The 129,438-nt window shown below is 39.0% G+C and overlaps 1 protein-coding gene across 4 annotated transcripts; it reads left to right on the plus strand.

The window, feature by feature from the left end:
* The first annotated feature begins 55,505 nt into the window (after positions 1 to 55,505).
* On the plus strand, positions 55,506 to 101,922 carry LOC134527398 (deubiquitinase DESI2). 4 transcript variants are annotated; one of them, XM_063360061.1, is made up of 6 exons: positions 55,506 to 55,707; positions 60,354 to 60,547; positions 62,349 to 62,421; positions 70,070 to 70,163; positions 90,367 to 90,508; positions 100,780 to 101,922. In XM_063360061.1, exons 2-6 carry the CDS (start codon positions 60,425 to 60,427, stop codon positions 100,942 to 100,944), a joined length of 597 nt encoding a protein of 198 aa, XP_063216131.1. In that variant the 5' UTR covers positions 55,506 to 55,707; positions 60,354 to 60,424; the 3' UTR covers positions 100,945 to 101,922. The 4 variants fall into 4 exon arrangements, with proteins under 4 accessions (XP_063216131.1, XP_063216128.1, XP_063216132.1 ...); XM_063360058.1 differs by having other exon boundaries at positions 55,512 to 55,707; positions 100,767 to 101,922; XM_063360062.1 differs by lacking the exon at positions 55,506 to 55,707 and adding an exon at positions 55,714 to 55,972.
* Positions 101,923 to 129,438: the final 27,516 nt, after the last annotated feature.

The following is a 129,438-nucleotide window of genomic DNA, read 5'->3' on the forward strand; positions in this document are numbered from 1 at the left end:
TTATTAAATAAATGTTAGGTTCTGTTTTCCATTACCTTTCGCGGAGTTTATTAATAATTCACTCTACGAAAATCAACTCAAGTCAATATACCGGACCAACGAATTAAATCAGTGCCGATTAGCCTATTATGAAAGTCTAATTTTTCAATAATCTGAATAACATATAAGCCGTTCATGTACAAAGCCACACATATAGATCAATTGTCTTCAGTCCATGAGACCGAGTCATGTCATTATCAGACGTATAGGCTAGTCATTTCAGGACCACATGACCTTCGTAATCCATCGTGACATTTTTATACATTCTAAAGGACCAAGTAACCTTGTTAAATATTTTAGTAACACCAAGAGGTGATAAACTAGTATATATTCAATCACTACATTTTGTACTACGCGCAATCAACAAAAAAGGAAGCACCAACAACGGAAAGACAGCACCACCAACGAAAAGACAGCTCATTTGGAAGCACCGACAACGAAAAGGTACCACATTTGGAAGCACCGACAACGAAAAGGCAGCACCGTCATCGTAAAGGCACGGACCGCAAGACCGGGTCATGTCAATATCAGACATATAGACCATTAACTCAGTACACACAGGAAAAAGGAATGTACACGCAGGAAAACGGAACGTACACGCTGGAAAACGGAATTTACACTCAGAAAAATGGAATGTACACGCAGGAAAACGGAATATACACACAGGAAAACGGAATTTACACTCAGGAAAACGGAACGTACACGCAGAAAAAACGGAATGTACGCGCAGGAAAACGGAATGTACGCGCAGGAAAACGGAAGGTACACGCAGTAAAACGGAACGTACACGCAGGAAAAACGGAATGTACACGCAGGAAAACGGAAGGTATACGCAGGAAAACGGAACGTACACGCAGGAAAACGGATCGTACACGCAGGAAAACGGAATGTTCACACAGGAAAACGGAATGTACACGCAGGAAAACGGAATTTACACGCAGGAAAACGGAACGTACACGCAGGAAAAACGGAACGTACACGCAGGAAAAACGGAACGTACACGCAGGAAAACGGAAGGTACACGCAGGAAAACGGAACGTACACGCAGGAAAACGGAACGTACACGCAGGAAAACGGAACGTACATGCAGGAAAACGGAATGTACACGCAGGAAAACGGAACGTACACGCAGGAAAACGGATAGTACACGCAGGAAAACGGAACGTACACGCAGGAAAACGGATCGTACACGCAGGAAAACGGAACGTACACGCAGGAAAACGAAATGTTCACGCAGGAAAACGGAACGTACACGCAGGAAAACGGATAGTACACGCAGGAAAACGGAACGTACACGCAGGAAAACGGATCGTACACGCAGGAAAATGGAACGTACACGCAGGAAAACGGAATGTTCACGCAGGAAAACGGAACGTACACGCAGGAAAACAGAATTTACACACAGGAAAACAGAAAGTACACGCAGGAAAACGGAACGTACACACAGGAAAACGGAACGTACACGCAGGAAAACGGAACGTACACACAGAAAACGGAACGTACACGCAGGAAACGGAATGATCACAGGCTCCAAAATTCATTGGCTCCAATATTCATTGACTCCAATATTCATTGGCTCCAATATTCATTTACTCCAATATACATTGACTCCAATATTCATTGGCTTCAATATTCATTGGCTCCATCAGTCATTGTCACCAACAGTCTTTTGGTTCCAAAAGTCTTTTGGCTCTAAATATATTTGGCTAGAATTCTTCGAGTCTAAGAGACTATGAGGCCACATGGCTACGAGTCTAAAATGATCTAGATATTTACGAGTTATACACGGCTTGCGAGGCTAGAGCTACGAAGCTTCTAGTTCACAAGTTTACGTGACTGAGAGGATACAGGACTACTAGTCTACATGAGTACTTGACTACGAAGCTACTCGTCTACCAGGCTCCAATTACAACATCTGTCTTCGTCAGAATTTTCTCTCTTGCTCCAACTGCACCACCACCATTATGTTATAAGATTACATGGATACTTGCTTACATAGCTTCAAGTCTACGAGGCTCCAATGCATCATGACTACGCGACTTCAAGCAATGAGGTTACGAGACTACGTGAATACGAATCTTCAAGTTTACGAGACTGCGAGGCTACAGAGCTACGAAGCCTCTAGAAAAAGAGTTTACGTGACTGCGAGGATAGAGGTCATCAAGTCTACATGAGTACTTGACTACGAAGCTACTCATCTACAAGGCTCCAGTTGCCGTATCTGTCTTCGACGGAATTTTCTCTTTTGTTCCAACTGCACCACCAGCATTATGTTATAAGATTACATTGATACTTGCCTACGTAGCTTCAAGTCTACGAGGCTCCATTACATCATGTCTACACGACTACGAGCCATGAGGTTACGAGACTACGTGACTACGAATCTTCAAGTTGACGAGACTGCGAGGCAACAGATCTACGAAGCCTCTAGAAAACGAGTTTACGTGTCTGCATGGATACAGGAATACAAGTCTGCATGAGTTCTTGACTACGAAGCTACTCGTCTACAAGGCTCCAATTACTACATTTGTCTTCGACGGAATTTTCTCTTTTGCTACATCTGCTCCATCAGCATTATGTTATAAGATTACAAGGCTACTTGCTTACGTAGCTTCAAGTCTACGAGGCTCCAATGCATCATGACTACGAGACTACGTGCCATGAGGTTACGAGACTATGCGATTGCAAGTCTTCAAGGTTACGTGATCCCGAGGCTATAGGACTACCAAGCTTCCAGAACGTATGGTTACGAGACTGCATGACTAATTGGCGGCGCGGCTACGAAACTTCATGTCTCTAACTGACTACAATAGCACTATTCAGTGGTGAGAGTTAATTTATCTCATGCAAAGATACTTGCTGCAAGTAGTTCCGCTTTTCAACATTAGATGACGTCACGTGTTGCTTGCAGGTAAATAATATTTATTTCTTATATGCAGGATGCTCACTATCGATCGCATAAGAAGGATGGCTTCGTTAGTCTCCAAGGAGAAGGAAGTTCATCCTTCCTGCTAGTGCTTCTCAGATTTCTCACGGTCCACCATCTTGGATTGCGACGTTACGGCGACCATCTTTGATGGGTGTGACCTTGACCTTTGACCGAAACCGCAGGAATGATCGCAAGCACTCGGATTAATCATCACAATATTGATAAGAATAATCAGAAGCACACTGAGAAAAACGACACATGTTTTCTTTGATATCATAAAATTACAGGAAAAAAATTAAAAATAAAAATAAATTAATAAAAAATTTAAAAAAATTAAAAAATACATAAAATTCTGGCTTGTACTAAAACTCTATCTTTGCTCATCAATGATAAGTTTACAAGCTAGCAGAATCAGTTTATGTATTTTTTAAATTGAAGACTTTTTTAACTGAAGACAATTGATCTATATGTGTGGCTTTGTACATGAACGGCTTATATGTTATTCAGATTATTGAAAAATTAGACTTTCATAATAGGCTAATCGGCACTGATTTAATTCGTTGGTCCGGTATATTGACTTGAGTTGATTTTCGTAGAGTGAATTATTAATAAACTCCGCGAAAGGTAATGGAAAACAGAACCTAACATTTATTTAATAATTAGTTACAACTGTCTCTGGTCAAGAATCGAACCGTGGACAGGGATCCATCGATTCAATTTGTAAATTAATAATTGATTTTTTCGGAGACTATTGGAATTTTTCCCGTATTTCTAGCTAAATAATTACATGATTTCAAGATGGCGGTCAAATTTCAAGATGGTGGGTACCTCAGTAATAATAAATGATTACTGCACTGTAGCATGTTAGAATAAAACTAGCATGATGGTAAGACGAGTACACACAATATGGTGTCCTCCAGCAGACGAAAACATGATGGTGGCAATGACCACTAGCATGTACTGAACATAAAATGACGGATCCGTGATGGACATCAAGGTCAAGGTCAAATTTCAAGGTCAATGTCAAAGTTTAAGGTCAAGGTCAAAGTTCAAGGTCAAAGTTCAAGGTCAAGGCCAAAGGCCAAGGTCAAATTTCAAGGTCAAAGTTCAAGGTCAAGGTCAAATTTCAAGGTCAAGGTCAAAGTTCAAGGTCAAGGTTCAAGGTCAAGGTCAAAGTTATGGAGAACAGAACATTATACTAACATGTCTCCGGCACACTCTAGCAGACGAAAACAAGATGGTTGCCTCCAGCGGACAAAGACAAGATGGCGGACATGACGTCATACCAGCTGATGGTAAATACCTAGTTATTGGTGGTGGTAGGTCAGTCTGTAGGTGGCTTCTGTGGAGGAAGGATCTGATTTTTTTATTTTTTACCCTCACCGGTTTCGAACCAAGGACCTAAGTCGATCTAATCAATCAGTATATAGATTACAAATTTATTTAATGAATTTTGAACTTTTTCCCGAATCTCTAGCATTAAAATTACGGATTTCAAAGATGGCGACCATAACGGTAATTGCAACGGTGACCTCATAATCCATGATGGTGCTTCTGTCTCGAACAGGTGGTGCTATTATTACTTTAAATTAAAAAAAATTACAAGTCCAAATATGCATGTAATTTTTATATATACCTTATTTAATTTTCAATCTGGTAAATGTCTCGATGGCCGAGCGGTTAAAGGCGTATGTTTTCCAACCTAGAGATCAGAGCTGCGATGGTTTGAATCACAGCGTTTCCAATATATTTTTCATAAAAAATTAAATTTAAAAAGTTGATAAGGTTCATAATAGCTATGGTAGGTAATGGAACATCGACCTTATGTGTTGAGACAGGGCGACGCTGGCGCTCTCTAGGAAAAAACGACAGAAACAAAGTCGACGGTATCCAAGATGGCGGCCTGCGGCGGAACAGAAAAAAACATGAGTGCCGCTGGTGCTATCTAGGAACATACAGCAGAAACAAAGTCGACGATATCCAAGATGGCGGCCTCCAGTGGAACAGAAAAAAGTCAATATGGCGACGGAGACGAATTTTCCATCATAATGAGTGGGGCGCTCGATTTAAAGATGGTGGATCCAATATAGCCGCCGTTATCTACTTGTCCTGTTACGTTATGCCCCGTTACACTGTGTCCCGTTACACGGTGTCCCGTTACGCTGTGCCCCGTGACGCTTTGTCCCGTTACGCTTATCCAAGATGACCGACGTGACGTCAGAGATGAACGTGACGTTAGAGATGTGGATCGGCTCTCGGCTCCACAGCCTGAAGCCTGTCCCCGGATAAAGATGGCCGTTGAGGTCAAGGTCAAGTCCTGATAGAGGCTTAACTGAGGCTTGAGTTAAGGATGCTTAAGCCTCTATCAGGACATTTTCAGCCGTCGGGATTTTTAAGGAATAAAACGGGAAATTTCCCCTCGAAACGGGAATTTTTCCCTCGAAAACTGGAAATTTTTTCTTAAAACGGGAATTTTTGAGTCATTTTGAGTCATTTTTGAGGAATTTTGAGGATTTTTTGCCGCCGTGACGTCACAAATCCAAGATGGCGGAGTCGGCTCCCGGCTCCACCGCCTGAGGCCTGATCTCGGAGCCCCCAAAACATACTACTATTGTGATTTTCTCGATTCAAACAGTCTTCTTATTGTACGGACTAAGCCTTTTACATGACTTTAAATGTCTATCCGATCCGTTCATCACCGCAGCCAGAGACGGACGGAAGTTCATATCACTTATATATTCTCATTAGCCGGTACAACACATGAGTCAAAACAATAACCATGTTCATTATACTTCTCGGAGCATTTTTTATAATGACGATGTAAGCTATCGAGACGCGAAATTAGTTTATGGCACTTATTGCACTGAAATTGTATTCTTTGAACATTAATAGAACAACCGCTTCTTTCATGTCTGCGAGCATTTGAGGTGATAGTAAATGATGCGCCACAGTATTTGCACTGATGCGAAGTACGCTCTTCATTAATTGAAGTATTCAATGCTGATGAAACTTCAGCTGATGGTGGAACAGCACATATCGAAGTCTCCTCCAGTGTTGTCATCGACGTTGCCAACGGGATCTGCTCCAAAATCGTCGGCGCTGACGTCATGGTTACCACAGTCGATGGTACAACCTCCTTCGAGTTCGTCGTTAAAGTCGGTAAAGATGCCATCGAAGTCTCAAGAACAGGAAATTACACGACTTATGCACCAGAAGAAACAAACTAGGTGATCCGTACACCGTCGACGGCAGTAACAAACTGAGCGTCCTGCTGTCTAGGACTCGTTTATATACATTAACCGGTTGGAATAATACGCTAGTCAAATCAAGATCAATTTACTAAAATACGAGAGTCAAAACAACATTAAAAATAGAAGCACCATCAACAAAAAGGAAGCACATTTGGAAGCACCACCATCAAAAAGGCAGCACCATCAACGAAAAGGGAAGCACATTTGGAAGCACCATCAACGAAAAGGCAGCACATTTGGAAGCACCTAAACGAAAAGGCAGCACATTTGGAAGCACCGACAACGAAAAGGCAGCATATTTGGAAGCACCGACAACGAAAAGGTAGCACATTTGGAAGCACCGACAACGAAAAGGCAGCACATTTGGAAGCACCGACAAAGAAAAGGCAGCACATTTGGAAGCACCGACAACGAATAGGCAGCACATTTGGAAGCACCATCATCAAAAAGGCAGCACCAACAACGAAAAGGCAGCACATTTGGAAGCACCGACAACGAAAAGGCAGCACTTTTGGAAGCACCGACAACGAAAAGGCAGCACATTTGGAAGCACCGACAACGAAAAGGCAGCACATTTGGAAGCACCGACAACGAAAAGGCAGCACATTTGGAAGATATACATAAATATATTATGCTAGCTTGTGAACTTCTCATTGTTGAACAAAGATAGAGTTCTAGTACATGCCAGAATTTTATGTATTTTTTTAATTTATTTTTAATTTTTTATTAATTTATTTTTATTTTTAAATATTTTTTTCCCTGAAATTTTATGATATCAAAGAAAACTTGTGTCGTTTTTATCCGTGTGCTTCTGATTATTTTTGTCAATATTATGGTGGTTTTCTCTGTGTGCTCCCGATTATTCTTGTTAATATTTTGATGGTTAATCCGTGTGCTTGCGATCATTCCTGTGGTTTTGGTCAAAGTTCAAGGTCACACTCATCCAAGATGACCGCCGTGACGTCGCAATCCAAGATGGCGGACCGTGAGAAATCTGAGAAGCACTAGCAGGAAGGACGAACTTCCTTCTCCTTGGAGACTATCGTAGCTAACCTTCTTATGCGATCGATAGTGAGCATCTCGCATCCTGCATAAAAGAAATAATTATTTACCTGCAAGCAACACGTGATGTCATCTGATGTTGAAAAGCGGAACTACTTGCAGCAAGTACCTTTGCATAAGATAAATTAACTCTCACCACTGAATAGTGCTATTGTAGTCAGTTAGAGACATGAAGATTCGAAACCACGCGGTCAATTAGTCATGCAGTCTCGTAACCATGCGTTCTGGAAGCTTCGTAGTCCTATAGCCTCGCGATCACGTAACCTTGAAAACTTGTTATCGCATAGTCTCGTAACCTCATGGGTGAAAATAAAATAAAAAAATACATAAATAGATTCTGCTAGCTTGTAAACTTATCATTGTTGAGCAAAGATAGAGTTCTTGTACAAGCAAGAATTTTATGTATATTTTTATTTTAATTTTTTTTATTAATTTATTTTTATTTTTAAATATTATTTCCTGTAATTTTATGATATCAAAGAAAACATGTGGTGGTTTTCTCCGAGTGCTTCTGATTAATCTGGTCAATATTATGGTGGTTTTCTCCGTGAGCTCCTAATTATTCTTGTCAATATTATGATGGTTTTCTCCGTGTGCTCCTGATTATTCTTGCCAATATTATGACTGTTTTCTCCGTGTGCTCCTGATTATTCTTGTCAGTATTTTGATGGTTTTTCCCGTGTTCTTTCAATCATTCCTGTGGTTTCTTCAAGTGCTTCTGACTATTCTGAGAAACCGCTCTCTGCATGGATTTTTTTTGGTCTAATGAGATATGTAATTTTATTTGGAGTTACATTTAATTCGATAATTTCTGCTACTAAATCAAAACTTGCAATATTTTTATCAGGTGGAATTAAAAAAATATAATTACTCAGTCAAATTAATAATATGCCATGAGACATATGTGGAGCACCAACATGCAAGACGAACTTCCTTCTCCTTGATGTCTAGCGAAGCCATCCTTGTTTTGCGAACGCTAGTGAGCATCCCGCATACCACATAAAAGAACTAAATAAATTATGACTCGAACACAACACGTGGCGACAATTCATGCTAATAATCGAAACCACATGTAACAATTTCTTTTGTATGAGGTAACTTAATTCTTGCTGATGAAATATTTAAAAAAATCTATTTAAGTAATGTATCTAATTTAATTCACTCAGTTTGCATCTAACAATAGTCTCAGTAACTAATATGAATCCTGATTCGGTGTCTGTTGCTGTATTGAAAGGACACAGGTGTAAGTTTTGCAGCAAAGAATTTATCTTAAGAAAGAATGGAAGACAACACGAGAAGAATGACTGTGTTAAAAATCCACTACGTAATATGATAAGTTGTGTTAGATTTAGCAAGTCGTTTACGCGGAGAGAGAGCTTAAAAAGACATGACAGAACTTGTAACGCCAAGCCTGCGTACAAGCTAGAGGAAAACGATGGCTCTACTAGGCTAAGGAAGAGCGATTTGCATTATGACAATAATTTTCCTTGTCTTGGGAGAGATTATGTTCGCGGCTCTTCCGATCTCGACAAAAAACTTAAATTGAAGGCCGATGATGATTTATGGAAGAATGAAGACAATGGAAGAATCCTTAACGTGAAAAGTGAGAATACATTCCAGCCGAATTCAAGTAGATCTTTCCTACTCTGTAAAAATGATGGACTCCTAAAAAGGAAGCATGAAGACGATGAAGACACTTCGACATTATCGGCATCGAATTCTTATGGTAATCTGGCTGAAGATGATGCCTTCTACGGTGATTGCTACAGCGACTCTGAGGCTGTTGACAAAGGCATAGACTGTGATAAAGCAGCTAAAGCAGGCAAGATCGAAGACTGTGTCGGTGTCCTGAGACCGAAACGATGGAAAAGTCGTGATATATTAAATAAATCTGATCAAGCTTGTGATGATCACCATCTCGATAATGAAAGTTACCCTGAGGTTGGTGTTAAAACGGAATACACCAGAGATCATAATATTTATAATAAACAAGCAAGTAATATGGTGGTAGAAGAGATTGATTACACATCATGGAAAGATCCAAACATATTGGTTGACCGGCTAAGACTTCTACATGGCTCGCTTTGTGCAGGAAACTTGCAACCGCGCTGCTGCGTAACTCCCGCAACAGCGCGATTAGCAACTCTTCCCCACACTCATGCCCCAAGGCCAACCAAAGGTAAATAGCTTATTCCCTTATTCCCCGGGCAATGTGTGAGTACCATTATAAAAACACAAAAAATTAAGTGCAGTCAACATTTACTATCAGACCTACCTAGGATTACAACCCCCTCCACGTATACATTGCATGAAACACATAGATGCCCTATACAAAATATATATATATATAAAACTATAGTTAAACAAAAAATCTAAAGTTTTTTTTTTCTTGTGCGCGCACTTTTCCTTTTGCTCGCGGCTCATACGGCAGTCCTCATGATAATACGTAAACGTACTTGAACTGTGTCCGTGCACTCCATCCAAATTATGACTATGTGGGCCCGAGTGACAAGTTCATTAACTTCTTTAAGTTCATTCATCCACTACAAAAATTATTGCCGGTCCTGAAGAAAGTCAAATTATGTTGCGAATCACAGTCTATTTTAGCATTTAGCATTTCACAGCCCCGACCTTCGCCTATTCTGGCCATAACAAGTATGAGCGTCGACTCCTTACTTTGAGCATGTTGAGTGGGGCCCCAGCTGGTGGTCAACGCGCCTCCGCGCCGTTGCCACACCGCGGGCCAGACGGTCGCACCGAACCATCCTCCTGCTGTCGAGTCCGGCTTGCAAGTCCCGTACCGCACACTCGCGCGCCACCGCTGAGCGCGTCACTCGGCTACGTCACCATCGAGCTTCTTCGGCCGTCCTCGGGTACACTCGAAACAACGACACCCACACATGACTAGACGGCCGTTGAGCAAACGGTTTCACGTTCTTAGAGTCCTCCTAATGCAATTAAATAAAAAAAACTAATAAACATAACTGTGAATAATGAAATAACAATAACCAAATAATTAAATTTTTAATTACAAAAAAAGTTACCGGAAACGGTAACAATCTCCGCGCCCAAAAAAAAAAAAAGAATTTGGTTTCCACGATACCTTCATTCAAAACAACCGATCAACTCTCAGACGCTAACGTAAACATCAACAGGGCAAGAGGAAGAGAGAAGCTCAGAAATCGAGAGAAAAACACACAAGACATCAAAAGGGAACTCTAAAAGCACAACAAAAAGTTAACAAAAACACTCAATACGAATATCTACTGGAAACCAATTTCTTGCGCAAACAGCCTACTCAGCCCAAAAAAAAAAAACAGGTTACCAAAAAAAAAAAACTGAAACCAGAACGAAACCACGTTCCAACGTAACGGGACTACATCCTAAACAAACAGACCTTCATTTAGGTCTCAGCTGGCTTAACGCAGCAAAACTTTGCTATATGTCCCTTTTTGTTACATTTTTCACATTGCAATGCCGATTTATTGCTACCCCGCTCACAACTTGAGGCATAATGGCCTTTCTCTCCACACTTAAAGCAAGTAATAAGGCTTACAATTCGTTTTGAACCTTTTGGACAATTATTCTGAAAATGCCCTAACTCCCCGCACTTATAACATATGGAACCCGGGCGGTAACCTCCCGCTGCTTTACCCTTGTCAAACTCTAACTTAGCACACCATACATTATCCACTTCTGTGGCCCATTGTATTATAGCACTCAACGACCTAGGTTTTTCAATAAACGTGCACTCACGTCTTAACTCCGGCCGCATGTTTTCCACGCACAAGGAAATGAAATCATCGGCTGACATTGCTATTCCCTTCGCTTTAGAATGATAACAAATATCTGTCACGTAAGTTACCATGATATCGTCTGCCCGCTGAAAACGGTAAATTTTCTCCCGTTGTAATTTCTCTTTTACTCGTCGCGGACATAAGTTCTCCCACAGTTTCTCCTTACATTTTTCCCAACTTAACTTTTCCTCGACACAACCCCGTACTATGTTACGTGTCACCCCTTGACATTTACTTATTACGCATCGTAATAGTTCTACATCTGTAGCAAAAGGTTGTACTTCTCTAATGCGATCTAATTCCATACAAAATCTTATTAATTCACTGGGCTGCCCTCCATGCATACTGGGAATATATCTGAAACTGTCATATACTAATTTACTTTCCAAGTCCGCGACCATATTACGTCTTTCTACGGTGCCAACTCCTGACCCAGCACCGGCCTCGCTTACATCTTTTTTTAAGTATTTAGACAACTTGCGTCGTAATTCATCCACCCCATCGTCATCCTGAAACGGGATTCCGGCCGCGTTTAAGTTCACCTGCAGGCCGTCCTTATTAAGCTGATAAATCCAACTAAGGTCGCGGTTACACGGGAGTCTGAACTACTTCAGGTGAACATGTTCAGCTGTTGAGTGCGGTTACACACAGTCTGAACATGTTTCGTTCGAAGCCATTTCCCATTTAACTTAAACAGGTTGGCAAAGTAGTTCAGATCGACATATCTTCTACATTAGCCTCTGATTGGCTGTTTAGAATATAAACAGTCCTTTCCAGAAATGCAAGATGGAAAGTGTTCCTGGCAGAATTTAGAGTAATATTTTACCGAATGCAACAAAAATAAAATCAACAGGTATACTTTTTTTAAATTGATCCTGACCTTAATTATCTTAAAACTTAAAACTCTCGCTCAAACAATAATAAAAAAATAAGTTTAAAATTATTTACTGTGCATGTTGTTTGAATTCCAGATTTGTAAAAAAGTATTGAGCAATATGAAAACACATTCCATTTCTGCTGATAATACTGTATAAACAAGTGAGAAAATCCCGCGTTTTCTGGATACAAAATAGAGAAGATCAACAGCACAGTCATTCGTTGACAGTAGACAATCGGTTTTAGAGCTGAACACATTTTTCAGCAACTACCGTGTAACCGTACACTTTCGCTTTTGTAAACGTGTTTACTTAAACATGTTCACCTGAAGTAGTTCAGGGTCCCGTGTAACCGCGCCCTAACTGCCATGATAGCACACACGTTAAACACTATCGTGAAACCCATTTGACTGCACTTGGAAGCAGAGTGGCGCAGATAAATTGCCACCGCGCTGCTGCGTAACTCCCGCAACAGCACGATTAGCAACTCTTCCCCACACTCATGCCCCAAGGCCAACCAAAGATAAATAGCTTATTCCCTTATTCCCCGGGCAATGTGTGAGTACCATTATAAAAACACAAAAAATTAAGTGCAGTCAACATTTACTATCAGACCTACCTAGGATTACAACCCCCTCCACGTATACATTGCATGAAACACATAGATGCCCTATACAAAAAATATATATAAAACTATAGTTAAACAAAAAATCTAAAGTTTTTTTTTTCTTGTGCGCGCACTTTCCCGTTTGCTCGCTGCTCATACGGCAGTCCTCATGATAATGCGTAAACGTACTTGAACTGTGTCCGTGCACTCCATCCAAATTATGACTATGTGGGCCCGAGTGACAAGTTCATTAACTTCTTTAAGTTCATTCATCCACTACAAAAATTATTGCCGGTCCTTAAGAAAGTCAAATTATGTTGCGAATCACAGTCTATTTTAGCATTTAGCATTTCACAGCCCCGACCTTCGCCTATTCTGGCCATAACAAGTATGAGCGTCGACTCCTTACTTTGAGCATGTTGAGTGGGGCCCCAGCTGGTGGTCAACGCGCCTCCGCGCCGTTGCCACACCGCGGGCCAGACGGTCGCACCGAACCATCCTCCTGCTGTCGAGTCCGGCTTGCAAGTCCCGTACCGCACACTCGCGCGCCACCGCTGAGCGCGTCACTCGGCTACGTCACCATCGAGCTTCTTCGGCCGTCCTCGGGTACACTCGAAACAACGACACCCACACATGACTAGACGGCCGTTGAGCAAACGGTTTCACGTTCTTAGAGTCTTCCTAATGCAATTAAATAAAAAAAAACTAATAAACATAACTGTGAATAATGAAATAACAATAACCAAATAATTTAATTATTAATTACAAAAAAAGTTACTGGAAACGGTAACAAATTATTCGTGCATCAAAGAAATATCCTTCATACTCAAAGAACTCAGGAAAGCTGGCTACATACAATAATGGCTTGTTTTACTTGCATTTGTATAATGTAAAGAAATAAAATAAAAAAATTTGAATTATAAAAATTTAATGTTTTTGTTTCTTGTATTCTGATTTCTAACTAAGACTTAGTTCTCGTAACTTGTGCTTCCAAATGTGCTTCCTTTTCATCGATGGTGCTGCCTTTTCGTTGGCGGTGCTTCCAAATGTGCTGCCTTTTTGTTGGCGGTGCTGCCTTTTCGTTGACAGTGCTTCCAAATGTGCTTCCTTTTTAGTCGATGGTGCTACCTTTTCGTTGGCGGTGCTTCCAAATTTGCTGCCTATTTGTTGGCGGTGCTGCCTTTTCGTTGACGGTGCTTCCAAATGTGCTTCCTTTTCGTTGGTGGTGCTGCCTTTTCGTTGTCGGTGCTTCCAAATGTGCTGCCTTTTCGTTGACGGTGCTTCCAAATGAGCTGCCTTTTCGTTGTCGGTGCTTCCAAATGTGCTGCCTTTTTATTGTGCTTCCAAATGTGCTGCCTTTTTATTGTGCTTCCAAATGTGCTGCCTTTACGTTGTCGGTGCTTCCAAATGTGCTGCCGTTACGTTGTTGTTGCTTCCAAATGTGCTGCCTTTTCGTTGGCGGTGCTGCCTTTTCGTTGTCGGTGCTTCCATATGTGCTGCCTTTTCGTAGTCGGTGCTTCCAGAATGTGCTGCCTTTTCGTCGTCGGTGCTTCCAAATGTTCTGCCTTTTTATTGTGCTTCCAGAATGTGCTTCCTTTTTGTTAATGGTGCTTCTATTTTTAATGTTGTTTTGACTCTAGTATTATAATAAATTGATCTTTATTTGACTAGCGTATTATTCCATTCGGAGCATGTATATAAGTGAGTCCTAGACAGCAGGTCGCTCAGTTTGTTACTGTCGTCGACGGTGTAAGGATCACCTAGTTTGTTTCTTCTGGTGCATTAGTCACGTAATTAATTACCAGTTCTTGCGAACTCGATGGCATCTTTACCGACTTTAACGACGAACTCGATGGATGTTGTACCATCGTCTACGGTAACCTTGACGACAGCTACGGCGGAGAAGGAGCGTATCCCGTTGGAACGACGACGACAACACTGTAGGAGACTTCATCAGACATGATACCACCAGCAGAAGAGACTTTAATGCCGATAGTGCTGACTGTACAGGAAACCTCGACGAACGCTGTTTCGCCGTCGATGGTGACTTCAATGGATGGTGATTCGACAACAAACAACGAACATCGGTGCTGTTACTGCGATAATATTTTCTCAAACAACAGCAATGCTCGACGACACGAGAAGAGAGAATGTGCTAAGAACCTTTATCGAAAAATGTTTGGCTGTGAGAAATGTCGTAAGCAATTTACAAGAAATGCTAATTTGCAGCAAAACTTGGAGACATGCAAAGGACCTGTTGCGCGGCAGAAAGTAAAGGTGTCTATACAACAGCGAATGATTGATGTGCATAAGAGTATGCCTGGAAATGGTACGTCGGCGGCAACGTCAGTATCTGGATCGAGTCTGAAAGGTTCGTCTTCATCACCGCGGTATCCTTGCAGCTACTGTGATACGTCGTTCGCATTTTCCCATGATGCATGAAGACATGAGCGGAGCAAATGCATGAAGAATCCTTCTCGCATGAAGTTTCGCTGTGATGAGTGTTATGAATGGTTTACTCGAATTGTAAATTTGCGTCGACATGCGAAAAACTGTAAAGGTAAAGTCCGTGCGCCTACTACTGAACTACCTGCAGAAATTTTGACTCCTTGCCTTAGATTGGAGACTCGTAGGCGTACAAGCAAGAGAACAGATGCGCAGCAACCGATTGTTATGGCATCTGGACATGGAACTAAACCTAAGACTGTGATCGGTGCTCTACAGGTGAATGATAATGGCTTCTACTTGGCGCAGTCTGCATTTCGTGGAACATTGAAAGACTACTATTATCTAAATACGTTAGGTGAGTGGAAAGACATTTGTAATTTTCTTGATATCAGACAGAACATAATCAATCAGCTTACTGACGATGTAGCAACAAACGGACCTTTGAAATATAACTTGTTGTTGGACTGTATATATGGAACGCCATATCCGTTCGATGACAAAGTGAAGAAGTGTGCATTCAAGACATCGGCAACAGTAATTAACAGTTCTAACGATGTGAAGCAAACTGTTAAAAACTGTATCCAGAAACTCTGTCAAGAAGAGGAGGACTATGTCTGTAAAGGTTCTGGCTGGACTCTGTCTAGTATAAACCGATTGGAGCTAAGAATTAGTCATTTCACACCGCTGCGGAACTAAATGATTATAAGATTGCTGGCTTTCGCAAATGTTCGTGTAGTAAAATAGAAATTATGTAATAAATATTATGTTTGTAAAAGAACTTGCGGTGTTTAATTCCTCGAACCTGTTACTATTATGTTAAATTGATGTTATATTTAATTTTTTTTGCATCATCCTAGATCGCACCAAGGACCTTAGTCGATCTAATTAATCAGTATATTGATCGGAAATTTATTTAAAGATTTCTGAACTTTTTCCCGAATCTCTAGCAATATAATTACGAATTTTCCAATATGGTGGTGTTGATGGCTTATAGGATGATGGTAGTAGAGGTTTTAAAGTCTCTTTAAGAATGTTGAACATGGTATATTGAAATTATTATTTTTACATAAAATTAAACATTATTGCATCGATCTGGTATCGAATCAAGGACTGAAACTGGTCGAATCAATATGTATATTAATGAGTGATTTATTTAATGAATTTTGGAACTTTTCTCGAATTTCTAGCATTAAAATTACGGATTTTCAAGATGTCGTCGAAATGACAAGATGGCGCGTGTCACAGTAATAGATGATTACTGCACTCTAGCAGGTAAGAATTAAACTAACATGGCATCAGCGCACTCTAGCCGACGATACAATGATGATGGTTTCCAGCAACGAAGACAAGATGGCGGACATGACGTCATACCAGGTGGCGATATATATGCTTTGAAAAAAAGTGGTGGGAGTCAGTATGCCAGCACCCACCGCGGGGGGAAGGATCGGTCGTCATTTTTATTTTTTTGCCCTCACCGGGTTCGAACCGAGGACTCCGAGCTCCGTGTCGTAGAGGAAGTGCGGGTATTATGGAATAGGCGGGTAATATGGAATAGGTGGATATCTCAGCTGTAAGGTGCTGAAACCTGTGAGAGAGCGGTCGAACTACTTCCCTGTGCTCGCTAGAGGCTATGAATTCAGTCGCATGAACGTCGGTCGTGTATGGGCAGTTTTATAATCAATTGTTTGGTTTTTGCATTTGGAAAGTTTTTGCAGGTGAGTGTTTGAAAAATGTTAACAGTATTTAGAAGTTTCTTAACACTGTTAATCATGATGTATGATAAAGAGTAATAGTCCGCAGTGTTATTTCCAAGAATGTAGTCTTTTCATTTTCAACTAGTAAGGTTAGGAGAACGGCAAATTTTAAATATGGCGAGTCGGGTAATATGGAATACCTACTATTCAATATTACCCGACGAAAATTTAGGTATTCCAAATTGACCGCAATTTGATTAAAAAGTAAATGAACGCTATTAATGTTTATTTAACGCTTAAGAACATAAGTAATAATATGTATTTTCCAGTTATTGTAAGAAATCAGTGTAATTACAAATTATAAATAGTTTCGACTTAGGTAAATGTAATTGTTTTAAGCTTAATATCGTTGTATGTAAGACCACTTAACAAACAATTATTGCTATAGTGCTAAAAATAATACATGCACAAAAAATGCAAACTAAATGTTCTAATGGCTCTCGTTACAGCTTATTGTTTAGGGAGTTGTAATTTTTCAATATTGCCAACGCATGCTCGCACAATTAGAGCAGAAGTCACCTAATGTAGCCTTTTAGGCTTATGCAATGTTATTCTATGCATGTGCCAAACTTGAATGCTACTTTTAGGCGTTGTAAATGTCAACTTGTGCTAATACATTAGTTGCGTATATGCTAAATAAATTTTTGTGGAGCCAGGTTTTCAACTACTTATGACGACCATTACGAAACAAGGGGTTATAATACCTATAGTCTGTTTTTTTTCTATCTTCCAGAGATGGGTGAAAAGAAAGACAAAACTAAGAAAAGGAAGCTATGGAAGGAGGATCAAATGGCAAAAGCAATATGCGCTGTTAGGGAGAAGAAGATGGGATACCTCAAGGCATCGAAAGTGTTCCAGGTACCAAGGGCTACACTTTTTAGACTTGCCAACAATAAGGTGCTAGACACTAAGAAATCAGCATCTACAAAACTTGGTCGTAAGCCATTGTTTACCCCTGAGTTGGAGGAAGAGCTTGTGAAGTACTTAGTTGAAATGGAAGCCATGTTTTATGGCCTTACCAGCAAAGATGTTTGTATATTAGCATTTCAGCTAGCTGTGCGCAATAACTTAGCCCATCCATTTGGACAAAACGACAAAGCAGGGAAAGATTGGTTTCACGGGTTTATGACAAGGAATAAGGACAAGTTGTCTATTCGCAAGCCAACGGGTACATCATTTTCCAGAGCCAAAGGGTTTAACAAAGAAGAAGTGAGTGCGTTTTTCGATCTGCTGGAAAAACAGTTTGAGAAGCATAACTATTCTGCAGATCGCATCTTCAATGTCGATGAAACTGGTTTGTCGGTAGTGCAAAGTAAAATCCCTCATGTTGTAGGACTTCGTGGGAAACGTCAAATCGGGGCCTTGACATCAGCGGAAAGAGGGTCATTAGTAACTATCATTCCATGTATGAGTGCTGGTGGTCAATTTATTCCACCTCTAATTATTTTCCCCCGTAAAAACATGAATGAACAACTTATGAGAGGTGCTCCACCTGGCTCTATCGCAACATGCCACCCTAGTGGCTGGGTTCAAACAAACATTATTACTAAGTGGTTTGAGCATTTCCTGCGACATGCAAAACCCACAAAGGAAGCTCCGGTTTTGTTGGTACTGGATGGCCACTCTACCCACAAGAGGAACATAGAACTTATCAACATGGCGAGAGAAAATCATGTAACGATTATCTGCATACCACCTCACACAACACACAAGTTGCAACCGTTAGATAAATCGTTCATGGGACCTTTGAAAACCCACTTCAGTGAAGAGGTTCGTACATTTCTGAGACATAGCTCACGGCCATTCAGTGTGTTTGACATTATGGAATATTTTGGACGTGCTTATTTAAAGGTACAAAGAGGTGACATTGCAGTGAATGGTTTCAAGGCCACAGGAATCTATCCAGTATCCAGGAATATATTCACAGAGGACGATTATCTGCCTTCTGCTTTGACCTTCACGCAACGAAAACAAATTACCGAATCACCTTCAGCATGCAATGATCCATCCACAGATGTCGATACCAGCCCTACAATTTTTCCAGTTCTATCAGTTGCTGGTTGTTCGAAAACGCCTGATTTGGTCTTACCTAGTCATATTTCTCCTGCTCCACCCGCAAAAAAAAACATCAAACAGGGGTAGAAAGCCAGGAACTTCCTCTGCCCTCACTTCGTCACCATACAAGTCTAAGTTAGAGGCGGATATAACTGCAAAGCAAGTCAAATGTGGCAAAGTCTTGAGTAATGACATTGAAAAATCAAAGAAGAAATTACACTTGAAGCAAGCTCTTGTGCCGAGCAAAAAGATAAAATTAGCGCAGAAACGTTCCTGTTCGTCGAGACATGTTGAAGATGAATCCAACAGTGACAACCAAACTTTCATCTCAGATAAGTCATCCGAGCTGGACTTCATACCCACATCAACGCCTGATTCTGGGGATGCTGAGTGCATATTTTGTCAAGGGATGTTTTCACAGGACTCACGAGGAGAAGTGTGGGTGCGGTGTTTGTCATGTTCGTTATGGGCACATAATGACTGTGCTGGTGCGGAAAAAATGGATTACATTTGCGATTTTTGTAAGTGATTAAAAAAATATTATTTTGTAATTTACACACTCCTCTTCTATTTCTTACCTGTTAAGTAAGAATATCTTTATTTAGCTTGACAATATCCGATTTTGGTATTGCAAAGTGCAGTGTTTGTCATGTTATTTATGGTCACATGATGACTGTACTGAGGTCAGCATAAATGCTTGCATTTGGGTTTTTATTATTATATTATATGTTTATGTATGTTTTTCATTGAAAGGCATGTATATTTCCTAAATAACCTTCATGTGACTTACAATTAGGTTTACGTTTCCTTAATAACTATGCATATTCCATATTACCCGACTATTTCATATTACCCTCCAATTGTGTTTTTTTGCAAAAATGATATTTTACTGTACTTAATACATGATTTTGCTGTCTGTGTGTATCCAGATATATCGTCATAACTGTAAATTTTACCTGCATGCAATTTCAGATTATAAGCTCTTTCCTTAAACTCAACAACCTTGAAATAAAAATGGTATTCCATAATACCCGCACTTCCTCTAAATGTTTGTTTTTTATAAAAAAATTATTAAAATTTTATTGATTGAATTTTTTTATAAATTTTAATTTTTTCCCCGTTAAAATCGGATAATAAATAAAGATTTTAAAGATGGTGGGCGTAACGGAAACTGCAACGGTGACGTCATCTTTCAAAATGGTGGTCATAATCCTAGATGACGTCAGAGGCTTATAAGCGGCTATCTCTTAGTAGTTTTAAGCCTCTTTTAAGACTTTCTAGTCGCTGGGATTTTTAAGGACTAAAAACGGGAATTTTTCCCTCGAAACGGGAAATTTTTCCCTCGAAAACCGGAATTTTAAATTTATCAAAATTTTTGAGATTTTTTGGCGGAATTTTTTTCCACAAAAATTGAAATTTTGGCGATTTTTGAGGAATTTTGGGCAATTTTTGCCCAATTTTGGCAAGTTTTGAGGATCAAATTCAAGGTCAAGGTCAAAGGTCAAGGTCACAACCATCCAATATGGCCGCCATGACGTCACAATCCAAGATGGCGGACCGACAATCTCAATCCACAGCCAGAAGCCAGGGCCCGGACGCCCATTTACATACTACTCAGGAATAATCAGAAGCACTCGGAGAAAACCATCAGATGTCTAGTCAGGAATAATGAGAAGCACTCGGAATAGCCATCAGATGTCTAGTCAGGAATAATCAGAAGCACTCGGAGAAAACCATAAAAATATTGTCAAGAATAATCAGGAGCACACGCAGAAAACCACCATAATATTGACAAGAATAATCGGAAGCACACGGAGAAACCACCTAAAGTTTTCTTTGATATCATAAAATTACAAAAAAAATAATAAAAAATTTAAAATAAATACAAAAAATACAACAACCAAATCTGCTAGCTTGTACTGGAGCTATAACTTTACACTACAATGAGATGTTCACTAGCTAGCAGATTTGGTTGCTGTATTTTTTGTTTTTATTTTAAATTTATTATTATTTTTTTGTAATTTTATGATATCAAAGAAAACTTTAGGTGGTTTCTCCGTGTGCTTCCGATTATTCTTGTCAATATTATGGTGGTTTTCTCCGTGTGCTCCTGATTATTTCTGACTAGACATCTGGTGGTTTTCTCCGAGTACTTCTCATTATTCCTGACTAGACATCTGATGGTTTTCTCCGAGTGCTTCTGATTATTCCTGACTAGACATCTTATGGTTGCAGATGAAACATTTATCCCTGCATGAAGGATTTTTTTACTTAAATAGGCACGTCATTTTATTCAAGGTTGCATTTAATTAGTGAATTTTTGCTACTTAATCAACACTTTTAATATTTTTATCAGGTGGAAATTAAAAAAAAAATATCATTACTCGTTCAAATAATAATAATCTCTGAGAAATCTAAGAAGCACTAACAAGAAGGACGAACTTCCTTCTCCTTGTAGTCTAGCGAAGCCATCCTTCTTTTGCGATCGTTAGTGAGCATCCCGCATCCCGCATAAAATTACTAAATATTATTTACCGCAAGCAACATGTGGCGACATCTGTTGTTGAAAAGCAGAACTACATGCATCAAGTACCTTTGCATGAGATATATTAATTCTCGCTGATGAAATATGAAAAAAATTCTATTTAAGTAATGGATTTAATTAAAACACTCAATTGGTATCTGGCATTAGTCTCAGTAACTAATATGAATTCCGATTTGGAATCTGACGCTGTATCGAAAGAACATGGGTGTAAGTTTTGCAGCAAAGAGTTTATCTTGAGAAAGAGTAAAAGACAACAAGAGAAGAATGACTGTAATAAAAATCCACTACGCAATATGATAAGTTGTGTTCGATGTAGCAAGTCGTTTACGTGGCGAGAGAGCTTAAAAAGACATGGCAGAACTTGTAACGCCAAGCCTGCGTACAAGATAGAGGACAACGATGAATCTACTAGACTAAGGAACAGTGATCTGCATTACGACAATAATTTTCCTGGCTCTTCCGATCTCAACAAAGAACTTAAATTAAGGAGGTTGATGATTTATGGAAGAATGAAGACAATGGAAGAATCCTTAACGTGAAAAGTGAGAATATATTCCAGCCAAATTCAAGTAGATCTTTGCTACTTTTTAAACATGATGGACTCCTAAAAAGGAAGCATGAAGACGATGAAGACACTTCGATATCATCAACATCGAATTCTTACGGTAATCTGGTGAAGACGATGCCTTCTACGGTGATTGTTACAGTGACTCTGAGGCTGTTGACAAAGACATAGACTGTGATGAAGCACCTAAAGCTGACAAGATCGAATTATGTGGCGGTGTCCTGAGACCGAAACGATGGAAACGTCGTGATATATTATATAAATCTGATCAGGCTTGTGATGATCACTGTCTAAAAAATGAAAGTTACCCTGAGGTTGGTGATAAAACGGAAGACACCAGAGATCATAATATTTATTATAAACGTGCAAGGAAGACGGTGGTAGAAGAGATTGATTACACATCATGGAAAGATCCAAACATATTGGTTGACCGGCTAAGACTTCTACATGGCTCGCTTTGTGCAGGAAACTAGTCGTGCATCAACGAAATATCCTTCATACTCAAAGAACTGATGAAAACTGGCAACATACAATAATGGCTTGTTTTACTTGCATTTGTATAATGCAAAGAAATAAAATTAATAATTTAAATTATAAAAATGTAATGTTTTTATTTCTTGTATTCTGATTTCTAACTAAGACTTAGTTCTCATAACTTGTGCATCCTTTTTGCCTTTTTGTTGATGGATCTTCCAAATGTGCATCCTTTTTTAAAGGTGCTTCCAAAGTGTGCTGCCTTTATGATGGTGCATCCAAAATGTGCTGCCTTTTTGATTATGGTGCTTCCAATTGTGCTTTTTTTTGTTGGTGCTTCCAAAATGTGCTTCCTTTTTTTATGGTGCTTCCGAAATGTGCTTCCTTTTTGTTGATGGTGCTTCCGAAATGTGCTTCCTTTGTGTTGACGGTGCTTCCGAAATGTGCTTTCTTTTTTGACGGTGCTTCCAAAAGTGCTTCCTTTTTTGATGGTGCTTCCAATGTGTGCTTCCTTTTTTATGGTGCTTCCAAATGTGCTGTCTTTTTGTTGATGGTGCTTCCAATTGTGCTTCCTCTTTGTTAATGGTGCTGCCTTTTTACATGCTTTATATTAGGGCGCGGTTACACGGGACCCTGAACTACTTCAGGTGAACATGTTTAAGTAAACACGTTTACAAACGCGAAAGTGTGCGGTTACACGGTAGTTGCTGAAAAGTGTGTTTAGCTCTAAAACCGATTGTCTACTGTCAACGAATGACTGTGTTGTTGATCTCTATTTTTTAATTGCATCCAGAAAACGCGGGATTTTCTCACTTGTTTATACAGCAGTATCAGCAGAAATGAAATGTGTTTACATATTGCTCAATATTTTTTTACAAATCGGGAATTCAAACATGCACAGTAAAATTTTTAAACTTATTTATTATTATATTTTGAGCGAGAGTACCTATCTCAGTTTTAAGAAAATTAAGGTCAGGATAAATTTAAAAATATATGTAATTATCTGTTGGTTTTTTTTTTGTTGCATTCTGTAAAATATTACTCGAACTTGTGCCAGAAACACTTTCCATCTAGAATTTCTGCAAAAGACTGTTTATATTCTAACCAGCCAATCAGAGGCTAATGTAGAAGATATGTCGATCTGAACTACTTTGCCAACCTGTTTAAGTTAAATGAGAAATGGCCTCGAACGAAACATGTTCAGACTGTGTGTAACCGCACTCAACAGCTGAACATGTTCACCTGAAGTAGTTCAGACTCCCGTGTAACCGCGCCCTTAGCTTCACCTGTATGTTTGTCTGTCCGTCTGTAACTCTTTCGACTAAGAGTGAGTGGCTCATCACTGTAAAATGTCCCACCAATTTCTTATGTTCGTTAGCCGAACTATCTAAGGCGCGCGACTTTTGTGATGTCAGCTTTCGGATTCAGCAATCGTGGGTTCTACTCCCGGCCATGTCGAAAAAAAAAATGTTTTTTTTTTTTTTTTTTCGGTAAATTCTAAGATTATATCCATACATCTAACTGTAAATTATTCGGAGAGACTGTACCATTTCTTTGTGACGTTGCAACTCCAAATAGTTATCTCAGATGGTAATAGGTAGTGTCGGTAACTCATTTCCCTATGATAATTATACATAAATATAATTTAAAAAACTAAAAAAACATGCTTTTAAAGAATATCAAACTAAAAAGTTAAAATAAATATAGTTTAAAAAAACTAAAAAAACATGCTTTTAAAGAATATCAAACTAAAAAGTTAAAAATAAATATAGTTTAAAAAGCTAAAGAAACATGCTTTTAAAGATTATCAAACTAAAAAGTAAAAAATAATTTTAAAATTTAATTTATGACAATAGTATATAAGCAATACTAGTATAAATGAGAAAAAAGCATGGGGCGCTTAATATACAAAAAATATGGCACAAAGCGCCTCAAGCTTTTTTCTCATTTATACTAGTATTGCTTATATACTATTGTCATAAATTAAATTTTAAAATTATTTTTTACTTTTTAGTTTGATAATCTTTAAAAGCATGTTTCTTTAGCTTTTTAAACTATATTTATTTTTAACTTTTTAGTTTGATATTCTTTAAAAAGCATGTTTTTTTTAGTTTTTTAAACTATATTTATTTCGTTGTTGCATTTTTTGCTGCCGACTAACAATTTGGCTGTAAATCTGGCGATTAGGTAATGCTGAGGTTTAGACAGGTTTGCCACATAAATAGGATGAGTAGTTTGTAAAATTTCCCCTTTCCTGCTAAAGTAAAGTTGATTATATTCTTTTGGCATTTAAATTATATTTATTATATTTATTGGTGCTCACCCTTGTTGAACTTTATAAAGTAAATTCGTAAAAGGAAATAGTGAACTGAGGAAACATTTGTTTCTTGGTTAGGTATAACTATAATATTTGTTAGGTGATTATTAATTTTATAAATGTTCTGTGGCATTATATTGTGATTACAAAGTACATAGTAGGTAAAGACTATATTACCAGTCCAGCTTGAAAGATTTTACCAAAATTGGTGTTTTATTATAATTTGTTTTAGAACAAGTGCAGGTACATTCTTAAATACTCAGTAACTCTATATCTTTTGGTGCTAAAAATATATTTATTAATGTGAATATGCCAGTGACCTAATGTGTATGATATTAATGTGTTTAATAGTACCTGAACAGAGTAAATTAAATATTTTTATATAGATTGTTTACATATTCTATTTTGTTATATACATTATATTTTTATGAGATTTGTAATGGGGTTAAGTGGTGTGGTGTAACCGGTACACCGGACGACGGGGGCAGGTGGTTCCAGAATTTGTGAGGCAGGAGGTTTTGTATTGGAGGGGAACAGCCTGTATGCCCTCTTTGCTTGAGACCTTGACCCCCATTGATTATTCTATTTTATTACGTGTGTTTATATGATCTTAAAACTGTTGGAGTCTGTAAATGAATTAATGCCTTTTTATGATCTGGAATATTTACTGTGTATATTTTTCTTGTTTAACTGAATATTATAAACTAATACCATCAGCCTGGGTTTCATTATCGTAATCCAGCCTTCTGCTTGGTCCCTATTAGTGTTTACTGGCCCGGCCAGGCAAAAGATGGGGTTCCAGGCTGCGCCACTCTGCTCCTAGAGCTGTGGTGTTAGTTGTCAGTGTTGCTGTTTCTGTTGTATTGCTGTGGCAAGCCTTGCTCTGCATCATGCCTAAAGCCTGGATTCAGCGGCTGAGCAAGGCCTAGTTAAAAATAAATTTTTCCGCAGCGGGGATTATGACTGAGGAATCTGAGGATATAGAGTCCTTGCGTAAGAAGATGATCAATTTCCTTAAAGGTAATAAGGGAGGTGTAAATGAGAATGTTGGAGAGGGCAGCGCTAGCTCTAGGGTGGCTGAAATGAAAGTTTCTTTGGTATTATCATCTTTTAAGAATATCCCACAGTTGTAAAGCTATGATCCTAGGGCTGGTTGAGGTAGATAAACTCAAGCGCAGTTTCCTTTTGAGTTCAGATGTCGAATTAATCTAAGGGCTGTTAACTAAGTGCTCAGGGGTGGTCCTGGAAGTGTTATTAGAAGGCCTTGAGAAAGGGAACACCTGGGAGAGTATAAAATCTAAAGTTTGGAAGGTCATTTGTCCTGTGAGGGAAAAAGAGGATTTGATTAGGAATTGCATCCATCGTTTTCAACGGAAGGGGGAACGCATGGTGGAGTATATTCAACATCTAAATGAAAATGCTTCTGCTTTGGGGGAAATACTGACTACTGAGGAACTTATCAACCAGGTTTTAGACAATATGGATCCTGGAATCTGGCAACAATGTGCCTTCCTTCAGCGTCCTAGTAATGAAGAGTAGTTAGGTGGATGAGCAATAAAAGTGGATAATCTTGTGTACACCTGTCGTGTTTACGAGGCCCAAGAAAAATTGAAAGGTAAAGAGAATGACCAGCGCAAAAGTGAGTTTAGGGTGTCCGCAAGAAATTACTCTCAACATCAGAAGAGCGAGGTTGTTTGCTATAGATGTAATAAATCTGGACATATCGCTAGCAAATGTAAGGTTCAAAGACCTGATTATAGAAAATGTTTCCAGTGGGTCAGAGCGGGCATATTGCTAAATCTTGCCAGGCCAAAACTTCCAGTGGGACTGTCGGAAAAGGGAGGGAACATGATAAAGCAGCTGCGGGTCAAGTAGCTGTCATTAAAGCTAAAGATGGGGGCAAGAAGTATAAAAGTTTTTGGGTGAAAATGCAGGTGGGTGAAGAGAATTTTCAAGCCATGGTAGACACTGGCGCTAATAGCAGTTTTGTCAGTCAACGATTTGTGAGTCAACTAGTAAACAACAGACCTGAATTGAAGAGTAGGATACATATTGGGGAAGGTTTCAATTTGCAAGTTGCAAATGGTGCCAGCTACCAGGTGAAAGTTTTCTTCTTGATGCATTTCAAGATTATGAAGTTTTCGTGGACAAGAAAATTTTGGATTCTACCCAACCTTATAGGAGATGTGATATTGGGTCTTGATTTTCTGGAAGAGACTAGGGTCATCCTCAATTGCGCAGAGCGGAAACTGGTGTTTGGATTTCAAGATAATTTTGAAGTTCCGTTATTGGAAAAGAAAAATAGGGAAGAAGTTTGTTCAACAATTCAATAGAGGAAAGAAAATTAACTAAAGAGCAGGAAAATCAGATTAAAGAAATAATTGAAGAGTTCCTAGATGTGTTAACTTGTAAATTAGGAAGATGCGATATGCTGCCAGTAGTATATAATAGGGGTGCCGGGGACTGGGTCCTGGGTGTGGTGCCTGTGGTGCCTGTGGTGCCGACCGCCATCTTTGATTGTGACGTCATGGTGGCCATCTTGGATGAGCGTAACGGGACACAGCGTAACGGGACACAGTGTAACAGGACACAGCGCAACGGGACAAGTTGTACCTTGACCTTGACCCCGCCGGCCATTTTGGATCTGCCATTTTGGATGACGTCATTTTGTTTTCTCGAACTTTCCGGTGTTGTGTTTTCCACCATATTGAATTATGACGTCACCGTTGCACTTTCTGTTACGGCCGCCATCTTGAATATCTTTAATTATTATCCGATTTTAATGAATTTTTTTTAAATTATAAAAAAATTCATTTAATAAAATTTTAATAAAATATTAAAAAAACAAATATTTATGACATGGAGCTCGGAGGCCTCGGTTCGAACCTGGTGAGGGCAAAAAAAAAAGATGACGACCGATCCTTCCCTCACAGTGGACGCTGGCAGACTGGCCCCCACCACTTTTTCAATAGCATATATATCGTCAGGTAACATGACGTCACTTCCACCATCTTGAAAATCCGTAATTTTTATGTTAGAAAATCGGGAAAAAATTTAAATATCATTAAAAAATTAATCAAACGAATTAAATAATAAATATCCTTAAAGCCACCGTTGCACTTCTCGTGACGGCCACCATCTTGAAAATCCGTAATTTTAATGCTAGAGATTCGAGAAAAATTCCAAAATTCATCAAAAAAATTACTTATTAGAATACCGATTGATTAGTTCGATTCATGTCCTTGGTTCGAAACCGCTAAGAGCAAAAAATATAAAAAAACAGATCCTCCACAGATGCCACCTACAGACTGATCTACCAAGGTGCATATATCGTCAGCTGGTATGACATGTCCACCATCTTGTCTTCATCCACTGGAGACCATCATCATTGTATCGTCTGCTAGAGTGTGCTGACACCATGTTAGTTTAATTCTTACCTGCTAGAGTGCAGTAATCATTTATTACTGTGACACCTGCCATCTTGAAATGTGGGAGCCATCTTGAAAATCTGTAATTTTTATGCTAGAAATGTGGGAAAAATTCCAAAATTCATTTAAAAATTAACTCATTAATTTACATATTTATTCGATCGATTCCCGTCCTTGGTTCGTTCCCTGTATGGTGAAAAACAACTTTAATTTTTAAAAAAGTACCACTAAAGTGGCAGGTTTGAGAAAATAAAAACACCACAAGTTCTTTTAAAAAACTTTTATTACATAAATTCTACACTACTACAAGTACAAAAAAAATACACAAATTACTAAAGTCTAGTGGATTCCTCGATTTCTGCATCTGCCACCCATGAATTAAAGCGAGGTGGAAAGCCCCACCACTTGATGTAGGACAGTCCATTTCTTCGTTTTATAATCTTCTCCACCAAGTACGTATCGGGATACAATGTAGGCTGAATCTCTTCGGCATAGAAGCCGCCATGGATAGATTTGTGGTCCAAATCTTCGTGGTAGTAGGTCCTAGGCTCTGTTTCACGAACATGTGTCACACGGAAAAGTTCGTGACTCCAGTTCGCAGTGAAACCTTTCTCGAAGATACCTTTCTGCTTGGAGATTCGAACAATGTCACCGACGTTAGCTTTACGCTTTCGTGGATCTTTCTTCTTCGTGTTGGAAAACACTGTTTGAAGCAGGCGATTGTCCGTTACGTCCTTTGGCTTCATTTTCGTGGTAGAATGCACCGTGGAATTATACTCGCTTATTAGTTTCGGCAAGATGTCAAGCCACTTGTAATTTCCGTTAGCCGTGAACTGCCGCCACATCTTGGAACACAAAGTTCTGTTAAACCTTTCGACAACGAAGGCTTTGACGTTGCTAAATGTAGAGTAGTGTTTGATGCCATACTTCTTCATCAAAGTCTTGAAGGTTGCATTGTAGAATTCTTTCCCGAGGTCCGTTTACAGGTGCGACGGTTTACGTCCATCACGCAAAATACTGTTCATGGCCTTACCTACTTCAGTTACAGTCTTTGATTTGACAGGTCTAGCCCAAGCGAACTTGCTATAAACATCGATGACTGTCAACATGTACTTGAAACCTTTATTCAATCGGGAATATGGTATCATCTCGACAAGGTCCGCCTGGAATAAATCATCAATTCCACGAACTATGACTTTGCGACGAAGGTATTTTCGTCTAGCAGGAGCATGTAGTTCGTAAGCGATTCCGGTTCGACTCATTGTATGTAGCCAGCTTCCCTCAGTTCTTCAAGTATGGAGACTATTTCGTTGATGTGCGAATAGTTTCCTACACTTAGCGAAGCATGTAGAATTCTAAGACGATCAACTAATTCATTGGGGTCGTCCCAATGTACATAGTCAAATATATGACCACTTTCTAGCTTTTTTAAACCTTCACCATGTATTGTTAGTTCACTGAAGAGATTAGCGAGAATGTCGATTTTCTCACGATCTTCGTCTTTATATACACCACTATCTGGATCGTTATCGCGAAAATGTGCATTGGTTAGCTCTAGCAGTTTTTTGTACTCTTGTAAGTCTTTGTGAGGATATCCTTTAGGCTCCCTGCGAAACAGCAATTCGTACAGACCCGGAGTCCCGCGCGTTTTGAACTCTGCTACGCGCACGATATTTCCTGGTAGAAAATCTATTTCTTTAGCACCGAGGAACCACTTATTATGTTTTCTGTACACTCCGTAGGTCGTGTCATTATTCCGGCTCGTAAACGATATCAGGTATGGTCGGACCATTGCATTAACTTTATGTGTCTTTTTCGGTAATTTCTTCTTGTGCATGGACTCTGTACTTGTTAAGTCCTCTTCTTCTCAATCTGGTTCATACTTTCTCTTCTTTACAGTCGGCATTTCATCTTCAACTTCTGTCTTCACAATGATGGCTGGTTCTTCCTTGTTTTTAAGTTCGTCGAGGCGACTAGTGATTGGTTTAAATATCTCCTCATTTGCCATCTCACGTGCAAGTCTGGTTCGTCTAGCAAAAAATATTTTTCACGAACAGACTGTATAGCTCGATGAAGGTCACTGGCCAGGTCCGACATTGTACTGGCTGTAAACGTATTGCAAGACCTCCTTTTATACTTTTTTATTCGTTCGCAGAAACTTCTTTCTTGTGTTTGGTTAAATCTGAATTTGTTGACAAGTGAGATAGTGATGCTTTCAGACTACTTTGAAAAGTCCTAAGATTGTCACGTCCTTGTGCATTCGATACTTCGATCATGTCGCGAATGCGAGAATCCGAGGCTTCCACACGCTGGTCGATGGCAACTAGATACTCTAGTAATTCCTTTTTCACACTGTCTACTTTTTGAGCCAGTAGCGAAATGTATTTGCGGATAACGTCGTCATGAGACTTGAGAGCAGTACGTAAGTCTCGACTGCTACGTCCAAATTTGGAAATGCTATGACTCATGTTTGACGATTAACTGATCGAAACCTCGTCTGTACCTGCCCTTATATAGCGGCCAGTCCTTTACGATGACTAGAAATCCATGCTCGTGTTTCCAGCACAAGGAGCACATGTCTTTGAATTCCTGAAACGACATGTCGGTGTTTACATGATCATCATAAGCGTGACGTAAATTAAGTTCGTCCATGCGAAAGAGTACTATGTAATTTGCGTTGTCTCATAGGAGATGCTTTGGAATACGACTGTACGTCTGACACAGGTAAACGCAGTCTACCTTGGAGTGTCTGCCCATGGAAAAGTACTCTTGTATTATGCCTTGTTTCTCGCACATTACATCGTCGAAAACAAACACGGAATCGGCTTTTGTTTTGCTTGGAGGTACCACATCCTCATTATCATTAAATGGAAAATACTCCAGACCATCCACCGAGCGTAGAACAGTAGCTAGGCGCAGGTACTTTGACTGTTGCAACGACTTGGAATACAAGTAAACGTTTTCGAACCTAAGACCGTTTGGTTCCTCCAGTAAACTAAGCAGAACGCACGTTTTGCCGCAGTTGGACGGACCCGCCATTATGCAACGTACGGCAGAAGGCAACAGTAAGCCATGTCGCGATTCGCGACCGCTAGTTTCATCGTTTTGCGTAATGCGCACGGGCAAACACACTTATTGCTTGACGACCTGCATTGTACTAAAGAAATTGTATAAAATTAAATACATTTATACTTTCTGGTCAGTTTGCGTAATGACTCGAAGAGGTAAGAAAAAAAAACACATCGGTGCAGGACTCGTGAACTCGCTGATAAGCAATCTGCCATTCGAGCTACACATTCCCGGCTACAGATTCTGCGGCCCCGGCACTAAACTAGCGAAAAGGTTAGCTCGCGGTGACGTGGGAATTAATTCCCTGGACGAAAAGTGCAAGCAGCACGATATCGCATATTCATTAAGCAAGGATCTGGAATCCAGACACCGGGCCGACGAGATATTGGGACAGGAAGCCGAAGATATAAGTAAATCGTCGAACGCGGGACTTGGAGAAAAAATCGCAGCGTGGGGCGTATCTAAGATCATGAAGGCAAAGACGAAATTAGGACTGGGTGCTCGTCGAGCCAGCTCCACCAAGTCAAAGACTAACTCACGCAAGACCAAACTCAACACTGGTGCAGGCGTGCAAAAAGCCAAGCAAAAACTACAGACTCTCGACAAGAAGATTATAGGAGGTTTTCTTCCTTTGCTTTTGCCTGCATTGGGTGCTCTCGGCGGCCTCATCGGTGCAACGAGCGGTATAGTGCCGGCAGTCAACACTTCGAAGAATGAGCGCAAGCAGTTAAAAGAAGCACAGCGACACAATGCCAGCATGGAAGCCATTGCCATGGGTAAAAAAAAAAAGGCGCAGGACTCTACTTGCAACCTCACAAATCAAGTCGAGGCATGAGGAAGAAACGAATGAAAAAATCCTAAGTTCTTTGCCGAAACGTCCGCTCACAAATATAGATTTGATCAGGTACGCTCAAAAACTGAAAATACCAAATTTCCGCGGCGTGTTTATGCGAGACACTTTGCCCAGCAAGCCAAAAACGCACGAACGTGCCATCATTAATTTAGACACGTTGGCGGGTCGCGACACGCACTGGGTGGCCTATGTAAAGTCTGGAAAAATGGCCGAGTACTACGATAGTTTTGGAAATTTACGGCCTCCGCCAGAACTGCGACAGTACCTGGGCCGGTCCACTACGTTGTTTTACATTTACGAAACGGAACAGAGGCCTAATAAAACAAACTGCGGACACTTGTGTCTTCGCTTTTTAACAAACAAAAATTATCTGACAAATAAAAATTGCTACTTAAAGGTTGTGCAGTGATGATAATTTATTAGTCATGTCGATAACACTTACATTGACAGGTCACGCATCTGAGCTGCGGGCGTTTCATTTCCCGCCTCTGGATTTAGACGGATAATGGTGTATCGGACTCGTAGATTTTCAAACGTATAATGCCATACCGAATATCGACGAAGAAAATTGCAAGATCTGCTTCCTGAAAAGCGATGGGACCGCTCATGAAATACGGTTACCTGTTGGCTCTTACGAAATTGACGACATTGCAAATTACATCAGGGATATGTTACCACAGGATGTAGACTTTCAACTGCGTGGAAATCCAAACACTCAAAAAAGCATTCTAACATGTAGTGAAAATGTCGACTTTACGAAACCTGGCACCATAGGTACGATGCTCGGATTCGAATCAAAGGTGTATGATACAAGAAGAACGTACGAATCTACGCATGCAGTAAACATTTTGCCTGTGAATGTCATAAGAATAAACTGTAATTTGGCAAGTGGAACGTATCTCAACAGAAGACTAAGCAACATGCTGCACGAGTTTTCGCCGATGGTCCCGCCAGGATATAAACTGGTAGAAGTACCGCAAAGTATCATTTACGTTCCAGTCGTCGTGAAGTGCGCACACTAAGTCGTCGTCAGAATCGTTGACCAGCGAAGACGATTGGTGAATTTTCAAGACGAAGAAATTACATTACGTCTGCACTTGAAGCGATGGGCATAAAGTTCGTAACACCAAACAGTTATAAAAGAAATCGTATTGCCGTGAATAAGAACAGTTCTCTACCAGACATCGGTGCGTTAACACCTGACAACATAAAGTATCTTCTTAGTATTGGATAAGTGTCGAATAAATATGGAAGACGAAATCCTCAACGTGGAAGATCCGGTCATTTTTGATGACAGCATTACGAAAATGGAATTGCACGAGTACCAGCCTTTCCTGCTCGGACCGTACGCACTACCATCGGAAGTACGCATTGCTGTACAGCACCAAGATATTTGTACTTTACCTTCACAGTCATTTCTACGTATAAGAGGCACGCTTACAAAAGCGGATGGTACGCATCCGACAACGACGTCAATATCCTGCAATGGTATTCTTCACCTAATCGAGCGCATTACTTATGTACTCAATGGCGTCGAGGTAGACCAGACTAGAGATGTAGGCATAACATCTGATATGAAAAATTACCTTTCGCTCACGCCAAATGAACTGTCTGCTGCAAAGATGGCCGGTTGGGCTCTCGAGGATGAATATAAGCTTCCGGTTTAGGCCGAAGGGAAGTTCGAAGTTTGTGTTCCTCTGTCCATTCTTCTTGGATTCGCCGAGGACTACAAGCATATAATCATTTATTCGAAACAAGAGCTCGTACTGCTTCTTGCCAACACGCACATTAATGCAATTGTCGCCGCTGCAGAAAACCCTCAAGATGTCTCGCTAACACTACAGTCTATCGAGTGGATGCTGCCCCACATCCAAGTGAGAACCGTTGAACGAGTCAAGATGTTGAAGAACATAGAAAATGGCAAGAACTTCGATGTGCCATTCCAATCCTGGAGCCTGGAAACTTATCCTGGCTTGCCTCATAGTCAGCGTATTAATTGGATAGTAAAGTCCAGCTTCGCTACGGAAAAACCAAGATACATCATCGTCGGTCGACCGGAAGACAGCTCAATGCAGGAGTGAGTCGCTCCGTATTCGATAACTGTCAAATACGCAATGTAAAAAATATTTTTAAACAGCGAAAGTTATCCGTACGTTGACATGAACATGGACTTTGAAAGTGGAAGATTTCTTCTCGCATATCAAATGTATGCCAAGTTTCAGCAAGCTTACTATGGGCGGAGACAGTCACCGATACTGAGTCCCGACAGTTTCAAGAACAAGGCTCCGTTAATGGTGTTTGAAGTTTCCAAACAGGATGATCGAATAAATTCAAACATCATCGATTGTAGGATCGAGATAACGACTATCGGAAATATTCCGCCAAACACCTATGCTTTTTGTCTGATACTTCACAATCGGCTTGCATCGTACAATTGTCGAGACAAACTTGTGAAAATTCTGACATAAATACCGTTTCGTTTTCGATGGTAATTTAGTTACGACCGAGCATTGCTAGCGATAAGATGTACTGCAACCTGCAAGGTTTCCAGAGTCAAAATAGATTCGTGCTCAAGGAAATTAGCGTCACCTCCGGAAACAAGACTCGAACACGCACTTTCCGACCTCCGTATCCGTGGAAACTACTAGACGAAAAAAGTAAACGGTCGAACGAATGGCTATGTAAATATTATCACGGACTAGAGTGGGACGAAGGAAAAATTCCATACCACCAAGTGAAAAACACTATTGAAGATTTACTAGTTCAAAACGAAATAATCTACGTTGCCGGACCTGAACAGAAGAAATGGCTGAGCAAGTTGTGTGATGCGTCAGTTGTAATTGTAGACCTACAGATCGACTACGGCTGTCCTTCCCTGCGCAAGCTTAGTGCAATATACGACGTGCAGCCACGTGACAAGTTTGAACGTGTCTGTGCCTGTACAAACTCGAAGTTAATGCAGAAATGGCACACACAGTGTTAGTAGGAGCCTGCATATATAAATGGCGTACATACGTACGTGCCTTCAATTGTCGTTCGACCTGCAAGAAGATGTTTACGTTTCATCCTGCTAACGTGTACGTGAGCGCAAGACCTAGCTTCAGCAGTGTCGAGTACAGCTACTGGCATTCTGGGTATCTACGTACATATACAGAAACCTGTGATGGAGGCGCTCAGCATTGGCGGTTTGCGCACTTTCCTGTGTCCTGCGAACCGACTCAGCAGCTGGTATATTGTTGCGAACCTGGAAACTGAGACCACACACAATCCTTCCTGCTAGCATCGCAGAGGTAGTCGCCTCGTCTGCACGTGCAACACCAAACATGGACGTGTTGCAACCTGTTGTGACCTGTGATGCTTCTACGCAGACGTCCAAACGGTGTGCGTCTCGTCGTCGAAGTTCAGGCAGTGAATCCGTCCCAACTAGCACTGAGCCAAAGCCCAGGCGTAGACGTGGTCACGGACGTCATCGACCATGTCTTGTCGGAGTTGTCGACATCGCAGAAGATGACCAGCTGGAAACCTGTGTTCCTGATCCCGTGGCCTGCCAACCAGTTGGAACCAGAGTCGACGATACAGTGCGTGCGACATTAAAGACTTTGCTTGTGAAAATGCTTGATTCCTTAACCTAATGTGTATGTGTGTAATTTTTATAAATAAATGTGTAAAACTTGAACTTGTGTGTTTTTTATGTCTATAATTTTTAGGTACCTAATAAAAAAAATAATTTTAAATACAGACAATATTTTGACTCATGTAGTATACCAGTAGACCGCGGGTATATAAGCGAGGTTCAGACGACTGGACCCACAGTTCACCTCTGACCGCGGTGCAGTACGAACTTGCTCTCTTCAGGTAGTTTCGTGAGATTTAGTTATGTCGACCGGAATAGACTGTTTACCGACAGCAGCGGGGACCTCGATGGCAGCAACGATGATGGAGTCGGAGATCTCGATACCGACTGCAGAGGAGACCGCGACAGCGGTGGAGATCCCGATACCGACTGCAGAGGAGACAACGATACGCGCTGTTCCATCATCAGCTGAAGTTTCACCATCTGCATTACAGACTTCAATTAATGAAGAGCGTACAGCATGTCAGTGCAAATACTGTGGTGCATCAATAACCTGCAGTAGGTCTCTGACAATCTCTCGAGAGATATATAAGTGCGACAAATGCGATAGGTTTTTTCGCATTGTAACAGTCTGGATAGTCACAAGATTATGTACATAGGAAAAGAATCAAGTGCTAGTAGGGTAGAGTGGGGGAATTCCGATCACTTAAGCAAGATTGTCCATATTATGACAATTTGTTACGGAATGGAGGTGTAAAACAGAATACATTTTCTCCTATATTATGAGTTGACTTGTGGGTATTAGAAATAAAGAAATTGTTATTGGTTTGCGAAAAAAAAAAAAAAAAACATTTTTAAAAAGTCATATGTTTGGTCGGAATTACCCCGACGTTTGGGTAATTCCGATCATTTATATTCACCAATATATTTAAATTATTTTGGACATATGATTGTCACTTAACTAATATTTAAAGCACAAATAAATGCATAGCACACTACAAGCAAATGAATTATAATATTTTGTGTGGAAAAAAAAATTGTTGAGACAAAATAAAAATTATGTAAATTATAGCTGATAAAATCAACTCTTAAGTGATTGGTATTTATGACTTCCAATAGTCACAACTATAATTGTCTGGTGTATCAAAACCAGTGCACTCTGCATGAGCCCACTCTGAACTCTAAGTGCACCTATACCAAAGTTCATTGTCATGTCCATCTCTACAAAGAATGCAAAAGTCTTTGGCATTGCTTATTGTTGGTTCTATGTAATCACAAGGATCAGCAACTGCATCATCTTCTGAGGAACTAACTGGAAGTATCTTTTTATGACATTGTTTCTTTTTTGGCCGGGAATCTGGGCCTAATTCTCCATGAAGTCCTTTCTTCTTTCTTATTCGAACTTCTTCTTTTTTTTTGCAACAACCCTTTTTACCCTAGCATCTTCAAGACATTTCTTTTGCGGAGTTGAAGTTAGGATCTGAGAATGCAATTTTTTCTTCTAGGCCTTGTCTTTGACTCTATTTCGACCCGAGAAATTATTTTTGGCACTGGAGCCACATCCTGGAAAGAACACGAAGGACCAGCACAACTGGAATGTGTAAAATCCATATTGGGCGAGACAATTCTGTTCCCAGTAGTTGAACTTAAAATAAAAGGAGAAGTGACAGTGGTAACATTTTCAATTCCTCCTTCTATGATAGACCTATCCACCTCTTGCAGGTAACTGGGAAAGAATTCCTCTTCAGAAAAAATATCTGGATCTAGAGGGCAAATTTCAGTTTTTCGAAAACCATTGACTGCCTTCTCAATTGTTGCTACCTTCATAAACACAATGTTAAAGAGTCCTGAAAGTTCATATGGACTGAGTTTTTCGTGGGGATGATTTACCATCCATCTTCTGCATGCTTCGTGATAGGCCTTCTTCAGCGGTGCATAGAAAGCAACATCCAAAGGCTGCATTCTATGGGATGTGTGAGGAGGCAGAGACAGCATGATTATTCCATTGTGACGACAAAATTCATATGACTCGTGAGATATGTGGCTGGAATGGTTGTCCAGAACAAGCAATACTGTATTGTTAGGATCTGGTTTACAAAAGGCACTGAAATGTTTTAGCCATGCTAAAAATAGTTCCTCATTTATCCAGCCTGACTTAGAACACTGATACAAAGAACCTGGGGAACCATCTGTCTTCATAATCTTCAGCATTCCATGATGCTTTTTGTGTTGTTCGTACTCTATGTCGAGGCATCTGTGAACAGTGTATTACATAATTGTTATTAAAATATTTTATATTATTAAAATTTATTGATTAAAATGCTGTTTGGGGTAATTCCGATCATTCGGGGGAATTCCGATCAGCACTGATCGGAATTACCCCGAATTACCATGTGTAAACAAACTCGCATCTTCTGTAACTTAAGGTAAGTTAAAACAATTTGTAAGTTCATTATTATTCATATTAATCCTGTTTACTTGTGTACAAATAATTGCAGATTTTACTTATGGCTACTTTATTACCTACCTTACATAATATGATCCAAATTTCTTACAAGAATTATCGACGAAATAAACAAAATACTCTTGCGGCTGTCTCTACGCAGGCAGAATCGCGCCAACTATATGAACGTGCTTCATTTATCCTCCGGAAGAGCATAGCATCGTACAAACGACTCAAATAAATCGGTATTTCAGAGATCGATAGTGATCGGAATTACCCCGATGATCGGAATTCCCCCACTCTACCCTATGCTTCCATACCATCAGACATTCTCATTTATTGCTTTACCTGAGGCAATAGTCAACAAAAGAGCAATAGTCAATTGCCAAAACTTGAAGGACCAGTTTTGTTTTAAATGGAGTACTTTGGCAAGATTTGTCGAGGGAAGTCATCAAAACTGTGTTGATAAGAGGTATTATGCTTTGGAGAATAAGTACATCTTTGATGGTCTGTACTATCCACCACCATTAAATCAGATAAAAATCTTTGAGAAGAATAACCCTGAAGTTTCAGTTAATGTGTATGTGCCAGTAGCCACTCTGTAGCTTCAGTGCTCATTCAAGAGGGCCAGCCTATTATGTACGCATCTAAGGCACTCTCTAAGTCCCAACAGAACTATAGCCAAATAAAAAAAGAAGCCTATGCCATATTGTCGGCTTGCAAACAATTTCATGAATACATCTGGGGAAACCAGCAATTGACTATAGAAACGGACCACAAGCCATTAAGGCAATTTTCAAGAAACTTCTCCAAAACAGCCCAGCAAGACTCCACAGAATACAGTTTGAAATACTACCATACAACCCAACCGTTATCTACAGGAAAAGAACAGAACTGCACATAGCAGATACATTGAGCCGAGACTGTAACAACGTGCCAGATCCAGACCCACAGCCCATGTTTGAAGAATACTTGACCATACCATTATCACCAGCACGGGCACTACAACTGAATGACTGCATCCAGGAAAGCGCAGAACTGTCGGATCTTTGTCAGATGATACTGCAAGGTTGGGCAGACACAAGAAATCAAACACCGGCCAAACTGCAAAAATACTGGACCTTACGCGAAGAATTAGCAGTGTATGAAGACATCATCTTCAAGGGCAACAAAATAGTAATAACCCTGGTTTGGAAGTCATCAGTTTTGTCACAACTCCACCTATCCCACGAAGGAACTCAAGGCACACTGGCATTGGCACGATAACATGTGTTCTGGCCAGGTATGGCGCAAGACATCACCAGGTACGTTCAACAATGTGCTACATGTCAAAAAAATTCAAAATGATTCACCACAGGAGCTTGTTAGCAGTGAGCAAGTTCCACCCCGACTCTGGCAATAAGTTGCCTCAGACATGTTCCAGTATAAAGGGAAAGAATATATCCTTGTTGTTGACTCGTACTCTGTGCTATTTTGACTTTGTGATGCTGAGTTCAGCCACTAGCGACGTAATCATCACGAAGTTAAAAATTTGGTTTTCTCAACATGGAATCCCAGACGAGCTTCGCACTGATGGAGGCCCGCAGTATACATCCTATGAGTTCCAAAAATTTAGCAAAGACTGGAACTTTAAACACAGACTATCAAGCCCTCACTTTCCACACTCTAATGGACTAGCAGAAAGGTATGTGCAGGAAGCAAAGAATCTTCTTGCAAAATGTGCTGAGGACGCATCAGACATATGGCTAGCATTGTTACATCATCGAAATACACCAAGAGGAAAACTCGGCTCCCCTGTGCAAAGACTCATGGGATGCAGGACAAAAACGACCTTACCATCCTCCGAAGAACTTTTGCAGCCGGAATTAGTGGACAAGGTTCAAGAGCATCTGATGGCGATAAGAAAAGCCCAAACGGATCAATTCAATAAAAACAAACGGTTGCCGCACCAACTCAAGGCAACAGATGAGGTCCTTTACCGTGAGGCGCACAAACATTGGGTACCCGCAAAAGTATTGACACACGTACCCAACGCGAGATCGTATATAATTGACACGCCCAGGGGACAATATCGCAGGAATTCTTGGTTCCTCAAGCACAAGAAGCCTCCGGTAACAGCCCGAGCAGCCCCACACCCCGCACAAGCCAGAGCCTGTCTTGCCAACAGCTAAGCACCAAGAGGACCTACAGTAAATACTTTCCACATCAGCGTCGGCGACCACCCATCACAGCGACGGATCTCCAGAGTTTCGGGGATTTTACAACGAGGACTTTCCAACAATGACAGGAAAACACCCAGCCACACCAGTGACAACCAAAACACGCAGTGGGAAAAGAGTACTCCCACCTGAGAAACTTAATTTGTGAATTAGTTAAGTCAGGTCAGGTTAAACTCCTGACCATTACATTTGAAATGTAGGCCCAAGAAGAAGAAAGAGGGAGATGTCGTGGATAAGTTGGGTTTCCTAGGTTGGCGACAGTGAACACGTGTGATAATGGACGATGGACACGAGGCAGTAGTGTATAATGTTTTATCTGTAACTAAGTAGTGTTTATAATTATCCATCTATGTAGCTGTGTATTGAGAACTTTATGTGAAACTACAAGAGGTATACTAAAAAGGTAAAAGAGTCTCGTGTCAAAGATTTATCCACAGTATAAAATAAATTTTCAAAGCTATTTAAATCTAAAAAGATAGTTATTTCGTGTAGAGAGACTGTACAGCGGGCATACTGGAAATATGCCTGTATCCAGAAGGATATCCAGTCCCCAAGAGTCTGTTACGTGGGAAATTAAAAGTTACACTAGATAGAATACCATCTCTGGCATGAAATCCTGGGCAGAGGGCTCCTGTAATGGTTCCACTCTGTGAGTGTTTAACAGCCCACCGCAAAGTCCCAGGTAAAGTTATTCATTGTTAAGTTATGGTACACATTTGTCCTGTAGTTGGTTCCGTGTGGGCTAATCTAAAAAGCCTGATGACTAAGTCTTTGATTAGGTGAGATCTACACCAATCCTCATGGCCAAATGAATAAACTAAGAATAATATGTAAAATGTTGAACATATCTCGGGAGAGAATTAAGTAACATATTAAACGACCAGTGGATTAGAGCTGAGTCGGGGAGGACCCGTTGCACTGCTTAATAAAACAGATTAATAATTATTTCGCTATGGAAAACTACCTCAGTGCTGGCCTGATGGTGATGGCTCCTTGGTGCTCGCATGTATCCGGAATTCACCATGGGCAAGGTCCTTATGTTGCGGCCCGGAAGTCTCCATGCTGCCCAGGGCTAGATTTAAAGACATTGAAAAATAAATTTAAACTGTCATAATTAGTTTTTTATTTATTAACAAAAGTAATAAGCAGAAGGATACACATACACATACGTTGATATCCGCCCACCTCACTGCATTTTTCTGCACTGCATGCATTTCGGTTGCATGGTATGTATACACGCCCCTGTGAGGCAACGAGAGGGCATTTCCCTCCTTGGTGCACTGTTGGTTTTTGGAGGTTTCGATGATGTGAGGGGGTGGTTATTGACAGGATGTGTAAGAGTAGGTGAAATGCAGGAGGAACCTCATCACGTAACACTGACGATTTTCGGGTGTAGGGCCCTGATATTTAAATCTTCGATCGCTTGGGTGGCCTCCTAGTTGAGGGCAGTGATACTTGGCGCCCCTGATATGGATATAAGAATGTGATTGCGGGTTGTCTGCCATGCCCCTTGGGTTTTGATTGTATCGTCTAGGCCAATTACAATGTGCACAGGTTGAGCCCCACCGACCTTACGGGTCCCACTAAGGGGGACGATGGTCACGCCTTGTATCGGTATCCTGAAAACAAAAAAAAACTGTACCAGTGCTCGGAGCACCCTGCCAGACTGCCTAACTCCGGGCCAATCGGCCTCGGTGTGCTCGGGCTGATCCACATGCACAGAAAACGTGTTGTCGGCCAGATTTGTGTCTGCCATGCACCTCGGAGGTGACATATAAATGGTGCTGTCGGAGCATAAAGAGTGGTTATGGTACCCTAGGCAGCCCATTATAAGTTCCAAATCGCCTATTGTCGCACCGTCCGCATTGGACGTGAGACAAACTGCGGTTTTCACATGAGTCATAGACTGTTACGTGGGCCATGTATCTGTTGTCATGTACATTGACATGACAGAACATGGAGGGCAAAACAGTCATGGTCTGCATAGTAGGAGCCATGGAATGAATACCTATCTGATGTCCCCCATGTCGATGTTGCCTGTGACATGGCTCGCATTTCTGTTATCATGAGCCATGGCATGGCATAAGATGTAGAGAAAAAAATATGTTTTTGTTTATTTTTTCAAGCATACTGGTCAGTGTTTGACGAAGTTGAGTAAACTTAATTGAAATGACCACAGTATGCTGTCAAATCCTGCATGCACACCATTATATTCGCTATTGGTTTTCGCTCAAGGTCCGAGCAGTCGCTGACTCCAGAACCAGCGTAAGGGCAGTTTTTGCAGACAATTTCAACCAGTTGCATTCTTGCCATTATATTCTTGTGTTCACTTGAAATGAATGTCAGTCTTTCAGCCAGTGTTTTTTTAAGTCTAATGTATACACTGTGGCTACTAGCATACCTACAATCCTATCATTTGTAAGTGATTCTGTGTTTATTTTGGATTTTTTTTTAAAGGAATATTTGATTGTTATTTACTACATATATTACGTCAGTCAGTAAGCAAGAGGAACGTATTGACACCACAAATTTCAGAAATTTGCACTCATTACGCAGAGGTGCCCCCCCCCCCCCCAAACACTATGACTCACCCCCCCCCCCCCCCAACCTAATATTGCGGGCCCCCCCACGAAATTTTTTATTCCATTTTCTCAATGATTTACTCAATTATTTCATAATATTATACTTTTTTAGTATTATATTTTATCAAATTTTGCATTAATTAAAACTGATTTTCTAATAATAATTTTGGTCATATCAGGTAATATTTCCATCCTGAACCGACAGATGCCAAACTGCTTTTGTTGAGAAAAGTGTGGGGTTGCCAATTTAATTTACAAGATCCCTTTCAATTATCAAAGCACCAGAAACGTATTTTCACAATAGAAGATATAATTATATAAATAATATAAATATATACATTTATCTCGTCTTTTAACCACCCCTCCCCCCCTGAAATTTTAATGATGCAGTCTGCGTCGTTACCCCCCCTTGTGGGCACCCCTGAATTACCGCACAGATACTATTTAAATTGTTTGTTTACTATGTTTAAACATTTAATAATACTTTTTTATGGTTACAATATTGTGTTTTTGACTATTGAAATGTGCAATGCATTTATTATTAACTTTTTTGTTATCAACAGAAATGCTACTAAATAGAATTGATGTTAAAATATTAATATTTTACCATTTGGATTTTATTGTTGTCGTTTGTTTTATGCATCTGCTGCATCCATCGATGTGACGCCAGCACAGCAGCGCACCAATAGGTTTTCTCATTTTAAAGTTAGGGACTTTTAAACTATTAAACAATATTCTGTGTTCAGTATGGTCAGAGCAGCGAATATTAATTTTGGTTAAGAAAATCACAAATGGTGGATTAATAGTGAGATCGCTCGCCTTCTACTATGACGAAATAGTGTCGGTGCAAGAACCTCTTTCTGAATTTTTAGTAACCTTGTTATGCTTTAATAATTATTTTTCAAAGACTACTATAAATTATATCACAAGATAGCTAATATCAATCGTTGTATGGTTTTAAAAAAATGAAATGTGACCTTATAGTCTTAAATCTCGAATGACATGAGTAAATTATTGCTATTATCTTAGAAAGAAGTTATAGAATTTAGCAGCATACAAAGGCTTATGATTCTAATTAATGTAAAACTTCAGGTCACTAGTTGCAATGAAATTCAATCCAATGGTTTGATCTTAGTCCTGCGACCGAAAATCACAATTCCCTGAGAACCGATGGTTAAGTAAGTAAAATATTGCCCAAGTTAAATCAACTATTTAAAGGCCTATACAAATTGTCATCAAGTGTACAGCCATCTACAGTACTCAAGTGACAGTTCAAGAAGGTTAATTTTACTTTCTGATTATCAAACTAGATGACATAAAAAGAATGAAAATGTAAAATTTAGCATGAATTATTAAAAAAAGAATATATTACATAAGTTTTGACGAGATAATGTCTTATAAATCGATGAACACCGGCTGCACGCACGAATAAGCATGACTATTTGTCACGTTCCGCCTGAGCCGAGCGTACAAGAAGCGGCCAACCACCGTGCGAGAAAATTTTCTATAATATCAAACAGGTTAAGGCGGGCTTTTTAACTAATTGTTCGTGATTATATTTAAACAAATTATTTAAATTAAATTGGCAAAACCTATAAATAATCGTTTGAAAATTAAAAAAATTGTAATTTTTCATCAATGTTTTCTAATGACGTTATCACCAGGGGCGCAACAACAGGGGGGGGGGGCAAGGGTATTTGGCACCCCTCTGAAACCTTGAAGTGGGGGCAAACAGGGGCAAAGAAAGTACTGTGTAATCAATTTTTAGATAATAAAACTGCTTAAATAGCACCATTTTCCACCTTGAAATACAAATTTTCCCGGGGGAGGACCTCCGGACCCCCCCGCTTCAATGATTCTTTACAAAAATGTATATTACACACACACACACACACACACACACACACACACACACACACACACACACACACACACACCCCATTTAGGAAATTTAGTTGTTGCGCCCCTGTTTATCACGTAAAATTATCGTCCGTAAACCGACTTTACAGACAACCCCCTTTTAATGAATTATGTTTCCGATAGGTTGTCGGGATTCAGTTTTCGTGGGCTATCATAATGATTTCGTTCTTTAAATGATTCATGAATGGAGAATTTTGATTTAATGCAGTTTTTTGAACATACACAATTTCAGTTTTGCACTGTTTGTCATGGAAAAATTCCGAAAATAAATAAATAAATAAAAATATGAAGATAACAAATTAACAGAAAACAAGACTGAATTAGTTAATGTCGGATAAACGGAACCAACGATGAAACTAAACAAGTATTATGGGCAACACGCCGACGACAGCACGGACAAAAAAATGTTCAACCTCTAAATATCAGACAGCACAAGAATTACGTTGAAGGAACTTAGTCATGAAAAATAATATAACAACACAGACGATCACACTGGGCTAACAACGACGAGACAGATTAAATGCAGGCAGACTAATGATGGGAACAGATGTCAGTTCCCGAATCATCGCAACTGTTGTCATTGGAAACCTGTGTTCGTCAGTGCTATCGTCATTGTGTTGTCCATAGTACCTACTTTTTTATCTTCATCGTTGTGTTTATATGTTTGCCTCGTTGTCCAGGCTCCCACTCCCACACCATATGGGGACGCATCGCATGCCAAACGAACTGGCAAATCCGGGTTGTAGTGTATGACAACATCTGAGGAGACAATCAGCTGTTTTAACTCTTTGAAGGCAGAATCACAGCTTTGTGCCCAAACCCACTTTTGACCCTTTTTCAAAAGCTCATGTGAAGGTGCCAACACCGTGGCTAGGTTAGGCAGAAAATGGGCATAGTAATTAACCAGACCTAGCCATGCCCTCAACTAGCTGACACTACGAGGTGGCGGTGCATCTACTACCACTCTGACTTTTTCATCCCTCGTATGCAACCCCTCCTTATCTACCATATGCCCTAGAAAAGAGACTGATGAACGAAATAAAGCACATTTTGCTGTATTTACCTTGAAACCAGAGTCCTGCAGATGTTGTAACAGTCCATGAAGATTTCGCGAGTGAATTTCCTTGGTGGCGCCTGTTACCAAAATATCATCTTGAAAACACACAACACCTTCTAACCCCTGTAGGACTTCCTCCATTGTGCGTTGAAAAATAGCATGGCATGACAATACTCCAAAAGGGAGTCTGCTAAACCGAAACAATCCCTTATGCCTGTTGATAGTGCACAGCTCCTGCGACTTCTCATCGACCTGCAACTGCTGGAATGCCTGGAAAAGATCAATTTGAGAAAACTCTACCCCCCTTGCAGCTTGGAAAACAACTCAACTCGTGGTAAAGAATAATGTTCCACAATGAGGTTAGGGTTGACTGATCTTAAAATCAGCACAAATATACCGTACCATCACGTTTTGCAACTGGAACGATTGGGGTGGCCCACTCACTAAATGACACCGGATGAAGTACACCTAACCCCAGAAGCCTGCCTAGCTCTTTATCAACCTTGCTCTTAAGCCCAAAGGCCAGGGGCCTAGCAGGTAAAAAGACTGGCACTGTCCCTTTACGTACATGCAATGACACCTTACTTCCAATGAACGTACCCAAACCGTCATCGAACAAGGTAGGGTACTGTTTGGTAATGACACTCAGCACTGACCAGTCATCTGAAGTAGCCCTGATATGGTTGAGACTCGGTTTTGGCAGCTCTAAAGCATCGTACCAATCTCTGCCAAGATGTGGAGGGCCTCCATTTGGAACTACAAACAAATCTAGCTTCTTGGGCTTGATCGGCTTCACTTGCACCAGTATTGTAATTGTCCCGCACGGGTGTATTACACCCTTCATGTAAGACTTGAGACTAACCCGTGTCGGAGACAAGGGGTATTTTGAAAACTGCGTCCTATACAGCCTTTCTGAAATAGCCGATATAGACGCGCCACTGTCGATTTACATATCCAGCACCACGTCCCCCACCGACACCATAACTCAAGGTTGTGACCTGGCTGCCAACCCACACAACTGGAATACAGACGCAAAATCCTCGTCCGAAGTGTTTACACTTTGGCGATCAGGGTCTTCACGCACAACATAATTATGACGGTCCGGTCCTTCTTATCAGTCGACATGAAGTTCGGGCACATTCGTTTAAGATGTCCTATACATTTACAATTATTACACTTGTACTTAGGGAACTTGCAGTCACGCACATAATGATTAACATTTCCACAGCACAAACACCCGTGCCCGCCCTAGTTTTTGACGCCATCTTCCCTCGAACGTGTTTTCACCACGTGTACATTTACTGGTCCCTCGGCGTGTTCCGCCGAGCCGTGTGAAATTTCTACTTTCGGCATATTTACATGAAGGGCTGCATTTCCCACGGCCGCTTCATGCTGAACTGCTATGCCTACTGCCTTTTGGAAGGTGAGGTCATATGTTTCCAGGTAAAGCCACTGGGTAATGTTTCTGTCCCTTAACCCTACCACAAACTGGTCATGCAAGGCAGCGTCTAAGAGGTACCAAAATTGCAAGAGCGCGTTAATTTCCTTAAATTCACCACAAAATCTGAAACTGTGTCCTGTTCTTGTTGGACACACTTGTGGAAGTTGTGACGCTCGGCAATCACAGACGGCCATGGAGAAAAATGGCTCGTCAACAAAGTGACTAGCTCGCTGTAGGTGCGCTCCAATGACTTCTTAGGCTCACACAGATTGCGTAGCACTTCATATGTTTGTTTCCCTACAAATGAAATAAGTATTGCATGTCGTTTAACTTGATCCTCTGGCTTGACTCCCACGCCGTTTGCGATGAAAAGCTGTTCCAGCCTTTCGACATACGAGTCCCATGTGTCCTCGCCGGGCGTAAAACTTTCAACTTTAAACCCCGACATTCTTTCTGAACATTACACGAGCCGTAATGCATGCAAAGAAGCCAATCCCATCCTCGTCGCCAATGTAGTAACCTTGGGATTACAATGTACAAACTACACACCAGTCTTTGTTTGGCCGTGTATCCAAAGCCTCCATCCCAGAATTGTCTATCCGGACGTGCATTGCCAGCCTGGCAGCGCACAATATACCACAAGCCTAATTCCCATATTATTTTACATATTATTTTGGAATGTTTGTTTTAAACAAACAGATTAACAGCGAGATCATTGCAGATTTCAAAACACAGTCACAAATAAGTGACTATGTGAAAGGAATCAGTTATGACATACAGCAAGGAAGCATCCCAGCATTTTTTCTGGAGTGGGGTTTAGAAATCTGTCGAAAACCGAAATTATAGTGGCTAGCTGGGATTTGAAATTGTGTTCTCTGGAATACAAGGCCAGTGTCTTATGACTGCACAACATCGGTCTTAAAACTTTGGTCATATATTTATTCTCCTCTTCAGGTTACCTTGTATTGATGCCATATGCTACAGGCGTGAGTGTATGATTATTTTATAACAATACAAATAAATATTTTCAGATTATACTACCACACTTACGACATCCATTGGTGCTCCTTTTGCTCGCACAGATAGTTGTAACCTATTGTTGCCTTAAAAAGGGTGCACAATGTAGTGTGTTACTGGAACACGTGCAGTTAAGTTAAACAAAGACATATTAACATTAATTTTTCACTGACAACTAAAATAATTCAAATAGATGTATCGGAAATGATTGTTTGGGTTTACATGAATATGTTTATATAAATACATATAAAGAAGAGTTTATGTTTGTTGATTTACATTTTTGACGTGACAACGTCTAATAAATCGATGAACGCTGGCCTCATGCACGAAAAAGTGTCCCGTAATGCACATTGTCCCACTACGATGTGTCCCATTACGCTCATTGTACGCTTGCACCGTAACTCTCAAACAACCATCGATTTGACTTTTCAATCATGTTTTCGTCGTTTGAATTATTAATATTATGTAATTTAACTATCGTCCACCGATTTTCAGCACAATCGGTATGGGTATTTAAAAGTAATGTTAAATTTTCAAATATGTTTTTGTACGAACAATGGTGTTTTACAGTTACACATAATGTCGTCCCTTCGGCCCTATGTCTCTCGGTCCCCATCGAGGATCGCCCTGTTAAGTCTTTCGGTTGCCCGCGTAGCTCCAGTCGGAGAGTGACGAGTTCAGGCCTATCGTGGCCGGGACCGGAATAAGTGGGACAGGGAAAGGATTTCAGGAGAGTTGAAGGTACAGGCGAAGGCAGTAGGAAAGAAGACGTCTTGTCTGGTTCAGTGAGCGGGGTTTATTAACGGAAGCCCTATCGCAGCCTGGCCGACCACGTCGCGAGATGGACGTTTATCCCTAGCCGCGACCCGGACTCCCTAATTACAAAAATGATGAAAACGCGGCTGAAGGCGGCCCCGTGATGTGCTCAGCTAATCGCGGAACTCGACAGTACGTGAAGTGTTACTTCTAGCGGAGCGGGGCGACGCAGGTCTGCTCCGCGTGGCAGCTGGACGGTGACTGACACTCCGCCCGCCCTCGCGTGCCATTACGTGCGGGCTGTGAAGGAGGGGAAGGGGCTCGCGGCGGGCCAGGCTGCAGATCTACATACTAACACAGGCACTGAAATAACATATACATAAAAATACAAATACAAATTAATTACAAAATAAAATACAAACATGATACAAATACGTGGGCGTCCGTGAACGGTCCAGGGCGCACGCAGGTGCGTCCCTGATCAAAAACACTACACTGAGCTGCACCACTAAAGCAAGAGAGGGCACTGACGAGGCATAACGGCCTGAAGGAGCCGGGGAGACACTTGGGTCGACGTCAATAATAATTCAAATTACACCCGGGATCTTTTGCACAATGTTTTAAAAAATATTGTAACACATGATAAATAAGTTTGGTGTATTTGGGATGTGTATTTGTTATAAAATCGTATTATAAAAACGAAATAATATTATTGCTCTACGGTGCTGCCATCTACGGTGACGGACGCGAACCGAACGAATCACGCTATCTAGCCACTTCCGTGGCAACCAGGCAATCGTTAATACATATTTTCTTTTGTTTATCGCAAGAGGCGATATTATTAATGAATTATAAAAAAAATTTAGTGCCCGGTGCCACAATTGCATATAATTTCGAGCACTGGAAGACATAAAAACGTAAAATATTCTTGACGAATTTTAATCTCGGCCCCAGCACACCACGAGCGTCTGGGTTGGAGATTAAAAACGAAATTCTTTCTTAAATTTACTAATACTTTTTTTATTAACTGCAAGGGCATTTTTATTAAATTCTACCTTCAATTTCACGACAAACAAAATTCGTCGTTAAATGTGTAATTGCAAAAAAGCGTAAAACATCCTCGACAATCTTGAAGTTAAATAGCAAACTGACGCCACTCCCGCTGCCTGTTTTTAGCTTTTATTTAATTATTAATAATGTGAAATATCTCAGGGGTTTTACGGGGGTTCAACCTCGTGGCTGCAGGCAGGAGCGCGTCTCGGAGTTTGAAAAAACGTTCAAAAATTACCTGGGCTGTTTAGGCCACCCAGGACGCCTCGTAAATGAATGGAAAACGGTTTACAGGACACTGCACTTTATTCAGTATCAATACACTCATACGCCCCGAGACTGGCCGCGTCCGTTGTCGGACCGCTAAGACACGTGTATCTCTAAACGTGATGGTTCGCGCGACCAAGATAGATTGATAAGTTATATTGACAAGCTGAAACAGTGACTTCACGTACCTATGAAAGGTTTAGCAAGTAAATGAATGGCTGTTGCCGAAACTTAGGCCAGCACGTGAATACGCAGGCAAGATTCTATGTTCAGGATGGTTTGCAGTCTAGCCTGCTACGAAATATTAACGTCTCTAACCAAGACGTGGGCACGCCGACTGAAGACGTACACGTAAAAGTTCCTACAGATAAAAGTTAGTCACTTAAAATACACGTTACACTTTGCACATAAAAACGGAGAAAGTTACAAGACGAAAGTTAGTCAGTGCTATTTTCAACACTTAAATGGAGGATCTACGACGATAACGATTAATTGGCTCATTAGCCGAAAACTGCGTACCACTACTACGCGGTCCTTAAACTGGACATGGATTACGTATGAAAAGTAAAATTTCCTGGTGGGAAGAATTTAAACTAATTAAGAGCCGCGACTGGGTTGGGGTCGGCGCCGAGTTAATTAAAAGGTTTCCGAAAACTTACACTATTGCTGAAATATTGAAGAGATGCTAGAGCTGATGACCCGACGTTCGCGGAGCATCCGACCCCTTCGAGCCCCGAACGGTAACTGAGCACGAGACCGCCCTGCGGCCTCGCGCCTAACCACGTGAAACGCGGGAAAACCGACCCGGCCAGTTTTGGACTTAAAGACAAGTTACAAAACATATGCTTATAAAACAATTAGACATAATTTCCCTTACATGAATCCTCTTTTAAATTGTTATAAATTTAGTTGTTTTAACGCTGACGTCGCTTAGGTGTTCGTCGCGGCGCACTTTCATACACTCACGCTCGGGCGTGTTCGATGCACTTAGGGGCAAGTTTTGTTGTGGCATAACGACCTTTGCGGACCAGAGGGAGCACCGGCGGTTGGCGTTATAGTTAAAATAATCTCTTCGTTAAAGTAATAAACATATTTGAATTAAGTAGTGCAAATAAAAGAAAATTTATCAATTAAATTGTAGATTTCATTTCACTCCTTCTTTGTATCCATACAAAATAGTGATAATTCAATTTTATTCATAAAAGTATGCAATCATTTCATCAATGTTTTGTTATGACGTTGTCACGTTAAGCTATCGTCCATAAACCGACTATACAGACAACCATTTTTTTTAATAATAAAAGAATAAATACTTGAAATTATATTAGTAATCAGGTTTTTAAAATGCAAGAATAATTGGCCTTTATTGCCGAAATTGTTGTTGTATTAAGTAATGAAAACCACATTAACTTTCAGTTAAATATAATTATGAACACGTTTTCATATAAATAAACTGTAATCAAATATCTAACATAACCTATTATTACTGCACTCGCCGACAGATGCTACTTTTTTTTTAATAATAAAAGAATAAATACTTCAAATTATATTAGTAATCAGATTTTTAAAATGCAAGAATAATTCACCTTTATTGCCGAAATTGTTGTTGTAATAAGCAATGAAAACCACATTAACTTTTCACTTCACTTTATAAACAGTCGACGAAACAGTTTACGTGTAAATGTAAGTTGTGTGCTGCCACTGTCTTTCTTCTCCTCGGACGCATAGGCCAATCGAGTGGAAGAGAGATAGATGCGGCACAAGCATACAATGAGCGGAACGGGACACAGCGTAACAGTACAATGTGCGTAACGGGACACTTTTTCGTGCGTGCAGCCGGCGTTCATCGATTTATTAGACGTTGTCATGTCAAAAACTCTGCTTTAGATATACTCCACAGGAATAATAATTTTTCGAGGTGTATTCTTCTTACGGTTTATCGATGTAGTGATTGTTGCACTTGCTTTGGAAAACAATGTCTCGCAAGGTACGGTACAGAGGTACCAACAATGTGGATATACATTCGCGCCTGTCTGTATAGCGTTGGAAACAAATGTTTTAGTTCTTTGCATTCTTCTAATGGGTTAGGTTTTAATGAGGATACAGGATTAGCCAAATAAATTGACACCTCGTCGGTTTTTGAGTTGGCACATTACTACTTCTTGGGGATCGTCCATTAATCACGTGAGGCTCGGAAGGGATGGGGAGGGGGTCGGGAAATATCACGAAATATCACAAGGGGGAGGGGGGGGGGGCTAGAGAGATATCATGTGTATTTATTTTTTCGGCCGATTTCTACTAAACAGAAAAGCGATGCGTGACCTTGACTCGCCGTAGCCAGGCAACAATATCCCCGCCCGCCGCAACATGGACCACCCGGCTCGGCTTGCCAGTCGCCAGTAAGGCTGTGATTTTGGCGCCGAATACATGCATAAATCACATATAAGCCTTTCCTTTATTATTTTTATGCCAGTGAGAATAAACCTGCAACCTAAATGTGTGTCTGGACATTTTTATCACTGTGCTTAATTTTCCAGAATTAAATTAGATTATACCTATATTAAAAGATAATATTCTAAAATTTTTAAAAATAATTTGTACAAAAAAAATACACGTGATTTATTGGGGGGGGGGGGGAGGGGTGTAAGTAAAACCTCACCACAAATCACTAGGGGGGAGGGGGGGTTAAACTTTTGCTAAAAAAAAACATCACATGATTAATGGACGACCCCTTGCCCACTGCTAGTTGTTTATGGTGCAACCAAAAGTCAAAATCTTCAGTCGAAGTTTCTTCTTCAGTTACACTAGTTGAATTTGTCTGCTGTGAATCTTCTATAACTATGTTTCTTAATTTTTGTATTGCACTTCCACATGCATTTGCATTTGGGAAATGAAGATTTTTGAAGCGTGGGTTTCAAAATTATATCTAATGTCAGAAGCGTATAAAATTCAATGAGACCAAATATTTTTTTACACTCAGCCAATAGTTTGTTTTATAACTGAGTGACACATTCTATTGATGAGGAAAATTTCCTTTGCTGCGATCTATAAGCATTTTTTGCAGCTTGCTGTTTCATTGTTTTTTCTTGTGGAGTATTGCCACACATTACTCTTTAAAGTCCCCATTTTAAGTCAGGCAATTAATATTACACTCACATTAGTATAAAACATCATAATTTTGCCGTCATCCGGGTTCTTGTGTTCGAGATCCGGCGTGGTTCCTAATGGGAAGGCTGGTTTTTTTATGAAAGTGTGTCCTGGAGGGCGCCAGGCTAGCTCTGTGTCTAACCACGAGTTGGGTCGTTGGGTGCGAATGCCCCTGCGTGGCCCGCTAGGACCGCGGCGGTGGTGGACGTTGTTGTAGGAATACCTGACTATTGATACGTTACGGGCCCTACACAGCATAACACTGTGATTCCTGACTGGGTTAGGGAAGTTCACACAATAACATACATGAGTTCGGTTTTGCACTGTCGTATACACGTCGCGCACGGAGTGTGCGGAGTGGACGTTTAATTAAACGAATAGTCACACTTGCTGTTTACAGTTACACAATGCACATTAAATTTCCCTACAAAAATTACACTAAATTGACACTGGGTGCTCTGATGCGCTGTCACTAATATTAAATCCTCACGCCAGTCGAGGTTGAGGGGGAGGTCGATTGGAAGCGGCCAATCCCGTAAATTGCGAAACGGCGATACACGGGCCCACCTATGTGGGCCGCGGCTCGCTATTAAATTTATTATAAGTCTTTACGTCGTTGTTGCGCGTGCCTGTGCACTCGGCGATTATCCAAAAGTCTTTGGTGACGGGAGTCGGCCCGTGCTGTATGCTGCACTGCCCCGCATAATGCTTGGTGCGGGGAGTTTAAATTTAAGCGGCTGGGTTAGGCCCTACACCGTAAAAAAGACCGGGTGCGCACGGGGACTTTAAGCACAAAAAGGTTTTGAAGAATGACTATAATTACCAGTAGTGAATTTCTGTGAAGACAAAAGATGAGGACTACCTGTGGTACGCAGGTCCGCCCCGGTCCGCGAGTCGCTCGGTACTGGCGTTTGCCCTTGGCGTGAGGGGAGACCTCAGCATCCCCTCGTGCCAAAGTTTCTAAAGTTCCGTTATTCGGAAATTATTAAATTAACAAGAGATTGAAAGTGGCTCTAAATTCATATATTAAATAATAAAAATTAACCTAATACACAGATACTCTATAGGATTTGGATTTAACAAGTTGACATTAATTAAGTTTGAATAATGTGAGTCACACTGGAGACTGTTCATCACTTGTTGACTGCTCCAGTGGCGAGTTATACACAAAAAATGGGGAGGTCATAATTACGCCACACACTACTCTAATAAATTTAGGCTGAAGGCCGCAAGGGGAGCACTCAGAAATGTATTAATATAAATTCATATGTGAGTGACCCGGGCACTCCTACGTCGCACTTCCCTTGGATGGGGTTTTTAATTAAAAGTGATGTTACCATTAAATTATGTTTAATTTATAATGCACAGGGATCATGGTGGCTGGTTAATTAGGGCATGGTCTCTGATTATACCTGTTGTACCGGTGCTCGCCTGACTCGGGTGGGTCTTGGCTAGGGGTGCGTTCTGTTAGCGGGTTCGGATACTGGCGGTTGCAGGTCGGGCTTTTGGGTGGCCTTCGGCCGGACGACGTGAATTTATTGTTTCGTAACGTAAACATAGTAAAGTCCAAACAAAACTGCCAACTGTGTAAAACTAGGAAGGATGCATTCAGAAATGTAGAAAAATACGGATTTTAGGCCGGGGTCACATCAGAAATCAAACCTCAGTATAGGATCGTGGATAAAGTAAACACGCTTAGAAAACCATTTGAGAAACGTCAAAGTGTACGATTACACGGCAGTTGTATAAAGTATGTTCAACTCCAGGATATAAGTATGTATGGCAGATTGCCTACAGCGTTGGCCTACAGAATTGTGGAATAGGGGTACATAAATGGGTTTTGAGTCTTACCATATAAAAAAAATTTACCTGCTAACATAAATAATTTACTGCAGCACTTAATAAATATTTGTAAGAAACGGAACACTCTACGGGGTATCTTCTTTTATTTTTTTCGGAGAAAACGGAACCCTCCCATGTTTACATTGAATTAGGGGGGACATTGGGAAAACAATTTTAAGCTATTAATTCACAGCAATATTATGTGTAATTGTGTATAATTTAATTGCAATTGCTCGTTTGAGTGTAGAATGTGGGAGGAGATATGCCAATTTTTTTTAGATTGCAAAACCTACAGTAATAGTACTAACGCCGCATAATTTTAAGGTAAATAGTGTGCAAATATTGCATAGCATGACTGGTGTATTTGTAGTCATCTTTCGTTGAATGTAAAATATATGTGCTTTATCGCATTAGTGAATAATGTCAAGTGATTTGATAGAGTATACATACTCTAAAATTCTAGTAATTTTTTTAATAATTGCTACAAAAAAAGTCAGTGTGGTTTGCAAAAAGCACAATATTTATGTAGCAGTGAAAGGACAGCCAAATTCTAAAGATACGTGATCTATTGTGTCAGCAAATAAATAGAGTATGTTTTCAGCTGTAATTTGTTAAGTGATAAAAAGTCTTCTTAACCTTATCAATTTTTCATGCACTTATCTGTGATTGTTTAAGCTTGATTAATAAAAATGAAATAATAAAGAAATTTAGTTGTTACTTTTATCAGTTAGTTTTGCTTCTGTCATGAAGCTAGATTCCTTGACTCTTTCCTAGCTTGTGGCATGACACATTAGATATGAGCAATATTGAATTGACTAATTTTCTATTACCTTCCTAAACTCTTATCACTTTCCTTGCTAACACACCTTCCTGATCAAAACTATTCCATTCCCTAATTGTTCTTATGACCAGCAAGTTTGTTCATCTCTAAAAACATTTCTGGAGCTCTCTGTCTCTCTTCATTTCCCCACCCTCCCATCCCAATCAATACCGGGTAGATCCTAACTAGCCTCTCTGTTGCCTCCTATTTAGATTCTTCCACCAAATTTTCTTCATCAGTAAAATTTTCATATCACATATCCAAGTTTATCCCTTGATCTTGCGGAATAATTCTGTATACATTGATCCAATGGTACATGATGCTTGCTATTTAATTTAGTATTTCGAAAGATTCCGGACATTATAACAAAACCTGGGATATAGCAATGCATGTAATTTGAATTTGGAATAAAAAATTTCCCGAGACCTAGCATAATTTGTTTGTATTGTGATTTTTAATTTTTGTTTTGGCCAGGATCTTTTGATGTAGGCCTACTACATCAAAACAGCAAGCATCAAGTACCACAGGATGAATATGTATATGAGCTGTCTAGTCACTGTCAGTCCACTGTGTTTCATCTGTGATGTGATATTGTTCTAATTCCTTCCAAGGAATTATCTGTGCTGTCTGTACATTTAACATTTAACAGCCGCTGACTTTGTCTTGTTTTGTGTGTTTGTGTATTCATCTTTATTTTTTCTTTCTTTGGGTTTTCTCTATGACATACAGTGCCTACATGATCATACCATCAGGATCAAGGGATATGTAAACTTCTTAGATATGTGACATGGAATCTCTTCATTAGCTCTCATGGGTTAATGAGATACTCACTCTTTTAATCTCCTCCACTTCTCCTTCATCCTCCTAGCTGGTCTTCTCTGCCTTCCCGCACTCCATCTTGGAAATCATTGCATTCTTATCCTACACTCCAGCATGGGTTGCACTGGTGATGTAGGCCTTCTCTTTAAGTATGTAGCTTCCTACTCAGTACCTTGCCCTACATACTCAAGGCCTGCATGCTCCCCACCACCTTCTCCACTTGCTCCCCCACCCCAGGTATGCCACTACGTGGTTCCGAGTCCATTTTGAACATTTGTAGCCCAAGCTGTAGTTCAGTTAGGACAAATCTATAGGTAAGGAGAATAGAGAACAGCTCTACATTAATAGCATAAAAGCACATGAGACTCGTTTAGCTGACATCTGGTGGCGTGGTTGGAAGTTCAACATGCACCATAAAAAGTTGGCTGTAAACTCACTGTATTCATTGTTTGGAAATGAAAAGTTTTCTTGGGTTTATCATGCTGTGTGACATGTTTGTCAAAGTTTCTTCACCACTGTTTAAATAAAGATGCTTATTTCACTTAAAGGCCCCGCCTACCGGGTCACACATACAGTTGCCGAGCTCCAAAAGACCCAGTGGTGTGGTAGTGTCTGTTTAGGAAAGTATTAAGAATATGCTGAAGCCTAATGAGTTTTGAACCTGTTAATTTAAGAAAAGAGAAAATGACTAAACCACATCTTTTCAGACTAAGTACTTTTTAGTCATGAAAACCAGGTAGGTACATATTCATGAAAACACTCATGTCTTGCATTACACTTTATCTTAATTTATCAGCCATATAATATTATAGTTACTGCCTAAATATCATAGTTGTCCTATGCACAACAAGAAGTCTGCACGCCAGTTCAGAACCATGCGCTCAGAGTTGATACCGCGCTAGAAGCACCCGCGAGCGTGCATTGCACTTATCATCCCGCCTCACTGACACAGATACATCCCTGGCCACGTGGCCCCTTAACTAAACAGTTTTTGTGTGTACTTATTCAAAGTTTTTTTTTTTTAAATTTTTTAAATTAAGAGTTATTTCAGTTTAAAATACTGTTATGATTTATTATTGTGGGAAGAACTGGGTTTGTAATGGATAGACCAATTAAGATTTATTACAGTTTTATTGATTACTAATATTTGCACTAAACACAAATCACTGTCACTTAAAAATGTTTATCAAGTCACTCAATGTTTGCAAGTTCCGCAGTTCACACTCCTCACAGCACTCACCATCGCGGGACTTGGTCACCAAAACTCCGTCGTCCAGTCAAACTCCGCATCACACTACTCTCAGGGGGGGGTCTTTCACCTTCTTGACTGCTTTCGCACTTCCCTTCGCTCAGAATCCGCTCGGAACTGCTGCCGCACTTGCGGCACTCTCGCCACACACTGTCGCGGTACCCTCTCCGCCCCAAGAACTCACGCTCCCAAAATATCCGTCGCGGAGGCCGGCGTCACAGCTTAAGTACTTAGAGGGCGTCCTTCTCGAAGGGACGAGAGCGGCCTTTGACGATTCGCGTCATCCCGGGCCAACTTAACGCCCGAATAGTTGAGAAGGGCGTCATCGTTAGCTCACGCGACGGCCCGTGGAATTCCTAAGGCCGCTCAGCGATAGCCAACAGTGCCGAAGCAGGACAATGAGTAGGGAGCGGAGGGGGGGTAGCGACGATCCTTGTAATCCGGCCAGGCACGCGTGGCATGCCTTACGTCAGTGTACGGCACGTGACACGGCGTGTGACGCCAGTGGCCTGGAAGGGCCGCCAGCCAGCTCCCTGACATTGCTGTCTGGTCTCTGGTGTTCGTAACAATAAATAATCATATATAGGTATGAAAAAAATAAGTTTCATACACATGTATTATTCTGATTATTATTATAATGTTTCAGAAAGGTAACAATAGGTTTTTGAATCCTTTTGAAACACATGCTGTATGCAGTGTTGCCAAGTATTACAGATTTTTCATAATTTTTTACTGATTTATACACCCAGTTACTGAACTATAGTGTGTTATTTATATACTTTGGAAACAGAAACATATTGAAACGTTCAGAATAATCATGCAATAAATATCACTTGTTCAAGTAGATAATTTATTTAAAAGATAAACCTTTTGTAAAGTACCTCTAATAAATATAAATCCTGAAACTTATACAAGAAAAAAAAAATTAGCTTTTTAAATATTAAATTGTTTGGAAATCTGTATAATTTTTGTACTATTTAATGAATTGTTCAGCTTGTTACTGTATAGGAGTGAGTATTATTTCTTTTGTAGATTCGAGTATTTGATGTAAATTTTACAGCATTGGTTTTACCTGTGTTTTATTGTGTGCATAAATGTGATTACTGATGGGTATGCCTGTCAGTAGGCAGCACTCTGTATGGAAGTATTCCCTTTCAAATGGAGAACACATCACAACAATATTCAGTGTGATTTGAACATTTTTAAGTATGGAACATATGTAGCAGTTTGGCCTCGCTAGATGTGTGCCTTCAGGCCACTGTTGCTATAATTTAAAGGTGTGGTGAGGGAACATACTGAAAGTTGTTAGTATAATGTGTATGAATCCATTCTGAATACAAGGAGGATTTGGATATATTTAAAAAATTTAAAGGTATTTTACTAAAATAAAATTTTTACAGTATAGAAATATGGAAATTTTATATTTATATCTTATATATATATATATATATATATATATATATATATGTATGTATATATATATATATATATATATGAATCTGGATGAATCTCAACCAGTTATAATCCATCAACCAAAGAAGGTTGCGTTTTTTTGCCAGAGTGTACAGGGGTATGTGCAGTCTATCCTGAAGGCCATCGAAACTGCAAATTTTGCAGGTCTCTACTAATAATGCATCAACAATGGTTGAGCCCACAATGGATAGATCATGTCTGTATGTGTTTGTCGTGCAGCATTTGTTTTGTCTTTGATGTCATTGTACCAGTGTAGGCGCATGTGTGATTGTTACCATTGATAGTTAAATTACGAAAACTTCTTATGATTTTATTTCAATTTTTTCATGAAAAATATACGACGCAGACCCCAACTGCGCTTTTCTTAATTTTTTTAAAAATTGTTTCTACATTTCATGTATTATATTGTAGTTATTGGTTATTGTACACAATAATACATCACAAAAAATAGTTGTAAGATATTTTATATTCATATGTATGTAGCCCTCAAATTAACTTTTAAGATTGTGTCTGGCCCTGGAAACTGCTCTAATTCATTAAGTTGTTTGCTGTCAGGTGGGCACTGTGAGCCCCTAGCAATAGCATTACAGAGTGCTGTTGGTTTCACAGGGGCCAGGAGTGGGTGTGGAGGGAGAGGCTGGAGATGTTGGACAGAGCACGGCCCGTCTCCTGAACGTTCAATGTTCTCCTCGGGCATCGGCTGTAACCTTCCTTTTCCCAGCTGTCTGGGGTTCCCCACGGAGACGGAGGAACTGCTCCCCAAGATGGCGAGGGAACCTGTCATCCTTAACGTCTACGACATGGTGAGCTTCATCTCCGTGATGTCCTAGAGCTAGAAACCACCTGGGTGCTGGAGGGAACCAAAGGAAACACTTATTGCAACGGAATATGGGTCAGGGAAATGCTGCGTTTGAGTGCCAGTAGGTGGTGGTGGGTAGTTCGTACTATAACTGTGGCTTCAGCAGCATGCAGACATTTATCTGATGTATGGGACGAGATCTCTTCACAGCTGCAGCTGAAGTTAAGGGCATACTTGCCGGAATTTTTTTTAAATTGTAGCAGTATTTATACACTGGTAATGTGAGGTTTGTGTTGGTAGTTGGGTATGTCTTGCATTCCACCTTTCCTAGCTGTTAAATGCGGCATTTTCGGACTCACAACCTGGCGATAAATGTTTATTTTGTTTCCTCGTTCACCTATTACCTAAAGCCAGAGTTTCAGAGTATCCTCTATACTTACTTTCTTACTTGAATATTGCGAACCAAGTAAGTATCTGAACTGAAATATGCGCGCTATAGTGACAGTTTGGTGTGTGTTAAATCAGCCTTCAATATTTTGTCTTCCAACACAACCAAATAAACTCATACAATGTTTACTGGTGCATGTAAACCAACTAAAATCTGACACAACACAGCCGTTGTCCATCATGGCTGCTATCTATACATACTTCATCAAAACAGTGTATATTTCTTCTCTCCTCTGTTTCACTATAACAGATACAGCTGCTTGGTGACTGCTGGTATAAGGCCTTCTCACCCTTTCAAATTTTTTGTGTAATTGCAGTTGACTGACTAGAGAACAGAAAATAGTAAGTTAGTTAATAATTATGGTTTGGATGCAAATCACCACATAGCTTACATTATAGTGTGTGAACTTGTCAATTCACATTTTTACTAAAAGTTATCAATTTTGTAAAAAAAATATCTAATAACTTGTACTGCTTCAAAAAATTTGCAATTTAATTTCCTGTACATTTTTAATACTTCACAGAAAAAAATTGTATGTACAGCAATGTTTTGAAAGTTTTTTTACAATTTAAAGTGCTGTAAATGTAAATATAATATAATATCTTAGTACCTAACAATTAAAGGCTCATAATTTTGGTGAACACAATTTATTTTCTCTGAATGTGGTTGCTGTACATGTTGTTTTATATTTGCAAATAGGATTCTGATAGGTGGAAAACAATCAATATAAAGGATATTTAGAGCAGGCTTTAAATTAAAACCTTTTATGAAAAGGGCAGTTGTCAAATGTTTAGCAAAGATAATGATATTTGAGTCACATCACCTGCATCAAAATTTTTAAAAAACAATAGTTTTAAGCAGTCAGGCAAACAAATTTAGTAAAGCTGCAATGTTTTGTGTGTATAAGTATGTATCTCCATGATGGAATAAATATGGCCACTGAATTACTCTCTCTATGAATAAATCGGGGAATAGTCAGGAAAATGTGTATGTAATTTCAGGGACTTTAAATGAAATGGCTACACAAAGTTAATGGCATAGTATAGTTTGGGATCAATCTTTGTTTGTTGCAATGCTGGTGGGCCAAGTATTTTTGAGCAGAGCTATATTTCCAAGATGGTGCCTCAATCCCGCAGAGGCACGTTAAAGGTGATAGGACTGTAGACCTGTTCAGTGCTTAGAGCATGTAGGTGAAGGGGTGTGTGAAGTGCGAGCCAGTGTCGCCTTATTAGACTCGGCTTGTCCAGTCGGGCAGGCCCGTTAAGGCATGTGTTTGTTGGTGGTACAGCAGCCAGTCCAACGCTGAACATCATCACCAAGCAGGTTGCTGTATATTGATTGACTGTGTTCTTTGCAGTACTGGATTAATGAATACACAACATCATTGGGGCTTGGTGTCTTCCACTCAGGTGTAGAAGTATACGGCACTGGTAAGTGTACTTTGGGGCTGCTTACCTAGAAAGCAGTCAGTAGTGAAGTGTCTCTATTATACCATTTCATTACAATTATATGTACCACTCTTTTAGCTAACACATCATTGTGTGTTATTTGAACGACTCTACAGGTTTTGCTCTAACAGTGATTTAGTTCAGTACTGTGCTGTATTCACTATTTTCTGTTTGTAAACAAGCCTGAATAAACTTAAGGTATGTTTCACTTTATTTTAATTGCATTTTTTTTTCTGTAATATATAATTTAATTATTTTAATATACAATCCAATGCCCAGCATGCATTGCAATGCCTCGTAAAAATTTTTTGTAATTTGTTTGACGTAAGTACACATATAGTACAAAGAATCTATCTCAATTTCTCTTATATATATATATATTTATATATATATATATATCTTTATATATATATATCTTTATATATATATTTCTTGTGTGCGTGTGTATGTCACTGAACTCCTCCTAGACGGCTGGACCGATTTTGATGAAATTTTGTGTGTGAGTTCACGGGGATTCGAGGATGGTTTGGATTCACAATTGGATATTTTATCTCAATTCTGAATTAAGAAAAAACTAAAAAAACACGCTTTAAAAGCAAAAAAACTAAGCATTGTTGATAATTAGCCTCCATGGCAACGGGCTTTTGCATTGTTGTTGCCTTCTGGGTAACCATGGGAAAGGTTTTTGGTAACTGCAGTGGCGTGCCCAAGAGGAGGGGTATGTATAATGAGAAGATACAAAATATCCAGCGTAGAAATACTTATCGCCATATCCATATCTCACAAAAAGTACATTTGGGCAGGACAATGTCTGTCGGGTACGCTGGAAAGATATATAGAGATATATATTTAGAAAGATATATAGAGAGATAGAGATATAAATAGAAAGATAGAGAGATATAGAGAATTAGAGAGATAAAGAGAGATGCTTAGTATACGTTTAAAAAATTACATTATTAATAAATTAAAAAATTGATTGAGGCATTGCAACGCATGCCGGGCATTATCTAGTGTGTGTATATATATATATATATATATATATATATATATATATATATATATATATATATATATATATATATTTATTTCAATCTACATTATACATCTCTATATCTCTCTACCTCTCTATATATACACACACACACACATACATATATATATATACATACATAAATGTCTCACTATCTCTCTATATACTTATATCTCTATATATGGCTCCCTATCAATATATCTATCTCTCTTTTATATTTAATTCAAATAAATTCTGGTATGCGTGCACACTCATACAGTGAAAAAACACAAACTGCTGCTAAACTATATGAAATACACACATTTGTTGAAATGACTCATGCACCACCTATTGTAAAATGGGTGTACTAACTCAGAAACCTTTGCAGGCATATGCATAACAACTCGCTAAAGTTTCATTGTAATTGGATGAATGGTATAGGAACGCATATGAGACAAACAAAAAACATTTGTTTTTATATATATAGATTAGCCATTATAAAGTTACAAATTGTTTTGCTCTCCAACTACTAACCAGTTGACTTCTACTTCAGAACAGATCCCCACTCTATACACTAATACCTCCGTGAATACAACTCGCATGCCATCATCATTATTTGGACCGTAGAGAAGTTGAAATGTCATAAAATATTTACTGTTACTACGGCTCAAGCGCCACTTATTGTATGTTATCTCATCTAGACAGTAACCTTCCTGGTGTTTCAAAGGTCAAGTGTGCAAAATTTCATAGAGATGGGTTGAACTATGTGTTAACATTGAAATGGCAAAATATCATCAAGAAAAATTAAATTCTGTTTTAAAGCTTAACTTTATTGAAATCTCATCTAGATAGTAATCTTCCTCATGTTTCAGAGGTCAAGTGTGTACAGTTTCATTGCAATCAGATGAATGGTTTAGGAATGCATAAGGGACTAAACAAACAAACAAAGAAATATTAATTTTTATATATATCAGGAATTTGTATGTGTTGCACCTACAATTATTTGTAGTATGTGAGAACCACTGAGTTAGTGTTTAATTTTATGAATGATTGATTAATTTGATTTTTATTTAAATATTACAACTTTATGCAGCTACTTTAATAGAAAGCCAAATCACTACATTGTTAACAGTAAAATAGATTACAAATCTGTCTGTTATAAGAGCACAGCACAAGCATGAATGTCAATGCACGTGCGCAGCATTGCATTCAGAATGTACTGTAGTTTCTGACCAGTGCAGTCAACACAACCATTTTGTGCTTGGGTAAGCTGTAGGTCACGTGAGTAGTATATATTGGGGGTTCTGGGGACAGGTTCCAGGCTGTGGATTGCTAATGGGTTTGAATACAGACCATCATGACATTGTGGTGACCATATTGGTGTCAAAGATTCCTCAAAAATTACTTAAAATTCCTAAAAAAAATTTCCTTATTGTGAGGGAGGGGGAGGGGGGGGGGGAAGTTTTGAGAGAAAATTTCACGTTTTATTTCAAAAAAATGCCAGAGGCTTCAAATGTCCCCGAAGTGGCTTAAATTTCCCATGGGAAAGCCACCCTAAGCCGCTGAGGTTATGACCTTGACCTCAACCACTATCGTTGCGATTTTTGCTATAGTCGCCATTTTGGAAATCTGTAGAAATTTTAAAATTCACAAAAAAAATTAATATATAAAATTTTATTAAAAAATCTTTGCCATTTTGAATAGTGACATCATATATGCCATCTTGAGAATCTGTAATTATTAAGCTAGATAATTGGGAAATAATTTAAAATTTATAGAAAATTTATTTATAAAATTATAATAGTAAAATTTATTAAAAATAGGTACTGGGTTTGAACCCGGCAAGGGCAAAAAAATGGCAATGGATCCTTCCTCAACGGAAGCCAGCTGCAGACTAACCCTCTACCACTAATGTCAAGGCAGATATTATATCAGGCAGTATGTCATGGCAGCCATATTGTCAGTTGTCCTGGCCACCATCTTGAAATTCTGTAATTATTGACTTAGAAATTTGGGAAAAAATTCCAAAAATATAAAAAAAAATAGCGTATTAAAATAATGATTGACTCTGTCCATCAATACTTGGTTTGTTCCTTTACTGATGCAAAAAATTAATCAAATATCACATTAATTTATTAATAAAGTGACTGGTTTAAGAAAAAAAAATGAATTTAGTAATAAAATTTTATTATGTAGACTCTATTCTACTACAGGAACACTTGCAAAAGTTAGCAATCTAATAAAAATTTAGTTCATTATTGGCTTGAACTGACCAATTCTCAGCTCCAATCGGTTTACTGAAGACAGAGACCATCCAGATCCTTTATTGACATAGTCTTCCTCTTTTTGACAGAGTTTCTCGATACTCTGTTTAACAGACTGCTTTACATTGTCAGAACTGTAAAAGAGAGCATTCATAGTCTTGAAAGCACATTTCTTCACTTGGTTCTCGAACGGATACATTATATCTATCATGTACACAGTCCAGCCACAAGTTATATTTTAAAGGTCCGTGCATTGCTACTTCATCACTAAGCTGATTGATAATGTTCTGCTTATATTGTCAAGAAAAGTACAGATGTCTTTTGACTCACCAAACGTATTTAGATAAAATTAGTCTTTCAAAATTCCCCGAAATGCAGATTTGGCCAATTGAAATCCATTTCATTTACCTGTAATGCACTGAGCACAGTCTTGTGTTTAGTTTCAGGCCCATGCATCATCGCAGTCGGTTGCTGTACATCTGCTTGTGTGCATGTACACATACGTTGCCATTTTTTGCCCTTGCCGGGTTTGAACCCAGTACCTTTTTATAAATTTTACCATCAAAATTTAATTAATAAATTTTCAATAAATTAAAAAATATTTCCCAATGTTCTAGCTTGAAAATTATGGATTCCCAAGATGGCGGATGTTATTTCACTATTTAAAATGGTAGAATTTTTAAAATTAATATTTGTTTTTATTACATTTTTTTGTGAATTTTAAAACTATCCAGAATTACTAGCTTAATATTTACAAATTTTCAAGATGGCGGCCATAAAAAATGGCAATGATTGCAGTTGAGGTCAAGGTCATAACCTCAGCAGCTTAGGGTGGTTTACCCATGGGGAATTTAGGGACATTCAAGCCTCTGGAATTTTTGGGAAATAAAATGGTAAATTTTCCCTCCAACTGGTATTTTTTTACCTCGAAATAGGGAAACTTTGAGGAATTTTTGACACCAAGATGGCCACTATGATGTCATGATGGTGTGTATTTGAACTCATCAACAATCTACAGCCTGAAACCTGTCCCAGAAGTGCCCAATATATTCTACTCACATAAAAATCTTCCTTTCCAAAATTCTTTTAAAACTGCCCAATGCAAATAAATCAATCACAAAATTTAATGTATATTTGACATGTCATGACAATATGTAAAAGAACCACTTAAAGTGAAACCTCTAAATAATCAACCTTCGCATCACCGAAAACCTCTATAGCTAACTAACTCTTAGTTTGATCAGACAAAACTTTGTGAACAATCCAAGGCATTTTCACCTTTCTACAATAAACTGTTATTCATCTCTTCACAAAAAAACCCTGCTATAATTGAGTCTTATTAAAATTTCTCTACTTTTACTAATAAAAACCTTTTTTAAAATGTAGGATACAAATAATTATTTTAAATGTTTCAAAAAGTAGAAGAAAAAAATATTTCCAGAGTAGTACTTAGCCAAGAATGCGACAGTGTGTGTACTACTGACATTGGCAAGATGGACACGCTTGATATGAATAGTGGATGGTAATGGAGAATTTAGGGGGAGGGAGAATATAACAACTTTGCCTGCTGTTTGCTTTCAAATTTTTCCCTATGGTTTGTGGGAGCGATAGATTCACAAGATGTTCTGTTTGAAAGGGGGGGGGGGGGATATTTATTCTTCCCCTCCTCACCCTGCACACGCTCCTGGTAATGGATGCATAATTGTTAACTTGTAATCTGTTTGCATACCTGCCTGCAAAGATTTTTATCCTATGTGCAACAGTGGTTTTTATAACTGCATAGTTATATAGTTTTCATTCTTGTAAAAATTTACACATGAAAACAGAAACAAACTCTTAACGTCCCCAGATGCTGTTCAATGAAGTCATGTGTGAGTAATCATAAGTAATGAAAAATCATATGAAGATCTACAAAAGCGATTGTTCACTAGTATTTGTTTAACTGAAATCATACCTAGTTATACTGTCTGTAAATAACTTCTATGTTTCAACAACTTACAAAAAAATGAGATCTTTAGTTTTGTTTTATGGAATTTTCACTGCAAGTGGTTTTAAGTGTATTGAGTTCCGAAAATAATTTAATTTTGTTTATTAAACTGTAGAAAAATAGGCTCCTTATAGCAATATTTTGGTAGACAAATGATGGCAAATTTCTGCTAACAATTAGGTCCCATTTTTTTGCCTTTTTAATTTTTTCTGGACGTAGTCTGTGCTAGTTGCTAAGCTGATATTCTATTACACTATTTCTAAACAGCAACTAAACTAACAATATGTGTTTTGATTTGGAACAACCTCTATAAAACAATCAAGTTCTAGACCATTTATACAACAACGTAATCATTTCATTGATATATCTATACAAGTAATAAATGTAGGTTTTTGATAACTAGTTTTAGATTGGTGTGTCATTACGTTTTTTAAAAATTTTTTATCTGACCTAGATGATGATTTAACGTATTTTCTATCCTTCAGATGTACTTACATTTATCCCTCACTTAGCATGTCTTCAGATTGCGTGGATTCATTTAGCGCAATGTGAATTTTACTGCCCCAGTCTTGACTAGCACATCTGTAAATTCCAGTTAGTACGAAATCTCGGCAGGCAAAAAAAAAGTTTAATACGACGCCACAAAGTCTGTTTCAACTTCTATAAACAACAGATGTGCCGTGGGATACAGTTAGCCACACAAGAGGGGAAGAGATGCACGCGCAGGTCTGTCTACGTTATCGACTATTGTACAAACATCAGATATGGCAAGTTAAATTGCGGCTATGGAGTGTAAAGGACCAAATGTTTTTACGTCCGCGCGTATGCCGCCGTGCCGTACCTTTGTCGCTTGGCCACAGACCAGGCCGTGAACTCAGTCTAGCCAGTGGCAGGGAATTCACTCAAACAAAAGCAACGTCTGCCCATTCAGCTGCCGGTAACTGTACGTGCTTGATCACTCATAATGCATCATGTACAAGTATTTGAGACAAAACTAGAAGTATTACGGCACGCAGATAGTCATGAAGGACACACTTATGTTGGTCGTACTTTAGTTTTAAGCAAGTCAACTGTGCGCACAATCGTACGAATTAAGGACTCTTACCAAAAGTTTATATAAGTCTGATGCTGTTGGTTGTACTAGCATGAATATATTTGACATTAGATACCGGAACAGAAATGAACTGATGATTCACGTGGAAAAGGTTGTTAAATGAATGTTGCAATGAAAACAATAATCATTGGCCTGACAGGATTGGTGTGAACCAGGTGGTGATACACGAATAAGCACTTTAATTTTTGAAGAAATATAATATAATAATTCGGACAGTAATATCTGTTTCACTGTCAGTAAAGGATGGTTTGGAAAGGTACACGACGTGAGTTGAAGTCACGCCTGGGCGGGCATTGTAACATATATATAGTTAAGTGTTATTCAACACATTTATTTTACGTAAAGTATATTTTCCTACACAATTTTAGAACACATTAAATAAATTAGCCTTGCTATTTATGGAAACTAATGCTTCAGAATACGGGATTTCGAATAACACAAGCATTTTTAAAAACGATAGTCGTGCTAAGTGAGGGATAGGTGTACTCAACTGCTGTGTTAAAGAAGGCAATTGCACATTTCATTTAATTCTCTATGGAAATTCAAAGCATTGCCATATATTGTTTATAAGTACACAACACATTTAGTTTGATATTTTACGAATTTAAAATGTACATAAATATACGACGTGGAGCGTTGTGAGCCTAAACTCATCTTCCACTCCTCCGTCAGTGGATCAGGGCCAGCTGCAAGTCGTGTGTGCAGTATCTGGTCGGCGCCGTGCCTGGAAAGCTCAGAGCACATTGAATCAAGGATCAGGTGGACATTCAAGCATGGTATAAATTAAACCAAATGAGTCAACACTAGCTAACTATGCAGTGGTTAATGTGCCTCAGTAATATTTTTCACACAATATTTAAAATTTTTTTCTAAGTATATTTATTTTTATGTTTGCAAATTTGAAATTTGTTTTTTTGTCATACATCACAAAATGCATCTCAGAATAGTTGGCGAACGTATGCATTGTGAGCAAATATGAATATAGGAAACTTGCTGTTCCTATAGCGTATGTGTGCCGACTGATAAGACTTACTCTTTAGACACATATTGATGATTTCTTCTCCAGCATTATGAGTTCAGTAGCCATTAGGTTCTTGGTTATATACTTAAATACTCTACAAACTACAATTTTTTTGGTTGCAGTAATAATATTACTAGATTTTATGATCATATACATACTTGTATTGAAACATACATTATTCTTTATGACCACTTACTAGAGAATTGCAAAGTATGTCATTTAATTTTGCTTTCAGAATACGCTTATGGTGGCCATCCTTTTCCATTTTCTGGAATTTTTGAAATCTCTCCTCGTGATGCTGAAGAACTAGGTGAACAGTTTCAGTTCAGGTAATGTACTCACTCATGTGAAGTAGAGCAATGCTGATTGACAAATTTTCGCCAGTACGCGAATAATGCCAATTCAAATTTTTTACCCGATTCACCGATTCCGAATCTATCAAGGGAAAACACATTTTGGTTTAAAAAATTTTATAAAGTTACTAAATCTCCCAAAATATCTCATTCTTAGAAAAGCATGCATGCAAATACACATATATTTAAGTTTGAATAAACAAAATTTAATTAAAAAAAATAAAAGATAACCTAAGATGAACTGAATGGGATTTATTTTCTTAAACGAGCAGTAATATAAACACAAAAACAAGTGAGTGCTTACCAAAAGTTTGTTGTCATTAAACATTTGACAGGAAACATTCAACAATTCTTTGCCTCACTATAAAACATTTAACCAGCATGGAGTTCAGAACTTCTAGATTTTTATTAAGAAAAACCAACATTATTAATTTCTCTGGCTTCATTGACTGTCTTTTAGTGCCATAATACTCCCACGTGTGCTGAAAAGTCTCTTGGATGGAACCCTAGTACAGGTACACACGGGTACTTTGCAGCCAGTTTCTTATAAATATTATGGTAAGTCATCTTCCAGGATTGGAAAATAGTTTCCTCAGCCGACATTAAAAGTCCAGCTAAATATTGTTCAACTTTCAGTTCTGCATGATTTTGGTGAACACTTATTTTCCTTTAGCATTGCCCTGAATGCCTTCAAAGAAGTTGGCTTCTGTTTCTTGGGAGGAGAGAACAAGTTTTAATTTTTAACCACCGTGTTACCATGTCCTGCCCCTGTCGCCCACCCCCTCAGCTGTCACATTTGTCACGCTTTATACTGGGGGGAGGGGGGATGCCGGACTGCTGCTTCACATCTCCAGTCTCCATCTGGTTGGTTTCACGTGCCGCACTGCCACTTTCCGCCCGCCTGTTGGCCCGGCAGGTGCTGATAGTGACGGGTGACGTGACCTGACTGGCTGGTATTCGGATGGATGAAGGGAAACTGGGAAAAAAACAAAAAAAAAAAATTTCAATATGCATGGTTTGCGTGATCTTATCTTGAACAATGTTGATTTAATTTTCCATCTTAAGTCATAAGTCCATAAAGTCCATAAACTAGCAAGAAGGAAAATTTTGTGTTTCTATCACGACAGCTCTTCATGACATCATCAGTATAGTAACTGCAACATTTCATTATGAACAGTGCAGCCACAGCTCCACAAGATGCGCACATATTGCAGTATCCATCTTGAATGTATAGAAACTTTCCTGTGTGCGAAGAAAGTATAACTTGCTGCTGAGGGTTAGAAAAATTAAATACAAGGGGGGGGGGGGGGAAGAGTGGGTGACTGCTGCCTCTTCAGCAGACGGAGAGATACCAGTCCGCATGGCGACACAGTACTCTGAGACACAGTACGCAATGACTCCACTTTCACTTGTGCTTAGAATTCTACTGAAGACAAATATAGAGGGCAACACAATTTCGAAGGTGGCCCTTATGTAAAACAGTTTATCCATGTTTTTAACAGGATTTCAATTACCCGGGCATCTGTAGGTCCCAATTATCATTGATAATTGAGAATTTACTGTACTTGAATTGTGATTGCCAATCCATAAAGTCTTTTTCATAAACTTCCAATCAAAAAGTTTGGGGTTGCATTATATTCAGAGTGGCATTATACTCAGGTAAATACGGTACTTCATTTATTGTGCAATTGTCCTTACAAACAGTTTTTGTTGTTTTAGTGAAGAACTTCAGAATTTTAAGTAAATTTTCAATTAATTTTCTACTCAGATGATGTCAGACTGTTTAAATTTAATTCAGAGCAGCAAAGGGAAACCACAGTTTTCTGTTCTAAACATCACTCAAACATAGTGTATGTAGAGTCCCATCTTGTTTCATTTTCATCCCTAGCAATCTTATGCCCTGCCAAGAGTCTTTGGAGCATTCAAAGAAAGCTTAAAACAACAACTAAGCACCTGCACTTCGCCACTAGAGTTGTAGCACTAGGCAGGTTAAAACACCAATGTTGGACGACCAGCTGTACAGTATGCTCTGTGCATGGACTTCCACATAACCCTACCCTTTTTACACTGAGGACACCTGACTCTCTGATCCCTGTTGCGAGTGATTCCCTGGGGCCAGGACAACAGCGACCCCTCGAGCTGCCGTTTAGGATGAATGTATGTCCGTAGTTCGGTCTATGTCGTTAAGGCACTGGTCTCTAGCGGCGAAGTGCAGAGCAGCGCTCAGACGCGTCTGTCGCGGATGACAGGCGAGCTACCACTGAATCCCACGCACCGCCGCACGGCGAGCGGGAAGCAGGGGAGGGGAACGCACGAGTTGCGTGGGAGACAGTACGCGGTCTGGGTCCGATGACACCGTCGTTTGTCACACCAGCCGCCACACTCGGGTGCGCTCACCGCTCGAAGCACCACTCAAAGCACTTTGTTACACTCACGCCAGGACCAGACGGCTATGGGCAACAGCGGGCCTAGGGACCAGGATAGACACGACAGCTGTCGTAAACACCACTGGTTATATTTGCAGCATTATCTCCAACCAATACATCCACTTTGTCAAGTAAGTTCCAACTGTTTATCACTTCTTCCAAAAGCACTTTAATTTTTCCAGCAGTGTGGTTGTTTTGTGTGAAAGGAATGGCTTCCAAGCAAAGCTCTGGTGTTTGTCACCTTGTAAAAAGCCTAAGAAATCCTGATTCAATAGCAAAGACCAGAAGTCACATGTTACAGACATGTGCACAACATTTGCCAATTGTTATTTAATTTTTGCAACAGTTTTATGGTACATATCTGAAATCAGTTTAGGTGCAAGATTTCTTTGAGTAGGCAGAACAAATTTTGGCTTAGCCTTTGACAGAACTTTTAAAACCCTCATCTTCAAAAAAAAGAGAAAGGCTGACATTCCATAGATACCATCAGTTCCTTCCTGTGCTGAAAGATGGTTTTTAGAGTATTTTTATTTGTATTCCATGTGGCTGCTCAATTCAGCTGGCGAGTTGGATTGCTAGAAGATGTGGAAAATGTTGCACTAAAGTTTTTAGATTCTTGAGAACATTGAACTTCCAGGTTCACTTGCAGCTGGAGCTAGAGCTGGATTTTCACCAAAACTGCTGCTGTTATCTTCGGTGGGAAAAAATGATGTTTGTGCAGTCTACTTGTGGCACCGGCATTTCAGTTGAGCAAGGCCAAAAATGTAAATGTTGTTTAGACTAACACACACTTCAGCAATGTAGTCGCCACAAAAATAAAATTAAATAAAAAAAAAGTACCATAATTAATTTTTATTTGTGTTTCCTTTCCAGGTGTGTTATTAGTTTGAAGTTGTAAATTCATGACTTTTTTTTTCTGTCATGTGACCATGCAGCACCACAAATTACACAACATGCTTTACTTTCATCGTCTTGCAGAACTGGGAAATACTTCCACACAAAAGATATAATTTCTGTTGTACACAAATCATTTACTTCTCTAACTGATACTCACAACTGCATAGTTATGTTCAATCTAGTCACAAAATAAATATTCTCCATTTTCAGTTTATAAAAGTAAAACATATCCTTTAATCAGTTCATTTCATTTGTTTCCTGCCAGCCCGATAGTTGCCAAATGAAACATGAAATTACAAATGGAGCTAGAAATAGAAAATTTAATTATTTCATATGTTATTGTATAAAAAGATATTTTAATTACAGGAAAATATGAAATATATTGATTCATGAAATAGAAGATTAAAAGAGCATTTAAAAAGTGCAAGATTGCAAATATTTGTACATTTTATGATTAAAAAACAGCAATTCCAATACCAAATCAATGAGTGTGGGTACAAAAATTCATGGTACAAAATATTTATACGGAAATGCTTTTCATGTGGTCGCCTTGCACTGGAAACAGTAAAAGTAATTTATGTTATGTGAATCCTTATATTTCTCCATTATTTTTCAATTCATTTTTAAAAACTTGACATGAATTACTTAAAAATAAGTCACCGTCACAATATTACAAATAATTCTTCATGGTTCAAGCAGTTGGTATTTTCTATTGTTTGTAGTGCTAGTCATACTGTAAATAAATAAATTTTATTATCCTATCTAACTTTATCATGTTGGTGATGTATTTATTTACAATGTATTCAAATTCAGGGAACGTTATTAAAACACAGGATGTTTAAGTTTGATATGTATGGCTAGCATAAGTAGCTTAGAAATGATTCCAGTTGAAAGTATATAGTACTCTGAAAAGTGAAAAGGATATTTAGGTGATAGCAGACACATTTATTTTTCAGTAATAGGGGCCAAAAATTAACAACTACTATATGTGAATCAACAGAAACGCTGATCCGACTAAATATCTGCAAAATCTGCTTCTGCAGATTCATATCGGTACAGCTTTAAAGTGAGTTTAATTTTAAGGCGATTGGTGCACGGTAAAAACGGTCACAGGCCCGAAAACAATGAATTTTGTATCATATGATCATTAAAGAGTCTATATGCCTATGTGGGTGACTGTTACTATGTAGGGAGGTCAGGAGCATAGTTCCATCTCGTCAGTGGCGTGATGGCCTTCAGATGGGAAGGGTGTCGCTGGCGGTCGCTCTGCGGCCTGCCATCTAGGAGGAAATAACAGAACCTCGAAGCTTGTATCTCGCTCTCCCTCTAACACACAGCCGATACCGTTCTATCGCGCCCGGAGGAGGGGAAGGTTTAGCAGGTTTCTCTTTCTTTCATCCTTCGCTTCCGATTTTGGTTGGGGGAGGGCGGGGGTTGTAGGCTGTGAACAGGTCATGGGCTCAGCTGCCCGCAGCGGAGAACGCCTTTGCGATTACAGAGCTGGATCATTGTTTAGGCGGTTGAATCGACTTACCACTGTACATCGTGAAAAATTATTAAAATTGAAGCTTTTTCATGCCGGCTTAGTTCTGTAATGAATAGAGAATACAAAATTGTAAAAACAGAGCGGTGGACAGCAGCAGCTTCTTGTACTAGTGCCGGCGTCGTGACTGTTTTCGAGGTATTCACTAGCTTGGGCGTTGCGGGCGAATCCATGTACACTCATAATAATGTTGTGGCTATTGCGAGACTATCTTTAACACAATCCCAGGAGATTTTTACTGTGTGATACGGGGCAGAGTTGAGTGAGGCAGATAAATATGGTATTATATTAGTAGTAGTTAATTAAAATAAAAGTAATCTTTATCAAATATAAATAAGTATGATGTTATATTAATTGTGTGTTAAGGAAATCGACGATTAAATCAAAAGGGAAAGGACAATTTGTCTTCTGTAGCATGATATAATTGTAACGTTTACATCTATAATGAGTAGGAAATATGAACTATAGACACAAAGAATTTTAACAAATTTATTGTGTAAAACGAATGGAATTTTTTTTATTGTCTACAACATTTACATTCACAGATTGCAATAAGAGAGTTAATGCTTTATAACAGATACAAAACTTATTTTATATATATATATATATATATATATACACACACACACACACACACACACACACACACACACACACACACACACACACACACACACACACACACACCAGTCATATATTACTAAGAATTTTACTAAGAATTAAAAATGAAAGCACATACATTGTATTAAAATAAACATAAATTGTTTACATGCACATCCTAATATTTTCCTTAGATATCTCTTGCATAATCAATTTTTTATTGATTCATTATTTAGCATTGTCGAATGTTATATTTATTAAAAATTTTCAAGATATTTTTTATGTAATGATAAAACCGACTGTTTGGGCAGATTAATATTACATCTCTTTTTAAAAAATTTTTAGAAACTTGAATCTGGTAAAATAAGTTTTTTCTGGCAGATTTTCTTTTTCTGTGCGACAGGTGGTGCAATTATATGTACGATTACATGTGTAACGATTGCTGAAACTTTGTTTAAATTTTTCTCTCGTAAAGAGACCGCCCAAACACTTATGATTTTTTTTAAAATTCTGATGAACATTATTTTTGTAGGATGTTTTGTTTTGGGATATGTTTTATTTTTATTATTATTGTTATTATTAGGCCTATACTATGAACATACATTTTAATTGTATAGTCTTGTGCTATATAATTAAGAATCGTTTACAGTATCTAATGACGTCTTGGAATTTCATGATGTGATTGGCTGCTGCTTCGGCGGCGCGGCGTTTCTAACTTCCAACCAATTTAATTGGTTCGAATCTTTGAGGCGCCCGACCCGTTGCATATTAGGATTTCGAGCGTTTTAGTGAGTCTGTGGGTCCAGCCTGGTTGAATAGCGTCTCCTGTGTCAGGAAAGGTTTCGTTTGGCAGTTTGATTGAATAAAGACCAGTTGACACCTCAAGTGAGCTTTGGTCAAAGATAATAAGTGCAACGGAACGTTGGTGCATATTCATGATACGGGATCTGCATTAGCGAACATACTACGGGGGAAATAATCAGGTTCACATCTACAGTCTCTTAGGTAGGCCATTTTGAATATTCGTTATACATTTTAGTTACGCCGACGCCATTTTGGTTACTAACCACTAGTGCAGTGGAACTGAAAAGTGGCTTTTGTTGTGTAGAAAGCTTGAATGCAATATACTTTGATTATTAAATGTGCCGGAATTGGTTATTTCTTATTTCATAAATGACAGTTACGCAAATACAACCCTGCACAAATATTTAGGTTAACAGGTCCTATACATATTTTCTAGTGTTTTACTGACTGAGTTATACTGGACATTAATTAAATTGATCGCTGATATTTATACTTTTAAACTAAATTTTGGATTTATCATTTTATGTGAACTCTAATGCATTAAAAAGTGTAACGCAACACTACACACAGGTAGTGATGTCTAGTGCACTGCCCTATGCACATTAGTTAACTAAAAAATAAAATAAAATATTAATTACTGATAAATAATATCTAGATGTCGTGATACAAGTAACACATGCTTATCTGATATTTTTCTCAATTAGAGTACGAAAGAGGAAGACAAAATAATTAACTGATTTTAAGACTGATTTATTACTTACACACAAATGAACAAATACCACGTATCCCTCAATACAGTAATTCCATTTGACCAAAATATCACTCCAATTTTTTTTTAACTATCGTGGCCAGGTACATGGGCACGACTTCGCAAATTTCAATGTTTCACGTAGAGTTCAGAAATGGATTTACAGTTCGAAAAATTCACTAACTCATAAATTAAATCAATTGTCCGATAAAACATAAGACCTATAGACTCAAGACCACTAATATAGTTGTGCATTATATGTTCATATGATCGTGCCATTAATAATACTGAGAGGCTAATTAATTTATTAAATATAATATTTAATAGCGGCTGGTTTTAGTTTAGCCCAGCAACATCAACAAAAGTCATAATATCAATCGGCAATGTTAAAAAGTTGCAGGGCGTCAGTACAGCGTTAGTGATAAAATAATAACAAAATGGCCATACCTGGACTAATGATATCTCCTGACGTTAATAACTTTAAAATCGCGTATTCCCGTTCACAACTTAATATACCATCAGCAGTCTGATGATAACCTTTTTATACATACTATTATTACCGCACACGTAACATAACTTATGGTAGGCCCGCGTCAGGAACGTCCTGACGCGGAGCTGCACGCACCAAAACGGCCAAAACCAAGCTTCTTTTTAGTAGCGTAACTTTTACAACAATAGGCTCGAGGCACTTTTTGAAAGTTCCGCCGAAACCTCGGGCAATTTCTGGCAGTGAAAAACGTAATTCCAAAAGCCGCAATTACTTAATAATTACATAGAGAAAAGCCCAAACGTCTGCAACAATGTCAGAAACATAGTTCAAAACCCAAACTAATTAAACATATAAATTTAAATAACGTAGCACAGAATAATAAAACTGTAAACAAACATTTGAAGTATTAAGGTTTCAGTGTGCTGTGCAATGTAATATTACAAAAGGACATTTGTAATTAGTGTGCCCGACATACTGGCATCGCTAGCTAACATTTCCAATTTTTTTTTATTTCATATAACTGGAATAGACTAGTGTTGATTTGATGTTCTAAATAAATTTTAATAAATATTAAATCTATTTTTTTGGTTAAATTTAGATGTCATTCTAGTGTGCACATAACATACCCTAACTAAAAAGAATACACAACTGATGTTCTATGCTGTCAAAACATATTAATCTGGAGGGTAAAAATTTATTCATATGTGTAAACAACCAACACAAAGAATAATCACGAACGAAATTCTTAATTAATTTTGTGCTGGCACTTGCACTATGACTGTGCTATGACGTCGAGCGCCACTCTTAATATGTGCTATGACTTGACAATGTGCTGGTTAGGTTTATTATGTCTGTTAACAACACATATGAAAGCATGTGTTCGACACTCTCTCTTAAGATTTTTATCTCGTTGCAACTCACTGCAGGTAGTATCATAGGAACAAACCAGGGCCCCCACATGGCCGGTGCTACCGTTGCTAAAGAAAAAACTTAAAACAAAAAAATAGACAATTTTAAATAAATCATAGAAAACAATTAAACAGTAAGGCCTGAATTTAGTTATTGATGAAATATTACACCAGAGTAATGTTATTCGGAATATGCTGTGCGTACAGAACGTGTCTGAATCTACAACTGTGAGTAACAAAACCACCACCAATTGACGTGACACCATGTTGACAGTGCAGAACACTTACACTCATTTATTTGCCATTATTGAAAATAAATTTACGTTGACAATCAAAACACCGACTTCAAACTAGTTTTAATGTGTTTTAAAAATAATTGTGGAAAAGGTTAAAAAAAAATTATAACTGAAACAATGTACATAAAGGAAAACATTTTTTTTATCTCGGTTAGGAAAAAAAAGGGGGGGGGGGGGGCATCATGACTTTTAGCAACTGGGCCCACAGAATGATGTGGGGGGCCTGGAACAAACATATACAGGAAAATTATATAACACTTTTACTCTACTCAACTAAATAATAACAATATTATTAATGATTTTAGAAGTTTATTATATGAATTAGGTATGATTTGAGCAAGAGACAGTATAACAATGTCTCGACAAAATCAGGACAAATATTGCAATTCAATATTTCAAAATACTTTATTCATTGGTTGATTCGTTATTATATTTATGATAAAAACAAACGCTGGAATTAGGTTGCGCACATATAATAATGCAAATGTTTATTTGGCCTGTGGTTGTTTTCGTGAGCATCGACACACACACACGCTATTAGAATTTTACTGGATAAAAATTCTTAAGGAAAATGTTATTGTCTTTACCTCGGCGTATCTCCTATTAATATTTTGCGGTAGAGTCTGAAAATCCTACACTCATATCACCTCTGGGTAGTGTAAGTCGCGTATGTGAAATATCATTTAATAATTCAATACATTTATTCATTTGTCTTTCTCATGTTTATAGTTTTTATTTGCGCCAATTTAATATATATTAAGTTAAACACACGTAGTACAATGAATTGTGAACATTGTTAAAAAATGTACATTACTCACGTATATTATAATCACTCCTAGGTGCATTACCCTTCTGGATAAGCCCTAATTTAAATTAACTGTTTTATTTAATGTAGACAAAACACATCCATATGCTCGGATTGCTATTTCTAACTATATTTTTCGTCGATATCCATTGGGTCCAGACTTATGTACGTCTTGTAATGACGCTATAAAGATACATACTCCTAACAACTAGTTCTTCATTTAAGTATATTTGGAAACTGTTCAATTATGTAAGCTGGCCTCTGATTGGCCGAGAACTCAAATCACAAACGTAAATTTTAATAGATTAGCCACACAGGACTATCAACAAAAGAATTACACACGTAAATATACGTTACATTCAAAATGAGAAACTATTACAATAAAACTTTACATGAATAAATTATATATAAAAAGTACAAAATTACGTTAAAATCTCTATCCCTAGAGGGGTCTCTTGAATTGCTACAGTTTGAAAGTTTTGACTTTGCCTAGAGCGTACCTGACGTAGATACGTCTCTAAGATATGCATAAACTGTTCCTTCCAAAGTAAACAAATATGTTAAACTGAATATTATTAAAAATAATCATTATTAAATTCTGGGCTGGGAACATGTAACAGTACAATTTTAAGGTTTTTAACCCTTTGGTTTAAAATAATTGTTTGCCTACAAATGTGTTTGTAATGTCAGTATTTCTTGCTTCTGAAAACATTCCCTGCAAGAATTTAGGGAACCAATATTTACTTTATTATAAGCGTAAATACGTTTTTCTGGTTAATTTATACGGCCTAAATTGTAATAACATACTTTCAGGAAGGAATGCAATTTTCTTGTAGCAAATATTTACTGTATTTAAATGCACACACTTCATTTTACATATACAGGAAGCATAGCTTACCACACAAAGTTGAAATTTTCAATCTCAGCATCTCGCAAAGAAAAAATTATAAATATATGTATTAATTATTAAACTACAGTGCAGTAATAACATTAAGACATTAAAATAAACAGTAACGTTTAAAATTCAAATACTTAAATTAAGATAACAATTATTTATACTTTTACAAAAGCCTGTTATTGTAGTGTACAGTATAGGGATGGGCAGAACGATTCTTTTGACCGACTCGATTCATTTGAATCAGTTCCGTGAAATGATTCGTTCATTTCGTTCATTTCGTTCTTTTCTGTATGGAGTATGGCTCTTAGAAAGCATCGTAACTGCTTCATCCTTTCAATTATTAGTTACGCTGCTACTATTTGCAGTTTCTTAGAAGTTTATTAAAATTAATTTATGACTACTGTGTATTAGTTTGACGAGGCACAAATGAAGTACAGTTTAAAACCCAAAAATGGTAAGTGTGGTGCGTATTTGTAGTTACTTTCGTGTCATTTTTAGTTCGCATGGTTTTTTAGCTTTTCATTTCCAAAGTATGTAGCTATATGTGAAAAATAAATTTTAAAGTACATCGTACTAGTTCATATTTTTAGGTGTAGATGCTTTTCGTGTTAACCTGTTTTATTTGATTATAGTTTGTTCTCGTAAACACGCGCGCGGGGCGGTTACTGATTCTTCTGACTCCTGACGTCATGAATCATTTCACGGACGAATCAGACTGGCCGCGTGGCCGGTTCTCTTCTCTAGTTCTCCCCACGTTTTCGTTTTTCCGATTCTTTCAAGGAGTCGAGACTCAAAGAGCCGATTCTTTTCATCGCGTTCTCTCAAAGATTCGTTTTTTTTGGAACGAATCGTTCACGAACGACACATCACTAGTACAGTACTACATTTACATACAGTCTAAGCCTGATAACATCACTTCAAAAAGTATGTTTCAGTCTCTCTGCCTTTTAGAATACTTACTTAGATTGTTATTTTTAACTATAGTATGTAGGTTAAACCACGATAACATGGAGGTACATTGAAAACATAATGTAGTAAGAAGAGAAATATGTAGTACACTTAGTTTTTCAGTCCCTTCTCTAAATAACAAATTAAATTTTACATTGCAACACATATTATATTAACGATAATAAAGCTAACTAGTTTCAATAGTAAAAGCTTGTCACATTAATGATAACATAATACATTTATTCACATCATTTCTTAAGTTTCTTTGATTTTGCTTCTTCTATGTAAGTAGGGTCTCTGCATTTCAGTCCACGAACATGCCTCGGGTCAACAATCTCAGAAAGAACACAGTTGAAATAAAACAGCTCTAACTTCGGAAGCATCTCTTTTTTCCAAAAAGTCTCGTCACACTGAACTTGGACAAATTCAGTATCAAAGTCACAAAACAAAATTAGCACACACTGTTTCCTCTTTGAAATGTTCAATTGTCCTTGGATTTGATAGAAAAAGAGGTGTGTCCTTTTGAGTTCCAACATACCTTCACCGTTAATGTGAACTACTATGTTTTTTACTTTGGAAGCTTCTCGAATCGTTTTCACTTGTGAATTGTTAACCTTCAGATTATTAATAGAAGGTAAACATTTCACTTCGATGATGGTGTCGTTCCCAACTGTTCCATCTGGACTTGCTCCAAGATAAGGGTAAGATGCGTGAACAAAAAGTCCACAAGGGGACACTTTTTCTTGGAATTTATTTTCATACTCTTTAATTGCGGTACTTTCATGCATTCGTCCGTACCGTATTGCTTCTGTGTTGATATCCTTGGGGTTCACTATTGAAATCACTACGTTGTGGCAAGATGTGTCAGATCTCATTTTGCAAACTTTGGCAAATGAGGATGCTGTTAGTCTGTTCAGTCTGGCTTTCCTCCACGCAACATTACAATGTTGGCCGACTGTTTTTCTTTCCAGTTCATGACACAAAACTTCTGAAGAAGTTGAACTTTCCAGCCGCATTAAGACTGTCATTTTCTTTTTCTCCATTTCCTCTCTAGATATATTGGGCTGGGCAGCTTCTGGTCCATAGTCACAATCTGGCTGAGTAAATGCACATTTTCGCTTCGCAGATCTACGATTGTCAGCTAATCTTCTTTTGCGGTTACTTTCAACAGCTTTCGCGCGTGCATTTAAAACTCTTTTTGTTACGGAACCTGGGCTGCGACCTAATAGATTTTTTACTGGTGAAAGATGCCAGTTTGGACCTTTGATATTGCGAAAGACCAGCACCTAAGCAGCATCTTTTGTACTGACCGCTTTTCGACACATCTGTCCGTTTTCCACCTGAAAATTTTGATATTAAGCTCATGAAGCGTTCTGCTTGGTTAGTTGTAATATTACCTAACAATTTGTCAGCTTTGGTAATGAGTGGGTCTAATGCTTTCATTATAGCTGGCCATATAGTTGTTGCAGACATAACTGGAACATTGTTTAGTTCTCCCCTTTCTTTCCTGTCACAAAATGTGTCTCGGCAATTTTTGTGATCGCCAAATACGATATAAGGACCGTTCTTCAAATCTTTTTGCAACATAGCACTATTGCAATCCTTATTTGCCGAAGCAATGGCTGCTCGTGCTCCTCTCGTCAATCGTGGAATTAACTGGGACAGTTGACGCCTCACAGTGATGACATGAGTGGTATCCTTTGCGATAGCGTGTAGTTTGCTTGTATAGTTTCTTATCATATGGTTGGCACATTCCAATTTCACTACATGCCTACCATATGAAACACCACGCTGAATCTTCAGATACAAACTGGAATCTCCATCACTGATAATGTACAAATAACGTACCCCATGCATCGATTCGTTTTCTTTGAAACCTTGTACAAGAATTTCTTGTTCCATTCCTGTTGACGTTCCTTTATAATTTTTGTAGCATATATGTGGCCTAGATTTGCTGCCTGGTTTTTCTTGGTTGCACACATAACAATACTTGTTGCGTATGCCAATGTACAGTAAACCATTTGTTTCAGCACCGACTATACAAGCCTGCAAAAAATGAAATGTAATTAGAGAATGTTGTATCAATATTTTCATTAAGCTATTTGTTTCGAATCAACAAACAGGAGAAAATTAAGAACTAATACTTCCTAAAAAAAAACTAATATTGTTGATTGTAATTACATTCTTCAAAGCCTTTGAAACTAAGAAAAACAGATGTTCGTTTATGTCAACGCGACAAACAAAGTTTAAATTGCAGATCAACGAAATATAATGACTGCATTTCTTAAGACAAAGTGTTATGATTGGTTTAACACAGACGGGATATCTAAGATTAACTGGTTACTGACGCGTTTCACAGTAAAGTTTTGAGTCACATTGCTGGTTTTGGGGCCGTAACTCAACTCAGAAGTGTAGGCTATACATTGTCCCTCTCGCCCGCCGTCAGCTCTGTCTCTGCCGTCGACGTACTGAATGGAAATGCAGTCTGTTTGGAAAATATAAAAAACTGCTTAAAAAATATAACTAACATCATTCTGTGTATTTCCAGCAGAAAAAATTTAAAAATTATGATAATGACAACAGTTTTAGTTTACCTACTTTATGTAATTATATTTGTGGTTAAACTTCGGGAATTAACACACTTGTGTCCAAGTTGCAGTTAAATGATTTATTAGAGATATAATAACACACTACAACGATATTACAGTTTTAATTCAACCAAAAGTTCAGCCCAGAGTTTTCATATACTTATGATTCGATTTTCCCGTAACATAAAACGTATTTATTAACTGAAATGTTTGGTTCCCAAATCCTAATTAGTAACCTTTACAACGAAGTAGGCGAGGATTGTGCAACGATTGTACTGTAAATTGTCATTTAGTGTGGCGTTGGGGATGTAACGAGAGAGTTTCGACGAGTTGAGACACGGCCACAAGACATCACCGGGTCGGTTTTCACGCCGCATTAGCTTAGCACCGAGGCATGCATGACCCAAGGTTAGTAGAGAGAGGTTGTCTCGATCCCATAAGAACAATGTAGACAGCCCGACACTCCGCTCTGACGTCATCTGCAGCCCCGCCGTTCCCAGCCGTAATACTACACCTGCTGACTGACGGCTTTCTCTTATCAGCTCGGCTCGTTTCACATGTCTGATACGCAATACTTATAGTATTTCATTTATGCTTTGTAGATTACTGTTAATTATTATCGCTTTGATATGATTTTCGAATGACAACATGCTGTGACTGAAAACAAGTATGAATTATTATTTCAACATATTTTTTCAGTGACAGTAAAAATTTTCAAAATATCAATGATGAATCCATGAATTTTTAAAAATTAATATAATTAACATGTAACTAGTAAACAAAATGGTTTATTTGTATTTATTTCTCAGCAAGATTATAATATTTAAAATAATTGCATATCAATTTCTTAGTGTTTAATAAAGGTAGCCATAGCTCATTAAAACGTTTTGGGAATGTTTGCAACATAAATAAACTGAAGTTAGATTTAAAAATAAATTTCCAACATGAATAAAGCAGTTTTCCATGTAATCGTTTAAATACAGGCTAGACATACACTTTCTTCAACAATAAATTGTATTATTTGCTTATCAATTTAATAAAAAAATAAAAAATGAAAGCGTTTATTCTCTGTCTACATCATAATTTTCCTGTATTTCTTGGTTAGTTTCCTCTTTTCATCTGATTCGTAACCTTCGCAAGTCCTTTTTGAACTGATGCAGGCAACATCACTTTCACAAAATTTTCTTTAACCACTTGAAATGTCATTTAAAAAGTTCAATCGTATGAAAGTCCTTTGTCGTACAAATACTTTAATGACATCTTCAGGAATACATGGAAATTTCTCAGAAGACATTTTAACAAGTTTTTCAATTACACCTTTTGCTTTCTTGAGTTTTGAGCCATGGTATGTTTGAAACTCTTTATCCAATTCCTTTGCTTGACTTAGCCACTGTACTGATGGGCTTTCTAGCCCACCAAATGATAAGTTTTTTATCCACGGAGATGAACAACTGTTACTAGTAGTCCTTCCATCACTAAGATAATAAAACTTTTTCGGCAGTTTTTTGGCAACCCAACCTGCCAATTACTCAAGGGCTGAAGTTTCGAGTTCACTTGCGGATTCCATTTTCGCGTTCACCTGATTTGATGGTAAATCTGTTTCGCTGCAACCTACATGTTGATCTTTGAAAGTTACTGCGGAATATGTCGGTATTTGGCCATTCTTCACTGTTTTGCTCACAAGAAATTCGTCAGAATCTAAATTTTCTGTGTTTAGATTTTTCTGAACTATCCCTTGATTTTTTCCTAGTATTATCATCTTCATGCGATTGATTGCATTCAGAGGGGTAGGATGGTCATTGAGGCCTCCACAAGTACGAATTTGGGAGAAAATTTTCAAGGGAGTCCTGGTTTAGTCGGTGCATTAGGAGGTAATGTATGTTGGAATGTTTACATTTCAGGTCTTTGAAAAGTAATTTTAGGGACTTTATTGCCATTATGCAACCCTTCCGAAAAATTAGTAAACATTTCTTGTTGCAACATCTCATTGTTTCCATGAAATTTAGCATAGTGTCCAAAATTTAATCTTGAGCTGCCAGATCTTTACCGTACGGCTTCCTAGATGGGTCACCAATGTTTTTCACTACATAAGAGTTCATTAAATGGCACCAGCGGTCTATCATGTTGATAGTGTTGGATAGTATTATAGCAGCTTCTCGATCACTGTGATTAAAAAACCTTAGTGCCATTGCCGTTGTATGAGAAAGAAGCTGCGCAGCTTTTCTCACGTTTTGCCACTTTGTTTTCTCAATATATATATGGTTTAAATTAAGTTTATGCAACACTTTCAAGTCATTTGAACACTCTTGACGAATAAGATCTACAAGTGGCTCTTTGGTACACACACTTCCACAATTCAAGATAAACCCTGTATCAAGAAGCCAGTTTCGTATTAATTTAAGAACATGAGGAGCATCTGCAAAAACATATTTATATTGTCATTTGATGGATGCTCGAAGAAAGTCTTCATCGTGGAAACACCTAGCTCTCTCCATAGTCCTAAATTTCCTCCTCTCAAATCCGAAACGCATGCCTTCACTGTGTAACCTACATCATGCAGTTTAGTTATTAAAGAGTCCAATATCTGTTTTGTAATTTGCTGGTCAAAATTTACATAAATAGGTTGTTTCCAGTTTGAAAACAGCCCTCGAGCTATGACTACTTGCATATATGAATAAGGGCCAACAATTTCATCCTCTTTTGCATCATACTCGAGCGTTTTCTTCACTTTTACTTGGTCAAATGAAAGAACTACAATGCGTTCGAAGTCTAGCAACGAAGAACGTGCTACATTCAAAAATTCAAACATATTTACTAGGATACCTTTTCTCATGTCAAATGAAGATGCCCATCGTTGAAGAGTTGAAAGTCCAGGTAATGGGAAGTTAAGTTTCTGTTTTAAAAATAAATAACATCGCTTACTGAAATAACGCCAAGTGAAAGCGAGAGCGTTACAACTCCTGATTTTGCATTAAAAGCATGGCCGTATGATCTTGTACACCATCCACCATCTTGATAGACTGTGATTTAAGGAATTCCATCTTCATCGACATTGCCCTTCTTTATAGCGATTTCACGTTCTTTGACTCCATTAGCAAGCATATATTTTTCCAGCTTGTCCTCCCATGCCTGAAAATAAAATTTACATACATTCTGTTACTTTTACGTTAATTACTTTTCAACTGAGACATTTTTCAAAAACATTGCTTTTTAAAGATTCTTAATAAGATTTATATGCAAAAATGAAAACCCATGTTGATTTTTCCTTACCTTTTCAACTCGCTGTTCATGTCGCATCCATTTCCTCTTACTCATTACAGGAACATCTATTATTGCCATCATTTCTTCTACTTGCTGGTGTCCAATTCCAACAGATAATGATCCCCACACTAATGAATCATTTAATTCCTCTTATTCTTCGTCCGTTGAAATTACCTTAGTTTTTTCACATATCGTGCATTTATAAGTGAAGTAGCTGACAATGCCAATTCTTTTTTCAGACTGAAGTACAAAGCGACCTGTTGTACACTGAAGCACATGAGTCGCTAAAGATGTGAGTTGGTTTAACATGTGACTCATATTTACAAAACGACGGCCTTGAACGTTATTTTTTTTCATTGGCTCTGTTTCAGCAGTTTCAGTTGGAACAATTTCAACATTCGATACTTCTTCACTTGACAAGAAAGTACAGTCCAATACAGAAATATCCTCGCTAAAACAGAAAGAAAAAAGTTACATAAAACAGAGGAAAGAATTTAAGAAACAAAATAAATTTACCGACTACATCTTTTGTATTAATTGTTTTATAACTGACATAACCTTTTCTGCAGTGTTATGTGCCAGGTGGCTTTTGAAATTCTTTGCGAATTTACCGTCCTGGCACACTACAGTTCTATCATGTCTCTGCCATTTGAAACTTATCTTTATCACAGTGAGCTGATATGACAACATGCAATTTAGAAAGAAACGTACTTCTATTAATTCCACATTTTAGTACTAGGTTTATTTTAGAAAGCCTCACAAGATACAGATATCACAACATCTGATTTACATGCGACTGCTTCTCTAAATTAAATGCAGTGAAAATTTTTGCTGCAATTCATTTACTGTTTTTCGTTGCTAACAGTTGCTAATAACCATTAAACAACCGCTCTTACTCGTGGCCGACTTCCACCTCATTACTGACCAAAGAGTGGCAAGGTTGACGGACGAACGTGCAAGCACTTTGACATCAGTGAGTGAACGACTGTTATCACTACATTATTATACCACTTCGCCACTAAAGCGTCAAATGATTTTAGGATGGTTACTTTGAATTTAGTGTTATTTTGAGATAAGTGGAAAATCAGACGATTAAGAGAACTGGCTTTGCCTTTTGTTATTGATTGTGAATTTATAATGCTACTATATGTGATCACAAGTAACACAGTAAACTGTGAAAAAAAAACTTGTAAGTTTACACAATAGTCTGTGACAGCAGTGCGTATGTGTTTTAGACCTACACAGTTCATGATTCTTTTTTTTAGTAATAAGGTCATCAGAAATTTTAAACTGCAATTTTTTACCTGACAGTTGAATTTTTTTAATGACGAGTAAATGTACATATTTAATGCAAGTGTGAATTTTCTTTTCTTTAGCAGTCTACTTTCATGAATTAAATTCACACAGACAATGTAAGTATTTTTTACAATGATAATAAATTGCTAACTTTCAGTCAATGACAGTCAAACATTATTATGTGGTTTCTCTTTAGTATTCTGTCATTGCATTATTTCATTAGACAGTATTCATACCTCTAGAATGCGATTGACTTAGCGAGGATTGGAACTCACAACCCTTCGATAAGGTACCTACGAAGGGTTCTGACAACTCAATCAATCTGTTCACATATCAGTTAAATTGTAAAATAGGAACTAAGAAAATTCATAACTTAACACTTTTTACCTTATAAATTTAGCTATGCATTTCAAGTTTAAACGAAAGACATGTAGTTTTTCTTGATTCCCAAGAAATATTTGCATAAAATTACATATAACTTACCTACTGTATTTTTTTTACAACTAACGCGGACTGTTTTTGTAAAATTCTACGTGAACAATTTTAATTCATGCTTATTTAATCCAGATGTTTAATTAGCGTATTTATATAACTATTGTACAGTAATCACAGTTTGCTAATTTATTATTCAGTGTTAGTGTATTTGCAAATATACTGTAATATTTGTAGTTTCATTAGTTATTGTAGTTTATGATGAACCTTAGTTTACATTTATGGAAGCATGTCAGTTCCTTTGGATTTTTAAAAATTATTTTCGTAAAATTATACAAACTGTAGTTGTTTTTAAAAATTACTGTACTAAAATGTAAATTTTCTCAATCTTTGTATGTGTGACAAATTTTCTTTTTTAGTGTACGCAGATAAATATGTATAAATAAAAAATAATGATTTCAGTGTTGTTGGAAACAAATAAACATAGAGGTTATATATTTAGGAATATTTTAAGAGATATTTACCCGTTAAAAGGGACTTATTTGAGCTTATTATCGTCTCAACTATAATGCCGATAAGCTAACCGAATGATTACTTAAACACTAACTTAGCCTAAGGGAGTCACAAATACCTTGGTCAGAAGTGGGACTCGAACCCATGAGCTCTGCGTTTCGAAACAGGCACGATCTTCACAACATGCTTGGGCAACAAGTAGTACTATACGAAATTATGTAATCAAATTTCTTACTCCGTTATGTTTTTGAAATTATGACTGGTGGTGTCGTGATTCCCTTGACATTCAGATGGCTCGTAGGCAGAAGTTTCCGTCCGTGTAGCAGCAGCAGCAGCAGCATCATTGTCTCTTAAACTGGAAGATGTCCTGTAGGTTTAATTAATAAATAAAAAAACGTGTCTTTATAATATATACATAATTTGCTATCAGAGTTTTAATGCAGAAAAACACACTTTAAAAAATTTACAGTGTATTTTATCTAAAACCTCAGAGTACTCTTTTTCTGTTGAATTGTTCTGCCTTTGCAAATTTGATTTGACTACCATTTTTTTCCTCAATAGTGTAACATAAGTGGTAGTGTTTATATGTGTTTTAATATAATACTCTCTCATTGGTTATAAACATATGTATTCTTATATTCTCTTGAAAAATAGAAGTATGAATACCACTAACTTAATTAGTTATAATTAGCTTTTGGGTGTGTGTAAGTGTGTTCGTCTGTGCAGGCAGTCTGTTCACGTCGGCCACACGGACTTCACAGAGGACGACGTGAAGAGAATAGTAGCCGAACTGGGAAAAGACTTCCGAGGCGATCGTTACCATCTCATGAACAAGAACTGTAATCATTTCTCTGGCTCTTTCACACAGGTAAACACCTTAATTATGTATTGTCAAGCCAAGTGTGAACTATAAAGTATGATTCACTTATCCACATGTAGTCCTGAACAGTTTGAGCAGATAGGACATTTGAGGATCACGTTGAATGAGACTTTTGCATGCCTGTAATTCCAGTTAAGATTTTGTTAGGAGTGCACAAGTAATCAAAAAGGTCAGTAACTTGTGAGAAAGCGACTCTGTATATTACAGTATTTACCCGACCGTGTATGGGTCGCACCACTTATTTGTCTTCTGTAGAATTTCACAGATACAAAGGAAGTGTTTGTGTATCGTGTTTGAGCTTATCGGCACTTAAACAATACATCATCTTTGTTGCTGGTTGGGTGACAGACACGCCACTTAGGTACTGGGTGCCAGCCAGTTGGGGAGTGGGGCGGTAGATGTATCATAAGGCGAAATTCATTTGCTTCACACAGTTCTGAGATATTTCAATGAATTAGTTTACAATTCCTCAGGAAGTTATATTTATTAAAAACCAACACAGGGTAGCAATTTACGCACATGTTCAACCACAGAGTGCAATGTTACTTAATTTTTACCCGAAGTGAATAGTTTGCATAGGGTCGCATTACATTTGTTTGCTACTCAAAATTGGCATAAAATGTGTGACTCATGTGTGGATGAATGTGGTATTGAAGTAATAGTTGATAGATTCCTCCCAATAAAATAATACCATCTTTCAAAGTACATACATGTAAGCACATATTGTGAAAAACAGAGCAAAGTGGTGTATTGGTGAGGTATTGGACTTGCATTCAGAGGACCCGGGTTTGAATCTCAGACTCGACCATTCTGAGTTTGGTTTTTCCAAGATTTCCCGAAATCCCTCCAGGCAAGTGCTGGCAAATCTCTGTATTCTGTTATTGTGCACAATGTTTCTTAGGACCTCACTGTCGATGAGACATTAGGAAAATAAATGTAACCAAACAAAAATCTAAATACAGAGTGGTGCCTAATGTTTAACAAGCAGCTAGCAAAAATTTCAGATTCTGTTAGTTATTGTTATATAAGTCAATACTAATTGTGAGTGTGCTGATAGGTATGTATGACCCCTTATCATCAAAAGAAAGCTTAGACTTTGAGTTGAAGCGAATGTTTCCGCCGTCTTGTTTTCGCACGCCATCCTTCCCCTCCTTTCCTTGAGTCTTGGTAGAACCCCTCCCCATTCCCCTCTGCCCCCTCCCCGCCAGTCCTGGAGTGGTCACGAGAGTGTTTAGCGCCGCGCGCGGATTCCCCATTCCTTCGTTCTGCGCACGCGCACTTGTGCTTGGCTAGTCTATATAAATAAGGATATGCAGAATTAATATTAGGGTTTTTTTTATTCGCCTTAGTCACCTTACTTGTCTTACTTCTACTTCAGTCAGTCGACCTTGTCTTAGTGAAGCATAAGTTATGTCAGTCCAGGGTGATCAGATTTTCTGGAGATTGTGTCATCTGCAAGACTTGGGTTCGTTTAGCTGCCTAGCCTTTACTATTTCATTTCTGCAGGGGCACAGCTAATTTTGTCGTCAAACTTACGTGCTGCGCAATTTGAGCCTTTTGCCGGGTCTAGTAATGTTGCCTTTTATGTTTTCTGATCATGCTATGTAGGGTTTTTGAGGAGGCCTTGCCTTGGGTACCCGCGGGTGCTCTCAGAGTGACGTTCGAGCCGGCCTTAATTGTGAGTCCTTGGCGTGAGCTTACAGCCCGTAACTTGCCTGTACGTGTCTAGAGACTTCAGTAACTGTTTCAGGTGTTGGTCTCGTGTAAGCCAGCCCCCCTTACATTTGTGCATGTCACTTTGCTTGGGTTGTTGAGCTATGTCATGCCATGTTGAGGCATGCTGATTATTCTTGCTTAAATTTTCTGAGCTATTTTTTACAGCTCGTTGACGTAACGTTACGTAGTTTTGGCCTTATGTCTTTTTATTGCACGAGCAGGCACGTTAAGGTAGCTTGCTTGCTTGCTTGCTTGCTCGCTTGCTTGCATTTCCTTTAAGAGTGGTGTATTCTTTGGCTGTATATATATATGTAATCACGTGTTCCAAGTAATCTTTCATTTTATTTGCTATAAATGACCTGTAAGCATGGCCGACTGGGTGTAGGAACGTATTACGTTGGAGGGTTTATGAATGTAAATTATTTGTCCTGTTGGACCCTTACTCTGTTTAATATAAAGGTAATTTTTTCACATGCTAGTGTTTGATAACTTGTATTTAATTGTATTGATCTGGCTGACTGCCTATATAACAAATTTTCTGAGTATGTCAAGAAGTTCATTTATTATTTATTCTCTAAGATTAAGCCCTTTCTGTTTTGACGTTAAATTATTGCCGTTTGAGCCTTATAAACATTGTAGCTTGTTGTGTAAGAAAATAAGGAAAAGAAATCTGGCTTGCCAGTCACCTTGAAACTTTAGCCTGTGTTATGTTTTGTAAGCATAGACACAACTTCTACTCCAATACTCCGTAGTGGAACAGAGCCACGTCTCTAGTCTATCTCCCTTGAGTGCACATGGTTTGTAGTCCCTTAGTCTCCTCAGGGTAAGAAGCACCTACAGAGTAGCATTCAACTGTCATTGAGATCCATTTGGGATGTTCATTTTCAGTGCCTTCATATGGGAAGGTAAAATACTTCATTATTAAAATAGGTAATGATTTTCTTCAGTGGGTAGACATTCCTGAGTAAACATTACCCCAGGAGGGCACGTGACCACCACTGGTTGTAAAATGCAAGAGCTCAGAGCTTATAACAGTGTGACCCTATATTTCCTCCTCCTAGAGGATAAAATTCTTCAGTTCAAAGAACCGTCCACAACGTTTTTTTCTTGGCATGGCAAAGATTGCACAGACATCTTGGAAATGTCTTATGTGCGCTACACACCCAGACAGCTGCAGCAGTCCAATTGTGCATAACTCCTTGATCAATGGGTGCTAACTAGCCCATCCAGTAGGGGTGAGCGATGCTTCGGAGAGTCTAACAAGGGGAGCGCACGACCTGGGAAATTCACTTCTGGACAAGACTTGGTATATGTGTTGTTACTCCTTTAAGGTGTTCAGCCCTCAGAACATGAAAGTACAATGGCCAGCCATTTTTAACAAAAATGCCTTCAAACATTTGAGGTTAGCTTGTGTATTAATAAGTATCACTTTGTCAGCAGCAGCTGAGCAGCTTAGTCGGTAGCGTTCTTGACTACAGCCAAGTCATTCAGGGTTCAAATCTCGGTTGTGATTACTTTGTGTGTTTATTTTATGTTCATGAATTTTGTCTTAAAATATTTTGAAAATAAGTATTTTATATATTAAATATTAAAATTATAATAAATACTTTCATTTAAACAATGTAACATTTTGAATACATTTTACATGTTATTTTAATTATAATAATACAAAATAATTAATAAGTATATTAATAATTATGGTTACAAATGATTATTTTTAGTAGTAAACAGTTTACATTGTTTTATTGTTTAATTTTACATATATTTTTTATAACATACAAAAACCTGAATAACAATTACCATAGAAACACTTTAAACAATAAATGTTTTGGAATCTAGCACAACAAATAAATGACAAATGCTTACAAGAGCAATGTTCTTTCAGAAAATCAGTTTGGAAACAAACTTCATTCACATTTATGAATATTTCTGTCTCTTAAGAAAGTTTAGCATCGATGATAATTGATGGTGAACTATTGATTGTATTTTAATATAATCTTCTCGAGAATGTATTTCTTGATTTTGTTTGGTTAAATAAGCAGCGTTTTGAAATTTTTTAATTATAAATTCTCTCTATAAAATAGACATTACAAGGTTGAATGAGAGGTGTACACTTTGAAGGAATTGCTTTAATCGTAGAAGTAGGTAATTCATTGTCATCCTGGAAGGTTTCATCACATAATTCAGGTTTTGTTGGCCGTCCCCAAGAAAGAAACTGTTTCGTACCCAAGTAAGGTTTTAAACAATTTTGAAGGAATTCAATACATAATTTTGTCTTAAGCTTTCCAGACTTTTATGATGTTATTATAACATTAATTTTTTTTGTATTTATATTATTCTTCCAACATTTTCTGCACTCTTTGACCAAATTTACTGGTTGGTTCTTAAAGACATACAAATACCTGAGGCCATAGTTTTCCAGATAAGTTGAGTGCATATTGTGCCGTATATGAATGTGTCACTTTATTCATATAGTGTCGTTTAACAAATACAGTTATACTGATTTTTTCTGTAAGAATTCTATTACATGTAGATTGTTACTGGTACCCTAAAACAGATAATAGCATGAGTTATATGAAATGGATAAGTGTACAATTACAATTAACATAAGCATATATTAAAGTTTTGTTATATCAATATCCCTGTCTGGTCCGTATTAATGACAAAGTTGTTAAATTTAGGTATTATTTGTAATGCCCGCTTCCGTAAGGTTGCTGCAGAATCCATTACTTGTTTGAAAGTTACTGTTTTCTTTTGCGAAAAAAAATTTGTTATTTTTCATTGATGTGCTTATGAATTTCTTCACCCATCATTCAGAAGCTTTAAATTCAAAAGCTCCTAACTATCCAGCAGCAGATAGAGCCCACTGCTGCAACCATTTGTTATCTCTTAATGCAGATTCTTCATTCACCGTAATTTTCCCTTAGTGCAGTACGAGTACTAATTTTTTTTGTTATAAAATGAAAATATGGTGATTATTTGTTATGTGAATTAAATAAAGTACCTAAATTTTATATTTCTTGTTTTTTTTTTAATCCGATATCTGGCCGGATTATTATCCGGTATTCGGCCGGATAGTAAATTTTGGCAGGATACCGGATAGTTACTGGATATCCGTTTCATCAATACTCTAGACTCATTATTCTTAACTCAAACATTAACCATTTTGTTTTCATTTTATGTACGAAAATATCCTGGAAATAAATTTAATAAGTTTTTTTTGTAAATACAAAATAATGCCTTTTGTTTTTGGTAATCAATAACAATGGTGTACAGTGTACTATTGTAGAATTATTTTTGAATTTTTCTTGTTGAACAATATGCACATGTAATTAGTACAATTTAGTACATCCCTCACAAACAGACTGGATGTATTGGTGAATCAGGTGACATGAAAAATAACAACTCCAAGAATTCAGGCTACTAAAAAAAGTATTTATTATAAAAAAAAATATTGATTATTGTTTTATCTTTTGTATCAAAATAGCCTTAGTATCACTGAGTTAATATACCGTAGGACATAATTATTTTGTTCAGTTAAATTTAAAACTAACAACCTTAACGAGTAGTTACAATGAAGTTTCCCGGCCGGGGGTTTAGAATAACATGATGTAAAGCTTATGCAACCATTCTATGTAGCAGTAATAACAAAGGTTGCCTTTTTACATTTAAAATATGTTACATATAACGTGCAGACAGAATCTTCATTTTGGCTATTACGGAGTTAAAGTCCAAAAACAAAGTTTGAAGGGATAATTAAAGTATGTATATTATTGTAGTATATTTTCTCTTCATTTACTGATTGCCAGCTGATGGCAGAATAAAACGAAAGTGATCATTCCTCCGTTGTCCTTCCAGGAGGGAGCCGATGGTTCCAGTTGTAGGCAGTAATCACATGAAGAATTTTGAAGGAGGAACTCTAAGTAGTACTTAAAGGGGTGATATAAGAGGTAACTTCAACCCACTGTAAACAGTTGACAGTGGTCAGAAACGCAAGATAAAACAAAAAGGAAAATAAACTGGAAATAACAAGTGTCGCAAAGGGGAAGGAAAGAATAAAGATACAGTCTCACTCACCCTTTTGGTGGGATTACTCCAGAAGTCACTGCATAAAATGACAAGGAAACATTCACAAGGACTGCAGATCAAGCATGTTCTGTCCAAACTAAATTTTAATACTCAAAGAACTAGAAGTACAAAGTAGAAACTTTAGTTTCTCTTAAAGAAAGATTCCCTCAACCACCAAGACTACATTTCCTACACAAGCCATCCGCACTTAACTCGAAGACATGCTGAAAGCACACACAGGAGCTTCGCGAGCAGAATGCAATCAGGCCAAAGATGCAAGGACGACTCTCTCGTAAGACAAATCACTCGCATAATTAAATGGCCCCTGGGGCACACTAAGGTAGTGGGAGTAAAAGGTGCCTCCTGATTGGCAAGGCTAAGTGGTTGGGAGGCCTCTCTAAAAATATTTTTAAAAAAATACACTGCCCTACAATTAACCTACCTTCAGTGGCAACTGGACTTAGTGAGATTAAATAAATAAATTTAAATTAATAATCGAAAGTCATTGTTATATTAAAGATTACTTATTTAATTAAAGACTGGAATATCTGTGCTGAAAAATCTTAATTTGCGGCACATTACCTACCTTCAAACACAGGCTTAAAGAGCTTTTTTTAAAACTAACCTAATATGGTCACTTGATGGCTTACCTACTGCATGAATTTGTGTGCGAAAATGTGAATAACTGGGGAAAATGTAATGGCATTTCCTTTTCCTTTCGTGTATTGGCAACGTGTCTTGTTTTACCTTTATAAGTACCTATATTTGTAGCATGTGTATGCTTGGACTACAGGTAAGTTTTGAGCAATACATAAATTAGTTCTTGTTTTGAAATTACCCCTGAATATATTATTATTAACCTGATCTTTGTTATGTTTAAGTGTTTATCTTGAATTGATAATACAATTATAGTTAATTTATAAATATGTTACAGTATAAAAGAAGACATAACCCCTAATTTTACCACCTATAAAGATGTTAAATTAAATCAATAAAATATTCTTTTTCCACAAGCTAACACCAGACAAATTTTCGGACAGCAGTTTGGTAGCTGTAGTCAGACAGGATTATTGATCGCCATGGTGTCTTGTGGGTACCTAGTTGAGCCGAAAGTAGCATTTACCAGAAGACAAACTCAGCCAGATGCAGGTGTGCCTCCAACCCGTTATTGTTGTTAAGTACCCTGCCGGACAAGTCGATGCTTTTCACGCCCTCCCCTTTCTCAACATATTTTGATCTGCTTTTTGGTGTCTCTGATCTTACATCATTTAAAAATTTTTCAAATCAATAATGTTCACTGTCACACAGTAAATATTAATAATACTTGAATAGCGAGATAAAAAAAAAATGTAATAAATTAAGCGTTTAAAAAAAATTAAAAACTTAATTTTTCCAGTTTTATGCACAAAACCACATAATTAAATAATTAGTTTCTAAAATCTCTCACGTCCACAAACAATTCAAACAATTTTTTGTTTTGATGTTCCTTTGTGAAGCTTCGAGATTAAGATGTGGCTATAAGCGACAAGTCGTGGCAACTTGGTCCTGTGACTTTGCCATCACTATCTACCAGTTAAGGATTTACGGAACTCATTCTACCCCATCGAAACAATAAGGCGTCATAGTTAAGATGACATTCAGAAAAATGTGAATACTAATCTCTTATGAAGTCTTAATATTATGACATTCCACCATAACTAAGATGCCTAAATGTGGCCGTTATACGTTAACACTTTTCTTAACACAGGAACAAAAGTTTTCTGTGAGATTTTTTTAAATTTATAAACAAACCTGTTTCCTGCAAAAATGTTTCATAAATACAATTATAAGAAATTAATATTTTGTCACATTATGATACATCTGTGCTCTAGGATTGTGTTTTTCACTAGGTATTTGCACAGGCTATTTTACGAATCTTTAAATACATACATTAAATTACTAATACATTTAAACTGGAATTTTATCACAAAGTATAATAGGAATAAATGATACGTGCTTATCAATGAAGTATACATTGACAGGCATTGATATGTTAACATCATTCTCGTAACCTAACCTCGTATTGTGCTTCACATCCTAGTAATTTTGTCATTGTAGATCCACAAAGTGGGCTAGTACATCATACAAGAGTAACAAAATGACTAAAATTGCTTTTTATTAAATACTTAGTTTCTACTTTCCCTAAAGTTTGTGTAAATTTTAAAATAAAATAAAGTAAAACATAAATAAATAAGACAGTCATGGGGACTGCCAACAGAAGTGAAAACTTAAATCTTTGGAATAACTGTGTTCTATTTTTGAAATTTGAAATTAATAATAGTCTGAATAATTAAAATTCCTTAATATGTAAATTGAAATTATTAACATTAGTCTAGTCTCCCTTAAGTGGATTTTAGATACAGATGACATAGTAATGATCCTCAATTAGGCATTAAATTATAATAATAGTAATAATATTTTTAAATGCCTAGTGATTCAGGTTCGAAACCCACTTGGACTCTTTTTTAAATTTATTTATTTATTTTTATTAATAGAATAATAATAATAAAAATAAATAAAAAAAATGACTCTAGCATTGTTAGTATGATTATTTATGAAATCATAATTATTAAATTATAAATATATAATAAAATAATTCAATTTGACTCAAATATGAAAAATAACAGACGAAAAATGGCAACACTCGCCAGTCTTGTGCGCTATCCGCAACGCTGCGCAACTGATTTACATCCAGGCATTTTAGTAAGTACATGTAAGCTAGTCGTAAACCACACCTCTACAAATGAAAATGCATTTTGTTGAATATTTAAGGGAGAAGGAATAAAAAGTCATGATCTCTTGTAAAATTATTATGTATGTACGCAGTTGGCAATTATATAAAATTTGGACTCTATCTTATTGGCTATAAAATATATTTTTTCTTTTACTTTTGGAAAATTATTGTGAACAATTACTTTGAAATTAAGAAAATTGAAATTCTTGATTTCTATTTTATCAGTTGAGGGATTCAGAAGATTTCATACAGATTTTCTCATCTCTCTATACCTTGATTTCTATAAATATCAGTATGATGTCAGCATGATATAATTTATCCTTACATAAATTTTTAGTCACAACAGATGTCAGTGGTATGTCAAATTTACATAAAAATCATTACCTAGCTATGACTTACCAGTGATGTCAGATCTAGGTCATGTGTTCACTGGGGAATGCACAGTATACACAAATTAAACTTTTCACGTGGTCAATTTAACTTCTCTTACTGCTACTACAGCATGTCGGGTGAAGCAAACTCACACAAAATTTTACCCATCCAAAATGAGTCCAACATGCACATGGTACAGTTGAGTATATACAATGTAAACAGGCCAATGCGCATCGTGCAACACGTCACTAGCATGTCAGTGACGCGAACCCATAAGTTTTGCCCCTATAAAAAATAGCTCAACCGGCTAAAGAAGTTTTCACTCCAAAAATGTTTTTGTCCAAAGGTTTATAGTTTTTGATGAATTGAATGTGATGTATTGGATGCACAACCCTGTTTGATTAAATGCAAAACTCTGTATAATTTTAAACATGTGCTTAATTTCTAATGCATTGTTTTCTCAATTTGATGTTACTTCGAAAAGTAGGTTTTTTGATTAGTGCCTTATCTCTTATACAAATTCTAATGGATATAGTTTTCAAAAATTCACATAGAGATTATTTATTCTTTTAAACCTTTGATTACCAACAAAATATAGAAACATACCTTGACATCTCTAGTTTATGCAGCATATTTAAGTGTGTTTTAATAATATTTTGTGCACATTAACATATTTTCTTTTTAAACACAATTCTTTAAGGTTGTGCTTAAATATGTAAATTAATTTTATTGCATTAATAGAATAAGCATGATTGAAATTATGTATTTTTTAACTTATGTGAATAAATTGGGTGCTCAGAATGATTTGTGAATCACTGAGCACATTTATAGACAAGAGGATTGGAATGAATAAACTACTCGGGATGCCAAGAATGAATTGAGGTTTAACGACTCAACGTCTCATCTAAATCAATGAAGGGTGAATTCATGTGGTTGAGCAGTGCTGGAATGGGTGGTTGGGGAAACCAGAGTGCCCAAAGAAAACCCACCATCTCATGGCAACATCTACCATATTTCTCACGGTAAAATATTGGGGATTGATCATATTGGCAATCAAATCTAGATCAGGGACCATGGTGGTTGAGTATAGTCGATCAGTCGCCTCTCACCAAAGTTAGTTAGATTCCCAGCATATCATACCTGGATTTTTCGAAAGTATAAAATGTGTTTCTGTTGCACGGAGCCGACGGATGTTCTCAACATATTCCCATTCATTCTGTAGTGCTCCATTCTCATGTCATCACACCTTACCGTCTTTAACGACCCCTAAATCACTCATCCGTTCATTAATACGAATCCAGATGACATAGGTGTAAGGGGGGTGTTGCAGATCCTGTGCGGCCAGGAGATCCCGTCGTGGGTGAACCGCCTGGCGTACTTCAGCTCGTGCGTGCCGTTCCTGCAGCGCTGCCTGCCGCGCGAGTGGCTCACGCCCATGGCGCTGCAGCACTCGCTCAGCTCGCACCAGGAGAACTCCCCCGACACGTCCTTGTAACACCGGCCGCGAGGCGCCGCGTCGCTCCCATGTGCGAGGTGTCTGCTGGGTCCCCGAGGAGTCGTCACAGTCACTGAAAACACAGCAAGTCATTCAAGCATGCTGCTCTTCATTGAAACCTGTAGATCACCTTAAGATTAATCAATGTTTAAATGCTGATGAGATGTTTTGATAAGAGTACACTTTTTACTATACCACTCATTTTGAAATTGGGCAAAAAGAAACAATAATTCAATAATTTTCAAAAAGGGAACAGATACTTCCTGTGTTTTCATCAGTTTACGTGTGGTTTTGAGAAGTCAAGAAAAAAAAAATCCTTTTTTTTTATGCATTGGCAACCCAGCAGACATCTTGTCACTTGCATTTTAAGAATTTGTGAATACACTGCATTTGTATTAAAAACAAAAAAAAGAAAGAGGCAGCACAAAAAAAATTATGGAGCATTATAAATATGCTGTGCAACAGATTAACGAAACTCTGAGGTACTAGCAGAACAGTGAGACTGAGCTTTCGTGCGGGAATATTTGAATTCAAACGAGAGCTTTAAACTGAAAGTGCAGCAATTGTGCGAGTGGTTATGAATTTTCCAAGTCAACTCCGTGTTTAGGTACATGTGCATGGCATGCGAGAAGAATAAGTTCAAAATATTTTTCAACTGTTGGTGTTCTAACACAATGGTCGGAGCTCTACACATGTTATTACTACAAGGTATTGTTTTTATTTTGCACTGTTTAGCAATGCAACAGTTAGTATGTACATTGTCAGTAGTACAAGAAAGTTATTGATGTAGTTATTGTTGTTGAACCGGCTGGTAAGAGCTATCTCCTTTGTGGTTTAAATTTTTTATAGTTAAATGTTTTGTGCTATTTTTTTTTTATAAGTTTTTGATCAGCCAAAGTATGTGAGAAAATAACTTTATGGTACCAGAAAGTTAATTATATTATTGTATGGAAAGTCATAAACCTAAGTATCAAAGCAGCATACTATACTTTTTATTGTAGGGGGGGGGGGGGGGGGCAGTTTTGGATTAGTGAACTCTAAACTTTCGTAGGCTTATTTTTAGGCCTGTGTGAATATAAGTTTTTTTATGTAATTCAAATCAAATTATGCTTGAATATGAATATTGAATCTGAATAGTAAGAATGTGAGTATTGACAGGCATCCCATGAAAAATTTTCAATCATATTGCATAAAAAATACATAGGGAAAGGAATGGTAAATACATAGACAAGCTGCTTTATGGAACTTAGACAACAAATGATAACTGAAGTGAAATGTTTGTTAGGTTAAGTCAGTTACAATATTAATACTTAAATTCTTTGTAATAACAGGTATTTTAACTATCAAGAAAATGGGTTTTATGAAGCTTACCTAACCTAAATAACCTTTCACTTCAGTTATTATTTGCTTTATTTCACAGAAGCTGCTACTCCACGAATTTATAGAGAAAATTTTTGCAAACCTAAAATATCTTGAAAGATGAACTGAAAAATGATGTGAAATTTAATCCTTTTCACGAAAAACATGAAATTTTTGCTAACAGATTTTTTTGTGAATGTGAATTAATGATAAAATGAACTCATATTTACATTTTAAAACACTATTTTATTACCCATTTGGATTGTAAACAGTGGCTAGGTACATAGCATTTTAGTTAATATCATAAACATTTTCTGCAAATTTCCTCTAGAATATGAATCATTAATAGTTTTTTTTATTTTTTTTATTATAGATAAATAAAGCAAGTAAGCTGCTACTAGTGAGTGGTAGATTGAGTGTGACTATCAACTTATACACTGTTATAACTCTAGCGCTCACTTCTATAAATGGCCATCGCAAAGAGAGTGCCCAAGTTTTCTGTTGTAGTCTGTGGTCGGAGATGTTTATTTTTTTTTTTTTTTCACTACTGGTATGCGTGTAAAAACAAATACTAATAATAGTTTGTTTTAAAATTTAAAATGTTCAAAAGAAGTCAGTGTTTTTAACCGTCCACACAATTTTTTCACAAGACAGTATTAAAATAACTTTGACTACTTGTATAAAAATAGAATATAGTTAATGACTTTGAAAGTGTTGCCCTATTAAAGCATCTGACTGGGTATTTATATAGCACAAATGACTTGACCTCAATAGTAAATTTTGATATGCAACAAACTCACAATGTATACTGTTTCAAATATTTGTAACCAATTGAATATTCAATATTTAGAAGTGTTAGTATTCAAAGTCGAATTGGATATAAATAATTTGTATTCATATTTAAAATTTTGAATTTTTGCACAGGCCTACCTATTTTGCACAAAGGAAACTAGTGTATTTTATTTGTCTTACTTTCAAGGTTAAGAAAAAGTAAAATTATTCTTGCATTCATATGTTGTGCATGCTGATTCTCGGAAAATCATAATCCAACATCAGAAACTGAAATATTTAAAAAATATTTACGATACATCCAAAGCAAATTTACTGAACATTTTTGTTCAACTCTGGGCAGTGTTACATGATGGAGTTGTCAGCTGGCCGATTCCTGGAATACGACACACGTTAGGAAACCAACTAAAATCAGTTATATGTAAAACAAGGTTAACATAAGTATTTACCAAGTAACAACTTTTTAGCCAAAACTTCCAATAGAAAGCATGTTACTAAACAATTTTATACTAGGTTTCCAGTTCGTTGTATGTACACCCACCCCTCAAAGTAACTTTTTAATTTTTTCCAGAAAATCTGAGTGCTAATAAAAACAGTGCTAATTAATTATTTCCATGAGAGAATGTAAATTCCAAGAGAACGTAAATCACAGTAATTGGTTTCCTTGAAAGTGTGTTTTTTGACTACCATTTTAATCAAAAACTGACCAGTTAAAATCAATTTCCATTACCTATTAATTACAGTGAAAGTCCGTTGTAGTGAATACGGTTTATAACGTAAAGTCCGCTATAATGATAATTGCCATCGGCACCGTCAGTTTTGCATATGCTGCGTAGTATAAAAATTTCAGAAATAAGGAATGCAGCATGGGCTCATTTTCGCTATAGCGATACATTACACACCTGTAATTTTGCTCTAAAACAATGAGAAAACATCTACAATTTCCTTAATAAATGAGAAACAGCTTCGCACAATTCCACGCGTCCGGAAAATGAAACAACGCGCATGATGTGGCCGTCTTGGCAACACCGCACAAGGTGGGGCACCACAGCAAGCATAGCTTGCCTCGCGGCGACGAACGCAAGTGCGACAGGGCCACACTGGAATGTTAAAATTTTATTTTTTTACCCAAAGTAAAGAGCTTGCCCAAAGATTGCACTACTTTTTTTAAAACCAAAAATTAGTATAAAAGTGCCCCATACATGGATAAATATCGTTAACCTCCCAAATGAAATAACAATGTGAAAAAATTCATTGCATTGTTCACATGATAGCCTTAGCGTACTAAGTAGGCACTGACAACATTTATGAGTCATAATTTATGACTAAATCACAGTAGACTTCTAATAGTTTGGAATCCAAGTTCTGGAATTCTCAATAGCGAGGAATGTATGGATGTACTCATGCCAATTAAGTCAACTAAAGGAAAAACCTACCAAAACACTTAACATTATGAGCATACAAGGTTTGGGATCACTCTGAAGTGATCCGCATGTTTCACATGTCTTCAGCAGAACTCTGCAGTTGTTGACGCAGCAAATTTAGTTTGGTCTGTATTTGTGTTGAAATGTTTATCCTTATCTTCCTGCTAAACAATATTTCTTGTCAAACACCATCTAATAGATGTATTTGCACTTGAACTAAGTGTAAAGTGATAGCAGGAGATGCTGCCTGATAATCCAGAATTTTCAGTAATTTGGCACCTGAACCCAAATGTGCCGGATTATCGGAACTCTACTATACACTAGAGTCCCGTTATAGCGAGGTGTCACGGTTCCGGGTTTGATTCTCGCTATAACCGAATTGGACAAATTTTGGCCCCCAAAAAATAAAAATAAACCGAAAATAGCATAAAAATTGTGTTTAAACCTGTATAATTGGAAAATAGCAGGTTATATTAACGAAATCTTAATTTCTGTGAGCAGATGTGTGAATTCTCTTTAAAACGATACCCCATAAGTACGGATGCGATCACCGATTACGTAAAAATAACCAGAATACCCTACCAAGCCACGTAAGTATAGCATCTCAGCAAGCGGCCGACGCAGCATTGTCCTGCTATCTATCGTCGACGCGGGCTGTCTGCTGGCGGCCATGTTGGTTCGGGATGTTGCCAACAGGTGGTGCTAGTGTCGCGCGACGATTTAATTCCTTACAAAATAGCAGGAGTGCGGCTGCGGCAACGCACGTACGCCTCAAACGAAATAGTCGCTGGAAAACTATACTTTTCATTTAAAGAAACCTGTCAACTTTTTTAGAAAATAAATTTGGGATTAAACTCAAACCATCACCACCCTTTCTCGGACAGATACCCCAACAACTGACCGAAACAAAAGTTACAAGAAAACTGCCCTAGCGATTCGGAAATAAATACGGTAGTGCCGACTAGAGGTGTAAAAGTAACGAAAAAATGTGTAACCGTATGTATTCGTTACTATAACAATTAGTACTCGTTACTATCGTTACGTTACTCGTTACTTCTAATACCGCATAACATGCTATGTTATGTTGCAGCAACGAATCCAGTCGTATTGCGTACGCGTACAGTATGACGTCGCGTAAATAATAATAAATAGAATACAAACAATTGATAATTAATAGTTTTTGTTAACCAAGAAACAAATCTCATTAGAGCGGCTTTTTAATATTATCTCTTTTAAGATAACCAAAAAAAAACGTGAAAATACGCGATTATAAAAACAAAAACATACATATTTCTAATTTGTAAAAAATACTTTCTTACGCTTACGTTGTTTCTGTTCCAATCTCAAACTTTGTCTACACACGGCACAGATAACTAACGGAAGTTTGATAAAAGAAAGAAAGGATGAGGTTCTATTTTTAAGCCACGCACTTAGGTGGCGACTGCACGGCTGAAGAATGTGACGCGTCAACGGCAAGATGTCTAGTGGCGAGCGAGAGGGGTGGAGATAAAGCAGACAAATAACAAAAGCGCGCTACAAGCGATCACGGCGTAAATTCCTCAAAAATACCTCGTTATAGCCGTGTTCTCGCTATTACCGTGCTCGCTATAACCAGATTCTACTGTATTTTTAAAGTAGAAGCTCTGTTTCAATGTCTAATAAGATGATGAATCATAATTCTAAAAACAGTATTATAAAGGCATCATTTTATATGCTACACTGATCTTTAAAATTTATTATTGTTAGTGTAGCAAAATTATGTGAATATAATATTTTATTTGAGATTCTGATGATTGGAAGATACGTAGTGCATTTATACCCGCATCACGTCTTGGGTGCCATGCGTGAATTGCTGCTGTCGCATCCTGCCCAGCCAAACTGAGTCATCAAGACGGTAGCTTTATATTATTTACTAGCTGCCCGACCCGGCTTCGCACGGCTATACTAATGTAAAAAAATTAAGCCACATCTCCCATTTACAGTAATGGTAAATTAAAAACAATTCAGTGAAAATTTATTACAATGCTGTATAATGTACCAGAGAGAAAATGAATAGCACCGATGGTTTCCAGACTCGTGCACGCATCGTACAACTGATGTACCCGTACTTCGCTACGGCAGTCTACAGGCAGATCACTCTTGCGCCGCTCATTATACATGCCCCTATACTTTACGTAAAATAAATGCGTTGAATAACACTCAACTATATTTATGTTACACCATTTCTCTTTATATGCCTCCCATCGCACTTTGTATGATAAATACGACACCGCGTAATGGGAGATACGTGGTTATGTATTTTATCGTCAGTCGGCTGGCTGACTTGCCCGCCCGTGCGTGACCTTCAACTCATGTCGCGTACTTTTCCAAACCATCCTTTACTGACAGTGAAACCGATATTACTGTCCGAATTATTATATTATATTTCTTCAAAAATTAAAGTGCTTATTCGCGTATCAACACCTGGTTCACACCAATCCTGTCAGGCCAATGATTATTTTTTTTTCATTGCAACATTCATTTAACAACCTTTTCCACGTGAATCATCAGTTCATTTCTGTTCCCGTATCTAATGTCAAATATATTCATGCTAGTACAACCAACAGCATCAGACTATATAAACTTTTGGTAAGAGTCCTTATTTCGTACGATTGTGTTCACAGTTGACTTGCTTAAAACTAAAGTACGACCAACATAAGCATGTCCTTCATGATAATCTGCACGCTGTAAGACTTCTAGTTTTGTCTCAAATACTTGTACATGATGCATTATGAGTGATCAAGCACATACAGTTACCGGCAGCTGAATGGGCAGACGTTTCTTTTGTTTGAGTGAATTCCCTGCCACTGGCTAGACTGAGTTCATGCCCCGGTTTGTGGCCAGGCGACAACGGTACGGCACGGCGGCATACATGCGAACGTAAAAACATTTGGTCGCACAAATTAACTTGCCATAGCTGATGTTTGTACAACAGCCGATAGCGTAGTCGAACTTGTGAGCGCATCTCTTCCCCCCTTGCTTGGCTAACTGTATCCTGCGGCACATCTGTTGTTTACAGAAGTTGAAACAAACTTTGTGGCATCATGTTCGACTTTTTTTTTTGCCTGCCGAGATTTCGTGGTTACTGAAATTTACATACGTGCTATTCAAGACTGGGGAAGTAAAATTTACATCGCACTAAATGAATCAGCGCCTTCTGCTGATAATCGTCTTACTTGACATCATCTTACATGATGGTACTTATGTCGTAGTCTGTACATCAGGCGGTACTTTGTTGCTTGGCGTCCAAATGTGGTCGGTTGGCATTAAAGGGAAAGAAAGAGAAATATCTATTTAGAATGTTGACACACTTTGAACCTGGTGTGTTTTTTTTTTTTATAGCTTGTAACCACATTTGCAATTGAGCTAGCTGTACCCATGATACTTTACTTTGTGATGGGGATTGCTCTCCCCCTTTTGTTTATAAAACTGGTGGTTAACAAGTTCCAGGCGCTGCACCTGGTCAAGGTGCTGATTGTTGGCCTGTTGAGGGTCGGCCCACCTAGGCACACACACTGTGTGCAGAGCTTTAGAAGAAACCATACAGATATCCGAGTACGGTCTGTTCACAATAAGTATTTAAGAATACGCTGAGGGGAGATGAGTACGTTGTTCTGTTTCTGAATTGCGTTTTGAAACTACATATACTGTAGTGAAAATGGCTAAAATGTGTGTTTTCAGGATACTTTTAAGCATGAAACTTCAGTACAGATTCTTGAAAGCACTCGAAGGACTTTCATTACACCTTTGTCTTAATTTACATGCAATATGTTATGGTTACTGCTCAAATCTCGTAGTTGCCCTATGCATGACAAGAAGAAGTTCAGAGTCCTGCGTAGAGGTGACACCGCACTACCTCAAATACTTCCTTGACTAGGCAGGCTCCTCAAGTAGAGCACTGCTTTGAATCCCTAGATTTTTCTTTTAGGTCAATTTTACCACAAACCATTAAGATTGTAAGCGAAGCAACATATAATAATGAATTGTATTTCACCAACAAGTTACTCTGGTTTAAGACTCACTCAATTTTGGTCATTTAATTCTTACACAAATTTAGCAGACAATGAAATGGCCACACAATTATTGTATGAGCTGGTATTTTACCATGAAAACAACACACATAAAGAACATAAAATTTTAATGTAAGAGAAAATTATTTAGATAATTATGATTGTGATGATAAATGATTTCAATGAGTATTTTAAAATGAATAAAGAATATGCTGAAGAAAAGTACACTTTAGCTTGTGTATCCATTCAACAAAATATATAAATATTTTTATAATGAAATATTGTTTCACGTACTTGTAAGCGGTTTGTTATAAATATCATATATAATATTTGACACTTGTTGGTTTGGCAAACTTTATTCCCTTTTCATTCATTTTAAACAAACCAGAACCATTTAGGACCTTCTATGTATTTCTAATACTTGCAATCACTTTAGAATTTTTCACTCTACTCTTGCCACACTTGATATTTTTGATAGCTAAGTATGGGACTAATTTGTCAAAAATCATCAATATTATAATGACTTCGTAATTATACTGCAAAGATTAATACAAAATCTTTGAACATTTTAATGAGTTATCAATGAGACTACGTTAGCTGTTACTTCATGAGATAATGTGATGCAAGAAATATATGTGAATTGGAAACCTTTAAAATGAGATGAAAATTGTGGTGTTACTTCTACAGTTTAACCTAGCTGTGGTGAAATTGGTCCTTAGAATATGCTAAAAAAGTTATTTCTTTTTGCTTTTTTTTTTTTCTGTGTTTCTGACCTTGGACATATTTAGTTCATACAAACATGCCAACACACACCTAAACAGGCCATCTCTATTTTTTACCCTCCTCAAGAAATTGTAAGTTTAGGTTGCTGGTGGATAAGCAAAGTTGTGATGAGTTTACACATCCAAGACCAAGTAGCTTCATATGAAGGTGCTAATTTAGTTTTCAATTTTAATTGCAGAAACATGCCATTGCGCAATCATTTGTTTCCTTAAGCAATTACCAACCTGAGTAACCACATCCTCCATTATATAAAATAACTAGGTGAGTGGAAAAATGCCGGTCACGTGCCAGCTACAGTAAAGGCTCTTTAATGCTGCACATACGGGACCACGATTTTGCCAGATTATCGAACATCAATAAAGATTTAACAGGAATGTCAAAGAAAACTTAACATGTTGTTTGATGAAATTCCTAAAAATTGAAATAAGCTTCTCCATGGCAAGATTGTTTACATCATAAAAGCCTGAATACACCCCACATTACAGAATGTGCTGGGTTAGTGTGTGCCTACTGTACTTGTGCTGAGTGTGAAGGGCAAGTTGGCAGTGAAGCACCAACACAGTGCGGACCCAGCCGCGAGCTGAGGGGAGGGCGGCTGACCAGAAGTTTGGGTGGTACAGAATACCGCCCAGTTAAATGGATCTGAAATTTTCACAAAATATATCCCTTCAAAACATTGTTGTAACAAATCTTGAAAAGTCACCATACAAACTATGATTTATTTTTATTTTTAAAAGTATCATTTAAAATTAAAACTAATACAAACATTATGATAGCATTAAAATAATCAAATGATGAATTTTTGCAAAAATGATATTGAACCAAATTAAGATATCATGTGCGGACTGAAGTAGATAAAGTTTTGTCATCCCTCTTTTTTTTTAAGGGTTATGGTAAAGGAGGGGAGGGGGGGGGACAGCCACTGCAACGCCAAAGGTATACACACAAAGTGCTCTTGTAAACCACATCTGATGGCTCACTGCAGTCTGTGGAATAGCTGAGTTGATATATGTTGTTACAATATTTTGAAATTATGTTGTGAATCCCAGTGAAATACCCAACGTACAACATTTAACTCGTGTGTGGCTAGCATAAAGTTTTTGATAGGTTTATGCAAGTGCTGTAAATTTTTTAATTTTATTTCCTACCAATTTTTATTTGCCAATGTAAGTAATTTAAGACGAACAAATTTTTTTTGTCCATTTCGTATTTTTACAAGTTTTATCTGTGGACTGTGTGTAGTTATTAACTAGAATTAGATGTTCCAGTTTAAAATCCTTATATAGGTAGTTGTCCAGAGATAAATATAAGAATTTTTCATAGCACAGAACCAAAATGTTTTTAGACATTGTAATATTACCTGTGATAGGTTTATTCATGTTGTGTAAATATCTGTAAGTTAAGTAAATTCAGGTTTATAACCTTCCAAAACGAAGAATTAAAGACTAACGTTGTTGTGTCGAATAAAAAAAATATTTTTCTGATAACCTGTCTACTTACATAATTTGTTGTCTGCAGTATTGAAATCAATACTGATATATTGTTCTAATGCATGTGTTATTGATTATATATTCACATGTCTGCATTACCTGCATTTTTGTGAGAAATTTTGAATCCAATGGAAAAGATTGTCAATTAAAAATCTTTACCAACAATTTTTTTATACTTTTTTTAGTTAGTTTGTGCTGTTAGTCATGTTTTGAGGCTATTTAAATTGATATCTTAAACTTGTAAAGAAATTACATTGTACATGGAGAATGTGATAGGACAAGCCAAAATATATTACATGATGTTCTGTTGACATAACAGTCGTGATTATTTGTATCTGATTGATTCATAGTACTAATTGTTTGACTATAAGCATTTCAAATAAGATGTCGAACTCAACTCCTTGATTCTACTGAACTTTCAAGTTTCAGAGTGAGAGAGAACCAGGTCATATTGTTTTTTTGAGTGATGTGTAGGTCCCGATTCTCAGTCCTTGGCAGTTAAACTGGCGCAGTATCATAGAAATCTGTAAAGCCAAACCTTTCCCCACATAAATAAAGTAGGATTCCAGGAAATGCAGTTGTCGGTAGACATAACTTACCTCAGCATGGGTGGACACGCACTTCTTCTATCAAGCTGCTAACGAATAGATATAGTAGTAGGTAAATAACTGCAGTGTTACATGCGGAAGTGTTAATTAGTAAATCTACCTCAAATTGCCAACAGCGTGCAGCCTTTCCTTTCATTAGCTCCATTGCACTAGCCGTTCCGGTGGAAAGATAACAGATAACAATCTAGTGAGCCATGAACCAATTTATTTGTGACTTGTGGTCACATCACTGTAAACTGGATGTGCTAATAAGTTTGAATTACAATAGCTTGTCACGTCCATTTGTCATACTTTTGTCCATCAGCTAGCCAAGCAATTTACAACACTACTTCAACCGTCCTGTCATCCAGGGGCGCAACAACAGGGGGGGCCAAGGGTATTTTGCCCCCCCTCTGAAACCTTGAAGTGGGGGCAAACGGGGGCAAAGAAAGTGCTGTGTAATCAATTTTTAGATAATAAAACTGCTTAAATAGCACCATTTTCCACCTTGAAATACAAATTTTCCCGGGGGAGGACACCCCCCACTACAATAGGGGGGATCGATGATTCTTTATAAAAAGGTATATTGCCCCCCCCCCCCCCCCTTGGAAATTTAGTTGTTGCGCCCCTGCAGTCATCAAAAACATTTGTCAAATCAATGCAGCCAACAAACCATGTTTTCTCTTGAGATTTTATCTCAATGTTGTTTGCTATTTTTATTTTGTTCCTGTTCATATTGCAAACACTCCAAAAAATTCAATCATGAGTGAATTGTTTGGACTACAATTTTATCTGCTGCAATGTTGTTATTAAAAAAAAAAAAAATGCTTCATTCTGATAACAGTTGTTTGGGGCAACCAAACAATATAATTCCATTCCTCCGTCTGTCAAAATTACGAGTTTGCCAAAATTTTGACGCATGAATGAACGGAATTTTTTGGGCTATCTGATTTGGCTGCAGGTCGCGTCACTGACAGAGAATGGATGCAGGCAACGGACTGTTGTGATTCTGGCTTAAGTCATATTGAAAAAATAGGTGCCATCAATCAGGACATAATGTATCTTTGATGTGATGGGAAATTGTGTATAAGTTAAGAGAACTTAAAATTGATTTTTAAGAACCGGAAGCAAACTGAGAACTGGGTAATAAGTAGAACACACACATTACTAGTTTTTATAGTGCCACTTTCCTGAACTCAAGTCTTAAGCGTAGCATTTTCAAACTTTTAACAAAACTACACATTTCGTTGTAAACCAACCACTCATCTTGAAATCATGGGGGGAAAAAATTTAGGAATTAATGCTGACCAACTTCAGAATAAATCACAATCGCTCCCCGACTGAGAATGTTGGAGCAGGGTAACGATCATGTCATGTGTAGGTGTGTGTGTGTGTGTGTGTGTGTGTGTGTGTGTGTGTGTGTGTGTGTAGGTAGGTAGGTGTGTGTGTGTGTGTATATATATATTGCAGTGTTTAAGACTGCGCGATACACGTGGTTCCGAGCAGCAAAATCGACGTTTGCGGTGGAGCAGATTCTGTAAATACCATGACATAAATTGGATTTTGGTAAAATATTATTTACAGAGTAAGGATGGATCTTAAAATGTTATTACTCGAAATTTCGGTATGCGTCTTATTTTATTGACTAATTATTCCTAAAAACGGCGAAGTTTAGTAGACGAATGCTAGTATAATTTGATTGGAAATGGGAAACAAAATAATAATATTATACAATACATATGTGTGCATGAGTTAGAAACAGCAGGATGCATTTAGAAGCAATACCAGCTGAAAAATCTGTTCCGCCGTAACCTTTGTAATCGGTAGACGAAGAACGAATTTTACACATCGTAGTTCACGCGTCCACACACAGATGTCGGGCACTCCGCACGCAGAGGTTCATTGCAGTAACACATAACAGATGTCGCACATGTCGGAGATCGTCACTACTTGTTTTGTTGTATCGCGCTACCACGAAGCCACATTTTTAAATTGAAATAGGTGGGAAACGCTGCAATTGGTGGAAAAAAGACGCGTTTTAAAAAGAATAGTGACAAAGGAAACCTATTTCTTTCTGCAAGGTGGAAAAATAAAAGTTAGGTAACTTATTTTAAATTGACGATATGTATTAGTTTGTTTTTGATTCCAAAATCTTTAAAACGAGTGTATAACACTTCCCATGTATCTGAATATTTCAAACAGCAGTGCAGAGACTGTGGCATCCGAGACTGGCCGCAGCGTGGGAAGATAGCGCGGGAAAGGGCGGGCGGCGCCGGGTTGGCGAAGCCAGTGCGCATTCCACGTTCACACGCTGGTGACAGTAGATAGGACAAACTGAATCCTTAAAAATGAGATCATACCATGTTTCACCAACATCGGAAAAAAAATTACAAGTTTTGATCTCTTTAGTTTATTACATATCCAGTTATTATGATTACATACGGCCATCTTTGTATTGTCTCGTGGTAATAATGGGATTTGAAAGTAAAAGAATATAATTTAAAATGTCACTGAAAACTAGATGCTGCGTGGCAGTTTGCCGAAAACGAAAATTAGAGCACGTTGGTCTGTCATTCTCCATATTACCTGCTAGGGCTGCTACTGTAGTTTTTGAAGTTGAAAATAAAAAAAAAATTAATAATGGAATGGAAAATAAATATAATAAACAGAAATAAAATTCATTACTAAACGATCATCAGTTTCAATCTGGCTGTATAATTAATTTGGACTTTACTAGTGCAGAAAAATATTATATAAGTATATACACTTGAACCTTACACTAGATAAATTGGTGATCATGTGGGTAAAGGCGTCATAGTTCTAAACTAACGATTGAGGCTTCGAATCCACTTTGAATCAAATTTTTTTTTTCTATTGCGGAAATAGTTTAACGTACCATTATAAGGACTAACATAAAGCAATTTTACAATATCAGTAGCCTTTATCGAAACAATATAAAATATGGCGACTACAAAGGTGCCAACTATCACACACTAAACCTTTCTCAGGTTGTATCTGGCTGCAATTTTTTTGTTGTCAAGTTGCAAAGAAATGGTATGATCGCAAGGGTTTTGTTTACAAATTTAAGCAAACGATCATTACTATGGGAGTGGCGCCTCTCCCTTTACTTACTCTATGTGCTGCGGCCGGAGGTTTCCCCCCCCCCTCGTTGCAGTAATAGTTGTTAATATTTAATGATATGTTGTTTATAACGACAAAATACACACAAGTAATACCAAATATATTTAGTTTGAAAAGTTAAAGAAATAAAATGGGGAGAAAGGGGGGGGGAGGGCAAATGGGCCAGCCCCGATTTTACAAAGGCAGCGATTTTACGAATGCCATCCTTGGAACCGTGAGCCAAGGGCGCCCATACCCATGGGCAGGGTAGGGCCGTGGCCGCCTCCCCCAGCTTTCAGGAAGAGGAAAAAATGTATGGGTTTTTGAGGATTTTTGGCAAATTGTAATTTTTGACACTTTTTGTCAATTTTTGAAGGTCTGCCCCCTCCCCTTACAAACTATTTTATAGTCTGGCCCCCCTTACAAACTGCCATATGGGCGCCCTTGACGTGAGCATACATAAAATCGTGGTTCTAGTATTATTAAAATGTGGAATCTAACAAGTTCTAGTGTTGTCACAAAAAACGAACTTGAACCCAAATTTGTTGACGCGAACTTGAACCGAACTATTTTAAAGTTCGGTTCGAGTTCGAAATTTCGAACGTTCGTACAGCCTAATGCAATACTACTCTTCAAATGTCACACGTAAATGGAAACTTATCAAATAAGCGTAGCATAGCAATTATATATCGCGTCTATTAAAATCATTAGTTTAAAGAATTTAAAACATTTATCCAGGACTCTTTTAGGTCATTACATATTTGGGATTGCTACATCTGGAGAGGGGAAAAAGGAAAGGGCGGAGGGCATCGTGTTGTGAGGTTGTACGGGCCAGCAGATTTTTTCCTCATAACTGTAGTTCCGGATAACTGGATGCCGGATACACGGGGGAGGAGTACAGTTTAATAGAATATTATAATTACATCGTAAAATGTTATTGGTCCCGAAATGTTTGTATCAGTACACAGTGTAACATAGTTACACTTATTTGTAAGTGAGAACTATTTCAAACTTTTGGGCACGGTAAACGAATCTTACGAGATGCTATAGCTTCAATTATTTAATGTGTACTACTTTTGGTGGTGAAGACTTTTTGTACCCTTGTTCTGTTTTGTGCGAGTACATTACAATAATCGTAATTTTCACCGCGACTGATACTGGAGAACATTGTAAAAAATCTCACGTGTCTAAAAATTTAATAAATACGCATGAACAGATGAATAGAAAACAAATTGCAATGACTACTAAAGTACTATTCCAGCTTCTTTAACAATTAATCGTTAATTTGTGGTATCATATGTGGTTTTCTACTAAGATTATGCTTCATTTCAAAATAAATTTTGACCTACTTTATATAGTAAATTTAAAATACTTATGGTGGAAAATAACTTGTAAGTTTATGTATTTTATCGCTCAAAGACTTGTTGGAACCTACAGCTTCGAAGCAATTCGATACCCCGAAGATCTTAATGAAATTTAAGAACAACCGTTATTAATACTTATCTTTATAACACTATCTAACAATGTTTCAGAACATCAAATACAGCTCCGTAGGCGCCAATACTTTAGCTACTAGCGACTTTAACAATTGCGCACCGTTCGTTCACTATTTGTATTCAAAATGAAGATAATAGTCTATTATTATTCAAAGCATCTGTATAATTTCATTTAATTTATTTAAAAACCGACATTATAGGTTTGAATTTATCTACAACATTAATTTATTTCAAGTCAAATTCTCTAGTTACACAAGAAAGTAATCTTAGTAACATTTAGCATGTTTGAATGCAGGTGGAGTAACTTCCCAGTTATAGTAGAATAATGTAATAAAACGGCTACTACGTTATGTATTTATGTACTGCCATCACCCGGGGTTTTGAACTCGATACCCGGGGTGAGCCTAGTAGTTGCTGGTGTGTCTGTTGAGGTGTTTGTTCTCCGGGAGGGCGCCAGGCTAGTCTTAAGCGTCTAGCCGTTGTTGTGGTGGGTCGTCGGCCCCAGCGTGCACTACTAAGCTCCTAGGCTATATGGTGGCTGAACACAATGAACACACGCACGTTTTTGAACGGATGGGAAACGCGGGGAACGGCACGTCCGTCCTAGTTGATGACCCGTTGTCGACTGCCGTTGACCGCGGCCGGCCTAGGAGGGGGGGCGGCAGCGTCAGCCTGCATAGGCTAGGCTAGGGGTGCGGTATCACAGCGGGGTAAGGTACTGGCGGGGTGGAGACCGGGCTTCACTGTCACAGGCGGTACGACGTCAAACGCCCCCCCCTGGAGAAGCCCGGTCTTTCCCTGCGAACGGTACCCCGCAGCATGGTTGCACCCCTAGCATTGGCAGCAGGTCCAGGCTGGAGGCACTTGGAGTGGCAGCAGCTGGTAGGGCCCGCGCTCTGCTCACAGGTCATCCCGCTGTGTGAACACGGGGGCTTCTTCAGCATACCGGGCGCCCCGAATTGTTCCCAGGTGATAGTCTGCGAGGTATCTCGGTGGCCGTCTGACCCGTTGGGGCCGTCCGGTCAGGTTGTCATGTTGGCGGAGGTCAGTTTGGGTAGCCGACGTGGTCTCTTCACTTTCTGGAATCCCGGGTGCTGCCAGACCACTCGAGTTCTGGTTGGTTCGGTCCTCCTCTGGTTCCATTGTGGGTGGTGACAGCGCGTGGTCGCTGCTCCTATCAGGTGTGGTGTCTGCGCCTGTGAACAGCCTTGTTCTCATTTTTCGATGCATTTGTCGCTGTGGGGTCATTGGCTCATTGAGGCCATTATCATCCAGGTGACACGGGTGCTGGGATGGCCGGCGGGGCTGTTCGTTAGCCTCGTCGTTCGGCTCGATCACATGGACAGTGAATTGGGCATCCTCCAGGGATGCCAGGTGGCCCCAGGCACCCCGGGTCAGTGACACAGGTGCATCGGGTTCAGTCTCGTACGGTTCGGTCACGACCGGTGGTGTACTTGGTACTCGTCTGCATCGAATGTCGTTTCATCCGCCGAGACATCAGTGATAATTACTCGTGGTAATCGTTTGCGTCTGAACCATCGGCGTGAGACTTGCCCACCGTTCTGGTCCTCGTCCCCCTCACCCTCAGGGGTGGTCGGATCGTCCAGTTCTCTCCTGGGTGCTGGGTGTTCTGGTGGAGTCAGTGTTACAGGCGATTCTGGGAGCCTGTCTCCCGGGAGTTTGGCAAGGCGCAGGTCATCACGATGAATCTTCTTCACCCGCCGTCCACCTAGGCGCACGAGGTATGTGGTCTGGCCCAGGCGTCTCTGTACTGTGTAGGGTCCTCCCCAGCGGGGGGCCAATCCTGCACAGTAATTACGTGGTGTGGCCGACAGGGGGTGGACACGCACAAACACTTGGTCTCCTGCTTGTACGGTGGGTGGCATGTGGTTCGTCGTTGGTGTTATTTCCATCGCGTAGACTTTTTGCCGCTGGCGTGCATCTTCATGTGTGGCTGTGCGGCGGCGGTCTCGCTCTTCCGGTCCTTCTGTCGGGTGTGGTACTCCATGCGTGGCCCATTCACCGGGCAGGGGTAGATTGTGTCCCTGAACCATCTCGGCGGGTGTTCTACCAGTTGCCGCATTCACCCGACGGCGCGTGCAGAACAGGGCATCTGAAATGTGCCTGTCCCACTGTGCATGGTCTGAGCTGAGGCGTATGCGCATCTGTGCCTTCAGCTCCTGGTTGCGGCGTTCGGTGGGGTTTGCCCGCGGGTGGTATGCAGGTGTGGTGTGGTGCTGTATTTGGTGGTCGTCGCACCAGGTCCTCCACTGTCGGCCCAAGAACTGGCTGCCATTGTCGGAGAGGGCTGACTGCGGGTAGCCCCAGCGCGGCAAGAACTCTTGTGCCAGGATCTTGGTGATGGTGGCGGCTCGCACATTTCGACAGGGATAGGCCTCCGTCCACCGGGTGAACAGGTCAGTTACTACAAGCAAGAACCTGTTCCCCCTCGGTGTTCGTGGATATGGGCCCATCACATCCAGTGCTATTGTCTGGAAGGCTGTGGTGGGTTCCCGTGGCCGCTGCTGCTCCTCCCCATCTTGCCGTCTTGCCTTCCGTGATTGACAGACTTGACATTCGCGCACGTACTCGCGTATATCGCTGGCGACTCCGGGCCAGTGGTAATATTGGCAAACAGCCCGCTTTGTCTGATCGGTGCCGGGATGGCCGGCTAGGTCGTGGTCATGGTAGAACCGTAGTACAGCTTCCCGGGCTTCAGGTGGTACGTACGTCTTCCAGTCCACTTGGTGTCCAGGTGTACGGCACCACACTGTCCCGTCTCGTACACACCAGGTGTCATGTTCTCCCATCGTCGCCTGTTGGCGCCGTCGATTGGCCTCTGGTGACGTCCCTTGGGCTTCCAAAACTCGGCGGTGGACGTCGGCTGCTGTACTCGGTGGTACGTTGTCTTCCTGGGCATCGGCTGTAATCCGCGTGCATGTTGCATCTGGTTGGGCTTGCCTGTTTTGGTGGCTGGGTGGCAGCATATACTCCCAGTCTTCATGGTCGGCTAGCTCGCTGTTCTCGTCTGGCTCGCGAGACAGAAGGTCGGGCAGCTGGTTGTCTGTTCCAGGGAAATGTTCGACTTCAAAGTCAAAAGATTGCAGGAACAATGCCCACCGGATCAGCTTGCCCTTCCTTCCCTGCATGGTGTGCAGCCAGGTCAGGCACCTGTTGTCGGTGCGGAGCGTGAATGGTTTTCCTTCCAGGTGCGGGCGGTACTTCTTCACAGCCCACACGACAGCCAGGCACTCCTGCTCGTTACTGTGGTAACGACACTCTGCCGAGCCGAACTTCGCACTCGCATAGTCGATGACTTGTCGGTCTCCATTTTGGTCCAGATGGAACAGCACAGCTCCCACTCCTAGGGCACTGGCATCGGTTTGCAGGTACAGGCGGCGCTCTGGGTTCACCCGTGCCAATGTGTGGCAGCTCGTGAATGCGGCCTTGATGTGGTCAAAGGCATTTTGTGTGATCGCATCCCACCTGTAGCGCAACTGTGGTGATAAAAGGTCTGTGAGTGGAACAATGATACTTGAAAAGTTGGGTATATAGCTCCTTAACCAGTTAACGAGTCCCACGAAACGTTGTAGCTGTTTGCGGGTCTTCGGCACCTCAGCCTCCGCGATTTTCTGCAGGTGGACTGGTTGTGGGCTGTTGCCTGCCGCATCCACCAAGTGCCCTAAGAACTCGACTTTGAGCGCCCCGACATGACACTTGGCTGGGGCTGCTGTTAGGTGATGTGTCGCGAGCCGCTCTAGGACGAGGGCAAGGTGGCGGATGTGGTCCTCCCATGTCTCGGAAAACACAATGACATCATCGAGGTAGGCTATGGCAATCTGTCCCACATACCCCTCTAGCACCCGCGTCATCATCTCCTGGAAGGTGGCTGGTGCGCACTTTAAGCCGAATGGCATGGCCCTGAATTGGAAGCGCCGCCCATCTGGTGTTGTAAAAGCAGTTTTACCTCGGTCCCCAGGCCGTATGGGCACCTGCCAATAGCCAGCCTTGAGGTCAAGCGTGCTGAACACTTTGGCTCGTCCTAAGCCTGCGATGGCGGCCTCGACACTGATCTGGGGCGGAGGTGAGCTGATGGTGATGGCATTCAGGGGCCGGAAGTCCACACAAAAACGCAGCGAGCCGTCCTTTTTCGGGGCCAACACCACACATGAATTATAATGGCTATTGGAGGGCTCGATGACGCCATCCCGTAACATTTCTGATACCTGCTCTCTGATGGCGCTCTGCTCTCGGAAGCCATATCCCCTGGGTGGTTCATGAATGGGTTGATCATGCATGGTTGGGATCCGATGCTCTGCCACTGTGGTGCGTTGCAGGGGGTTGGCAAGTGCAAACACATCCTGCCTCTCTTGCAGCACATTTTCCACAGCTGCCTGATACTGCGGGGGTACATCGTGACGCAGTTGCGCCAGTGTAAGCGGTTCGCCAGGTGGTTCGGGTGCGAGCCCCGTGGCATACACTGTGTATCGCTCCCGGGTTCCCACGTGGACTCGTGCAGCCTTCAGCTCCACCACAGCATCATGCTCTGCCAGCCAGGGCTGTCCTAATACGAGGTCTTCATGCAGGTCCTCCACAACAAGGGCAAGAACTGTGGTCGACATTTCCCGAAGGTTTACCTGGAGTTCGGCTTGGCCCACTGTCATCCCTGGCCGTGTAGTGGTCGCGAGGCGCAGCTCGGCACGGTAGGGTTGGAGTGCTCCCGGGGGTACCAGGCTTGGGGCGACAAACACATGGCTCGCGCCTGTGTCGACCAGTGCCGCCGTCGGCTGGCCATTCACCTCCACCGGGATGCGCAGCAGGTGGTCGTGTGGCCGGAACAGTTGGCCCAGCGTTGGTGTGGTACCTGGCATCATCCTGATAGGTGGTGGTGCAGGTGGCATTGAGGGCATTGGTCCTGTGGCCAGTGATGCCGTTGGTAAGGATGGTGCCAGTAGCACTGCTGGTGGTGTGGCTGGTGGTGCCAAGAGTGAGGTTGCAGCAGGTGGTGCCCTGGCTGAGGTCATGGCAGGTGGTGCCGAGAAGGGAGTTGCGGCAGGTGGTGCCGAGGAGGGAGTTGCGGCAGGTGGTGCCGAGGAGGGAGTTGCGGCAGGTGGTGCCGAGGAGGGAGTTGCGGCAGGTGGTGCCGAGGAGGGAGTTGCAGCAGGTGGTGCCGAGGAGGGAGTTGCGGCAGGTGGTGCCGAGGAGGGAGTTGCGGCAGGTGGTGCCGAGGAGGGAGTTGCGGCAGGTGGTGCCGAGGAGGGAGTTGCGGCAGGTGGTGCCGAGGAGGGAGTTGCGGCAGGTGGTGCCGAGGAGGGAGTTGCGGCAGGTGGTGCCGAGGAGGGAGTTGCGGCAGGTGGTGCCGAGAAGGGAGTTGCGGCAGGTGGTGCCGAGGAGGGAGTTGCGGCAGGTGGTGCCGAGAAGGGAGTTGCGGCAGGTGGTGCTGAGGAGGGAGTTGCGGCAGGTGGTGCCGAGAAGGGAGTTGCGGCAGGTGGTGCCGAGAAGGTTGTGGCAGATGGCGCCATTCTCGCGGGGGGTGGGCCCCTCAGTTCCGCACCCCCGGTGGTCCATTTCCCGACTGCGGCACTGTCTGCTGCTGGCGTAGTGGTGGGGGAAGTGGGCATTCACTGTGCCAGTGATATGCCCCAGTGGCGCAACCCCGTTGGCACTGAGGTGGCCGCACATGGTTGTGTTGCGATTGGTTGTCCCGGCGGCCTGGCTGCGTGGTGATCTGGCATGACGCCAGTGCATCCTCGATGGCCCGCTGCCGCCTGGGTGATGATTGAGGCTCACTCGGCCTGGCTTGGTGGTTGGTCACTGGTGCGCCCGGTAACGCTAGGCTGTGGTACCCCCGGTCTGTCATTGATGGGTTTCGGCGCCACACTATCTGTAGGTTTCTTTCAATGGCCACTGCCTGTTGCACATAGTCTTCTACCGAGGTGTGTCGGTAGCAGCGGAGGAAGGGCTGAAGCTCATCACGCAGCAGGGTGGTGACAGTCGGCAGTGCTGCCATTGGTTCTGTGTTCGGCATGATCCGCCGAAACAGCTGCAGTTTGTGGGCGACAAACTGCTCCACTGGTTCCCCGTCTCGCTGCTGTCTCCCGTAGAATTGGGAGGTACACTGTACTACCGCCTCTCCTGTGTCAAAACGCTGCATGAACTTGGTGGTGAACTCCGGCCACAGCATTCCGAACTGGCCCCAGAGGCTCCACCAGTGACGTGCCACGCCCCGCAGCTGCTCACTCGCACGTTCTGCCCATTCGTCAGATGGTATTCCCGCCCTCGCTAGGCGCACCTCGCATTGCCGTAGAAACTCGCCCGGGTTCTCCTGCGGCAGTCCACTGAACTCCGGTAGTGTTGCTCTACCCGTATTCGTCACCATTCGCGGTGCCCCCCATGTGGCGCTCAGGTCGGTCAGTGATGTGTGTTCCCGTGCCTGCCTTGGTTTCTGCTCGCGCTGTGCGCAGTTTGCACACTCTGTTGTTTCTAATTTATCTGATGGGTTTCCCGTGGCGGTGTGCGTGATTGGTGCTGTGGTCACTAGGGCAGGCGGCGCAGTTGGTGGTAGCCCCGCTTCGTCCTTCCCTGGCCACACAGGATTCCATTGCATTTCCCATGTGGACTTTACTGTTTCCTGCTTGATCGGGAATTTTAAGGTGTCGGGTGCGCATCGGCATGTGTTATGCCATGGTAGTGTCCCTGTTAATAGGTCCATGCCCTTAGGTAGGTAGCAGTTTGCACAGACTGTGGTTGAAATGTGTGGTAACATTTTACCGGTGAGCAATTGTGTTGTTGATGTCACTGGTAGGTGTCAGTTAATTTGGTGTAGCTAATATAATTTAGAAGGATTCGGTCGCGTAACAATTTTTACCAATATAAAAGAAATTCACACACAATGTCCGGTGCTGTTTGGTGTAGTCGTGGTGCGGAATCGTGCGCGCGCACTGGAGGGAGGGGTGGCGCGGTAGGCCGCTCCCGGACGACCGCACAAAGAGTAGAGCGATAACTTCGGCTGGTGGGAGAAGCAGGGTGGGCCGTAACGGAGTTCTCGTGGTGCGGGGGGGAGGGGTGTGGGCCGCTGCCCGGACGGTCGCACAAAGAGAAGAGCGTTAGCTCCGGCTGGTGGAAGGGGGAGTTCGGTCTCGCTCCTTTGGAATGTCCAGAAGTGAAAGGGAGGGGAGCCCTTTGTCCGCTGTCCTGGTCGCGCCTGTCTGTCTAACCCCAATTCCTTCACACGCACGAGATGGCCGTTTCACGCGCACTGGTTTCCTTGGTGTTGGCGGATCGCGGAAAAACACTGGAATTATTAATTTTTGTCACACGCATGGGCGCCAAATGCCATCACCCGGGGTTTTGAACTCGATACCCGGGGTGAGCCTAGTAGTTGCTGGTGTGTCTGTTGAGGTGTTTGTTCTCCGGGAGGGCGCCAGGCTAGTCTTAAGCGTCTAGCCGTTGTTGTGGTGGGTCGTCGGCCCCAGCGTGCACTACTAAGCTCCTAGGCTATATGGTGGCTGAACACAATGAACACACGCACGTTTTTGAACGGATGGGAAACGCGGGGAACGGCACGTCCGTCCTAGTTGATGACCCGTTGTCGACTGCCGTTGACCGCGGCCGGCCTAGGAGGGGGGGCGGCAGCGTCAGCCTGCATAGGCTAGGCTAGGGGTGCGGTATCACAGCGGGGTAAGGTACTGGCGGGGTGGAGACCGGGCTTCACTGTCACAGGCGGTACGACGTCAGTACCTAGATGCGTTCGATATATGAAAAAATTTTTGGTTAGTTGAGCTTTGACAAGTGCCAGTTGTGTGCATATTAACTCAAACAACAGATGTTTTCTTTTATGTTGTTTGAAATATTCATTGTAGCAATCATAATTGTATCAGTGTAGCCTACATATTGTTAGTAATTAAGTATCTCATTGTTCTTGTAACTTTAACCCAAAATATATGTTATGTGCGGTATTGTAGGGTTCAATATAAAAATGTGTAAGTAGGCCTATTATAAGAATGCATGCTTTAAAACCCGCCATTTTGTAAGGTATGTTCATGATTAATTTACATATAGAATAGTTACCTAAATTATAATGATATGTGAATATGTTCCTTACTATTTTTAACTGTATAAATTGAAACAAAATTTTGTTTTAACTACGATGCATGTACACAAGATAGGCTAACTTTCAAAAGAAGGTTTGAATGAATACAAGGTTTCGCCAAAGCTATTTTCTGATGCAAGAAGTACATAGTAAATGTGTTTTTGTGTGCTTTACTGTAAGACCTATCCTACTGTAAATTCATTTCATATCGTTAACTTAATATATACTCCATAATCTTTTATCTTTTCTGCACACATTACTTATTATTTTGTGGATGCGAATTGTTAAACTTCGATTCTTGCAAGGGCCGAACACGGAATGTCAACTTTCTAATGTATTGTATATACATTTTTTAAGTTAGTAATGTATTCTATACATTATATGTGTAAAATTTTTGACGTGACCACGTCTAATAAATCAATTAACGCCGGCTGCACGCACGAAAAAGTGTACCGTTACGCACATTGTCCCGTTTCTCTGTGTCCCATTACGCTCATTTTATATTGCTCTTTGCTAACCTGAACCTCCTAGCATTGCGACCGAGTCCGTGGCGTAATTCTGTTTTCATGCATTTCAATGTAACATTTTCATTGCTCTTTGCTAACCCGTTCCTCCTAGCATTGCTGCAGAGTCCGTGGCGCAAATATATTATTTTTGACTGCATCTTGGTGTTGCGTAAGCCATTTTCCTTCACATCATCCTTGAAACACTCCCATTCGTTTCCTACTTTTCCTATCATCGTCATATCCTTAACAGAATAACACAGATTGGAAGAAGTTAAATATCAAACATGTATAAAAGTTATAGTTACAATAATCTCTTCGTTGAAGTAATAAACATAATTGAATTAATGAGTGCAAATAAAAGTAAATTTATCAATTCAATTGTAGATTTCATTTCACTCCTTTGTATTGTCAGTCACCGAGATGAACAGACAGATTTATGGATCTAGCCCCTTTGTTAGTCACCAGTTCAATAGGCGCAGACCTACAAAGTAACTACAATTATTACCTGCAGTTGATACACCGAATCTATGGAAACTAATATATAGAGATGAAGATATCCAAGTATACATGTACTTTAATTAATTTCACTCTTCTAAGGGCTGAATCCACGAATAAGATCTTTTTGCAAAAACAATATCTTATCTTTAACGTTATTCATTAATTAGTCCAGTATAGTAGTTCAAAACATCTGTAAGCTGTGAAGTGGTCATGAACATCAGTGTAACAGAGATGCTGAAAATGAAAGGTGTATTGAAATTTGAATTTTTACTACCAACGTAATTAATTGTGACGCTGGTGACAGTACACATTTACACAGGCATACCCATTTACACTGCGTACTAAAATAATGAAAACGTGACAAGTGATTATCATTTACAAATATTCCAGATCAATATAGCTCATCATCTTTTTATTGATGATATTCGTAGTATTTAAGTTTGGTAGTTTGTTTATGTTAGATTTCAAACCAAAGATGTTTATAATACTCAGTCGAAGAGCAAGAGTTATAGGAACCTTTGGACTTAGAACTAATAGTAGCATACAAACTCAGTTTACAATTGGAGAGTGGATATTTATATAATTACTTTTATGAATAGCATTATTGGATTGAACTTATGACATTTCAAATCTGTGAGATAACACTTAATTCACCATAGTTTCTTTTGAACAAATTTGACTAATTATTTGTGGGTCAAATAATAAAACAATTATAAATCTTGTGACTGTTCAGTATCAAAGGTTAACACGAACTTTATGCAGTTTGGGATACCTTTGGTTGGGAAACAAACCTCGTCGAACTGCTACACGATTTGGAATGCTCTGGAAAACCTTTCAAACTCCGTGGCTTCCTTCCTGTGCTGCTGGCTCTGCAACTGCCGAAGTCGAATGTTAGGTTACTCCTCCGGTCCTCTCCCTCTGAACTTGACGTCGGTAAAATTGGAGTCGTCGTAGTGGATGCTGCCTCGGATCCCGTCGTCCGCGATGTCTCCTCTAGTAGATCGACATCCTTCCTTCGCGGCGTGGGTCGGCATCTCTTCTTTCTTGCTTCACGGACATATTTGATTCTCTGGTATCAAGCTAATTAACGCTGCCTGTACCAATCGACGGTCTTGATGTCATGCTCCATAATTGGTCACTACCTCTTCTAATACTTAGTAGTATCGGGTTTCTTGAAATGTATCAATATTATTCCTGGTTTTAGTAGTTCATTAATTGCTACTAAAACTTTACACGTTGATTCTTTGATTCTATAATCTCAAATTACATGGAACTTATTAACGATGTATCTTAATCCCTTGGCCGTCGAAAGAACAATCCAAAACTAAGCTTCCAAATTTTTAAAAAAAAATAAACATTTTAATTTTCCTTGTTCCGAGCTCATCGATATATCGCTTGAAATCGCAAATATAGTTTAAGCGGAATATTAATTGTGCCCTAGCCTCCAAGAATAATAATCTCTTAAGTGTTATCTCTCAGGAACAATACATAAGTATAGTAACACTGAATTTAATGGGACAATACCAAACAAAGCATTAATAATTATTTTAATCAAGAAACATATTTATAGAAAGTAATAAAATTAACGTCTAAGCTAGAGTGAAATATTCATAGAGAACAAAATTTGGAAATAATTTTCAATATAAGGCAAAGATAAAATTACACAGAGACTAAAATAAAAACATTTAAAAACAAATGTTTTACTTCTATGAGTGCTTCACTATGTACCTCTACAGAATTGCCCCTTCCAGAAATGTTCATAATGGACTATACATTGCTATAGGACTTTAAGGTTATTTCTCAAACTATATACTAATTACAAGCTTAGTCAATTTAAATGTTTTTATACATATCTTATGTCGACAATAGTCTCTTAGCTTACCGAACATTGACATCAACATGACACTAAATTCAAATGAATATTATTACAAACAAACATATAACAAACATTACGCTAATTCAATAAATATTTATCTACATGTGCAAGTGCATTGTCACCAGATATATGTTTTCAAGCGAAACATATGTAGCTATACCTGTCATTTAGGTGTCCACAGGAGTGTAATACTTCCTGAGCTGTGTGATGTTATAATTTCCCACTATTTGTTTAGTTTCTATATCTGTCAGTTCATAGCAATTATTACGTATTATATCAGTAATCATATATGGTCCGTCGAACAGTAGGAACAATTTTCTTGTGACGTATTTCCAAAATTGGCTCACAGGGTTGGTCCTCTTGAGTACCAATTCTCCGCAAACGAAATTCATTTTATATGCATCCTTCTGATATCTCTTGCGAAGTTCTGCAGTGGACCTCAATTTAGCTGCGACTAACTCTTCGGTTTCCTTCCTGATTTCTTCCAGTTCATTTTTCTCCTGTTCAGGAGCTTCGTCTTGAGGTTTAGGTATCATAGCTGGTGGAATGAGCAAAGACTGTTTTCCCGTGAGAGCTTCATACGGAGTGACACTGGTGGAACTGTGTACCATGTTATTCAGAACACACTCTATAAAAGGTAACTTACACATCCAACTCTGTTGTGCGTCGTGGCAAAATGTTCGTAGCATGTTTCCCAACGTACGCATTTGCCTTTCAACCGGGTTACTTTGAGGGTGTCTCACTGAGGACATGGTGGGTATGATCCGCAATTTCTTTAACCCTTCTTGCCAAACTTGACTTATAAATTGTGTGGCATGATCAGAAATAATCACATCCGGGTGACCTACTTCTGCTACAAATTGCTTGACCTTTTGGAACACTATTTTGCTAGTGGCACAGACGATTGGGTACAACTTGGTGTATTTGGTAAACAGATCTACCATTACAAAAACATACTTTACACCTGCCGTCGATCTAGGCAAGGGTCCCAATACATCCACGGATACCAATTTCAGAGGTCTCTCAGGAACGATAGGCTGTAATTCTCCCTCAAGGTTCTGTTGTGCATGTTTCGCCTTTTGACATAAGTCGCACGATTTTGTCATTACTGCTACTGCCTTGTGCAGGTTCGGATAATACAACTGTCTACTTAAAGACTGAGTCAATTTCTTTGAACCAATATGACCACAGTTCAAATGAGTCTCCCATATAACAGTATTAATGTTTCCTTTCGGAATCACGGGTTTCCACTGTTCTTCAAACCTGGATTTTAATTTAGTTTGACAGAATAATACTCCCTCTTTGGAAACACAGTATTTATCATGGAGTTTGTGTGTGATTTATGAGTTCTCTAATTTAGCTATTACAGTTTTACAAAATTCATCTTCGTTTTGCAACTGAGCTAAATTTTCAAAAACATTTCTGATAGTTACATTTCTTTTAATCTGTTGGGTTACTAAATTTGCTACCAAAAACTCTTTGGAATTCTTCTTCGGCGAAACCTCATCGGATAAAACATCGGGTACTCGGCTAAGGAAATCAGCGACTATATTTTCTTTGCCTTTAATATGGCATATTTCAAGATCAAATTCTTGCATAAGCAAGCACCATCGAGTTAGTCTACTCCCAAAAATTTTACCTGTTTTCAAACACATCAGAGCTTGATGGTCGGTTAGTAGTCTGATGTGTTCTCCCAGAAGAAGGTCTCTAAACTTCTGTAATGCCCATATTATAGCTAGTGTCTCTTTCTCGGTGACTGTATAATTTCTCTCTGCTGTGTTTAACGTCCTGCTCGCCATCGCAACTGTACGCTCTACTCCGTCATCGTCTGTTTGAGCCAGTTTTGTGCCTAACGCATACTCGGAGGCATCTGTATACAATAAAAATCCTTTACCTAAGATGGGGTGATACAAAACTCGTTCTTCTAAAAATATCCTCTTGAGGCCTTCAAACGCTGCTTTCTCCTCTTCGTCCCATTTCCACATCTTGTCCTTTTTTAGCAAGTTGAACAATGGCACAGCAATTTTGGCTACCTGGTCGCTATAATTGCGATAGAAGCCTATGACCCCCAGAAATGTTCGCAATTGTTTTACGTTCTTCGGTGTAGGAAAGTTGGTGATACTATGTAGTTTTTCAGGTGCGGTGTGAATCCCTGTTGGAGTCAAAATATGACCTAGAAATGGAAGTTCTTGTCGGCAAAACACAGATTTTTTTAGCTTCACTGTCATGCCTGCGTCACGTAATTTAGTCAGCACAATACTGATGTGTTCGAGATGTTCTTTGTAAGTGGATGATGTAATTAAGATGTCGTCTACATATGCACGTGCGAATCCCTTGCACTCTGGTCCTAGTGTTTCATCTAGACAACGAGTAAATTCTGCCACGGCATTACACAAGCCGAAAGGCATGACCTGGAATACATATT

This window comes from Bacillus rossius, chromosome 1, assembly GCF_032445375.1.
Source record: "Bacillus rossius redtenbacheri isolate Brsri chromosome 1, Brsri_v3, whole genome shotgun sequence".
Lineage (NCBI taxonomy): Eukaryota > Metazoa > Arthropoda > Insecta > Phasmatodea > Bacillidae > Bacillus > Bacillus rossius.

Coding starts and splice junctions, on each gene's coding strand:
- LOC134527398 (XM_063360058.1), top strand. CDS start 60,425: ATGTTCTCCTCGGGCATCGGCTGTAACCTTCCTTTTCCCAGCTGTCTG. Junction 62,422..70,069: donor TGTAGAAGTATACGGCACTG/GTAAGTGTACTT, acceptor TTTTGCTTTCAG/AATACGCTTATGGTGGCCAT. Junction 90,509..100,766: donor TCTCTGGCTCTTTCACACAG/GTAAACACCTTA, acceptor CATAGGTGTAAG/GGGGGTGTTGCAGATCCTGT.